The sequence below is a fragment of the Dasypus novemcinctus genome, chromosome 2 (assembly GCF_030445035.2).
Source record: "Dasypus novemcinctus isolate mDasNov1 chromosome 2, mDasNov1.1.hap2, whole genome shotgun sequence".
Lineage (NCBI taxonomy): Eukaryota > Metazoa > Chordata > Mammalia > Cingulata > Dasypodidae > Dasypus > Dasypus novemcinctus.
Window position 1 is genome coordinate 55,250,725 of NC_080674.1, and position 142,007 is coordinate 55,392,731.

The window sequence follows — 142,007 nt, forward strand, 5'->3', positions numbered from 1 at the left end:
GTCAAGTGATCAAAGCCTAACTTGAATTACAGAAACAGAGAGTCATGGCCCCTTAATCAATTCCCAGACTTGAAACAGTTTACAGACCTAGAGCCCCTTGAATGAGGGAAGGCCAGGTTCCCTTGGGGAAGGACGGTGTTTCACTGCCAAAAATGTATACTGTTAATCTTCCTCCCAGCCTTCTCCAAAGAGACCTATGGCCTTTTACTAAGTGTGGCAGTTTATGAGTTCCAAAAACAGAGGCTAGGTTTGTAAACTGGTGTTTTCCACTGGGCATGAAACCCTTTGATTGTTTTAGATTCAGCTGGAATGTCTTTGATTAAATTATGTTAAGATTAGGGCTTTGATTTGACCATATCAGTAGAGTGTAACTCAGGGTTGAGTTCCCACTCCCTTGGTGGGTTACATAAATGGACCCTCACTCAAGAAAACACACAGAAAATACAGGAGAAAAGAGAAAGAGCTCCACAGATGCCAGAGGAGGGATCTTAGTCATTTGGACCTGACATGTGACAGAAAGAAGGCTCACCTTGATACTGATAGCTCCGATTATGAGCCTGTGTCCCTGAAATATGAACTAGGCCTATAGCTGTGGGGTGCCTAAGAGTTACCTTCTGAGAGCCTCCATGTTGCGCAAATGTGGCCACTCTCTAAGCCAAACTCAGCATATAGATGCATTGCCTTCCCCCCAGCATGGGATGTGGCTCCCAGGGATGAGCTTCTCTGGCACCAGGGGATTACTACTAAGCACCAGCTGATGATGTAACTACAAAAAGACCATGAACAAAGAGGTCAACTTAGACCAGCAGAAAATCTCAGCCTACATGTAATATCAGGTGTTAAAAACTGCATTTTGACTTTGGATAAAAAGGGGGAAATGGAAAGGACAAGTGAATTTATATGGTTACGAGTATCCAAAAAAGAGTCGGGAGGTCATCAGGGGGTGATGCTTATGCATGCCTCAGCAGGATACCAGAGACAGCCAAGGTAGATGGAAACCCAGGTACTGGTTCTCCTGAGGGCTGCAGCAACCCACAGGTTCTATGGTCAAGGCAGATGGCTCTGGAGTTCAGGGCCATGTCAGTTGGCCCTACTTTGGAGTTTGTGTTCCTGAGTGTGATGGAATTGGACTCAAATATTACCTTTCTACACATGTCTCTTCTATCACTTTTACTGGACCTGTGGTTGGCATTTGGGTTAGTGTATACTCAGGAGACCTGAATCTCTGAACTGCCCATATGATGGCCAGGCCCTGGGCCTCCACAGACTTGCATCTCCTACCCTCTGGTTTCTTGGACTTACCCTGGCCAGCTGACAGGGGGGTGAAGACGGTTAACCACCACACCAGGGAGCCAAGAGTACCTACAGCTCCAAGCAGGAGAATTGCATCCATTATCCATGTGGAATCTAAACCCCCTCTTGAGGTAGAGGGGGACTGGACATAGCCATCCCAGGTCCACAAGATGGAGGAATAGAGTATATATTAGAATGGACTTACTGGTGTTCTGCTAGGGAAATATTGTGATGAGTAAGGGAAGAAATTGTAGTAGTGATGTGGAGAGGGTGGCCATGGTGGCTGGTGATGGTCAGAAGAGGGAAGAAGAGATATGGTGTGGGGACATTTTCAGGATTTAGAGTTGTCTTAAGTGGTGCTGCAGGGGTGGACGCTGGATATTGTGTGTCCTGTCATGGCCCACTGGGTGGACTGGGGGAGAGTGTGGACTACAGTGTGGACCACTGTCCATGTGCTGCAGCAGTTCTCCAGAATGTATTCGCTGGGTGCAGTGGATGTGCCACAATGATGGAAGAGTTTGTTGATGTGGGAGGGGTGGTGTGGGTGGGGTGGGGGGTATATGGGGACCTCATATTTTTTTAATGTAACATTTAAAAGAAAACATAAAAAAAGAAAGAAAGAAAGCTCAAACAGCTAAAGCACCGGGAGAACTGAACCATTCACCTGAGAGTTTGCTGCTGAAGAGACTAGAGCCCTGAACAGGTGAGAAGGGCCAGAAAGAAAGCCCTCCAGTCTACAGCTGAGATTAGAAGAATCTGGGCCCACAGAGCCAGAAGAGGAAGAGGAAGGCTGAACCCTTGCAGAGATCAGCAACCAGCTTGCTTCAACACATGGCAACAGACTTTGGTGAGAAAATACTTCTTATGGTACCTTGAGAAGGACTCTTTAGGATCTTATAACTGTAAGCTTTTACACCAAATAAATACCCTTTATAAAAATCAACAGATTTCCAGTACTTTGCATCAGCACCCCTTTGGCTGACTAATACACTGAAGTAACCATGCTTTGGGGAAAAGGAAGTTATCAAACATTTTGGGAATTATTAGACACTGGCTCAGAAGTGATATTAATTCCAGGAGACCCAAAACATCACTGTGGTCCTTTAGTCAAAATAGGAGCTTATGGAGGTCAGGTGATTGATGAAATTTTAGCTCAGGTCCTTCTCACAGTGGGACCAGTGGATCCCTGGGTCCATTCATTGGTTATTTCCCTGGTTCTAGAATGCACATTTGGAATAGACATACTCTGCACTGGTAGAATCCCCACATTGGATCCCTGACTTGTGGAGTAAGGGCTATTATGGTAGGGAAGGCCAAGTGGAAGCCCCTAGAACTGCCTCTGCCTAGCAAAATAGTAAATTAAAAGCAAAACTGGGGAAACGGACTTTGGCCCAGTGGTTAGGGCGTCCGTCTACCACATGGGAGGCCCGCGGTTCAAGCCCCGGGCCTCCTTGACCCGTGTGGAGCTGGCCCATGCGCAGTGCTGATGCGCGCAAGGAGTGCTGTGCCACACAGGGGTGTCCCCCGCATGGGGGAGCCCCACGTGCAAGGAGTGCACCCATAAGGAGAGCCGCCCAGCGCGAAGGAGGGAGCAGCCTCCCGAGGAATGGCGCTGCCCACACTTCCTGTGCCGCTGATGACAACAGAAGCGGACAAAGAAACAAGACGCAGCAAAAAGACACAGAAGACAGACAACCGGGGGAGAGGAGGGGAATTAAATAAATAAAAATAAATCTTTAAAAAAAAAAAAAAAAAAGCAAAACTGGTTTCCTAGAGGGATTACAGAGATCAGTGCCAACACCAAGGACTGGATGGATGCAGGGGTGGCAATTCCCACCACATCCCCATTCAACTCTCCTATCTGGCCTGTGTGAAAAAACAAATGGATTTTAGAGGATGACAGTGGATTACTGTAAATTTAACCAGGTGGTAACTCCAATTGCAGCTGCTGTTCCAAATGTGGTATCATTGCTTGAGCAAATCAACACATGCCCTGGTGTCTGGTATGCAGCTATTGATCTGGCAAATGCTTTTTTCTCAATTGCCATTAGTAAGGACAACCAGAAATAGTTTGTTTCATCTGGCAAGGCCAACAATATACCTTCACTGTCCTACCTCAGGGGTATATCAATTCTTCAGCCCTACATCATAATAATGTCCACAGGGATCTTGATCATCTCTCCCTCCCACAGAACATCACACTGGTCCAGGATATTGATGATATCTTGCTGATAGACGTAGTGAGCAAGAAGTAGCAACTACTCTAGACTTATTAGTAAGGAATTTGCATCGAGAGGATGGAAGATAAATCCAACAAAAATACAGGGGCCTTCCACCTCAGGGAAATTTCTGGATGTCCAGTGGTACAAGGCATGTCAAGATATCCCTTCTAAAGTGAAGGATAAGCTGTTGTATCTGGCACCTCCTATGACAGAAAAAGAGGCACAATGCTTAGTGACCTCTTGAGATTTAAGAGTCAACATATTCGCCATTTGAGTGTGCTGCTCCTGCCCATTTACTGAGTGACCAAAAACCTGCTAGTTTTGAGTGGGGACTGGAGCAAGAGGAGGCTTTGCAACAGGTCAAGGCTGCTGTACAAGCTGCATTGCCACTTGGGCCATATGATCCAGCAGATCCAATGTGCTGGAAGTGTCAGTGGCAAATAGAAATGCATCTAGAGCTTTTGGCAGACCCTTACAGGAGAATCACAATGCAGACCCTTAGGATTTTGGAGCAAAGCCCTGCCATCCTCTGCAGATAACAACTCTCCTTTTGAGAAACAGCTTTTGGCCTGTTACTTGGCCTTAGTAGAGACTGAATGCTTAACCATGGGCCATCAAGTTACCATGAGACCTGGGTTGCCTATCATGAGCTATGTATTGTCTGACCCACCAGCCATAAAGTTGGGCATGCACAGAAGCACTCCATCATAAAGTGGAAGTAGTATACACAAGATAGGACTTGACTGGGTCCTGAAGGTACAAGTAAGTTACATGAGGATATGGTCTAAATGCCCATGGTCACCAATCCTGTCACATTACCCTCTCTTTCCCATCCCACAGCTATGGCTTCTTGGGGAGCTACTTACAGTTAGTTGAATGAGGAAGAGAAAACTCAGGCCTGGTTTACAGACGGTTCTAAACGATATGAAGATACCACACCAAAGTGAACAGCAGCAGTGCTACAGCCCCTTTCTGGGACACCACTGAAGGATAGTGGTGAGGGGAAATTCTCCCATTAGACTGAACTTTGAGCAGTGCACCTGGCTGTTCCTTTTGCTTGGAAGGAGAAATGGCCAGAGGTGTGTTTGTACATTGATCCATGGGCTGTTGCCAATGGTTTGGCTGGATGGTCAGGGACTTGGAAGGAACATGATTGGAAAATTGGTGACAAAGATGGAGGAATAGAGTATGGATTAGAGTGGACTTACTGATATTCTATATATGAACTATTGTGATTAGTAATTGAAGAAAATGTGGCATTGGTGTGGAAAACATGGCCACGGTGGCTGCTGGGGGTAGGGAGTGGGAGGAAGAGATGTGATGTGGGGGTGTTTTCAGGACTTGGAGTTGTCCTGGGTGGTGCCGTAGGGACAGTTATCAGACATTGTATATCCTCCCATGGCCCATTGGACTGTGGGTGGACTCTGGGAGATGGGCTATGGTGTGGACCATTGACCATGAGGTGCAGTGGTGCTCAGAGATGTATTCACCAAGAGCAATGAATGTCTCATGATGATGGAGGAAGATGTTGTTATGCGGGGAGGAGTGGAGTGAGGGGGGTGGGGGGGTATGTGGGGATCTCATATTTTTTTAACGTAACATTAAAAAAATAAATACAAAAAAAGAGGTCTTGTAAAGAGATATGTGGATGGACCTTTCTGAGTGGGTAAGAAACACGAAAATATTTGTGTCCCACATGATTGCTCACCAGAGAGTGACTTCAGCAGAGGAAGATTTTAATAATCAAGTGGATAAGATGACCCGCTCTGTGCCTAATGCTCAGCCTCTTTCCCCAGGCACTCCCGTCATTGCCCAAAGGGCTCATGAACAAAACAGCCATTGTAATAGGAAAGAGGTTATGCTTGGTCTCAGCAACATGGACTTCCCCTCACCAAGGCTGACTTGGTAACAACCACTGCTGATTGTGCAATCTGCCAGCAGCAGAGACCCATTCCCTGAGGTGACCAGCCTGCTACCTGGCTGCCGACTGACTACATTAGACCACCTCCTTCACGGACAAGGCAGCAATTTGTTGTAAGTGAAATACACACAAACTCCAGATGTGGGTTTGTTGTCCCTATACTCAATGCTTCTTCCAAAACTATCATTCATGGACTTATCTACTGCCATGGTATTCTTCACAGCATTTCTTCTAATCAAGGAACCCACTTCACAGCAAATAATGTGCAGGAACGGGCACATGCTCGTGATTTACTGGTCTTACCATGTTCCTCATCATCCTGGAGCAGCTGGATTGACAGAACAGTGTAATGGCCTTTTGAAGACTCAGTTCAATTATGGCACTAATTAGGTGGCAATTCTTTGCAAGGCAGTGTTCTCCAGGAGATTATGTATGCCCAAAATCAGCACATCCACTCTATGATGCTGTTTCTCCCACAGCCAGGATTCATGGGGCCAGGAATCAAGGGCTGGAAACGGGAGTGACACTACTCACTATTACTCCTAGGGATCCACTAGGAAAATGTTTGTTTCCTGTCCCTGCAACCTTAAGTTCTGCTGCTCTGTAGGTCTACAGGTCTTAGTTTCAAAAGGAGGAGTGAACTTCAAAAGCATTAAGCTAAGTAAAAGAAGTCAGTAACAAAATACCACTCATCTTATTATTCCATTTATATGAACTATCCAGAACAGGCAAACCCACAGTGTGAGAAAGTAGATTAGGGTTGCTTAGGGCCGGGAAGGAAGGGCAGTGTGGTGGGGGCAATGTGGAATGACTGCTAATGGGTACAAGGCTTCTTTGGGGGTGATGATAATGTTCAAAACTCTGATTATTGTGATGACTGCACAACTCTGTAAATATACTAAAACCATTTAACTATACACTTTAAAAGGGTGAACTTATGGGATGTAAAGTTTATTTCAACAAAGCTGTTAAAAGTCAACATAACTAGAGGAATTGCTGTCACACTCACATGAAAAGAAACTAAATTGATAATTTCTCCTTTAAGAGATTTTTCAGTAGGTATAGTCAGTGCAATATAAGCCTATATTAAAATTACTCACCCAAACCAGGGTAACCACAGTTGTTACTGAAAATGATTACTCCTTAATGCACTAGTAATATCTAAGAAAAGGAAACACAGGGGTCTCAGCAAGGCTCCCTTCTAATGTCACGTGATTTCTAGAAAAAGTAGCCACTAGGTCTGAATTCACCAAGACATTAAAATAAAACACCTTGACTGAATACATGACCACATGCATTATAATAAAGACCACATCCTCAACTTAGAAAAAGTGCTGAAGATACTTTTAATAGAATGCATACTAAATACTGTTCCCTGAGAAACTGGAATTCTTACTACTTAAAGTGAAATATTCTTCAATATTGGAGAAAAATAACCATATTTGACTCCCATTTTCCTTTCTCAGCCTGATCCAGGAGAGATGGCAGAAAGGTGGAAGGCATGAGGGGAGAGGTGGAAGGCCAGAAGGAAAGGAAGACAAAGAAACTCAGTGATATTTTCATGTTTTAAAGTTGCAAAACCAATCAGGGGAAGCCCAGTAAGTGCCGGGAAGGGCCAACACCTCTACTCCCAGCAGCCTACATGGCCACACATGCCACAAACTCTAGGCAGGAGCTCAATAAACCATTCTCCACAAAGTAGAGAGGGAAAATCAGGGTAGAAGCTTTCCACTACATAAGGTTCCCTCCTGCTTCTCCACACCACTGACCTATCAATCCTTACGTAACCCAAGACTTAGCTAGAAAGAAATGTGGTTGGCGAACAGGTTTTTGAAGTTTTTCTAAAGCTCTAATTTAAGTCTTAAAAGAGCTTCCATTCATGAATACTGAGAGCAATAGTGCTGATTATGAAAACAAGAGTCTTTGAAATCTACTGCAACATTCTACTCCACTTTTTTTCTCTCCCCTTCCCCGCCCCACCCCATTGTCTGCTCTGTGTCCATTTGCTGTGTGTTCTTCTGTGGCCACTTGCATTCTCAGTGGCACCGGGAATCTGTGTCTCTTTTTGTTGTGTCATCTTGCTGCGTCAACTCTCCATGTGTGAGGCGCCGCTCTTGGGTGGGCTGCGCTTTTTTTGCACGGAGTGACTCTCCTTGCAGGGTGCACTCCTTGTGCATGGGGCTCCCCTACCCAGGGAACACCCCTGTGTGGCACAGCATTCCTTGCATACAGCAGCACTGCACATGGGCCAGCTCACCCCATGGGCCAGGAGGCCCTGGGTTTGAACCCTGGACCTCCTAAACGGTAGGCAGATGCTCTATCAGTTGAGCCACGTCTGCTTCCCTCTACTCCAATTTTAAAGTCACTTGTCATGTACCAAGTTCCAATGCCAACAAGGCCCAGTTGCCCCCACCCAACCTGTTGAATTACAAGACTCCACTTAGTAGTCCTAGCAGGGCAAAGCTTGCCTGCTAGTAATGAGCAATTTATTCACTGTTGTCACTTGTGTTTCAATTCCTAATGCTAAACCTTGCAATTGGAAGTCAAGAAAAGAAAGGAAACCACATCCTTTGTACTCTCAATATATAGACTAGAAGCAGTCAAGAAATGAAAACAGCATTTCCTGGTGGTTGACATGGGGACACCAGCCACAATGAGGAACTCCTGTACCTTTCTGGCATTTTCTCTCTTGATTGCCGTTTTTCTTCTGCTAATTCCTGAAGGTAAGACTGATTCTTCTCATTTCCATTATAACCATTAAGCAAAATGGAGTAAATGTTCAATGAAACTTTAGCAATATTAGCTAAGTATACTAAGAGAAGATTTTTACCCCAGATCATAAAACATTTAGCATTCTTTCTTGGCTTCTGAAAATGCATATTTTAGAAGGAAAAACATTCTCCTTTCTTCTTTCAATTCTTTCTATAAGAACCACCAGTGCTTATTGCTGCCTCTTTGTAGCTTGAAAATTGCCACACACCAAAAAAAAAAAAGTGTAAAAACAAACAAGCCAACAACAAAAAAGCCCTTGAGTTAGGAAAACAAGTAATACCTTTCAGGAAAGGAAGAGCAGTGCCTGAGTCAGTTAAGCATTTTTTTGCTGCAGAATGTGCACGGTTTTAAAGACAATTAAGACAAACCTGACCTAAAAATCAAAAATTAATCAGGAATGATTTGAATTTTTATGATTATTTCTCTAAGCTAACATCTCCATAGGAATACATTAGGATATTGTGAAAGTCCACCTGTCAAGTCATTTTGAGTGTTATAGTATTTTTTATTAAGCTACTTCTTTGGTGTACTAAATGGTAATCAACATTACTGGTTTTCGTTTGAGCTTCTCATGCACCAGTTTGAAATGCTGTAAAATTATGGCATTATCACTGGAAGGATAATAGCCCCTGTCTAGCTCTAGATTTTCCTTGAAGAATCTTCTAGGGAATCAGATTACTCTGGGGCTGGGCTGAACTGCAGTGTCAAACTATGTGGAGCCAGCCAAAGTTTTACCCCAGAGTGTCAACTTCGGGAGGTACAAGGGATGGGCAAGGATTGAGACAACAACTTATCTTGCCAGGAATTCCTGAGGAAGTTCTCTGGTTTATCTTGTACTTGAAGATAAATAGAAATTAAAAATGATAAGACAGACATTTGGGACAGAAGGATGGGCATAAATGCAGCATATGTTGACTATATTCAGGCACGTTAAATCCTCTGAAACAGTAAAAACAAGACACCTTTTAAAACCCAATCATATCTTTCCTTCAACAGAAGGACAAAAAGAAAAAAAATATATCTCTGCTCTACTTTGTTTCCTGTGGTCAGAAAGAGTAATATGGGCCAGGAAAGGAAAAAGACACCAAGAAGCAAAGCTTGAATTATCTGGCACATTTTTTTTAAAACTGACCTCCCAGCCCCATTCCCAGAGATTCTGGCTTAATTTGATTCTGAATAGGGACGAAGGATTGTTTTAGTTTTTAAAAAGGGTCCTACTTGCTCTAAACCCTACCCAGGCCCTTTCACAAGTGGTTGGTTGCAAGAGATGTGGGCTTATTTCTGAGGCTGCTACATGTGCTTATCAAACACAGGACTGCAACAGGGAAGATGCTATTGAGTGACTGATTCTGTACCCCAGAAGGTGCAAAGATGCATCTTTAGAATCTGTCATGCAGGAATCACCCTAGGAAAATTTGGGATGTGGGTGAAGAGCGCTTCCTTTCTGTAGGGTTCCTTACCCTTTTAATTCTAGAGCCCAGAATGTTACCTTCCCAGTTCCCTCCTGGAAATGTGAGCCCCTGTGGCCACTCTCTTTCCCTTAACTTCACCCTCATCAAGCCTTATAAAAGACTTATATTTCTACCCTTTACATCTTGCTGTGTTTGGGAATGAATTAGCCTCAATTTGGTATAAGAGGCACTGTGCCCTATTCAAGGAACCATGAGCCTCAGCCAACAGTCAGAAGAAATATTTTAGGGGAAGCCAAGAACATTTGGTCTAAGAAGATGGAAAGTTGAGCATATATGATAAAGGCACAAGGTCCTCTCAATTGGCAAAGATGGTTTGCCTTGTGTCTGGGTCTTATTGTTTTCTAACAATGGGTCTGTAATCCTAGCCTATCATCAAGGACATCTCACAGAGGCAGAATTCTCTTTTTTAAGCATCTTCTCTCCTCCCCTACCCTATGTCATTAGAAAAGACCTTAAATTAAACCAAATGATTCAGTCTAGAGACTGAAGGGCAGCCTCAGAAGCAACAGACTTTATTCTCTCAATTTATGGATAGGGATTGTGGCAAAGTTCAATAACCAGAAGAAGTCTCCCAATGACCAAAGAATGCACGGTTTGTGTTATGGCTAAAGGTTGTAATATCAGTTTGTGAGATGTTTTTGCAAAGGCTTGGGGTAGAGAAGGCAGTTCTCAGACTTCTAAAGCATCTCTGTTCTCCAGATTAATACTTGGCCAGAAGGTGGGGATGGCACCACTATCATTTTCTGTAGCAACTACCACTGATATAGACCAAGGTTGGTGGTTTGTGACAGAATTCCAGCTTGATAATTCCTGGAACGGCTCACAACGTGGCTTCTGAGGATGAAGGAGCAGGACACTCTCAGTGTGGCCAATGGGAATGGGATTTACCTTCAGGCATCTGAAGATATGCAAGAAATGAAAGCAGGAAAAAGAAATGCTCTCCTCCACACTTTCTTTCCAATATGGCAAAGTGCAGCTGACCTTAGAAGCATAGCTTTATGTACAGTTATTTGGGGTGGGCACTGATCTGATCTGCCTTCTTCTCTTTAACAGGTTTCTGTGTAAAAATCATTGGAGGAAATGAAGTGCTTCCTCATTCAAGACCCTACATGGTCCTGCTTAAAGGGAAAAAAATCTGTGCTGGGGCTTTGATTGCAGAAAGCTGGGTATTGACCGCAGCTCACTGTCTCCTGTGAGTGCTTTGGTTTTTAAAAACATTTGTGGGGTTAGTCTAATTTTTAGGTATATTAATAAAAACAGAAAATCCCTCTAAAGCTACAGGAAATTCAGGTGTACCTTCATAGGATTTACATCTTTTGGAACTCGCCCTACCCCACAAGAAGTTAAGTCCCGACTTGGCCCCAAAGAATCAGGCCAGTGAGGAAGCAGCATCCACAGGTTCTTTCTGTAGATCTCTCATAGAGATCTAAATATAGGTTCTATAAGGCTTTGTTCTGGTCCTGACTGCATGACCAGGTGAAAACAGCCACGTCATGGAAGGGGAAAGACTTTCAGTGGCCCCTCTGGGGCCTAGGCACAACTATCAAGTAGAGAAAGTTTGTTCTGAATGCCTTTCTGTCTCCTTTAGTGAATTTCTCTCACACTTTTAACCCCCTGTTGACCATCAAACCTCTTCCCAAGCCTGGTCTTTTCCCCACCCTAAATCAAACCTTTAATCTTAGAATATCCAATAAGGTAGCCACTAACCATATGTGGCTATGTAAATTTAAATTAATTAAAATTAAGTAAAACTATAAATTTAGTTTCTCAGTTGCATTAGCCACATTTCAAGTGGTTACCAAGTGCTCAGTAGTCAAATGTGGCTAGTGGCTACCATATTGGATAATACAGATTTTATAAAACATTCCATCATTAAAGTAGGCTTTATTTGAAAACTCTGTACTAATGTCTTAAGAGAGACTGTTCCCAACTAATGCTATGGAAAATCAAGTAGTGTGAATATCTACATTTTTATCTTCAGTTGATTCCAGAGAGTCTCTTGATTTTGTTAACCAAAATGAAGGTAAGAATCCTCGGCCCTGAATTCAGCCCACCCACACATACACAAACACAAATTCAATACCATACAAATAGGGTCCTCAGCTGAGGAATCTACTTTTGAAAGTTTTCCCATTTAAGACACTTTCATTGTTCTCTTACAAAGATCCTTCGTTCCATTACTCTACAACTGTCATACTCACTCAGGTGCCTTTTACTTTTGTCTCTGACCTACAAAGACATTTCTTTTTAACTGCAGCATAATTCTCTATCACAGCCAACGGGGGGTGGGGGGGGGGTGCAGTACTAAAGCCCTAATAGAGATCCCAAGACTTGACTTAGCTGCCATGGAATTCATGGAATTCTCTTATTACATATTTTCCAGTGGACCTAATTTAGTCTGTTATAAATAAGCTGGTGAGGATAAAGATAATGAAATTAGTAAACATCTCACCTTTTACTCTTTAGAGCACACATTTTACTTTTCTTTCTGAGCTACAGGAACTATTTCTACAACAGGCACATTTATAAATGGGACAATGAAAATGATCAGCACAAAATATGTTCTTCTCCTGATTAAAAGAGTAACCCCATTGATGCTGTTATGTCTGTTCTCAGGAACAAGTCCCAGGTCATTCTTGGTGCTCACTCAATAGCCAAGAATGAGCCAGAAAAACAGATAATGCTCATTAAAAAGGAGTTCTCCTATCCATGCTATGACCCGGACGCACGCGAGGGTGATCTTAAACTTCTACAGGTACATACCTTTGGTTGTCTTCTTAAAAAATCATAGAGCCTTCTACAATCTGGCCACCTAAATGGAAACCTGCCTCTGTGCCCCTGTAACTATGGACTCACTTTGGGGGCTAAGGGGCCTGAAGTTTGGGCTAGAATTTAAGTAAAAATATGGGTGTTTTAATTATCTCATTCTGTTAATTCTTTATGCATGTCTTCCAACAGCTGAAGGGAAAAGCAAAAATTAATAAAAACGTCTCTATACTTCCTCTCCCTAAAACGGGGATTGATGTGAAACCAGGAACAGCGTGTAAAGTTGCAGGGTGGGGGAAGATTAACAATAACTCACCTAAGCCTTCAGAAACTCTGAGAGAAGTGAATGTCACCATCATAGACAGAAAAATCTGCAATGATGAAAAGCACTATAATTATACTCCTGTGATTGGAATGAATATGATTTGTGCTGGAAACCTCCGAGGTGGAAAAGACACATGTGAAGTAAGTAAAATAAGGTCCGATATTTTAGCTATTGGATTAAGTCATGCCAATATAGAAAAGATAATGTAATGCTTTGTCTGGCCATGGTATTGGCTTCTATGGGGTACTTGTACTTTTTTGAATGAGGTTTTGATAAAACCTCAGTCAAAGATTTATCTATTAAAAATATCAAGCATGCTGATCATCAAAAATAAGAAGTTTTATGTTAAAAGCCACTGTGAAGTGGTATTTCTTCTTCTCATTTTGATACCTTAGACGTACAAAAGTCTAAACTTGAAAACATATAACACTCTGGAAAGCTGAAGTCAGAGCACCTCTAGGGCCTTCTGTGCCCTTTTCCCCAAGCCAACACCTCCCTCTGCCATTTAAACAGGGAAAATCTGAATTGCCTATAATTCCCAAGCCTAGCTGAGTAACTTGGCTGGATCCCACACGTTCCAGGAGTCAAACTCAATCCCAGGAAACAACTTCCAGGCATGACCCACACCAGAGGATCTGCAAGCCTCCATACCAGAGTCTCCTGAGAAGGGGTGGGGCAGGAACCTGCTTAAGGGTAGGTGTAATAGAAACTCTGTACAGTTGTTTAATCACATTTCTCACCTTTCCCAAAGGCACCATAGTGTGCGATGTTCATGGCTTGGGGGTTATCAGGGATTGAGAGATCCTAAGGTCTAGGCCTTTCCTAGGAGCTTGTCTAAACATCAGCAGAATGTGTGTGCCTTGCATTCAAGACTAAGGCTAGGCAAATCCCAAGAAAAGACCAAGTTTGTCTTCTGGATCTTCCCACTTTTCTTCTTTGCCCTCCATCACCCATCCCTTCCCCTCTTCCACCAATCTGGGCATCCAGGAACCCACATACAACATCCGGAGGCAACATCTCAGAATGCTAGCCCCCCTCCTGCCAGCCACCCCTCTACCATCAAAGCTTAGCAATCCTTTCCCCATTCTCTCACTACCCAAGATGCCTTGAAATTGGCTTAAAGGTCTAATTCTGAGAATTTCTGGTACTATATCTGGCAGGGGAAATATGCTTGCCCAAGAAGGCTGCTAAGTTCTCACATGGTTCTTTACTTCCTTCACTTTTGCCTAAAGAGGCAGCTCGTTGGTATCTTCACATCCCTGGGACAGAACTGGTCTCTCAGTGTCTTAGATTTCCAGATCTTTATATACATGCCTCACTGGCCCTCCACTTAAGACCACCAGGCTTCCCTAAAGTCATAGTAGTGAATCAACTAATCCAGACTCCAGACTTCAAATATGTTTAAATATGCTGATTTTAAAGTTCCATGAGAAAATACAAGGTGGCACAGTTTGGAGAACAAAGCAGCAACTTAGAGCTAGCTGAAGTCTCTCTCCTATGCAGCCAGTTAAAGCCTTAGTATAATCACTGGTTTCCTGGAACTTCCAGCTGCATCATCAGAGGAAACTTGTGGGGGGCAATTTTTGCCTGAGAAGAGTGAGGGGTAAGGAGAGGTTGCTTTGGTTTTATTTCTTTGTGAAAAAAGAAGATAGTTATCTGCTGGACAACCTAGAAAACAGTTTCATGGTTTTCCTTCTTTGCCTCAAGGTCCTACCTGAATTTAACACTTTACCCCTTGAGGTTTTAAGCATTTTGAGAAAATGACAAACAGGAGGGTTTCCTTTCTGACAGCAGAGGATCAGATCATACAAGTATCCTAATTTCTTGAAAACAGAAACTGTAACACAAGTGTCATTTTCATTTTACTGGCTTATAAATGAACCAAGTGAACCAATTAAAATATTAAAATATTTCCAAACAGTTTAGTTTTTAAGCACTAATCTTCACTTAAAACAAGATTGGTCTTAACTCTATATTAAATGCTGTAGAATTTCTTCCATTTCTCTAATGGTCATATTTGATGCTGATCCCCACCATCTCTTCTTACTTTCCCCCAGGGAGATTCTGGAAGCCCTCTGGTGTGTGAAGGTATTTTCAGAGGCATTACTTCCTTTGGCCTTCCACGGAAATGCGGAGTTCCACAAGGACCAGGCGTCTATACTCTTCTCTCAAAGAAACACCTCAACTGGATATTTAAGACCATCAAGGGGGCAGCTTAGATCATTGTATTTCACTTCTTGCCATTTCTTAATTTTATCATGAATAAAAGCAATTTGTATGACCATACCTGTTTCTGTCCCATAACTTTAGTGAACAGATTTCCACTGGCAAAATGAAGCAGAGTAATATAGCAACCTCATGGATAACGCAAGGAGGAGATTAGAGGACCAGGGTCACCAGTGTCATCCAAGTGTATCAAGCAAATGGGAATTGTGCCTGAATTATTCATTTAACAGTCTCAGTGGGACCCAGCAAATGTGACGCTAAGATCAGGTCTGTCTAGCAACAAGTACAGTGAAGGACTCAGCAATTCCATAGGAACAGAAACAGCCAATGTGGAATAGTTGGATTAAAAGAAAATAAGTCTGCCCTTCAAGTCTACTGTTCCACATCAACACCTGCTATTCGTATTTATATAAAAGAGCCTGAGTATATAGGGTCAATAGAAACAGGAAGTGCTTTACAGTATTTCCTCAAGGCAGATGCAGAATAGAAACTAAAATTCTGGAGAATTCAAACGTAGCATTTGATCAGCTAAGAAAAGTGTACAACAAAAAGTTAGCCTCCTCTTTTGAACCTTGTATTTAAGGCTTGGGTTATCTAGGTGATTTCTTGGTTCTCCATGTCCCTAAGCCTGGGTAGATCCAATCAGTATGGTGGCTAGAGTGGCTGCCATAACAGTATAGGAAGTGAGGATTGAATTGTAACCAGAAAAAATGTTTTGGAAAACCCCCAAGTAGCTTATTCAGCATATTGAACTAGTAATCAAGGTGCGATCTTGTGAACAGATTCCTTCAACTTCTTTTTAAAAAAAAAGAATTCTATTAATTCCTTCAGGAGCACAAATACATATATGCATATATGAATGTATGTTTTATTGCATACATAAATTAAAATGTGTATATAGTCACTCAAACCAAGAACATACAGCAACACTAAAAGAGAGCCTCTTTATTTTTTTTTGTTTTTTTTATTTTTCTGGATGAGGGATTTTTTTAAAGATACATAGATCACACAAAACGTTACATTAAAAAATATAAGAGGGAAACGGACTTGGCCCAGTGGTTAGGGCGTCCGTCTACCACATGGGAGGTCCGCGGTTCAAACCCCAGGCCTCCTTGACCCGTGTGGAGCTGGCCCATGCGCGGTGCTGATGCGCGCAAGGAGTGCCCTGCCACGCAGGGGTGTCCCCCGCGTAGGGGAGCCCCACGCACAAGGAGTGCACCCGTAAGGAGAGCCGCCCAGCATGAAAGAAAGTGCAGCCTGCCCAGGAATGGCACCGCCCACACTTCCCGTGCCGCTGATGACAACAGAAGCGGACAAAGAAACAAGATGCAGCAAAATAGACACAAAGAACAGACAACCGGGGGGGGGGGGGATTAAATAAATAAATAATCTTTAAAAAATATATATATATAAGAGGTTTCCCCATACCCCACTCTCCACCCCCTCCCACACCTCCCACATCAACAACCTCTTTCATCAGTGTGGCACATTCATTGCATTTGATGAACACATTTTAGAGCACTGCCACACAGCATGGATTATAGTTTATACTCTCTCCCAGTCCATTCAGTGGGTTATGGCAGGATATATAATGTCCTGCATCTGTCCCTGCAATATCATTCAGGACAACTTCAAGTCCCAAAACTGCCCCCATTTCATACCTCTTCTTCCCTCTCCCTGCCCTCAGCAACTCCTGTGGCCACTGTCTCCACATCAATGACACAATTTCTTCCATTGCTGAGTCACAGTAATTCTATAGTAGAATACGAGTAAGTCCACATTTTATTCCTCTATCCTGAGGACCCTAGGATGGCGAAGTCCACTTCACCTCTAAATCGAGAGGGGACTTAATTCCCACATGGTCAATGGATGAAATTCTCCTGCTTGCAGTTGTGGACTCCCTCTGTTCCCTGGTGTGGTGGTTGAACATACTCACCTCCCTGTTAGCTGACCTGGGTAAGTCCAACGAACCAGAGAGTTCTTGTTGCAACTCTGCTGAGGCTCAGCACCCAGCTAGCACATGGACAGTCCAGAGGTTCAAGTCTCCTGAGCATACACCAATCCCAGAGCCAACCACAGGTTCAGTAAAAGTGACAGAAGAAGCATGTGTAGAGAGATCACATCTGAGTCCAACCCCATCACACTCAGGAGCACAAATTCCAAAGTAGGGCCCACTGGCAAGGCATTGAACTCCAGAGCCATCTGCCATGAATGTAGGACCTGGATGTCACTGTAGTCCTCAGGAGCACCTCTACCTGGGATTGTATCTACTTTGGCTGTCTCTGGGATCCTGCTGAGACCTGCATAAGCATGACCCCTCTGATGACCTCCCGACTCATTTTTAAGTCTCTTTGCCATGAAAACTTATTTGTCTTTACCATTTCTCCCTTTTATTTAAGGTCTTTTTCTAGTTTCATCACCAGCTGGTGCTTGGTAGTAATCCCTCAGCACCAGGGAGACTTATCCCTGGGAGTCATGCCCCACTCTGGGGGGAAGGTAATGTATAAACAAAGGAACTGATCAAAATACTAATACATTAGATTTCAAGCATAGCTACCCTTTAGATTTGCCAGCTGCTATAAAACTGCTAATGTCCAGGCCCCACCTCTAGAGATTCTGTTTTAACTGGCATTCAGTGGGATCCCAAGCAGTAGTATTTTCTACATAAACTCTCCATCAATTCTATTGTGTAGCCAGGGTTGAGAAGCCCTATGCTAGAAAATGAGGTTTGGTGCTAAAATCTAAAGAGGGGTTCTAAGATGGTAAGAAGGATTGATTTTTAGATACCTGCTGATAATCCCTATTTCCTATTTAGGACTTTAACTGTAGTAAGATAATATAATATTCCTTACTGCCAACATTTATCATAAATTTTGAACCCCACTTAAAAATTGGTTGTATGACAATGGTGTGGTATGGTGTGCTAGTAAAGGGTAGTGTAGAAATTCTACACATGTGCATGGTTGTTTTGTAAGTTCACAACTTCTGTAATAAAAAATATATGAAAAAAAGAAAAGAGAGGCTATTCCAAAAAAATCAGTTGTGTGGATCTCTTACACATTGCTTATGGGAATATAAATTGCTACAACGTCTTTGGAAAATTGGCAGTATCTGCTAAATCTCAGCATACACATTATTCTTATGACCTAAAAATTCCACTCCTGGGTATACATTCATAAATGTGAATAGCAATTTTATTAATAAATTTTTTATTTACCTTTATTAATGAAAGTAAAAATTGAAAACAACTCAAATATCCATCCATGGACAATCAATTGATGTATATTCATACACTGGGATATTATATACAAAGAAATAGGAAAACTACTATGATATGTAACTACATGAATTAATCTTTCCAATTTAATATACAGTGAAAGAAGCCACATACAAAAGAATATTTCATGTGAATATATTTCAATAAAACTACTTGAAAAAATAATATTTACTATATGATTCCATTTATACGAAGGTCAGAAATAAGGCAAAACTAATCCAAGATCGTGGAGATCAGCACAGTGGAGGAGGTTGACTGAGAGCCTTTCATTGTACTAGAAATGTTCTTATATTGATCTTGATGGTGGTTACAAAGTTATCTATTCATAAATAAAAACCCATTAAGCTATATACTTAAAACTTATGTACTTTACTATATGTGAGTCATTACTCAACAAAAATTTTTAAATTACAAACTTTAAAAAAAAAATCAATGAAACAAAGGTTCTGTTTTTCGTATTATCTGGACATTCACTCTTTTCTTTATTAAAAGCCTATCTCACAGAAACAGATGTGGCTCAACCAATTGGGCTCCCATCTACCATATAGGAGGTCCAGTGTTCGCAGTCCAGGCCTTCCAAGTGAGGGTAAGCTAGTCCATATGGTGAGCTGGCTAATGTGAAGTGCCGGCGCACGCAGGAATGCTACCCTGCACAGGTATGCCACCCAGTGTGGGAAAGGCACCCCGCACAGGAGTGCTGGCTGACACAGAGAGCTGGTGTGGCAAGACGATGCAACAAGAGACGCAGAGGAGAGAAAATAAGATGTAGCAGAACAGGGAGTTGAGGTGGCACAAGAGAGTAATCGCCTCTCTCCCACTTCAGAAGGTCCCAGATCAGTTCCTGGAACCGCCTAATGAGAATACAAGAAGACACAGAAGAAAACACAGTTGATGGACTCAGAGTGTAGACAATGGGGGGAATGGGGGAGGAGGGAGAAATAAATAAAAAATAAATCCTTAAAAAAAAATTCCTATCTCAGGGAGTGGGTGTAGCTCAGTGGTTGAGTGCCTGCTTCACATGTATGAGGTCCCAGGTTCATTCCCCAGTACCTCCTAAAAAAGAAAGAAAAAAAACCTTATCTCAGACATCTCACCAAAACTAATAGCAGGTAAAAGATATATTGCTATATTTTTTTTCATTTCTTTAATATTTTTTTAAAGATACACAGATCACACAAAATGTTACATTAAAAAATATAAGACATAATTTCTTCCATTGCTAGAGTCACAATAGTTCTGTGGTAGAATACCAGTAAGTCCACTCTAATCCTCCATCCTGAGGACCCTGGGATGGCAATGTCCACTCCACCTCAAAATTGAGAGGGGGCTTAGATCCCACATGGCTGATGGATGGAATTCTCCTGCTTGTAGTTGTAGATGCTCTCGGTTCCCTGGTATAGTGGTTGACCATTCTCATCTCCCTGTTAGCTGACCTGGGTAAGTCCAACAAACTGGAGAGTAGGTGTTAAAACTCTGCTGAGGCTCAGCACCCAGCTGGCACATGGACAGTCCAGAGATTCAAGTCTACTGGGCATACACTAACTCCAGCGCCAATCACAGTTTCAGGAAAAGTGACAGAAGAGACGTGTAAAAAGGTCCCATCTGAGTCCAATCCCATCACACTCAGGAGCACAAATTCCAAAGTAGACCCCAATGGCAAGGCACTGAACTCCAGAGCCATCTGTCATGACCATAGGACCTGAGTGTCTCCGTAGCCCTCAGGAGCACCACTACCAGGGGTTGTATCTACTTTGGCTTTCTCTGAGATCCTGCTGAGACATGTTAAGTGTGACCCCTCTCATGAACTCCCAACTCATTTTGAAGTCTCTTAACCATATAAACTCATTTATCTTTACCATCTTATTCAAGGTCTTTTTCTAGTTGCATCACCAGCTGGTGCTTAGTAGTAATCCCTCAGTGCCCAGGAGGCTTATCCCCTCTCAATTTAGAGGTAGAGTGGACATCCTAGGGTCCTCAAGATAGAGGAATAAAGTATGGATTAGAGTGGGCTTACTGGTATTCTACTATAGAACTATTGTGACTCTTAGCAATGGAAGAAATTTATATCATTGGTGTAGAGGCAGTAGCCAAGGAGCTGCTGAAGGCAGGGAGAGGGAAAAAGAGGTATGATATGGGGGCATTTTCGGGTCTTGGAGTTGTCCTGAATGATATTGCAGTGACAGATGCAGGACATTATATATCCTGCCAGAACCCACTGAATGGACTGGGGGAGAGTGTAAACTACAATGTAAACTATAATCCAGGCTGTGTAGCAGTGCTCCAAAATGTACTCATTAAATGCAATGAATGTGCCACACTAATGAAAGTTGTCAATTTGGGAGGAGTGGGGGGTGTGTATAGGGGAAACTTATATTTTTAATGTACCATTTTGTGTGATCTATGTATCTTTTTTAAAGAAAGATTTAAAAAGGGGGAAAAAGTAAATAGAACTTGGCATTGGCAAAGTCAAACCAACTTGTCATGTAAAATATCAAAATACAGCAGTTTGTACAAAATATTATCACATCATTGCTGGGAGTTTGTCACCTAAGTTCAGGGATGGAAGCCAATGGTTTTCATTCTTGCCTTTTGGTTGTAGAGCTTTACTTTTCATCTGGAAGAACTTTTGGGACCTCCTAAGATCTAGCCTTACTCTCTCAGTTGCCCAATCTCTAGAATCTTGAAAGTGAGATTATGTGTGGGTGAGAGAAGGGACCTGCTTGCAGGGTATGGCAACTTGTAATCATTTTGTCCCTGTACTTGTCTTTTCAGCCATAACAAATATCTGTGGCAGGGAGCAGATGTATGTTGGTGACTGATCACCTGTTCCCCATGTACAAGGTCCAGGGTTCAATAGCTGGTACCTCCTTAAAAAAAACACAGGGGCTTTAGGGGACACCCCCACTCACCCCCAAAAACTCCAAGAAATTGAATTCTAAATTTAAACTGGAAAAGAAAACAATAAGTTGTTATGAAATGGTGTTAGAAAGTTCAGAATCCATATGGATTAGAGTTGACTTAACTGGTATTCTACTATAGAACTATTGTGACTAGTAATGGAAGAAGCTATAGCATTGATGTGGAGAAAGTGGCCACGGTAGTTGCTGAGGGCAGGGAGAGGGAAGAAGAAGTGTGATGTGTGTGCATTTTCGGGATTTGGAGTTGTCCTGAATGATATTGCAAGGACAGATGCAGGACGTTATATATCCTGCCATAACCCACTGAATGGACTGGGGGAGAGTGTAAACTACAATGGAAACTATAATCCATGCAGTGCAACAGTGCTCCAAAATGCATTCACCAAATGCAATGAATGGGCCACAATGATGAAAGAGGTTGTTGATGTGGGAGGAGTGAGGGTCAAGGGGGGTGGGTTATGTGGGAACCTCTTATATTTTTTAAAGTAACATTTTTTGTGATCTATGTATCTTTAAAAAAATACAATTAAAAAATACTAAAAAAAAAGAAAATTCAGAATTCCATCAAGAAATATGAATATTTCTAATTCTAATCTTGTAATTTTTGAGAAAAAATTTGAAATTTTAAAAATTTGAGGTTTTATTAATCAATTTTTTTAATAATAAATTGCTTTTTTGTTTAAGGATACATAAATCACAAAAAATGTTACATTAAAAAATATAAGAGGTTCCCACATACCCGACTTCCCACCCACCCACTCCTCCCACATCAACAACCTCTTTCATCACTGTGGCCCATTCATTGCATTTGGTGAATACATTTTGGAGCACTGCTGCACTGCATGGATTATAGTTTACATTGTAGTTTACACTCAGCCCCAGTCCACCCAGTGGGCCATGGAAGGACATAAAGATTTTTCAGTTAGTAATTTGTGACCTATTACAACCTGTTGATCCTTGCTATCAAAATATGGTCCATAGATTAGCAGCCTCAACAAGTTTTGGAACCTAGTTAGAAATGTCTAATCTCAGACCTTCTGAATCGTAATTTGCATTTTAACAAGGTTCCCCAGATGATTCACATGCATATTGAAGTTTGAGATGTACAGTCTGTATGTTTTTGTGCTAAAAATCTCACATGGGTTCTAGCCATCAGCTCTCAGAACCATTTAATAACCTATCTCGAGGCTGAGATTTTACTGTAAAAGGAGCCTGTACTTCCATCAAAGGATTAAAAGGATGAGATAGCATGTAAAAATAGCACCTAGCTTCTTAAATTCTTAATTGGTATGTAATAAATATTACATAAATAAATAAATAAATATTAGCTACTCCTGTTGCTAATATTCTGTGTATCTAAAAAATCTGGTGAAAATGTCATCCCTAAATCATGACTATATATACAAATTAATGATACTATCCTTCCTAATGATTTAGGAGTTACATTGATATTTTGAATGGGATGTTATTTGATAATAAAACTAACCTGAAATATTAAAAAATTAAAAAATTTAAATTTAAAAAACCAAGCTGAAATAAAAGAATGTATTGACAAATTAACACTAATCTGGCAGGGAAGTCCTAACTCTCCTTGTATATACTATTCCGCTTTTCAATTAGGAAAGCTTTTATTTTGTTTTATCAGTTTGTTTTGTCAGGGCAAGGGAGTAGTAATGCATTGATATACATGCAAATGTGTGCATTTATGACAAAGCAAACAAATCAATATTTGTTATCTAGCATGAGCAAAACTTCCTAAGGGCCATCAAAAACTAAAATGTATGCTTCCTCAACTACGCGAGATTATAATTTAATTGTCCAGGGAACAATTAAACTGAAATAACCAAAGAGTCACAGAGCAAAAAAATATTTAAAAAACAATTACAATAGTATATTAATATCAGTAGATATATGGATCAATGCCAAGAATTCAAACTTAGGGTAACATTTGAAAGCAATTCCTGGAGAGGTTAAGACTTGCACAGATTGCAAGGACAAGAAGGAGAGGAGCAGGAATTTCAGAATAGAAGGAAAACTCTGACAAAGGCACCAGGCTGGAAATCACCAAAGGTTAATGTAGATGAGTGAGAGAGAAGAGTAGAAGATCAAAGACTGAATCTCTGGGAAATGTAATGGAAGGAAGGACAGATAGAATAACCAGAGAAAGAAGATCTGGAGAATAGGCATTCACATCAGGAAATGTACTTCACCTTGTTTGATACTCATAACAAACCCATGGAGAAGACAAGGCTAATAGCATTACCCTCACTTAGAAATGAAGAAAGTGAAGCTTTGCAGGAATGAGTGGCTAAGAGCACTTCCACACAGAAGCTGTCCCATCAGCTGCAGCAGAAAAAATCCGGGTCTGGTCTGGACTCAAAGCCAGGTGCAGAACTCTGCCTCTGTGGCCTGTGAGAAGGAAGGACAGTTCATATTCCATATTACAAGGGCTGGTACAGAGGACTAGGTAGCAATTTCAGGGGGGCCACAAACCCCATCCCAGGATAAAGGACCTCTCCATACTTGACACATTCAGCCCTGACTCCTATTGAGCCTTTGCTACAGGAAAGGCCAGTCAGGCTTGACTCCGGACCACATTCTAAAGTGGCCAAGACTGTTCAACATCCCCTCCTTCAGTGCTCTTTACCCTTGGATTAGATTTCTGTGGCTGTTGCAGCAAATGACCACAAATAGGGTTCTTAAAATAACAGAAATTATTCTCTCACAGTTCTAAGGCCAGAAGTCCAAAGTCAAGATGTCCGCAAGGCATTGCTCCCTCTGGAGACTCCATTCCAAGTGTCTTCTAGTGGCTGTGGACAGTCCTTAACTTGTGCTCATGGCCACATCACTCCAGTTTCTGTCCCCATGGTCACAAACCTCCTCCTCTGGGTTTCTCTTATAAAGACACTTATCATTGGATTTAGGGCCCACCCAGATAGTCCAGGATGATCTCATCTCAAGATCCTTGACATAATTACATCTATAAAAACCCTTTTTCCAAATATGTAACATTCAGTTTCCAGGAATTGACTTAGACATCTTTTGGAGGCCCATTTTTCAGTCTACCACACCTTATTCCTCATACCATTATTGATTCTATTTTCTCTAATCTACCAACACTCAGGAATCATCATCACTGTAGAGTGTTCCAGTCACTCATCCATCCCTTTTCCTATCCTTCCCCAAAAGCTAATTGACCATTCTAATCCCCTGGTGACCCAGGTTCCAAGGAACTAATCAAATAAATTGATATATCTTATGGTAAAGAACCCCAAAGCTCTCCCACAAAGCATACTTGAGTCCCACTTATGGATTTCTATAGACAATATTCCCTTTGTTATCTAACCCATCATTTCCCAAAGAACATTCTTTATGACATTAATAGGTTTTAAAAATGGAAAGAGGTGAGCAGATGTAGCTCAAGTGGTTGAGTGCCTGCTTCCCATGTACAAGGTACTGGGTTCAATCCCTAGTACCTCTTTTGAAAAATAAATGGAATGAATATTTGATGTTCACATTAATTTGGGACACCGCAGGTTAAGAAAATTCAATAGGTTTCTTTTCAGAGAAGACATGGAATGAACAGATGCAGAAAGAAGAGAGAATCTTCACAGCATCTCCACTGGCTAGAAGGCAGAGCTATAAGCCAGATAACCCCAAGGCAGACAGGCAGCTAGCACCAGAACACTACAGATTTGGGAGAGAAAGACAGGCTTGCCGAAATCTTGACTTTGGACTTCTACTAGCTTCAAAACCCCTAAAAGGACCTGAGGCCTGCCTACAGCCCCATAAGTGAGCTTGGGAGCAGATCCTCCAGCCTTGAGCCTAGAAATGACTTCAGCCAATATCCTGAGCCTTGAGAAACACCCTGAGCTGCAGGCTACAGCTAAGTTTCCCCAGAGTTCCTAATGGAAGGAAATCATTAATAATAAAGGTTTTCACTTTAAGTCACTAAAAGAAAAAAAAAAAAAAATTCCATGGATCTTTCTCCAGGACAGACCATATACTGGGTCACAAAGCAGATATCAATAAATTTTAAAAGCACCTTAAAATATACAAAGCACTTTCTCTGATCATAATGGAATAAAACTGGGAATCAACAGGCAGAAAAAAGGGAAACCCACAAATGTATGGAGATTATACAACACACTATTAAATAATCAGTGGGTCAAAGAAGAAGTTGCAAGAGAAATCAATAAATATCTCTAGATGAATTAAAATACAAATACAATATATTAAAACCTATGGGATATAGCACAAGTAGTGCTTAGAGGGAAATTTAAAGCCCTCAAAGCTTACACTGAAAAAGAAGAGGGTGCAGGTTCAGATGCTGGACATGGTATGTCCTGCCATGGCCCACTGGGTGGACTGGGGGAGAGTGTAAGCTACAATGTAAACCACTATCCATGTGGTGCAACAGTGCTCCAAAATGTATTCACCAAATGCAATGAATTGTGCCATGATGATGAAAGAGGTTGTTGATGTGGGAAGAGTGGGGTGAGAGAGGTGGGGGGTACATGGGGACCTCATATTTTTTTAATGTAATACTTAAAAAATAAAAAAGGGGGGAAAAAGAGAGAAAAAGAGGAGGGAAGAGGATGGGGCTCAAGTGATTGGGCTTCTGCCTAACATATGGGAGGACCTGGGTTCAATCCCTGGGGCCTCCTGGTGGGGAAAAAAAAAAAAAAAGCTTGCCCATGTGGCAAGCCAATGCCCACATGGTGAGCCAAGCACCTGCACGAGTCCCCACACAGCAAGCTCAGTGCCTGCGCAGCGAACCAGTGCCCGCGCAAGTGAGTCGCACAGCAAGATGATGACACAACAAAAGAGAGACAAAGGGGGAAATCAAGTGTAGGTGAAACAGAAGCCAGGAACTGTGGGGCGCAAATGACAGGGAACCTCTCTCCACATCAGGGTCTCCAGGATCGAATCCCGGTAGAACCTAGAGGAGAAACAAAAAGAGAAGAGAAGACAAAAAGAGAAAAAGATACAGAAGATCACACAGCAAATAGACACAGACAGTAAAAAACAGCTGAGCAGGGGGAGGGAGAGGGAGAAAAACTAGTTATTAAAAAAAAAGAAGAGGTAAAATCAATGGCCAAACTAAACAGTTGAAGAAACTAGAAAAGAACAGAAAACTATGCCTAAAGCAAACAGAATCAAAGATTTAATACCAATCTTACTCAAACTTTCCCCAAAAACTGAACAAGAAAGAACGCTACCAACCTCATACTATGAAACTAATATCACCCTAAAAACAAAGCCAGATAAAGATATTACAAAAAAAAGAAAATTACAGGCCCATTTCCCTAATGAATATGGATAAAAAAATCCTCAACAAAATACTTGGTAGTCAAATCCAACAACACATTGAAAGAATCATTCATTATGATCAAGTAGGCTTTTATCCCCCACATGCAAGGGTGGTTCAACACAAGAAAATCAATCAGCATAATACACCACATTAATGAATCAAAGAATCAAAATCACATGATCATCTGGATTAACACAGAAAAGGCATTTGACAAAATACAGCATCCTTTCTGGATTAAAAAAATACTCCAAAAAATAGGAATTGGAGAAAACTTTCTCAACATGATAAAGGTAAACATGAAAAATCCACAGCTAACACTGTACTCAATGGTGAAAGACTGAAAGCCTTCCTGTCGGGATCAGGAACAAGACAAGGATACCCACTGTCACCACTGTTTTTCAATGTAGTGCTAAAGGTTCTAGCTAGAGCAATTAGGCAAAAAAAAGGGGGAGGGGGCATCAAAATTGGAAAGAAAGAAGTAAAACTTCTGCTATTCACAGATGATATGATCCTATACATAGAAAGTCCCAAAAAAATAGACAACAAAGCTTTCAGCTAATAAACAAATTCAGCAGAGTGCCAGGACACAAGATTAATATACAAAAGACAGTAGTGTTTTCTGTACATTAGTATGAGCGATCTGAAGAAGAAGTCAGGGGGGAAATTTCTATACAATAGGAACAAAAAGAATCAAATATTTAGTAGTAAACTTAACCAAGGATGTATTTAGAAAACTACAATGCATTGCTAAAAGAAATCAAAGAATTTCTTCAATAAAAGGAAGAATATTCCTTGTCCATGGATAGGAAACTAAAAATCACTAAGCTGTCGATTCTACCCAAATTGATATATAGATCAATGCAATCCCAAAAAATATTCCAACAGCCTTTTTTTAAAGAAATGGAAAATCCAATTATCAAATTTATTCAGAATGGTAAGAGACATCTTAAAAGGGAAGAACGAAGTTGAAGGACTCTCACTTCCAGACTTTATTTTACTTAGTTAGGGTGATAAATACAGCATGGTACTGGCATAAAGATAAACATATAAAGCAATGGAACTGAATGGATGATTCAGAAACAGACCATCACATCCATGGTCAAGTGATTTCGACAAGCCTGTCAAACCCACCCAGCTGGGTCAGAATAGTCTATTCAACAAATGGTGCTGGAAGAACTAGAGATCCGTTTCCAAAAGAAAGAAAGTGGACCCTTATCTCAACCTTATATAAAAACTAACTCAAAATGGATCAAAGACATAAATACAAAAGCTAGAACCATAAAGTTCCTGAAGAAAATGCAGAGAAACATCTTTAAGAACTGGTAGTAGGTGGGGGTTTCTTATACCTTACACCAAAAGCTTAAGCAATGAAAGAAAACATGGATAAATGGGACTGCCTCAAAATTAAACCCTTTTGCACTTCAAAGGACTTTGTCAAGAAAGTGAAAAGACAACCCATTCAATGGGAGAAAATATTTGGAAACCACATGTTCAATAAGGGTTGATTTCTGTGCTACATAGAGAGATCATACACCACAACAAGGAAAGAGCAAGCAATCCACTTAAAAATGGGTAAAAAGAATTAAATAGTTATTTCTCCCAAGAGGAAATACTAATGGCAAAAAAGCACACGAAAAAATGTTCAGGGGAGCAGATGTAGTTCAGAGGTTGAGTGCCTGCTTCCCATGTAGGCGGCACTTGGTTCAATCTCCAGCACCTCCTAAAAAAAAAAAGTTCAGTATCACTAGCTATTAAAGAAATGCAAATCAAAACTACAATGAGATATCATCTCATACCTCATAGATAGGCTATTATTTAAAAAACAGAAAACAGCAGAGTGGGTGTGTAGCTCAGTGGTTAATAACTGCTTCATATGTACGAGGACCTGGTTCAACCCCAGGAACCCCTTTAAAAAAAGAAAGACTACAACAAGTGGTGGAGAGGCTGTGGAGAAATAAGAACACTCCTTCACTGTTCATAGAAATATAGAAAGGGAAATGGACTTGGCCCAGTGGTTAGGGCGTCCGTCTACCACATGGGAGGTCCGCGGTTTAAACCCTGGGCCTCCTTGACCCGTGTGGAGCTGGCCCATGCGCAGTGCTGATGCGCGCAAGGAGTGCTGTGCCACGCAGGGGTGTCCCCCGCATAGGGGAGCCCCACGCGCAAGGAGTGCCCCCCGTAAGGAGAGCCGCCCAGCATGAAAGAAAGTTCAGCCTGCCCAGGAATGGCGTCGCCCACACTTCCCGTGCCGCTGACGACAACAGAAGCGGACAAAGAAACAAGACACAGCAAATAGACACAGAGAACAGACAACCGGGGGAGGGGGGGATTTAAATTAAATAAATCTTAAAAAAAAAAAAAAGAAAGAAATATAGAACGGTGCAGCCTCTGTGGAAGACAGTTTGGTAGTTCCTCAGGAACCTAAATATAGAACTGCCATATGATCAGGCAATCCCTCTACTAGGAATATATCCAGAAGAATTGAAAACAGTGATGCGAACAGACATTTGCACACTGATGTGATAGTGGCATTATTCACAATTGCCAAAAGATGGAAACAACCCAAGTGTCCATCAGCAAATGAAAGGATAAACAAAATGTGGTATATACATAAGATGGAATACCATGCTGCTGTAAGAAGAAATGAAACTGGGACACACATGATAACATAGACAAACCTGGAGGACATTATGCTGAGTGAAATAAGCCAGACACAAAAGGACAAATACTGTATGATCTCACTAATATGAACTAAAAACAAAGCATAAACACGTGGAGTTACAACTTAGACTACCAATTACTAGAGATAGTATGAGGACTGAGAAGGGGTACTGATGCTTAATGTATGTAGGATTTTCAATTAGCCTAACTGTAAAAAGTGTGGAAATGGATAGTGTTGATGGTAACACATTATAGTGATATAACTAACATGGCTGATTTATAAATGGGATTGTGACTGAAAGGGATACTCTAGGGATGTAAATGTCCAGTGGAAAAAAGCTAGAGAAAAATCTAGGGACTGAATAACATAATGAAACAAGAGGTGGATGAGGATTGTGGTTAATAGTACAAATACAAGAATGTTCTTCATGAACTAGAACAAATCTACATCACTATTACAAGGTGGTAAGAACATAGCGATACATGGGGAAAATACAATTAATGTAAATTATGGCCTATAGTTAACAGCAATATTGTAATAGGCTTGCATCAATGTCAAGAATGGTACTGTAATAAATAAATAGGTACGATATCAATTCTAAGGGTAAATAAGAGGGGGCATGTGATTTTTTCTTTTGGACTAAGGAAAACATTCAAAGGTTTACTGGGGCGATGACTGCACAACTCTGTGAGGAAAGTGAGAGCCACTGAGTGTACACTTTGGATGGATGGTACAAGGCACGTGACTGTATAACTCAGTGAACCATGTGGTGGAAGATGAACTGTGATAAACAGTACAAATATGAGAATGTTCTCTCATGAACCATAGCAAATGTACAATATGAATATATATGTTAATAACAGGAGTACATGGAAAAATATACCAAATGTAAGCTATAGACCATAATCAGCAGTAATGTTTTGATGATGTTCTTTCATAATCTGTAATAAATGTTTCACAGCATTGCAGGGTATTGGTCGAAAGGTGATTTATGGGAATTCTGCATGTTATACGTGATTTTTTGTAGGTTTACAACTTCTCTAATAAAAAAAAATATAAAAAGAAAAAAGGAGAAAAAAATAGAACTCAAATCTTCCCCAAAGCAGAACTTGAAAAATATCTAGACCTGAAGATTGGATACCTAGGTGGGAATACAAAATGGTACAGTCACTTTGGAAGACAGTTTGACAGCTTCTTACAAAGCTAAGTTTTCTTACCATACAATCCAACAATCATCACACTTCTTCACAAACTGTGGCACATCCATACAATGGAGAGTTATTCAGCAATTTTTTAAAAAATGAACTATCAAGCTATGAAATGACATGGTAGAACTTTAAATGCATATTGCTAAGTAAAAGAAGGCAAAGGCTACACACTTTGTGATCCCCAGTATGACATTCTCAAAAAGGCAGAACTATTGAGACGGTAAAACATTAGTGGTTGCCAGTGGTGGAGGGGAAGTAGAGAAAGTGGGGAGAGATGAACAGGGGGGAGCACAGGGGATTTTTAGGTCAGTAATCTACAGTATCTGTATGATACTGTGATGGTGGACATGCCACACTGTAGATTTGTCAAAACCCGTAGAACTTCACAACAGAAAGAGTAAACTTTAATGTAATCTACAGACTTTAGGTAATAATAATGTAACAAATGTATTAATGCAAGATGTTAATAATAGGGAAACAGGGGGTAGCTCTAGGAATTCTCTATACTTTTTGAGGATTTTTTCTGTAAACTTAAAACTGCTCTAAAAAAATAAAGTCTGTTCATTTTTTTTTAATTGGTTAGCTACCACTGAAATTTATTAGGGAAATGGTGTTTGGATTGGGAACAAAAGCATCCTTCACATTTTTCTCTTACAGCATTGACAATCCGAACTTACTAGGTAGTGTGGAATGCCATCTTTACCTTAAATGTCCTCAAAGAGGGTTCATGTCCCCGAGTTTCGAGAATACTGCATTGAAAACGTTGAAACTTTTTCTTTTTCTGGACAGCTATATCATAAATGAGACCACATACTGATAAATGCTCAATGGGCTCATGAAACTAAGTCAAAGGTCAGATCTGGCTTATAGGTGAGAAAGTTACCTACTCTTGTTTTAAAGTTTAGAAATAATTCTTTAGGAGAAAAGAGACAATTATGTTATCTTCCATCTATAGCCAGGTGGGTGAGCCCTCCTTAACTGAAAATTTCCCCCAAAGAATTATGACTGTGGCTAACGGGATAAGGCAGAAGAAATGTGTGGCCATCAACGACTTTTTTCCAAACTCTTTGACCACAACCTACGGTAAGAGCTACATTTTATGGGCCTGTGACCTTCTACATGTGCTGTATAACTAAAACAAAAGTTTCACAAAATAATACCTACCACTTGTTACATTGTTTCATTCTGATATTTTCCATTCGATATTCTTCCACTTAATTTTTCAAATGCTGATCTCAACCCATTATATTCATGACTCAATAGGCCACAACCCCCAGTTTGAAAGACCCTGATCTAGATCTCAGTCACCAGGGTCCTTTACCCACAATGGAAAGAAACACTGATTCACAATGCAAATGCATGGAAATTAGGTACCTAAGTAATCTACTCATTATGGCAGTGTTCCCTGAAGGGTGTTCATGGAACAGTACCTCAAGAAGCTCCCATACAAAAGATTTCCCAGATGTGTTTGGGAAACACTGAACCCTGTAACCTCTTCTTGGAGATTCACAGTACACGTTAGTATATCAAAGACTTGAAGATGTTCAAAAGAGGCAGAACCTATTCTTGTTTAATCCAGCATTTCCAAATTTATCCAACATGTTTTTGTATAACATCTATCCTGCTGAACACTTTGGGTAAATGCTGCATATAGAAAAAAACTACCAGTTAGAGATAAAAATGATGTCTAATAGCTTAAAAAGTAACTGGATCTCTAACCACAACATGTTAAAAGAAGGAAAAAAGTTTGAATGTACTTTGGAATTTTGTCTGGTACCAATGGAAAAAAAGAATTCATAAGGAATTAAAACTAAAGGAAGCATAATTTGTTAATTCCAGGGAAGCAGACTTGGCCCAATGGATAGGGCGTCCATCTACCAAATGGGAGGTCCGCGGTTCAAGCCCTGGGCCTCCTTGACCCATGTGGAGCTGGCCCATGCGCAGTGCTGATGTGCGCAGGAACTGCCCTGCCACGCAGGGGCATCCCCCACATAGGGGAGCCCCACATGCAAGGAGTGCGCCCGGTAAAGAGAACCGCCCAGCGTGAAAGAAAGTGCAGCCTGCCCAAGAATGGCACCACACACACGGAGAGCTGACACAACAAGATGACACAACAAAGGGAAACACAGATTCCCGGTGCTGCTGATAAGGATGGAGGTAGTCACAGAAGAATGTGCAGCGAATTGAGCAAATTGACACAGAGAGCAGACAACTGGGGGCGGGGGGGGGGGGGGGGCGGGCAGGCAGGGAAGGGGAGAGAAATAAATCTTTAAAAAAAAAATCTTTGTTAATTCCAGAGTAAAAAGGAAACATATCTGATGAATGCATTCTTTATGTCTTCCCAGCATCAGCAAATTGAGTCAAGTATTTACTACATGTTCTCACACTAAGTGTTACAAAAGGCTCTGCCTGGCTGCTGGAAGTATAGTCTTGTAAAGAACCAATTTTAAGGCTTGATTTAAAATATTTCTCTAATCTGAAGAGGTCAAGGCAATCGCATGTCTTATGATTAAAATAAACATGCAAAAGATCAACTCATACTTCTCCTACACTCATGACTGACCTGTCAAGAGTTACCTATGTTTTTATTTACCAAACCATGCAAAGTCACAGCTGAAGGATATAAAGGTTATTCTGAGGCTGACCAGAGGTCCAGCCAGGCTGCTGGCAGAGGGAGAAAGTCTCTCTGAAACTTGTGTTTTATTTGCCAAATATTATTTGTTATTTGCCAAACATTCTCAGAATCTCCAAGATAGACAATAGTCAAGGTCTATCACTACCTAATACTTTTTGTCTGTCTCCTCCCACAAAAGTATAGATCCCATGAGCACAAGGACATTGGCTGGTTTGTTCACCTACATAGCCCCAGCAGCTCAAACGGTGCCTCATACTGTTGTAGAAATCAAGAAGTTCAATTATTTGCGTATAGAAAGGCCAGGACTCAGGAATAATTTTGGGGAAGGAAAAATGATTTATTTATGACTGAAGGGGCTCCGAGCTTCTCATTCCAAAATCTGAGCCCCGAACAAGATTTTTTAGTTCCTTTTATACAGAGAAGAAGAGCCAAATGGCTCTTTGTCTCAGTGTTCAATAGGCTTGAATTAGCATATATATCTTCCACATCCTAGGTAAGCTTTTAGCATGGACTTCATACATTCTAGATAAGCTTTTAGCACATTTGGTTTGCATTTTCCCTGAATATTTAAAGTTTATAGAGTTTACATTGCTAAACTGTTTCTCCAGGACTGGAGTCGTTGCCTTGCTCACTCTCTCACTATCCCACACCCACAGGTCAGGACACATACAGCTTAAGTTATCTACAAAGAAATGAACAGCCTCCCACTGATAGCCCACATCAGTACAGAGTAAATGCTTAATAGGCAGATGCCAAATAAATACGGAAAGGCTGAGTGGAGAGAGGAAGATGACAGGATGCATAATCAGGGTTCTATAAGAGCTCAGATGGCAGTGTACTGTTCCTTCATCAACCACCACTTTTGTCTTCTTATTTCCCAGGGCTGTGTGGAAGGAGATACCTGCTCATCCTTCAATCCCTTTAGATTCTAGATTGCATCCAAGAGGATTCAAGACCCTTGAGGACAGGGCCTGGGCCTTGTTCCCCAAAATGGAGTCTTACTCTCAAGAAGTACCCAGTAAAAGCTTGTAGAACTGAGTTGAAAAGGAACAGGAGTCTGCCTTGAAAGGGTAGAGGCTTACCAGAGGTCAAGGCCTTTAGTGGCCTCCACACACACAACATTGCCTCTCCCTTTCAAGGTTCCTGATCTCCCACGCATTCCAGCATTACTGGTGTTCTCTCAAAATAAGGTAGGATAAGTTGTGATATTAACTCTACAGTTCGAAACTGTCCAAGATCACTACTCCATTACCCATACACATAAGCAAGAGAGAGATGAACTGACAATTTCAAATGATGAAATACGTACTTCAAAGAGCCAGAGGAAAAGACATTTCATTTCAGGCATTTTAATGAATGACAACCAATTTGCTAATTGAATAATTAATGATAAGCCAATGAAGGATAACCCATTTACTTACCAAAAAACCCACCCGAGCTGGCCAGAGCAGGATACGTCCATATAGTCACATCATTTTTAGGAGTGCCTTGGCCAGTCACAATCTCCTTTGTCTTAGGTAGCCAGATTAGGGAACAAATCTGCAATAATGGCCAAAAAATGCAAAATTATGGTAATTTATGATTCATTATGAATATATTTTAAACCGGTTCTAGGAAGTATGCTCTGTCTACCATTCATTCTCCAAGCCACAGCTGGGGTTAGGATGTTGTAGGAATTATATTAGTTCTCAGAACATTTATGCCAAAGCAACAAAGCACCAAGCACACGAAAAGGTTCAGGGGCAGTGAACTTATGAATTTAAGTGGACTATGACCATTGGCAAGGAATAGCCAGACTGCTCTCAAGTTTCATAGGCAAACCAATCATGAGAAAGAAGGGAAATGAGAAAAAAAGAAAGCACAACTTAGATTAACTTTGGGTTCACAAACCAAAAAAAATTTTATAAAAAGAAACTCCTGAGATCTGAAATTCCTTATGGACTCAGTAGGCAAGGGGAAGTGTGTTATACCACAAAATTTCACAAGATGCTGGAAGAATTAGAATGAAAGTGAACTCCAGAGGAGACATTTACCTGTGAGTTTGTGCTTGGGGTCTGAATGCTGTCCCCAGTGTTTATATCCAAGATGTGTAAGTGTCCATCTTCCATTCCTCCTCCAACAGCAAGGACTCTAGACAGCCAGGGACACCAATCCATAGCCTATAAAGTTCCAAATAATAGCAAAACAGGTCAACCCTTGTGATAGTTAGGCTAATGTGTCAACTCAGCCAGGTCACGGTGCCCAGTTGTTTGGTCAAGCAAGCACTGGGCATATTATAATACAAGGACATTTCATGGACTTTTTTTTTCTTTATTTTTTAAATGTTACATTCAAAAAATATGAGGTCCCCATATACCCCCCCACCCCCCTATTTCATGAACTTTAATCATCAGTGAGTTGATTGCCTAGATGGCTGGTTATATCTACAATCAACTGAGGGGATTGCCACCAGCAATGAGTGGTGTCTCATCCAATCAGTTGAAGGCCTTAAGAGGGGAAGTGATATCAGCATGCAGAGAAAGAATTTTCATCTCTACTTCAGAAGGCCAGTGTCTCCTGGGGATCTTATCAAGGACCTACATCAGAGTCCCTGGTTTGTGGCCTGCACTACAAAATTTGGACTTTTGCATCCCATAATAACATAAGGCAATTTTACAAAATCTCATACTGTTTATAGATATCTCCTGTTAGTTCTCCTTCCCTAGAGAACCCTAACTGTTGCATCCTTGGAGAAGGTAAACTCATGAACATGATGCAGTTAGGTAAGCAGAAGTCCCAGAAGTCTGCCCCCACTTCAGACCCAAGAATCTCCAATCTAAGAGCAGGGACAATTGCATGCTCCAGAGATGACTTCTTAAGGAGCTAGAAGTCACTTCCAAAGGGGATGGCACAATATATAGGACTCTTCCTCAAATTATAACAATTGGATATATTTTTAATATAGAAAATCTAGCCATGGTTACCAAGTCAGAGATGAGAATATGGCCAAAGCCAGAACACAGTCCTCTCTGAGAAAATGCTACCTGAGTTACCTGGAAAGATGGTCTCTTACCCACCTCCCACTGGGAGAAAGTGCATCTGAGTCTGCCAAAAGCCATCTTTCCCACAAAATGGGTGTGAACAGAGAATGAAGCTAAAGAGAGACAAGCAGAACTGAGAGATGGCAAAAAAGACAGGGCTCTGATGTCATTATTGAAGGACCCAGACCCAGCCAATATTGAAACAGCTGTATGTACCCCTGGAACTCTCAAGTTACATGAGAAAATTAATTTACTTTTTTGTTTAAGCTCAAGCTTGACTATTAGCAAAAAAAAAAAAATCCTGACACATGAGGAATATAAATAGGTTTGTCTTTCAGGAAAGTAATGGCAAAATCTGAAACAAATTCTGGGGGGGAGAAATAAATCACAAAATGTTGGCTAGTGGTTTTGTTTCAAGATATGAAGGCCAACCAGAGGTCTTTCAGTAAAAGGAAATCAAGAAGGGCTGTTTAATTTCTTACCTTGGCTGCTGTAGGTCGCGATATGACTTTTAGTGGTTGACCCTGGGCACTTGCACCTGGGTCGTGGGGCCATATAGTCAGCAGTCCATTCCCACAGCCACTGGAGAGCAGCTGGCCATCTGGGGACCACTTCAGAGCACAGACAGCTTGCTGGTGGTGAAGTGTTCCCACATGATGCTGAGCTACCCGAATGTCGTGGTGATGCACACGCCCCAGTCTTGATCCACTGCACAGGAGGAAAAGGGGCAGGCTTACCTCACAGGAAAATGTAGCCAAAATATTTATTACTACTAAGCACTTGAGGACTTGGGGGAAAACAGTTTCCTTGCAAAACTAATTAAAAACTCCTTATGATAGATTCAAATCACAAGTGGAGATTCCTTGGGTTCAAAAGAATGGAGTATTCTACCCAGATGATTCTTTTCACAAGTTAAAAAGATATGTCTGACACAGTTGTTAAGTCTGGGGTTGAGAAGATATCCTTTGGCAGATATCTCTAATGACTTTAATCGATATAGGTAGCCATGAAAAAGACAAATTTAGAAGCCACCAGATTTTTACAGTATTAGTGTACTGGAGTTAGAAAATATTTCTTCTCTAGAATTTATACAATTTCATATTATCTCAGTGAAATGATTCTGATAAATATTTATGGTAAAATGTTAGACATAGAAATGTATACTTTCCTTCTAACAGATTTATTCCTATTAATCTATGGGTTTACTATGGAGTTTACTAATGCTACTAATAAGTAAAAAGAGTATAAAAGTATCTGAATTTCAGAGAAAATTGCAACATTATTCAAAATCAGTGGATAATATTTCTCTCTACCACTCTCTCAGTGATACCCCTCAGTCATAAGAATCATGGCACCCTTTAAAAGATAGTGAACTCTTTCTGCCCTAATTTAACTTTCTCCAAGGAACAAGTAAATAACTTCCTAAAATTAAGATATTTCTGAAATTTCTCAAAGTGCATTATCCTAGTTTTTAAAATTACTTAGGCACAACACTGAACAACCTTCTGATTAACAACAATATGGGCTCTAGAGCCAGACCACCTTGGTTTAACTCCTACCTCTACCCCTTACTAATCATGTGACTTCAGGCTAGCGTCTCAGTTTAATCATCTGGGGGCTAAGAAACCACCTTATAGACTTTATTAACAGATTAAAATGAGGTTATGCTTGTAAAGAGAGCAGCAAAGTGCCTGAAACAGAATAGCCCAAAAAGTTAGCTATTATCAGTGTAAGAAACAGCCAATGAAACTAAACTTTAGCAATCCAAATTGGGAAAGGAACTCACATAAAGAGCTGATTTGACTGCAACAACTTCTCAGGGTGAATATTGAGGCCTTTATAAGGCTTCCTGGTTAAGTGGTTTTAAGTTTAGCCTATAATTACAGTGTAGCCTATAATTACAGTGTATTAAAATCTAAATCTTACATCTGAGCTACTTAAACAAATTGTAAAAGGTTTTAGAATTTATCTAACTTAAATCTACCTTAAGAAATACAGTATAAAAATGAATGGCTATTATTAAAAGCAAAATATATTTAGACCAGTTTGTAGGATCAGAGACAGGTCATAGCTTTTCTGGGACCCTATTTCCTCTTTGAAGAAGCAAACTAAATCCATGGTTCTCAAACTGTGTCCCTGACCAGCAGGATCAGCAGCCCTTGGGAATTAGAAGCACAAAGTGCTCAGGCCCCACCCCAGACCTACAGAATCAGAAATTCCAGTAGGGGCTGGGCAGCAGTCTATGTTGTAAGGCGCCCTCCTCCAGGTGGTTCTGATGCTAACTCAAGTTTGGGAATCATTGAACTGAATAATTTAAGAGATTCCTTCCAACTCTAACCTCTATGATACTGTGAATTGGAAATGTGCCTCAGAAAGCATAATATAGTCCAAAGTTTTGATACTGGTAGGAATAAATACTTGATTTCAGCAAAATAGCTTTCTGGAGAGTATTACTTTGTACAGAAAAATCTTGCTTGAAGAGAGTTTCACTTTTTATCTGAACAATTCAACATATCCCCCGCCTCCCCTTCTGATACTAGCACATGCAGAAGGCACAGAGCCCCCCATGTTATATAAGGCCGATGGACACTTACATCACCAGAGGATGGGAATGCCTGAGAGGGTAGATCATAGCTGATACTAAGGCTAAAGTCCTGTTGTGTTTCATTTTTGTTTGATTTTGGTTTTAATATCATTGTTCTGTTCACTCAGTCCAATAATAAATCTGTAATACAAACATAACTGCCTCCAACAAGATGCTTCTTACCTGCTAAGGATATAGTTATTCCAGCTCAGAGCACCAACCACTGACAAATGGCCAAGCATATTTCTTATCTGCTTTTTAGTTGTCACATCCCATAACTGAAAAAAAATGAACAAGCAGTGCTTTGTAGCATTGGCATTTTCACTGCCCATTTTAATCACTTAATATTGCTACTACCAGTCCTAAAACTATGTGAAAACTCACCACCTTTAACCTACCCAGCAGTTCTCAGTGCTAGCTGTATGTTAGAATCACCTGGGGATGGATGCCAGCTAATCTGATTCAATTTGAGTCAGTGAAACCCAGAGAAATGGTATGTATTTTAAAGATCACCAGGTGATTCCAATGTGCACTAAGGGTTGAGAATCATTATCACATCTCCAGCACCTTCTAAAATGTTGGAATTCCAAACTTGGAAGACCACCTACAGTTAACAACAAACATAAATGATTTGGGTACCTAAACACATCCTCGAGTCAGGAATTTCATTCCCCTCAGGAGAGTTCTTTCATACCAGGTAGGGATGATATTCTGACTGGTACAAGGAAAGGCAACTTTTGTGTAAGAAATCATGACACAGCCTTCATATGGCAATCAACATCACTGAAGATGAGGGAGAGGGAGAGTTGTCTGCAGCCCTCCAAAATCATCTAACATGGGCCGTATTGTTTACATTATTGCTAATAATAATGATAATACTGAGGCCTCAGAAATTAGATAGGGGAAACGGACTTTGGCCCAGTGGTTAGGGCGTCCGTCTACCATATGGGAGGTCCGCGGTTCAAACCCCGGACCTCCTTGACCCGTGTGGAGCTGGCCATGCGCAGTGCTGATGCGCGCAAGGAGTGCCGTGCCACGCAAGGGTGTCCCCCGCGTGGGGGAGCCCCACGCGCAAGGAGTGCGCCCGTGAGGAAAGCCGCCCAGCGTGAAAAGAAAGAGCAGCCTGCCCAGGAATGGCGCCGCCCACACTTCCCGTGCCGCTGACGACAACAGAAGCGGACAAAGAAACAAGACGCAGCAAATAGACACCAAGAACAGACAACCAGGGGAGGGGGGGAATTAAATAAATAAATAAATCTTTAAAAAAAAAAAAAGAAATTAGATAAATTGATGGAAACTTGATAAATACCAATCTCAGAGAGGCTATTAGAGTAAAAAAAGCACTCATTCTGTATAACTCCACTCCTGATCACGGCTCAAAGCAAGAAAGGAGAAAAGAAGGTTATTTTCCTCTCTCCAAAATTCCAAAGTTGGGGGTTCTACAAGCCCAGCTCTAGTTTGAAAACAAAGACAAAAATAACAAGAATAAAAAAGAAAAAATAAAACAAATATGACAAAGAAGAAAGATTGGGGGGCTAAACAGAGTATCCTTAAGTTCTCATTAAATGCCATTCAAAAAGATAACTACTCCCCATAGCTTTAAGTGCCGCACCTAACCTAATTTCTCTATTTTATATTAAAATGTTACTAAACATCACTTTTAGTCATCCAGTAATTACACAGAGTACATTAAGAGGAAAGAAAACTGTCTAGTACTTGCACTTCTCCCTCACTGGTGCCAACTGCCAAGCAGGCTCCCTCTTTTATCCAGGATACAGAAGATATATAGTTGCAGGTGAGACTTAAGTCTATGTTGTCAATCCAATTGTGATTTTCCCCATTCCAGAGGTATACAGCAGACCCAAGGGCTATAGCAACAAGATTTTGAAAATTCCAGTCTAGGATATTCAGATCTATAAGAAAAGCCACAAAAAAAAAAAAAAAAAAGTTTTTTCAGATGAATACTTTATTTAGAGTTGAAGGGAGAAAGGTTAATACCTTCCCCACAGTCAGTTAGAAAATAGAATTATGGATCCAAGCAGATTGTTAGAAGTTTAAAAACAAAAACTGGAATAGAATCTCCTATCAATATTCTTAGATTAGTAAGCAATAATGTTTAACATTTATGCCCAAATATACTTAGTTAGAGGCATTTGGAGAGCTTGGCGGTTTCATCTACCATTTTTTAGTTTATATAAACTTCACCAAACTGATCACTAAAAACTAAGAACAAGTAACTCTAATGGACACATCTTTAGGTCTAAGATCCATTCAAGAAGTATCACCTCATTTCTCACCAAAAACACTACCCAACTAAAATATATCTGGAAGAGATGAACACTGACACATTTATGATACCTAGAAGTTCTCAGCAGTGTTCTTTAGCTTATACTATAAGAAATCTTTGACAGCTAAGAGAAAGCATATTTGTAGGGCCACTTATAAAAATGTATCTTATCTTACTTCTTCTAAGACAGAAACTCCTATCCCAACTGACAAATCTTACTATAAAGCTATGAAGCATACCAGTTCCACCACAGTGGTGTAAGCCTCCTATGACCCATGCCTCCCAGAGATGACAACTGTAAACTCTAGCATACAAACATAAACAGCTAATACTGAAGGACTCTGGAAAGTAAATAAAAGCAGGGCAGGGGAATTGAGGAAAGGATTCCAATTTTTGAAAAGCAAGAATTTTAATGGTATGAAGAGCTTCAAACCTAACTGGGGTGGATTCAAGAAACAATGGGAGCAGAGAGGTAAGAAATTGTGAATCTGACATCTTTTGACAAGTTTTGCAGTCAAGGACAGGAAAGAAAAGGACATCGACTAGAAGGGGAAGTGGAAACAAAAAAATTGTTTTGTTTTTTAATAATGGTGGTTTTAACATTTCTTGAAAAATGTATCCTCCTTAGTTGGTCATTACAATAAATTATCTTACAGAAGGAACAGTTAGAAAGGTAGAACTGTCCCATTTAGTGGTTTTCTTCTTGTTGTTCATTCCTCTGTAGATAGTCCCCAGTGCCCAGGCATCTTCCCTCTGCTCCTCCTCTCTCACTGGTAAAATTCACATGCCTCCCAGCCTCAACTGTGATCATCTGACCTACACTTTAGTCTATCCTTGTTTACAACTACCAGTCTCATCTCTAATGGTCTGCCACAAACTCTTTGATGCTTCATCACCTCCTCGAAAATAATATTCCAAGAACAGTCTTCCTTCCCCAAACCATCTCCTACTGCCAATCTCTCCTCCCAATGATATCACCATTCCCCTGCTTCAAAAACTTGAAATAATCTTGAATTCTTCCCCCCTGTCATGCATTTTTCCTCTTGGGGAGAAAATAGTTCCTTACTCTTTTATAGCTCTCTTCTACTAAGTGTGTTCTGCATATTCTGATTTTCCTTCGCTGTGTCTCCTAGTCAATAACTCCCAAAACAAATTTGAAATTCTTACCTGCCTTTTGAATTTCTTCCTCATCTGCATCCACCTGTTTACTAGTACCCAATGTATCCTCTTCATTTCATTAATTCTCAATAATTGCCATCATCCTACCTTTGCTCATGCTTTTAACAACACCGGAAATGCTCTCTCTTCTCCCAAAATCCCCTCCAAGCCCGACCCATCTTACAAGGCCCAGCCTGAGTCTGATTATCTCCATAGTCTGTCTGTACAACTCTAAGTTCACAGTGCTCTGTATAGTCCTTATAATTACACCCAAAATTCATGATTTATTTTCTACCTTGGCATGTTTGTAGCTGTTCCATATGGGTAGTCCTGTCTCCCCACCTAAATGACAAATTCTGTACAACAGACATTTCCTAAGTCTTAAGCAGTCTCAAGGTGGCTGTTTGATGACATTTACCCATGCTTAAACATAAGAATAGACCACCATCAGTACAATATATTCTCAGACAGTTAAGCAACATCACCCACTTCTGAACATGAAAATTGTACAAGGAGAACCAAATAGTAATCATATTTTAATGTTATGCCAATTAGATATGAAACAGAAAAGGCCATCTAGTTCTTCTAGAGTAAAATTTCAAGTTTATGCTAGAATACAGGATACATTTTATCATTCTACTTTTCAATTCACAATCTAATCAATAACTTACAGTAGTCATTTCGAAGGCCAGAAAGATGAATCTTCACCTCTGGGTGGAGTATGGAATAGTTTATGTCACTGAACCTCTTCAGATGAAAAGATTCATCTCTGACTCCATCTCTACAGCCTACAAGAAGCAAACTAAAAACAGTTCTATATATCTCTGCATTTCTGGAAACATAATATTTTGTTCTTGCAGGTATAAAGATATAATGGAGTGGAGGACAGTTTGGCAGTTCCTCAAAAAACTAACTATAGATCTGCCATATGATCCAGCAATTGCACTGCTTGGCATATACTCAAAAGAATTGAAAGCAAGGACATGAACAGATACATGCATACCAGTGTTCACTGAGGCATTATTCACTTGTCAAAAGTTGGAATCAACGCAAATGTCCACCAACAGATGAAGGGATAAACAAAATGTGGTATATACATGCAATGGAATATTCCTCAGCTGTAAGAAGGAATACAGTATTAATACACAGGATAACATGGATGAATCTTGAAGACCTTATATTGAGTGAAGCAAGCCAGGCGTTAAAGGGCAAATATTACATAAGCTCTCTGATATGAATTAAGCAAATTGAGCTGAACAGAGAGCTAAAGTCTGGAAGATAAGTTTACAGAAATATTTACAGAAATAGAAAGGGAGAAGGCGGCTGTGTGCCAATGCCCGTAAGGGCAAAATCTATGATAAGGTAGAAGTGAGTAGTTGTGCAGTGAAGGGATATGACAGAGGTGTAGTGATACATTGAGTTGGATGGTGCAAGCTTTACAGGGGGGTTGAGTGGGGTGTATGGGTTGGAAGCTCCATGGAACTGGGGAGAGGGCTGGGGGAGGGAGCAGGTGAACACTGGGGATTGGCAGGTTACGTGGTTGAAACTACAATGCTGAGAAAGCTGTCTTGTCAATAGGACAAGGAAGGTTTACTGGTCTAAGGTGTTGGATGGGGGGGCATTTTGGACAAGGTGCACCTGGGGCAGCCTTCTAGAGAATGGGCAAGTGATTATATTGTCACAGTGTATTGTACCATTGGGTGGAGACCCACATAATGAATGGGAAAGAGTTGGACTCCCATCCTGGGGAGGGCTGATATATTCTCAAATGGAGGGGAGGGTGTCTCTTGAGAGCATGGGCAGTTCCTAATAGGGGAGGAAAGACTAGTGTGTCAAGTCCTCACCGTTGTTGCAAGTATCTATGAATCTTGTCCCTCAAAGAGTGAAACTTGGTGGTCGCTGTGGGCCCCAAGGGTAGGGGGAAGGAAAAACACAGTAGATGGAAGAGGGGGTATTTAGAGGGCAGTGGAAGTGTTCTGCATGATCTTGCAATGATGGATACAGGTCATGCTGAATTTCATCAAAAATTTATACAAGTGTATGATCTGGAGTGTAGTCCAAAATGTAAACCATTGACCATGGTTAGCGGTTATGTTTCAGTATTTATTCATCAGTTGTAACAAATGTACCATCAACATATAAAAAGGTTGTTGATATGGGAAGGGGCAAAGGGGAGGATGTTGGGTATATGGGAGTCCCCTGTGTTCTGTATGTAACTTTACTATGACCTAAAACTTCTCTGAAGACAAAATCAAAAAAAGTAAGACACTGGTGAAGAAATGGAAGATAATGTCACTATACATACAGGACAACAGATATTACCGTGATGAAAGGCAAAACACCAAAAAAATTTTTGTAATATTTTTCATTATTTTTTAATATTCCCTTTTTAAATTTTATTTTAGTTTTAGTTTTTCTAAATTATTATGTATTTTATTTCTTATGTTTAAACCTACCATTATTATTTCATTTTCCTATTAATTGTATGTGGTGATAATTTTGGCTTCATTTTTTAAGGAGTTTTGGACCACAGAAGGGTTACAACTGTGGCAGGGGAGGATCACTGGTGTGGGGTGCCAGTGATGGGGGATACATGGGAGGAAGGTCACCTGGGCAAACATATAAGATATATAAATGTATTCAGATGTTCATGGGGCATTGTCACAGTGGTTGGAGAGTCACACCATAACCCAAAGAATATTGAATTCCCATCCTGGGGAGCTCTGCCACATTCTCTAATGGAATAGCAACAATCCCCCAAGTGCAGGGCATTAGTAAAGAAGGATGGTCCATTGATGGGCCCTTGATATTTACGATTATGCTTATGAACCTTTGCTCTTGAAATTGCAACTTAGCCTAGTACTGTAGGGTGCCTAAGAGTTACCTCCTGAGAGCCTCCATGTGGCTCAAATGTGGTCTCTCTCTAAGCCAAACTCGGCATATAAATGTATTACCTTCCCCCCAGCATGGGACATGACTCCTGGGGATGAGCCTCCCTGGCACTGAGGGATTACTACCAAGTACCAACTAGCAATGCAACTGGAAGGGGGAAAAGGTAAAGAGAAATGAGTTTATATGGCTAAGAGATTTCAAAGTGAGTTGGGAGGTCATCCCAGAGGTAACGTTTATGCACGGCTCAGCAGGATCTCAAAGACTGCCAAAGTAGATACTACCCCAAATAGTGGGGCTCCAGAGGGCTCTAGAGACACCCACGTCCTACGGTCATGGCAGAAAGCTCTGGAGTTTGATGCCACACCAGTGGGTCCTTCTTTGGAGTTTGTGCTCCCAAGTGTGACAGAGTTGGACTCAGTTGTGATTTCTCTATACATGCCTCTTCTGTCCCTTCTATTTGAACCTATAGTTGGTGCTCAAGTTGGTAGGTGTATATCCAAGAGACTTGAATTTTTGAGCTGTCCATGTGCCAGCTGGGTCCTGAGCCTCAGCAGAGTTGCAACACCTACTCTCCAGTTCATTGGACTCACCCAGGACAACTAACAAGGAGGTAAGGATGGACAACCACCATACCAAGGAGAGAGTCCACAACTGCAAGCAAGAGAATTCATCCATCAGCATATGGGATCAAGGTCCCCTCTCAATTAGAGGTGGAGTGGGGAAGGCTGGGAGTGTGGGGAGTGGGGCATATGGGAATCCTTTATATTTTTTTGTGTAATCTACGTATTTTTTTAAAAAAGAAAATATTAAAAAAAAGAGATAATGGAGTGAAAAAGAAAGTGGTCATTATGGTAAAACTAAATTATGAAGCGCAGTGGAAGAAAGGGAAAAGAAGGACTTCAATATTATTTACACAATATTGAAAAAATATTCAATGGCATGTTTAATTTTAAAAAACATAAATGGGAGCTCAATCGGTTGAGCCACAGCCCCTTCCCACTCATGTTTAATTTTAAAAAACATGAGTGGGAAGGGGCTGTGGCTCATGCAATTGAGCTCCCATTTACCATACGGAGGACCCAGCTTCAATCCCCAGGACCTCCTGGTAAAAAAAGAAAAACAGCATCCCAGACCTGCACTGAGAGGCACAAGGGCGGCCCACACACGGCAAAGTGATGCACCAAAAAGATGACTCAACCAGATAGGAAAAAAAAAAAAAAAGAAAAGAAACATGAGCGACAGATCTAAATGTAGATGATAGTTCTTATGGGGAGCACACTCAAATACTATATCATGCTCTGAATATTTATTGCATTATTTGTATGAAATCAAAACCCAAGTGATTTTTGCATATCTATATATTTATCATGCCAGCATTTACCTAGTAGACCTAAGCTCTACTCTGAGTCCCTGTAAATATGTGTTGATCCATTGATTTTGACTCTTTCTCATACTGTCTCTGTACCAGAACACACAGAGTTACTATTTTGGCTAGTTTTAACCATGACCTTCTCAGGTCAGGGTTATATCTTGTGCTAAGTTTTAACTTCTCATCAAAAGACCCACTAAGTCAAAACCACAGGCCACTGTCTTTTCATCCTCCAACCACTCAACTTCTGATTAAACTGAAAATGACGTGAACAACAAGAACTGAGCCCAGCATGTGGCTTGTGGTATCTAGTCAAAGAGCTTCTGATAAAAACAAGAGAGCTTCGCAATGCTTTTTTCAGAAACCAGCTGGCTACCCATCAATTCCTGCCTCAGTATTAGCTATGAAAACCTCCAGTTGTGAACAGAACTGCAAAGATGCTAGAAATACTGATCACTAAAAGTAAAAAACAAACAAAAAAATGGACCAGCACCATTCCCAGCTGCTTTCAACTCTCTTTCAAGTGATGATTTCACTGAAATGTTTGAATAGAAACATTCAAATTGTTTGGACTTCTGAAAGAGCTCTTAGAAGAAAGATAGCTGACAATTTTAAAACTGTTTGCCTCTCATAGATGTGGACTTTTCATCCTTTCTTCCTTATGTTGGCCATTTACCGAGTAGCACTAGAAGCTAATTAGGTAGCCTAAGCAGGGAATTAGGTAGCCTTAATGAAGTAAGCAGAATATTCCAGCCAGGATTCTTGCAATGAAAATAATCTAGGGTATCAGAACAAATAGGTACATTTTCTGTGTCTTGACAGGATATAAAATTTTTATTCTAAATCAAATATTTAGCACCTTGCTGAGCATCAGAAACACAAATTTATTGCTGGTTAGGTCAAAAGAAAGCAGAAGAACTGAAGGAATACATGCTTCCCAAATTTTTTCCTTAAAAAAAATATCATTCTAAAGAAAGGAATAAGGAAGAAAAGAATAAGATTCACTTTTTCATTCTAACTGTACTTTCCCATGCCCCCAAAAGAACATCCATCAGGCCTGAAATTTTTGTGCCCATTTTCTTTCATGTAATTCTTTTTGTCCCCATTTTGCTACTGGAAAAGAGGCATGAAGAGTAAATGTACATTAAGATCTAGAAGGCAAAAATCTGTATTCATGTATTATTTGTACAATTTTTAAATTTCTAAAATTATTTAACAATGGAAAAATAGGAAGGGACATAAAAACAAAGGTATAATTTGGTATTGCTGATTTCTCTCTCCTTGTCTACATTTACATCTGAGGCCTTCCCAAAGCACCCCATGGACTTGCTTGCCAGAACTCATGGCAGAGGGAAATGTAACTGGAAAGCTGCCTTGACATTTGTGAAATAAACCACTATTTTCTCAAGAAGTTTCTCACATAGAACTCAAGGTGCTCTTCAAATACTTTCCAATCATGACAACAATCTCATGATGGACACAAAGACTTCCAAGACGGAAAGGGAAAGTAGGAAAGAGAAGATGTGAGGCTCAGGGTAAAATTGACTTTGGGAGCACTATATGCAATATGTAAACAGAACCTTCTAGCAATTGCCACAGGCAATTATCTTCCCACTATATAACTGCTGATTTACCCACTGCAAATCTTGAAAGTCATAGTTGCTGTCTGGTTTGAGAGTTTAGTGTTTTAGGAAATATGTATAAGACATAAAGAAATACTTTATTTAAATACACGGCACCTGGTGAGATTTGTCCCAGTGATCCACTTGCTGAAGAGCAGTTACTTGGTTTATATAGGATGCATTTCATGCTTTAAATCCCTCTAAAACAATAATATAGAATATTCCAATGTTCTCTGTTAGTCTCCTTGCCTCCAACATCCTCCCCTTCAACCCTATCCTCAGCGCTGTCACTAGAGTTTCATCTTAAAAATGACATGGATTTGTACATCACATTGAGGAATGGCCACATAATGACCTCTTGTTCCAATATTACTAAAGTGACAGTAAATAACTTCTTTGTAGGCATGAAAACACAAGAACAAACAGTATTTGAGTGTATGAAACAGAAGGGACATGATTATGACAATTTTCTGGAAAGAGAATGAAGGATTCAGAGCTGACCTGGAAGACCATAAGAAACCACCCCTATAGTGCCTACTGAGGAGGATAGCGAAGAGAAGCAAGCTTATTTGTTCTGCAAAAAACCCCACAAGGGGTCAGGGCTTGGAGGCACAGGCCAGAAAAGGTTGAGAGTGAGATGAGTTGACCAAAAGACTGTCAAGTTCACGTGCACACACACACACACCCTGCACAACCACATAAATGTGCACACACGTTACAGACCTTGTTTCTGAAACTGGTTATGTGGTCAAAGTTTGTATTTATCACTATCTTCTTCCACTATCCATTCTATGTTTCCTTTACACTCAGCAAGCAAGTCAGCTGGCCGTGCTTCTTTGCCTGGTAGGGTGACCCAAACTTTCATTCCTAAAGATTCTGGGTCATTGTTAGTTCTGCCTTGGATGGGTTGTTGCTGTTTTCTATTGACTTTCTTCACAGACAGAAAGCAAAAATTTTCCTAGTGGGTCACTAGGGGTAACAGTGAGCGGTGTCACTCCCATTCCACCCCTTGATTCCTGGACCCATGAATCCTGGTTATGGGAGAAACAGCACCGTAGAGTGGATGCTGATTTAGAGCATACACTGCCTCCTAGAGAACATTGCCCCAGTCCTGCAAGGTATCACCACTTAGTTGACACCATAATTGAGTCTTCAAAAGGCCATTCCACCATTCTGTTAATTCAGCTGCTTCAGGTGATAGAGAACATGCTAAGACTAGTGAATTACATGGGTAAGTGCCCATTCCCACACATCATTTGCTGTGAAATGGGTTCCTTGATCAGAAGCAATGCTGTGTGGAATGCCATGGCAGTAGACAAGACATTCAGTAAGTTCACAGGTGGTAGTTTGTACCAGAATTGTTCTTGAGGAACAGAGTCTTAAACATGAGATATCTAAAGTGGTTCTGGGAGTTTTGTAATTAGCTCCCTACTCTAATTTGGCTTAAGGGTACTAATGACTCCCTTTCCAATAATGAGGAGGCCCTAACGGTCCATGTCATGAGTTAGCAATAGACATAAGCAATAGACATAAGCAAAATAGCACCACTGGATTCCCCTACTTCCATGCTTATAAGAAGCAAGGATCTGGGTGAGGGTGTTTTCAACACCTTAACAGAGTTTTGTGGAGTCAAAAGGTATAACAATGTTGGCTGGCTCCTCCTAGATACTCTGAATACAGTTACAAAAGAAAGAGATGAGTTAAAGTCTTCAAACTTGAAACTTTAACACTGCATAAATGATGTGAAAGTTTCTATATGTGCTCTGAATGAAAGTCTTGTCTCCTGTAGCCACAGGCTAGAAATATCAGAGAACCAAACTCAGACTCTCATTGTACGAGTAGCACAGTTACAAAGGAAACTAAAATCTCAACCCCACTTTCAGTACCAAGCTGTATTAGTCAGGTTGTCTAGGGAAACAGAGTCAACAGGAGATATCTGTCAATAGTATGTGATTTTATAAGAGTCTCTCACATGACCATGGGGATGAACAAGTCCAGGTTCCACAGGCAGGCTGCAAACCAGGACCCGGGTGAAAGTCCAATTAAGGTGCTATATGAGTTTCCAGGAGTCATTGGCTATCCAAAGATAAACTGGGAAATTCTCTCTTAATGGTGAAATCACTTCCCCTTTTTAAAGCATTCAACTGATTGGATAAACTCACGATGGCAATCTCCCTGACTGATGTTGATGCAATCAGCTATCTATATAGTAAGGTCATTAGTGACTATAGTCCATAAATGTCCTTGTATTACACTTAGCCCAGTGCTTGCTTGAACAAACAACTGGGCACAATTACCTGCCCAAGTTGACACATTAGCCTAACCATCACAGCCCATTTCAATAAATTCAGTGTAATCCAACTTTGTATTCTTCCACCCTTATCCTATACCCTTAATATCCATTCCTACACATATTCCCCTGATTTCTGTCTATATAAATTGGAAAACTCATGCAGATCTTTTAGAGTATAGCATACTTCCTCATGGGTCATAGTTTGTACTTGACCTCTGGGGGCTTTTTGTGACTTTAGTCCAGTTTAGGTCTGGAAGAGAAGAGGGGTGGTTGAAGTGGGTAAGGAGAAGCATTAGAAGTGTCTTTCAAGCCAATTACCTCAGGGCATTCCCTTACAGTTTCATTTGGTGAGATAGGATTAATCTCTTCAGGTGGGTTTGGATGGCAGGCTCCTCAGGGAAGGGAGGAGGTTGAGACTCCTTGGGGCAGGCTAAAGGTTGGGTGGTGCAAGCTTGACAATGGGTGGGCCCCTCAGTGCAGACCATTACTGTTTTATCCAGCAAAGTCTCAGCAGAATTCAGGGTTTTGATGTCCCCACTGCCGTCATCATCACCCATATGTCTCCATCCCAATCCTTATGTTTCTACTCTTTTCCAAACAATGCTCTCACTTTAATAGCAGACACCCCCCAAGGTTGAGGTTTTAGTTTCTGATGTACTTCTCCTACTCATACAATTAGACTCTGAGTATGATTTTCAGAGATCTCAAGTCTGCAACTGCATGAAACAAGATTTTCTTTTAGAGCATACATAGAAACTTTCACATCATTCATGTGGTGCTTAATTTGCAAATATGAAGCCTTCAGTTCATCCCTTTCTTTTATAACTGTATCCAGCTTATTTAGGAACAGCCAGCCAACATCATTGTATCTTTTAGCTCCACAAAACTTTGTTAAGGGAAAGCAGATGTTGTTCAAGCAATTGGGTTCCCATCTACCATATGGGAGGGCCAGGGTTTGATTCCTAGGACCTCCTGGTGAAGGAAAACTGGTCCATGCAGTAAGCTGGTCCAAGCAGAGAGCTGGCCCATTCAGAGTGCTGCCCACACAGAGGGCTGACCCATGCTGTGTGCTCACCCATGCAGGAGTACTGGCCCACATGGGGTGCTTGCCCACACAGAGACCTGGCGCAGCAAGATGATACAACAGAAAGAGACACAGAGGAGAGACAATAAGAGATGCAGCAGACCAGGTAGCTGAAGTGGCATAGAAGACTGAGTGCCTCTCTACCACTCCAGAAGGCCCCAGGATCGGTTCCCAGTGCCACCTAAAGAGAAGACAAGCAGACACAGAAGAACACACAGCAAATGGAACAGAGAGAAGACAGTTAGTGAAAAACAATGAGGGGGAATAAATAAATAAATCTTTAAAAAAATTTTTGTTAAAGTGTTAAAAATACTCTTACTCAGATCCTGAGCAGGGAAGGAAGTCATATTCAGTGGCGCTATTTTGTATATTGCCAATTCATGCCATGGACTGTCAGGGCCTCTTGATTATTGGAAACAGCCATTAGTGCCCTTGAATATAATCAGAGTAGAGAAACAATTACAAAAATCCCAGAGCCAATTCAGAGATCCCATTTTTAAGATTCTGTTCCCAAAGAACTACTCCCAGTACCAACTGTATTAGTCAGGATTCTCCAGGGGAACAGAATGTACAGAAGCTATCTGTAAATAGTATGAGATTTTATAAAATAGTCTTATGTGACCATGGGGATACATAAATCCAAATTCTGTATGGCAGGCTGCAAGCCAGGGACTATGATGGAGGCCCTCATTGAATCCTCCAGGAGACGCTGGCTATCAGAAGTAGAGATTGGGATTCTCTCTCTGAACGCTGAAATCACTTCCCCTTTTAAAGCCTTCAACTGATTGGGTGAGACACCACTCATTGCTGGCGGCAATCTCCTCAGGTGATTGTAGATATTACCAGCCTCTTTGCAATCAACTCACTGATGATTAAAGTCCATGAAATGTCCTTGTATTAACCCAGTGTTTGCTTGACCAGACAACTGGGCACCATTACCTGGCTGAGTTGACACACTAGCCTAACCATCACAATTACCAAAGAATAATTTAACACTTTCCAAAAACTAAATTACATGAGTTTCTGAAGTTGAAACAGTCCACCCAGTGGGATTTCATTCATCATGAGTAGAGAAAAAGACACACCAAGCTTTATCATCATGTGATTTTAGAACTCTAATAGATTTTTCTAAGAGTATCCACAAGAACAAGTGAGTAGCATACAAAGTATAGGAAGTCAAAATAGTATTTTATTTCTCAAACACAAAGTAGGTACTAGAAAACAATACTAACTTGATACAGTCAAATGCTGACTGAAACTAGAATTTATAACCAGTTAAATTTTCAATCAAGTGTAAGAGTGGAATAAGGAGAATTTCAGACCAGGAAACCCAGAAAAAAGAAAACATAAGTGCCAGGAGATAGTGGCCCTAACATTGGAAAAGTCCTGGGATTGCAACTGTCCAATCAGCCAGGAGAAAAACACATTCAGTAGGCTCTTGGAGGGAGGTCATCAAGGAAAACCAGAAACTGACTTGGGTGAGTACATAGAAAATGCTGTTGATAGCTGTGTAACAAAACATTAGGACATTTAGGAAAAATATTAGGTTTCATAGATACCTATGCAAACGGTGAAAAAAAATAGGCAACTTTTAATTCCAGGAAAAAATAAGAGTTATATGAGAAAAGAGGCATAGTTATAGTCCAATACTTGTCTTGGTAGTGAATAAAAGTTGTATAGTAATATAATGTAAACAATGACTACTTATTTTGGGGAAAAAAAAAAAAAGTGTTATATAACCATAACAAGAGACTGAAGGAAGTGAACAAGGCAGAAAAACTAAGTTCTTATCTACTATGCTAAAAGGTCATGATAAAGTCTAAAATTGCAAGAAACAGCAGTTTACAAATATTATTTAGAAAATAGATGTAAATACTGTGAAAATAACTGGAGAGCTAAGTGTCATTGCCAATAGAAAATAGGACTTTGAAGTAGCATGGTTAGGACAGAAGACTATGAGAATTATCTAAATTTTATAATTATGTTGGTTAAGCCTGATAAATACAAAAACCAATATATATATATATATTTTTTTTAATTTCTCTCTTCTTCCCCCCACCCCCACCGCTGTTGTCTGCCTATTCTGTCCATTCACTGTGTGTCTACTTACATTCTTGTCAGACGGCACCAGGAATCTGTGTCTCTTTTTGTTGCATCATCTTGCTGCATCAGCTCTCCATGTGTGTGGTGGCACTCCTGAATGGGCTGCATTTTTCATACGGGGTGGATCTCCTTGTGGGGTGCACTCCTTGTAAGTGGGGCACCCCTATGCAGGGGAAACCCCTGCATGGCACAGCACTCCTTGAGCAGCAGCACTGCGTGGGCCAGCTCATCACATTGCAGGAGGCCCTGGGTACTGAACTTTGGACCTTCCATACGGTAGGCAGACGCTCTATCAGTTAAGCCATGTCCGCTTCCCAAAAGACCAATATATTTTAAGATAAGAAAGAAATGAAGGAGGCAGGGAGAGAAGAGGGTAGGAAAAGACAAACTGAAAATATTTGCCCCATACCTTTCCAAACACATTTGGACTGTTCACAGAGCTGCATTTTTCCATTAACCTGATGATCCTTCTTCTGGGTTGAAAATAGTTGGTTTAGGCATTTCTGTAAACAAACACACATAAAAAGAAATAGAAAGTATATGTAATATATTGGAAAAATATATGTACATCTCAGATGTGATGTGATATAAAGTCCTTTCCAGGTAACGCCCTTACCCATTAGAAATAGGACACGATACCACAGAAATTTTAAATAACTTGCCTAAATTCCAATGCCTATAAAAATCTGATTGCTATCTCTTTGGACCAGTATATAAAGGGCACTTCTGACATTCTTACATCCAACCTAGATTTTTTTATTTTATCTTTTTTTTTTAAAGATTTATTTTTATTTATTTAATTCCCCTCCCCTCCCCCAGTTGTCTGTTTTCTGTGTCTTTTTGCTGCGTCTTGTTTCTTTGTCCGCTTCTGTTGTCGTCAGCAGCACGGGAAGTGTGGGCGGCGCCATTCCTCAGCAGGCTGCTCCCTCCTTTGCGCTGGGCGGCTCTCCTTATGGGTGCACTCCTTGCACGTGGGGCTCCCCTACACGGGGGACACCCCTGTGTGGCACGGCACTCCTTGCGAGCATCAGCACTGCGCATGGGCCAGCTCCACGCGGGTCAAGGAGGCCCCGGGGCTTGAACCGCGGGCCTCCCATGTGGTAGACGGACGCCCTAACCACTGGGCCAAAGTCCGTTTCCCTGATTTTTTTAAAAATAAGGAAATTAGTGGAAAGAAAAGTATTTATTGGAATTTTCTAAAAACTTAATAGAGAATGTTTAAAATAGAGAAGATTTTTGTCTTCTTCACAATAATATATTTATTCTTATGTGTGTAATAGTCATTAGATCATCATAGTCCAGAAAGAAGTCTCTGATAAGCATCATTTTCATATTTTGGTTTTTCACCTGCATGTTATATCACAAGAAAGGCATTGCCTGTCAGTAAGTCCCAGTTTAGGTAATCATAGTAGAACAATTACTTATAAAACAGGGTTTCTCAGCCTCAGCACTCTTTGACATTTGGGGGCAGATTACTCATTGTTTCTGTGCATTGTCGGATGTTTAGCAGCATGCCCAGCCTTTACCCACTAGATGCCAAGGACACATACACACACACACAGAGTTGTAAAAAGTTGCCTCCAAATAATGCCAAATGTCCTCTGAGGACAAAATCACCCCCAGCTGGGAACTACAGGTGTAAAATAAATTTCCTAAAGCAGCCTGCTGGCCAGTAACTCAGTGTGACTCCTCACATACATTCACGTCCTCAGGATCCCAGTTGGCATAAAACTGCCCAAGCACTGTCCCGCACAGCGGGCTTCTGTTCTGTGTGCCCAGGGCTGCTCTTCCCAGATGAGATTTACTTAGTACTTTAATGAGGAACCGGGCATAGAGCACATCAGATATGAGGATTTGATGGTGCAGGCCCTCATTGTGGAAACCCCGCCCAGGCAATTGGTGAGGAACACTTGAAGACTTCACACACGTTTACCATACATGGGAAAGACCCCACCAATATCTTCCTCAGTCTTCATTATTTGACTCCTAACTAGTCATGACAGCAGATGCTCCACATAAAGCAGTAAAACAGTTTCCATCAGCAAGTACATATTCCTTTATCCCCTGCCCCTGTTGGGACGATGTTCTGGCTGGTATAACTATTGAGGAAAGTGGGATCTTGCCAATACCATGGTGACTCCATGGACAGTATCACCAACTTTGCTGCCACCAGTTACCAAATAGGATAAGGGGAAGGAAAAGAGAAGTCCTGAGGGGCAGGCAGTGGAAACCCCAATCAGCAGTAGAGGGTGGAAAGGACAACTGTTAAACACCTGGTCCAGGCATAAGGTCAAGAGTGCCCCTAATATTCCAGCAGAGCTCCCTGGCCATTACCCTACCCCCAGACCCATACAGATAAAGCACCCAGCAAAAGACCTGCTCTAACAGCCTTTTTTTTAATTGTATATAAGTTCACATCATTAAAATTTATGTTCACAATATGTGTTGTTCTTCTATAACAGCAAGCTACATATGCCACGCACAGAAGGAGACATATACTAAATGAGCAATATTGCCTAAACTGAGAATTTATTACTTTTCCAGTTCAACATCAGAATGAAACATTGATTCCATCAGAGGTTCTTTATTCACTTGATAAAACTGAAATATGCTACTGATCCTAAGATCTTAAAACCATAATAAATAAAAAAACTAAGTGCACTTAGGAAACAAACTACAGTCACAAAGACTTAAGGGAAATATTTAAAAGATCATCTAATAAAGGAAGAATTTAACTTATCCTAAGAGACCATGAAGGGCAGAACAAGTCACCAAATAGCTGAAAATGGCTGCTACAAGAAATTTTTGGGCAGAGAGGAAGTATACTATAATATGTATAGTTATATTTTTAATCTTTACCTCTTTGATAAAAACATTATATCATGGTTATTTTCATCTTCATTTCTTTGCTTGATACTAAGTATGCACCTTCTCATGTATTTATAGACATTTTATTTCCTTTATGAAGTACCTCTATTCCTGTCCTTCCCGCATTCATTTTTTTTTTTTTCTATCAGGAATTCATGTTTTTCTAGTTGATTTGTGAGGGCAACCAAGCCAGATTTTCCCTCACATTTGCTGTGGGATCTTCAGTTTTCTCCCTTTACCTACCTGGCTTCTTAAGGCAATGTTTTCCTTCCAGCCTCTGACCAATGAATGGGGTGTCTTGTAAAAATGGAAAGCAGAGTTATTTGTGTCAAAACTTTCTTTGACAGAAGTCTTCAGTGATTCTTCACAGGATCCTGCAAAGAAGACATTTAGCTTTGAATTTTATTTTTAAAACAAGATAACACTCTGATAGGAGGACTGCATATGGCATCTTTCACAATGGAACAGAATTGGAAGGCCCAAGCTATTGCCGTCCTTGTGGGAGTGGAAGATTGTCCATAAGAGAACATTCAGCGAGAAGCTGCCTCATTGCCTCTAGAGGAGGGAGGAAATTCAGCAGCAGCAGAAATGCTTTCCCTCTGCCTGCACAGATTTACACTTTGAAGAACATAAACAAATAGTTCAATAGTTTAAAATGATGCACAAAGAGTACCCAGTTGGCCCAAGTTGTATTTATCCAGCCAGGAAACCACTATGGGACAATTACTTTGCCAATCATTGACATTCACTACACAGCCATGAGTAAATCTCTTTGCCTCTACTCCTCCCTATTGCAGAAAGATGTTTTTTGTTGTTTTCTTTTTCTTGTTTTTATTTCTCTCCCCTTCCCCCTAGTTGTCTGCTCTCTGTGTCCTTTCGCTGTGCGCCCTGTAAGGAGAGCCGCCCAGCACGAAAGAAAGTGCAGCCTGCCCAGGAATGGCGCCGCCCACACTTCCCGTGCCACTGATGACAAGAGGACAACAGAAGCGGACAAAGAAACAAGACGCAGAAAATAGACACAGAGAACAGACAACTGGGGGTGGGGGGGATTTAAATAAATAAATTTTTTAAAAAATGATTTGCGGGAAGTGGAGTTGGCCCAATGGATAGGGCGTCTGCCTACCACATGGGAGATCCGCAGTTCAAACCCCAGCCTCCTTAACCTGTGTGGAGCTGGCCCGTGCATAGTGCTGATGCACCCAAGGAGTGCCCTGCCACGCAGGGGTGCCCCCATAGGGGAGCCCCACGCGCAAGGAGTGCACCCTGTAAGGAGAGCCGTCCAGCGCAAAAGGAAGTGCAGCCTGCCCAAGAATGGCGCCGCACACACGGAGAGCTGACACAACAAGATGATGTAACAAAAAGAAACACAGATTCCCGGTACTGCTGATAAGGATAGAAGCGGTCAAAAAGGAACACACAGCGAATGGACACAGCGAGCAGACAACTGGGAGGGGGGCGGAGAGGGGGAAGGGGAGAGAAATTTAAAAAAAAAAATGATTTGGGATGGTGATGTCCAGTGTAAATTATAGTCCACAATTAGTAGAAATGCTTCAATATGTGTTCATCAATTGTAACAAATGTACCACACTAATGAAATATGTTAATGTGGGAAAGTAGGGGGAGGGGGGGCACATGGGAATCCCCAATATTTTTTTATGTAGCATTTGTGTAATCTAAAGTTTCTTTAAAAATTTTTTTTAATTAAAAAAGGAACAATGAGGAAAAAAATGATTTGGTTGAAGATACTCTTTCATAGTCGTAACAAATGTTTCACAACAATACAAGGTGTTGGAGGTGAGGTTATGTATGCAAGCCCTGTATGATTATATGAATGTTTTTTGTAAATTCATAACTTTTACTAGACACTTACTGTTTATGTATGTGCATGTGGGAATGAAATACTTCAATAATATTTTATAATTGAAAAAAAAACCTTCTACCCTAAAAAAAAGGAAAAAAAAAGATTTGGTCCTCCTTCCAAAGCTTTAAGACTGCAATGCCTTACTGTGTCTAATGTCTTTGAGAAAGCAAAGGCACACCTGTTAACATTTGTCTTAACTAAACTTGCTGATGGTCAAAGAAATGTGTTGCCTAATATTTCAAATGAGAGGAACAAGAATTAAATCACAAGATGATGGGTGGCACATTTTGCTTGTGAAAGAAGGGAGTAAAAAGATGGTGCTCAAATGACAAGTTGCTTATGGTCAGTGTCTGTAAGTGGATCTGGGTCCCTGCCCATCAGATCAGGGATTTAGTGTCCATTTGCCATCCCTGCATCAGGGACAGGCATCACGCTGTCATCTTCCCTTTTCTCCTCTCTCTCTCTTCTCTTGCTTCCTTCCTTTTATTATACTTTGTCTTCCTTTTAGCCTCACCTGTATTCATCTTTTTTGTATATTTTACACCTGATCTCTCATTGATGATATATATTTTTCTAAACTGCTGTAGACCAAGAATCTTACCAGAATCAATGGAGTTCTATACTTTGCCAAATAAGGACATACATATATTTGTGTGTATATACATATATGCATACATACACATAGTAATACATGCTTACATCTCGTTACATAAGTGATCATCTACCAGTGCAAGATTCAGAAACACAATCAAAGCACAACACACTTTCTTTCATGGGTTTCATGCCCCACCCCTGACTTTCATATTCAAAGGTAAAAGAGTAAAAAAGGAATTGACTAAATGTGACTCTAAGTTCTACAAGAGAAATATTCTCTCAGCTGTACATCCTTTTTTAACATATTGTAACTGGGCTATGGCATTATATTCCTATCATCTTACCTAGAATAAATGTCTCTTTCTCAGGTGTTTTCTTCAGCTCTGATGCAGAAGATTCTGGGAGGTCAGTAATTGAATGCTCTTCCCCAAAGGAGAGGGCTGCCAAATCCCTGGTTTGACTTTGCCGCCATCTTGTGGTAATTGGGCTACTGGCACTAGGAACCTCTGCTGAAAGCCTCTTCGCAAAGTTGCTCTTAAAGTTAGAATATGTAGTGTTAACTGCCTCAAATGCCTGTTTAACAACAACAACAAAAAAAGATGTAATTTATAGTGCCTTCAGTGATGCAAAATTAAAAATTTCTTAAAAGAGAATGACTCATCCTGTACAAAATAAATAATATATATATGAGATTTTTAATTCTTGAAACCTGTGAGAATTGCATTATATATGGGCATATGCATTATGAGCATATTGTATGCAATAATGGTCAAATATATTATATGTAAATATAATAATGGGCAAAATAAAATATACCCATATACTCATACACCCATGCATCCATATATCCAAATATCCATATATTATATATTACTCCTCCAAAATACCATAACTTACCAATAGTCATTCCTAAAGAGTCTCAAGATATACCAATGTAGCTTAGGGAGTAATTATATTTATGGTTATTACTATCATATGTTGATATAAAATCTGAAGTAAGAAATAACACAATATACTGAACATACAAGATGTTTATATAAAATCATAAAATTTCAAATCTGAAAATAGCAATTTTCTAGTCCAACGTCTTCATTTCACAGCTGGGGAAACTGAAGCCTAGTGAAGTTAAGTAACTTGCTAAACAGTTGTCCATCCCCTTTGAGAAACTCAAGGAGGTCAGTATTTAGAGATCTTGTAGTAGTAAACCATGCCATGCAGTTATGCAAAATTAAAACACAAATTAAAATGACAAACTGGGAATGAACTATTTGTAACATAAATGACAGGCTTTACATTAATGCCTGTGTATAATGAGCTTTTACAGAAATTTGAAAGAGTTTACAAACTCAGTAGAAAATTCGGTATAGGACATAAAGCCAATTCACAAAATCTATGAAAAATATTCACCCTCACAATAATCAAAGAAATGCAAATTTATAACGAGTTATTAGCAGCAATTTTTGAAAATGACAGTCCCGGGAAACGGACTTGGCTCAATGGTTAGAGCATCTGCCTACTACATGGGAGGACCACAGTTCAAACTAAGGGACTCCTTGCCTGCCCCATGTGGAGCTGGTCCACCCGCAGTGCTCATGCGTGCAAGGCATGCTGTGCCACACCACGCAGGGATGTCCCCCACGTAGGGGAGCCCCACACGCAAGGAGTACGCCCTATAAGGAGACCCATCCAGCGCAAAAGAAATTCAGCCTGCTCAGGAGTGGCGCTGCACACACGGAGAGCTGACGCAGCAAGATGATGCAACAAAAAGAGACTCACATTCCCAGTGCTGCTGACAAGAATATAAGCGGACACAGAAAAACACACAGCGAATGGACTCAGAGAACAGACAACTGGGGGGGGGGGCAGGGGAAAGGGGAGAGAAATCAATAAAAATAAATTCTTTAAAAAAAAATGACAGTCCCTTGTGTTGAAGGTGCTGTAAATAGACACTGATGGGTGTAGATTAATATTTGGAAAGGACAATATGATAATGTGTGTTAAATGTCTTCATATATGTGCATAACCTTCATTTACTTAGCAATGTCATCTCCAGGAATTTAAGAAATAAAGATGTGGGCAAAGATGGAGAAGAACATCCAGAATCTATTGAGTGCTCACTATGAAGAAGCTCCTATGCTAAGGGTTTTATACACATTTGCATTTAATCCTTAGAAACAACTTGTGAAGCAGCTCTGTTATTTATTCCCTTTTTATTAATGAAGACATTGAGGTTCAGAGTTAAACAAATTACCTAAAACCACACAGTGAGTAAGCAGAATGCTAGACTATAACTCCATCTCTCTAACACCAGAATCCAGGTTCTCAACTGACAGCATGAGAGTGTATATTGCATTATTGCTTATAGGGGCAAAAAGGTGCAGGGGGAGGAAAGAAGAGGGTCCTAATTGTTTACCAATGGAGAATTGACTGAACTATGACAGCCATAGAAGAGAACAGTCTTATCATTAGCATCATTAAAAATGGTGGCATGGGACAACATTCCATGATGAATATGAAAATGCTTACAATATGTTGCTAAGTGAAGAATGGAGGCTATGAAGCCGTTTTCCAATATGGCCCCATTTCTGGTACATAATGGAAAGGAAGAAGGAAACATGCTAGAATGTTGAGCAATAAATATTGGTTTTGTCTGCTTTTAAGTGTGTGTGAGAGTGATGGTCCCACGCCATTTGCTGCCCACCTGCTGACAGTCACACTGAGTTTTTTCTCTCACTCCAGAGGGCTGGACAAGGTCTCTCCTTCGCTGCTGTTCTACAAGTTCTCCTTCAGAAACTGCACTGAGGGAAAACCCTCCCCAGAATAAAAAAGAAGCCGGCAGCCTGAGGCCACAGCCGTTGTAAGCAGTGTTGTTTGGGGTCAATTGTCTGCCTTCTAGTTGTTCTACCCTTGTTCCTGATCTTTGAGTAAGAAGGAGAAGGCTGAAAAGAGGGATAGAAAGAGGCCTGTAGATATAAACTGGGCATCTCAAACTCAAAAGCCTAGATTACAGAACAGTACAATACGTGTGGTGATGAGAGAAGCAGCCCATGGAAGGAGAAATGAGGCGCTCTTGAGCTTCCACTTTCCCACTTTGTCTGGCTACGGAGACTGGCCCCAGGGAGTGACTGGTGAGAATCACCCCAACGGGTTCCTGTTTTAGCTGACTGTTGCCAAGTAAGAACTTCGGTCAGAGGGGCACGTTGTCCCATTTTTTAACAGAAATTGGAAATTTAGATTTTTCATGTGAATTTTTTTTAAGTTTTCGACTGATTCCGGTTTTTTAAAGCACTATAGAACTAAGCAGAGCTTGTCTGTGGGCCACATTAAGGTTACAGGCTCCACCGGCAACCTCCACGATACTAGCCTCATGCTTCTGGGTGCCAAGAAAGGAAGAAGCCACCAAATTTGAAGATCTATTTAATTCACAGCAAACATGACAGAGAAAGAAGATGCAGCTGAAAGTTTTCCTCAGAGTCCCAAAATTTAAATATACATTAGAAAAACAAAGTAATCCTGAGATTAAAAGAGGGAAAATAAAGAAGAGTCAAATTCAACGATGTGTCAGCTAAAAGAAGGGATCTAGAAATTTCATGTTAAAATCTCACTCTCTCCTGGCAGGTCTGGTTTTCTCTGACTCAACCCCTCTCACTCTCTTCATACTCTTTCCCCAGCAGGGATGCTCTTCCTTGTTTTTCTGCCAGGTTAACTCCTAGCCCAGGGTTTCTTAATAAGAATTGAAATGTTTAAAAAGACATTATATTGGGAAACGGACTTGGCCCAGTGGTTAGGGCGTCCGTCTACCATATGGGAGGTCCGCGGTTCAAACCCCGGGCCTCCTTGACCCGTGTGGAGCTGGCCCGTGCGCAGTGCTGATGCGCACAAGGAGTGCCGCGCCACGCAGGGGTGTCCCCTGCATAGGGGAGCCCCACGCGCAATGAGTGCACCCTGTAAGGAGAGCCGCCCAGCGCGAAAGAAAGTGCAGCCCACCCAGGAGTGGCGCCATACACACAGAGAGCTGATGAAGCAAGATGACACAACGAAAAGAGACAAGATTCCCCGTGCTGCCTGACAAGAATGCAAGAGGACACAGAAGAACACACAGTTAATGGACACAGGAGCAGATAACGGGGCGGGGGGTGGTGGTGAGGGGAGACAAATAAATCATTTTTAAAAAAAGAATCCAGAGACAATAAGCCATTTTATTCTTTCTTCTCCATTAAGAACAATTCAAAAATTAGACAGAGTACAATAAACATGTTTACAGAAACTGGAAAGTGAGGCAATAAGAGTGCATCTGTGGACTAGAGTAGACTTAACTGTTATTCTACTATAGACTTACTACTATAGACTTATTCTAATTCTAGCAATGAAAGAACTTATATCATTGATATGGAGGCAGTGGCCACCAGAGGTTCTGAGGGGAGGGAGAGGAAAAAAAAGGTGTAATATGGGGACATTTTCGGGACATGAGAATTGTCCTGAATGGCAGTGCAGTGACAGATACAGGTCATTATATATCTTGTCATAACTTACAAAATTGTGCAGGAGTGTAAACTACAATGTAAAATATAATCCAAGCTTAGCGGCAATGTTCCAAAATGTGTTCATTAATTGTAACAAAAATACCACAGTAATGAAGGATGTTGTTAATGTGGGAAAATGTGGGAGGGATAGGGAGCAGGGCACATGGGAATTCCCTATATTTTTTATGTAACATTTATGTAATCTAAGCATCTTTTTAATAAATAAAAATAAGAAAGTATATTTTTTTAAAAAGCTAAAAAAATAAATAAATCAAGACAAAATTTAAGCTGGAAAAAAAAGAGTACATATGGACATCCTAAAAAATTACTCATTCTCCTGAACCAGATAAATGAAATCCCCATTTGACAATGCTTCTAGAAATTACTACCTGTTAGTGAGTTATGGAAAAAACATAAATGAGGAAAACGCCCTTCTACTTCAGATACATTATTTCATGGTTTTCAAAAGAAGAAATAAGTAACTAGAAATAAAGTTTGCTGCCCATGTCCTAATGGCACATGTCTCGCTGACTGAACATTAGCCTCGGTGAACGCCCTGATGATGTACTGCAGGGCTTTGCCCTTGGTCTTATGCTGTTTAACTCATTATCAGATGAGATCCGGCATGTTCAGGGTGGTACAGCCATAGACTAACTCATTATCAATGGCTTGAATGGTGATTTATTTATCAAAATACTGATTATCCTAAATTGAAAAGATAGTTAAAATATTAAACAATGGAAAGAAAAAATAAGATTCAGAATAATGTCTGTAATGAGGACCAAAATCAGCAAAATTAAATTCAATAAAGTCCTGAATGATATTGCAGGGACAGATGCAGGACATTATATATCCTGCCATAACTCACTGACTAGACTGGGAGAGAATGTAAACTACAATGTAAACTATAATCCATGTGGTGCGGCAGTGCTCCAAAATGTATTCACCAAATGCAATGAACGTGCCACACTGATGAAAGCATTTGGTTTTGTGGTAGGATGGGGGCGGGGATGTGGGATCCTCTTACATTTTTTAAATGTAACATTTTGTATGATCTACGTATCTTTAAAAAAATAGGGGAGCAGACTTGGCCCAGTGGGTAGGGCATCTGTCTACCACGAGAGGTCCGCAGTTCAAACCCTGGGCCTCCTTGATCCATGTGGAGCTGGCCCACGCGCAGTGCTGATGTGTGCAAGGAGTGCCGTGCCATGCAGGGGTGTCCCCACAAAGGGGAACCCCATGCACAAGGAGTGTGCCCCATAAGGAGAGCCACCCAGCGTGAAAAAAAATTCAGCCTGCCCAGGAATGGTGCCACACACATGGAGAGCTGACACAAGATGACTCAACAAAAAGAAACACAGATTCCTGTGCCGCTGACAACAGATGCGGACGAAGAAGAATACACAGCAAATGGACAGAGAACAGACAACTGGGGTGGGGGGAGGGTAAGGGGAGAGAAATTTTAAAAATAAATAAAATCTATTAAATTTTAAAAATTCAATAAAAACAAATGAAAAATCTCATTTAAAATTTTTTTTCATTGCACAGGCATAGGATAGGAAAGAACTGGCATGAAGTGAAAAAGACTGGTAGTATAAGTCAACTGTATGGTAAAATCACTTTTTTTTAAGTGGTGAAATTTTCCATCCCATAAATGGAAAAACAGTTTCCAGAACAAGAGTGAGTGCATGAAACCCCACTGTCTCCACACGGGTCAGAAATTATCTGGAGAACTATATCAAGTCCAGAACTGTTCTTTAAGAAGAGAGATGGACAAGCCAGGATTCAAAACCAGAGTTTGTTTGGAGGAAAGAGACCATAATGATGGGAGATGAGGCAAAACAGGAGAGGAGGAGCATATGAACAGAGAGAGGGAACAGACCATGTTTAGTCAAGGAAAGAAGAACCAAAAGAAACTGCCTTCAAATTTTTAAAGGGATGTGATTAATGATTTTTTTTTTTTTTAACTTACTTTGTATTGTTCCTGAGAACAAAACCAGAAACAAAGACTGGGAAGAAGGAAATTCTTAATCAACATAAAGAACTTGGAAAGTTAGAGCAAAATTTTCTGTAACACTTTGAATATAAAGTTCTCATTCAGTCCCTCCACTAGGGGCACATTGTTTGTAGTGATACCGATAAACATTTTTTTGTTAATAATTAGGTATTTTAATGTCCATTTTAAAACCTGTTTTAAATTTTTCAGTGTTGACAAAGTTTTCTCTTATAAAAAATAATTCAAGTAAAAAAAATTCAATTTAAATAAAACATAGTATGCAAATATGGCAAAAATCACAGAGGTGGTATACAAATGACTACAGCTTATATTGTGCTATTTCATCTTCAACATTTTTAAGCTTTTGTTCCAGCCTCCATCTCCTGCTGAGGAAATGCCTGTCACATATTTTAAATGACTCAAGTATTTATTAACAGAGAGGAAGAGGAAGATAAGAAAAATAAGACAAAGAAGGGAAAAGGGATGAATGACTTGACACTCCAAGCATATCAGTTTGGCTTGTTTACCTTTAGCGTTCACTATTGACACTAAATTGGGAGGAATTCAGAGCATCGGAGCCAACAAATAAATAGAAAGGAACTTAGGTTAAAAATAAGGTCAGGAAATAACAAAATGCAACAACCGGGAAAATAGAAACAAATATATATAGTGATAAATAATCTGACACACAAATATTCAATGAGTGCAGAAAACATGGGCATTCCAGGAAGACTTGCTGGAGAGGCCAGCACCTTTGTAGAACCACATGACAGAACCACAAGTAGCAAAGATGAGTCCATTAGCTCTCAAGTGTATCCCCTCAACTCCCCTTCCTTAGCCTCTGAATGTCTCTTCTTCCCATCCATCCCACCACCATCAGCCCAATGCAGCAGCATTCTGTCCACAAGACATTGCAAATTTAAGGTCTCAGTAATGTTTCAAATTAATCATGAAGACCAAAATGTTCACCTTCTCATTTTGGAAGCTCCAATACTTCCACATCCTAGTGGACAGTACAACCTAAGCAAAAATTGTCCAGATGATTTTCAGATAGAACTTTATCCTTTTTTACTCCTTGGCCAGCTTCTGCTATGTGGGCCTTGAGAGCTTCTTTAGCATCTATCACTTTCCTCCTATTGCTTTGACCAACGCGGCTTTCATTAAGACCCTGTCTTTTCTCATTCTTATTCCTTTGCAGACTTCTGTGACCCCTTACAGTTAGTTTCTGTACACATGGCCAAGTGTTTTGTTGTTGTTCTCTACTCTCTGTCCTCTCTGGACCCTTACCATGATTTCTTATAAAACTAAATGTCTGATTAATCAATTTCCTCACCAGAGTACTACAGCAATCTCACAATGTTTTCTCCTAAGTAAACATACTCTTCCTATCACAGAGAAGTGGTTTAATGTAGTCAGATCATTTTGGTTATTCAAGTTGAAAATCCTAAACTCTAGTCTTGGGGTGTTCCACTTACTAGTTCTGTGACCTTGGGTGAGTTAACTTCTTCCTGTTTCAAATAATTACTGTATATACTAAAGAAAAATGTATATACTAAAGGGAATTGCCTTGAAAAAAAGGGTCAACTCGGACCAGCAGAATATCCCTGTCTACATATAATAACAGGAGTTAAAAATGCTTTTTGACCTAAATCAAGGGGAAAATGGAAAGGACAAATGAGTTTATATGGCTATGAGTCTCTAAGAAAGAGTCTGGAGGTTATCAGAGGGGTTGCCCTTATGCACACCTGAGCAGAGACTCAGAGACAGATAAAGTAGATACAACCCCAGGTATTGGTTCTTCTGAGGGCTAAAGAGGCTGACAGGTTTTATAGTCATGGTAGATGGAATTCACTGCCATGTCAGTTGGCCCTTCTTTGGAGTTCGTGTTTCTGCGTGATGGAGCTGGACTCAGATGGGATCTCTTTTTACAAGCCTTTCCTGTTACTTTACCAGAATTGTAGTTGGTGCTGGGGTTTAAGATATATCTAGGGGATCTGAATCTCTGGACTGACCATATGATAGCCAGGCCCTGAGCCTCAACAGACTTCAGCTCCTACACTCTGATTTATTGGACTTACCCCACTCAGCTAACATGAAGTTGAAGAATGTCAACCACCACACCATGGAGCCAAGAGTGCCTACAACTGAAATCAGGAGGATTGCATCCAGCATCCATGTGGAATCTAAGCCCCCTTTTGACATAGATGTGGAATGGACACAACCAATCCAAGGTCCACAGGATGGAGGAATACAGTAAGGATTAGAGTGGACTTACTGATTTTCTATTCATGAACTATTGTGGTTAGTAATCGAAGAAAATGTGGCATTGGTGTGGAAAAAGTGGCCATGGTGGCTGCTGGTTGCGGGGAATGGGAGGAAGAGATGAGATGTGGAGGCATTTTCGGGACTTGGAGTTGTCCTGGGTGGTGCTGCAGGGGCAATTATCAGATATTGTAGATCCTCCCATGGCCCACTGGATGGAACGTGGGAAAGTGTGGGCTATGATATGGACCATTGACCATGAGGTGCAGTGATGCCCAGAGATGTATTCACCAAATGCAATGGATGTGTCATGATGAGGGGGGAGAGTGTTGCTGTAGGGGGGGGAGTGGTGGGCTGGGGGTGTGGGGGGTGAATGGGGACCTCATATTTTTTTAATGTAATATTTTTTAAAAATTAATTTAAAAAATTTAAAAAAATAAAATAAAGGGAATTGTGTGCAGTATAAAGCTTTTTACAAATATTTCATTTATTTAACTCCCAAGTTATTTACTATCTTATATTTTCACATGTGTTATCATTTCCAAGATTGATTTTAAACTTGTGTGGGACAGGTTCCATCACTTACATTTATTTGAATTCTTTGCAGTGCCTGAGTTGGTTGATTAACTGAATCAACTGTTTATCCCATTCTTGACCCAGTATCTTCCCCCAAGTTTGACCTTCAACTTATCAATATAGTCCCCTCCTTTAGAAAGTCCTCCTTGATCTTAAAGAACACTGGTAGTTTTCTAGCATACTATCCCCTATGCAAAGAAAACTACGTCATTGATACATTTACAGCTAAGAATGGTTTTGGTATATACAGAACATGAAAACAATGATGACATATCCCCAGAAGGCTGAGAAGTTATGACATCAAAAGAATAGAAAACTACAATGCATTGCTAAAAGAAATCAAAGAAGACCTAAATAAATATAAGGATATTCTGAGTTCATGGCTTGGAAGACTAAATATTGTCAAGATGGCAGTTCTACCCAAAGTGACTTACAGATTTAATGCAATCCCAATAAACATTCCATCAGCCTTTTAAAAAGAAATGGAAAAACCAATTATCAAATTTATTTGGAAGAGAAAGGAGACTTGAATAACTGAAAACATGTTAAAAAGGTAGAACAAACTCGGAGGACTCTCACTTCCAGGTAAATCATATTACCTAGCTACAGTGGTAAAACCAGCATGGTACCAGCCTGGTACTGGAATAAAGATAGACATACAGACCAATGGAAACAAATTGAGAACTCAGATCTGATTGTTTTATTTCTGATTGTAAAAATTACATTTTGCTTTATTCAGAAATCTCTTGAAAATTTGTACAACATAATTTTGGCCTTATCAAGTCCATTCAGCTCTGAATCTTTTGATGGAAGTTTCCCTATAAACAAAACAAAGGACTAGAAACTATCGTAATGATTTTACCAAAATAATATCACCCTACGGGCTCTGACTGGGTGGTCAGTCAATCTCCTCCCAGAGGTAACCCCTTTGTTCCCCCACCTCAAAGCACAATAATAATGGGATGGGTTTACATAGTTCAAATTACAGTAGTGTTCTAGGAATTAATCCTTAAAACTCAAGCTCCTGAAGCCATTTGCCTGTACAGTCAGAGGTGTTGGTTAAAATATCTAGTATAGACATAGGAGACATGAAACACTCCCATTTTGGAAGACAAAGGTAAACCAAAGAAGCTTGCTGTTCTGAAAACCAAAAAAAAAAAAAAAGAATGAAGTCTAAAGCAGGGTATCCCAACCAAACTAGAGATATTATTAAAATGCAGATTTGGGCGACAGACTTAGCTCAGTGGTTAGGGCGTCCGTCCACTACATGGGAGGTCCGCGGTTCAAACTCCAGGCCTCCTTGACCTGTGTGGAGTTGGCCCATGCGCAGTGCTGATACGCACAAGGAATGCCATGCCATGGAGAGGTGTTTTCCGCGTAGGGGAGCCCCACGTGCAAGGAATGCGCCCTGTAAGGAGAGCCACCCAGCGCGAAAGAAAGTGCAGCCTGCCCAGGAATGGTGCCGCACACACGGAGAACTGACACAACAAGATGACGCAACAAAAAAAAAAAAAAGAAAGAAACACAGATTCCCATGCCACTGACAACAATAGAAGTGGACAAAGAAGACGCAGCAAATAGACACAGAGAACAGACAACCAGGGTGGCGCGGGAAGGGGAGAGAAATTTTTTTTTAAATGCAGATTTGGATTCAGGAAGTCCAGGGAAAGGCCTGAGATTCTGCTTTTCCAACAAGTGTCCAGGAAAACGTAATGCTGCAGCTCTAAGGATCACACTTTTGAGGAGGGTAGCCTGAGAGTTTAAGTGACATGGTAGTGTTAAGGTGTAATATAAACACAGGAATGTTGACTTTTTTTTTAGGAATGTTGACTTTTTAAACAACTCAGCCAGAAAACACCAACTTAGAATTATCACCATTAATAAGTAATATGGGAATAACCAGCAAGATGGTGGCAAAATAAGGAGCTCCTAGAGTCAGCTGGTGCCACAGGGCAGTTATTAATCACCCAGAGCTATCTAAAGCACTTGTTTGGGGCCTCCAGGAGACCAGAAGAGCATCATGCAACATCCTTCAAAAAATGGAAGGAGGAGACTGCTCATCTGCAGAGAGTTGAGCGCTCCATGCCACAGGGGCCAGAGATCCTCCACTGGCAGCACAAGCCACCTTGGGAGCCATTCTTTGGCTGGAATCAGAAGCTCCATTCCCCAAAAATGGGGAAGGAAGAGATGGTTGGGCACCAACTTCAGCTATTGAATAGCAAATTCAGCCAGCTAAAGTATAATCCTAAGAACAGCTAAAGTTTTAACTTGTCCAAGTCAGAAAGAGACCTGTAGCTGCCATTTTAACTCCACCCCTGGCAAGAAGGGAAGCAGCGTGGACTGAAATTTCAGTGCTGGTAGGGACCGGCTTCTTTCCACCCAGATCAGATTACAACTCTAGCCTAAGAACCAATTTCACCTCAGTCAGGGAGGAAGCTGGCAGGACCTGCATCAGCCTTTCTGAGAAAATACAGGGCACCCCACAGAGGATGGTGATCATCCTGCTCTGGTGGTACAAGACACCTCAGGAGCTATTATTCTGTAGAAGTTCCATTTCCCAAAAATGGGAGGAAGAGATGGTTGGCCACCGACTTTAGCTACTGATTAGTAAATTCAGAGGCTAACATAAAACTTTAAGAACAGCTAAATTTTGAACCTGTACAAGTTGGAAAGAGGCCAGTAGCCACCATTTTTACTCTGCCCCTGGCATGATGGGAAGCTGGGTTGACTGAAAAATCACAGTGACTGTAGGGACTGGCTTCTTTCCACTGAACTACAGCCCTAGCCTAGGCTTCAGCCCCACCTCTGTCAGGGAAGAAGCTGGCAGAACTTGCACCAGCCTCTCCAGGTAACTGCAGGTACATTCAGCTGGTACAGACTGGATAGTCAAAAGTCTACTGGAGCAACTGCAGTTGTTTTGGACCCATATAGTATAGATTGCTGCCCACATGCAGCTCCATCCCCAACCCAGGGCATGAAGCCTCATCAGTATCTCTGGGCAATTACAGTCTAGGCCTGCACAACTTGGATTATGACACATGGCTTGGCTCTGTCCCTACTCCTGGCAAGGAGAAAGGTGGGAGAAGGTTCATCAGGCCCTGGGGCAATGCAGGCAGCTTAGCCACTACAGCTTAGAGCACCAGCTACATCCTTGGCTCCTACTACATAACCAGTAAGGGAAAAGGGCAATAAAGTCCTACTAAAGAGAGAAATTGCACCCAGAATAAATACATCTAGTAAGCCAGATGCCAAGACACCAATAAAAAATTACAATTCATACCAAGAAACAGGAAGATATGGCCCAGTTAAAGGAAAAAGGTAAACCTCCAGATGGCAAAAAGGAGTTGAGACAACTAATCATAGATGTGCAAGCAAATCTCCTCAATAAATTCAATGCAATGGCTAAAGAGATTAAGGATATTAAGAAGACACTGGGGAAAGTGGATTTGGCTCAATGGATAGAGCATCCGCCTACCACATGGGAGGTTCAGGGTTCAAACCCAGGGCCTCCTGACCCATGTGATGAGCTGGCCCACATGCAGTCCTGATGCGTGCAAGGAGTGCCCTGCCACATAGGAGTGTCCCCTGAGTGGGGGAGCTCGATGCACAAGGAGTGCACCCCTTAAGAAGAACCACCCAGCATGAAAAAAGTGCAGCCTGCCAAGACAGGCATGCACACACAGAGAGCTGACACATCAAGATGATACAACAAAAAGAGACACAGATTCCCCATGCTGCTGACAAGAATACAAGTGGACACAGAAGAATAGGCAACGAATGGACACAGAGAGCAGAAAATGGGGGGAGGAGGGGAATAAATAAAAAAGAAACCTTTAAAATAAATAAATAAATAAATAAACCTTTAAAAAGAAGACGACATTGGATGAGCACAAAGAAGAATTTGAAAGCATACATAGAAAAATAACAGATCTTACAGGAATGAAAGGCTCAGTATATGAAATAAAAAATACACTGGAATCATATAATTGCAGATTTGAGGAGGCAGAAGAAAGGATTGGTGAGCTTGAAGAAATGGCCTCTGAAAATGAGCATACATATGAAAAAATAAAGAAAAGATTGGGAAAAATAGATCAAGGGAACTAAATGACAGCAAGAGACATGCAAACATAAGTGTCAAGGGTGTCCAAGAAGCAGAAGAGAAGGGTAAGGGGGCAGAAGGAATATTTAAAGAAATCATGGTGGAAAATTTCCCAACCCTATTGAAGGACATAGATATCCATGTCCAAGAAGCACAACATACTCCCATCTGAATAAATCTAAATAGACCAACTCTGGGACACATACTAATCAGAATGTCAAATGCTAAAGACAAAGAGAATTCTGAGAGCAGCAAAAGAAAAGCAATGCATAACAAATAAGGGATATAAGATTGAATGCTGATTTCTCATCAGAAACTATGGAAGCAAGAAGGCAGTGGTATGATATATTTAAGATACTGCAAGAGAAATACTTACAGCCAATAATCTTATATCCAGCAAGATTGTCTTTCAAAATGAGAGCAAGTTTAGAATGTTCACAGATAAACAGAAACTGAGGGAGTTTATAACAAAGAGACCAGCTTTGCAGGAAATACTAAAGGGTGTACTACACAGTCTGAAAAGAAAAGCAAGGAGAGAGAGGCTTGGAAGAGAGTCTAGAAATAAAGATAATATCAGTAAAAGTAACTAAAATGTCAAAAGAGTGGTGAAAATTAAATATGACAGACAAAACCCAAAGGTCAAAATGGGTCAAATAAGAAATGCCTTTACAGTAATAACACTGAATGTTAATGGATTAAACTCCCCAATCAAAAGACACAGATTGGCAGAATGGATTAGACAATACGAGCCACCTATAAGCTGTCTGCAAGAGACACCTTAGACCCAAGGATACCAATAGATTGAAAGTGAAAGGCTGGAAAAAAAATATTCCATGCATGCAGTTACAAAACAAAACAAAACAAAACAAAAAAAACCAAAGTATATTTATATCAGATGAAATAGACTTTCAAAAACACTAGTAATGTGCAATCTGAGGAGGAAGTCAGGGGTAAAAAATTCCATTTAAAATAGGGAATAAAAGAATTAAATATTTAGGAATAAACTTAACCAACAATGTAGAGCACTTGTATTCAGAAAACTATAATGCATTATTTAAAAAAATCAAAACAGACCTAAATAATTGGAATAACATTTCATGCTCACGGATTGGAAGATTAAATATCAGTAAGATGTCAATTCTCCCAAATCGATATACAGATACAACACAATACTGATAAAAATTCCACCAGCATTTTTTAAATCATTTAAATTTATTTGGAAGGGTATGGGGTCCTGAATAGCCAGAAACATCTTAAAAAGGAAGACTAAAGTTGGAGAGCTCTCACTTCTGGACTTTCAATCATAATACCTAGCTACAGTGGTAAAAACAGCATGGTACTAGCATGAAGACAGACACATAGACCAAACTGATGGTTCAGAAACAGACCCTTACATCTATGGTCAATTAAATTTTGACAAGCCTGTCAAAACCACCCAGCTCATGCAGAACAGGCTATTCAACAAATGATGCTGAGAGAACTGGATAGCCATAGCCAAAAGAAAGATAGAGGACTCCTATCTCACACCTTATACAACATTAACTCGAAATGGATCAAAAACCTAAATATAAAAGCAAGATCCATAACGTTTCTAGGAGAAAATGTTGGAAAACATTTTCAAGACCTATTGTTAAGTTGTAGATTCTTAAAGGAGATAAAAGGAGGACTGTGATGGACTACTGATACTTAATGTATGAAGAAGTGTTGATCAACTTTACTGTAAAAGTGTGGAAATGTATAGAGTGGATGGTAACACATTATAGTGGTTTATAAATGGGAATTTGGCTGGAAATGGTAGTCTAGGGATGTAAATGTCAACTGAAAGAAAGCTAGAGAATAATATAGGGACTGAATAACAGTAAACCAGAAGTGGATGAGAATTTTGGTTGATGGGACAGATGCAAGAGTGTCCTTTGTGAGCTAGAGCACAGTGATGTACATCATTATTGCAGGGTAGTGGGAATGTAGAGAAGCATGGGAAAATTACAACTGGAGTGACCTATGGACTGTGGTTAACAGCAATACTGTAATACTCTGGCATCTATGCCAAAGACATACTGTGTTGATAATGGGAGAGTATGGAAATAGCGTGCCAATGAGCCATAGTTAGTAGTAATAGTCTGATAACATTATCTCAGAATCTTAAGAATATTCCACCATAGTGTGGTGTGTTAATAGAAGGATGTTGTATGGGAATGCTGCACATGTGCATGGATGTTTTGTAAGTTCACAATTTCTGTAATAAAAACATATTTTAAAAAACAGTAATAGGGTGGGTTGGGGAAAAATACACCAAATTTAAGATATGGAATAGAGTTAGTAGTTAAGAATTTGATGATATTCTTTCATAATTTGTAACAAATGTCTCACAACAATGCAAGGTAACATTGTGAGACAATGCAATATTTTAAATGAAAAAATGTATGAACAGAAAGGAAACTGAGAGCAAATACATTAAGCAGTTTGATAGGGAAAAAAAGTGATATGCCTTGTGTTGTGCACATTGTTGTTCTTTACTAGAAATTTTGCTTAAAAGGGAATACTTTATGCATAATCATTTTTTGTTGTATCCATTCTTATCAGGCCATGAGAATGGGAGTAAAATAGTTTCTCTGTTTTTACACGCCTAAGCTCTGTGTTTGCTCAACCACCCCCAAGTACACACACCCTGGTGGCTACCCTAAGAGCTGGGCAGTCTCCTAAGTACATCCTCCAAAGCTCCAGTCACCTACCCACAAGCATCTCAGCTCATTCTATGCACTTCCCTATCACCTTCTGGAAGTACACTAACAATCAGGCCCAAGTAAGACAAAGCACATTCAGAACTTGTGTCTTAATCAGAACAAATTCTAAGATGACTGAAGGAACCATGGATTTTAGGATAAGCAGCCCTCAATTGTTTCACCCACACCTACCCTTAAAGTTCAAGACCTTTAGCAACAGCAAAGTTAGGCCTTCTGTGGCAGGCAATAACACAAGGAAAAGTAAAGATAAAAAATGAAGCAATTAAGGGGTTACTTGGTTGATAGACAATGGGCATCAGCAACTGGGGAACAAGCCCACACCACCCCGGAGGACTCGGGATGCCATTGGAGGGAAAAGAGGAGAACAGGATCCCTTGACTGAAGGAACAACTGGACGTGTATGTATCTGAGATGGCATCAGGAGAGGGGACCACCCTCTCCTGCAGGGAATTTTGGGTTGATCCCTGGGTGATGTTTCAGGAGTTGGTGACTTTGGAACAGGGAGGCCACTAAGCAGTAATGCAGGACACACCCAGGATTTCCACCTCTGTGGGCAAGGCAGAGTCACTAGGGCTCTAGGTTGTCCCTCCAGGGCAGGGGGTCCAGTCTGATCTGGGAGTCGCCACCCAGCACCCACCTGCCTTCCACCCTGCAGCACTCAACACCTGGGCACACAGTCCTCTGCAGCAGGGCTGCCAGCCTCAGCCTCAGTCTCCAGTGTTAGCCCCACGCTGCGCCCATCACTGGCCTGTGCTGACACCTCTAGGCAAAATTGTAGCAAGCCTTCTCAGAGGCTTAGATGTTCAACCTTTAACCCAAGCTGGAATAAATGGAGACTTCATTTGTTAATTGTTTCATTCAAAAAAAAATGAAGCAATTAGATGCACCCAAGTAGAATTACCCAATAAATAGAATTACCTTATTTCATTGTTAAATTTCCTACTTTATTACAGAGTTCAGTATTTGACCATCCACAGGTTGCAGCCAATGAGTGAGGCATGGAATGATTTTAGTGGGCCAGAGCCAGGCTGTTTTAAAATGCAATAGACCTGGCTGCACTATAGTTCAAATGGAAAGTTTTCAGGAAATTTGTTACGTTCATGTGTATGTGTGTATTACCAGGTATTATTGTAAAGTACATTTACAGATAATTCATGATCAAAAAATTGAATTATAGCTTACTTATGAGAGAAGAGGGGTTTTTTTAAAGCCTGAAATGCTTTTATTTATTTTCACTATATTCACCTGGTATTTCATTGCTTTAGCTAATCAAGGTGAGGATAAATAGCCTTTTCAGATATGCCACTGCTCTTTCCACTATAAATTCCTTGTACTTAAATGGTATATTTAATCCATACATATAATGATAGACTCCTTCGGATCACACATCATATTAATAGATCACATGTAATCTACATTCTAAACCATTCCTGGTTATTAGCTACCAATCCCCTATATCTGACCAATTGCTCTGTAAAGACACTGATGCTCTCCAGCAGTGAGCACTTGACAGCTTTCAAGTTACAAGGGCACCATCTTCTGGTGAAATGTTTTCATTGTTGAAAGGATGTTAAAGAGCTACCAAAAACGACCTGATTTTTTCTAGCAAAAACTGTAATTGATACCACAAATACATTGAAATTCTTTAGACCTCTTTATTTCTTTCAGAAGTTTAACTCCGTTCTTCTTCTAAGAAGGACGTGTCTATTCCTCAGCAGTGAAAGGAGATAGTCTGTCCTTCCTGGTTTTCCGTTAAACTGAACGGGTTTCAAGTTTCAGCTCCTCCTTGAATTCCAGCCTGCTGAGACTTCCCTCCAGAGTCATCCAAAATGGAGCCTCTTACAGCTTACTCTTTAAAAAGTTCAGGGTCCAAAGCAAAGCTATTTGCAGTTTTACTGTCTCTAGTTCTATGCACAGTTATGCTATTTCTTTTACAACTGAAATTCCTAAGGCCTAAAATCAACAGCTTTTATACCTTTGAAGTGAAAGATGCAAAAGGAAGACCGGTTTCTCTGGAAAAGTTTAAAGGCAAAGTAAGTTGCATATTCTGATTTTTTTATTGTTTTTCCATGTTCTCTGTTTATTCTCTTAGTAGAATCCACTTTTTGTTGTTAAATGATCTTAAGTTAGAATTTAGCCTTCAAAATGTTTTAGAATATCACTTGATCAGAATTCTGATATTTTATGTATTTACAATAAACGGATTTGTTTTCTTAAAAATGGTTTCGTTTATGTGTTAGTACTTTAAGTTGGTTAGAAAATGTTAATAGTTGATAATGTGTATGTGGAGAAATGAATAAAATATTATTCCGTAATCTAACATTAAAAAGCACTCCATCAATGATCATACTATTATCTTTCATTTTAAAATAAAGTTTTGTAAGTACAAATGCTTTTTTAATAGTTTTCATTCAGAGTATTAACTCACAAATCTGGGTTATGGTTTTCAATAAAACTGTTTTATATAAAAAGGCAAAATATCCCTCTATGAGAAGTTGTTTTCCTCCAAAATGGTTTAGTTTTTTTCAACTACTTGCAAGATTTTTAAAAATCTTTTATTTGCCTCACTTTCCGGTTGGATTTTTTTCTTTTTCCGGGAGGTTTCACTAGTTGTAAACGTGGCTAGTGACTGCCAACTCACAGACAGAAATTACTTAGCACTGCAGAAACTGCACAAAGACTTTGGACCATCTCACTTCACCGTCTTGGCTTTTCCGTGCAATCAGTTTGGAGATTCGGAACCCCGCCCAAGCAAGGAAGTAGAATCTTTTGCAAGAAATAACTACGGAGTAACATTCCCCATCTTCCACAAGATTAAGATTCTAGGATCTGAAGCAGAACCTGCATTTAGATTTCTCATTGGTAAATATCTCCTTTGCCTCACCAATATAATATTTTTAATTACTTTTCATTTTTAAAAAAATATATACCAGGACCATACTTTCCTGTTTCATTTGAAATGCTTTATGTTAGAAAGTGTTATGAAACTATCAGAGTCAGAATCTCATCCTGTATAACTTTCTACAAGGTGTGCCTCCCTGAAATTAACGTTTTAATTTCTTGAATGGCAAAAGAAATTGACTTAAAATACTATGTATTTTATTCCTTATGAATATCTTCCTGAAGAATTTGCTTGAAGTGTGGCTGTGACCATTTTTACAAAATATCTCAATTCTTCTCTTATTTAACTAATGTGGGGAAATGTCCTTCTATTATTAAATCTGCATATTTCTCATGAGTAGTGCTGAGCATGATTAGTTAAATGTATCCTTGTGGCTAATTTTATGTTCCTTACTTATATGAGACATTATTTCCAAGAATGAATAACTTTTCTTTTTGGTATAATTTATAAAAGAATGTAATGATTTTTCTGGAAGAAGGTTGTGTTAGGTTATCCCTACAATTAGGCTAGCTACAGAAATCTCTTGACTCTTCAAGTTTGGTTAACAGAAAAGGAGTGTGGTTATAGTGGTTAAGAGCACAGCCTCTGGCCCCAGACTCCTCGGGTTCAAGTGCCTGGTCTGCCGCTGTTGCTATATGGCTTTGGACCCACTGCATCGTTTCTCTGGGCCTGTTGTCTCATTAGTAAAATGAAACTCCGCATAGTACCTACTTCCCAAGATTGTATGAAGGATTAAACATGTTGATTGTAATAGTAAAGTACTTATATCCTGCTCACTTTGTACCAGACACTATTCTTTTATTTTTTTAAACTATAGACATCATATAGCTTCTTTTTTTTCTCTCTCTCTCCCCTTCCCCCCGCCCCAGTTGTCTGCTCTCTGCATCCATTCTCTGTGTTCTTCTGTGTCTGCTTGCATTCTTGTCAGGCAGCATCAGGAATCTGTGTCTCTTTTTGTTGCATCATCTTGCTGCATCAGCTCTCCATGTATGTGGTGCCACTCCTGGGCAGGCTGCACTTCTTTCGTGTGGGGCGACTCTCCTCGTGGGGGTGCACTCCTTGTGCGCGGGGCTCCCCAACGCAGGGGACACCCCTGCACGGCATGGCACTCCTTGCATACTCAGCACTGTACATGGGCCTGCTCATCACATGGGTCAGGAGGCCCTGGGCTTGAACCCTGGACTTCCCATGTTGTAGGTGGATGCTCTATCCGTTGAGCCAAATCCGCTTCCCCAGACACTAAAGGACATTCCACTAATATCTTTTCATTTGACTTATTCTGACGATATCCACAGTAATATTTTTGCTATAGATAATTTTAGTTCTGCTAAAACTCTGGCCTCAATCAGGCAACTGGGCTTACAACCCAACAAACCAGATAATGATGCTGTATAATATTTCATGTAAGTATGAAATCATAATCTTCTAAGAAACATCCCTAAATTATAGGGAAAGTCAGTATGTAACACCTCATACCATGCATTGCAACCACAGTAAGTTTCCATTCCTTTCACTTCTGGGGTACACGGAGGAAAGAAAAGCCAGAGTACTGTGTGTTCTGTGTCCGCTTGCATTCTTCTCAGGCGGCACCAGGAATCTGTGCCACCTGGAAATAATCATTCCTCAATTATGGCACCCAGATACTTAAAATAGCTCCTAGCTTTTTCCCTGTATCATTACAAAAGCTTCTGAAATCCTACTTACCCTTTGTAATCAAAAGGGTAATAGTGATTTAAGGTTTCAGTAAAGTTAGGTGAAGCACTAACGACAAAGACTGTTGAGATTTGGCCAAATAAAAATGAGATCTTTTAAAAATGGGCAGTAAGAACATTTGGTCATAAATAGGACCATTGTATACAGGTGTGCATGTTGTTCACTAAAAAAGGGCATCGGACTGAAGAGGTACATGGGGGCTGAAACACAACCGAAGTTCCATTTGCCAAGGCAAGTGCTGAAAGCTATACCCAGTCAGAGGGGCATCTTTTTCTGACTCCACACAAAGACATCACATGAGCTAGTGAGAGCCCTGCTCTGAACGGATGTTATTTTTAGAAACACATTTTCCACTATAGAAAAGGCTATTTTTTCAAAATGATTTTAAGCAGGCTTTAATGTAATAACATGTTGCTCATAGCAAGTCATTGATATTTGATCTCATCAACAATATTAGTATCTAATAAATTTTAAATGTTTGGCATGGTATTGCATGGTATGCAAAGCACATGTAAATATTAGGCTACTTATTATTTTAGGGTTGTTTTTGTTTTTGTTTTCAGGAGGTACCGGGGATTGAGCCCAGGTAGGAGGCATGTGCTCAGCCATTGAGCTACATCCACTTCCTGAGGATTATATTTTGTTGTTTTTCTTGTTTTAAGAGGTACTGGGCATTGAACCTGGGACTTCATACATGGGAAGCAGGCATTCAAACCACTGAGCTACGCCCACTCCCCTATTTTATTTATTTTTAACCTATACTTACTTATTTTGTCAGCATAAAGCAAAGTATCTACCATCTTTAAAAATTCTAAAGTGTGTTCCTTCTGACTTCTTCAGCAGTTTTTGAAAGAGCAGTTAACACTTGCTATCTCCGCTTCACTATCTCCAAGTCCTCCTTAGATCATTTTGTTTGGCTTCTTCCTCCACAACTCCCCTGAACCCAGTGGTAGGCGTACAAGTAACTTCCGATTTGGCCTTCTAATTCTCCTTTGTAGGGTCCTCTTTTCCTGTCGATCCTTAACCCTACTGATCCCCTGGATTCCACTACATTTCACTTGGGTTCTTCTTTATTCTACCCCCTTTCCCTGGGCAACTCTCTGTCCTAAGCTCCAAAGCCATATATCAAGCCTCTTCCTCTGATTGGGTGTCACAGAGAGACCTGAATCCCACGTGTACCTTGCCATCTTCCTCCTCAAATCTGCTTACTCTGCTATGTTCCCTGGAAAGATAATACAGCCCAGAGGTTAAGAGCAAGAGTCCTGGGATAGGAAGGCCTGGTTCTACCTCTCACTAGTTGTGTAACCTTGAGTCTAGATAGGCCTCCGTTTACTCATCTATAAAATGCAGATAGTAATACCTGCCTCATATGGCTGTTATAAGGCTCATATGAGAAAATCCGTTTAAAGCATGAACACATATTACTAGGCACACAGTAGTCACTTGATAAATTTTAGTTATAATTATTATTTTTATATATATGCATATTTTTTCTCACCTTAGTCAATATGAACATAAATCCTGTATGATATAAATGGAAAAATCTATATTTCTTGCATAAATTAAGAGTTATTGAAATCATAATTCCTTAAAATAAGATAATCATTAGAATTCCTTAGTTTTCAGCTATATCATCGTGATGATATTAAAAAGCATCAATATATTTAATATGGAAAGTAATCCATACACTTCAATTACCAAGTACCTTTAGAACGTTGCCCCATCTTTAAAATTTTTGAATAAAGAAACAAAGGTTTGAACTGGTGACTAGGTACATTTTTTGTTGTTTAGATCAACAAATCCAAAGTAAACAACTGTTTCATTTCACGATTCCAAATCAGTAGAATAACCACTCAAGTCAGCAAATATATGTATAGTAAGATCCAGTTACTCAAATCTTGAGTTTTGCTTTGTTTGGGTGCTTTGTTTTTGACATTATGATAAGACTAGCAACTGATTCTAAAGTTGACACGCAGATACTAAACAGAAATGAAAATCTTGACAAAGAATTAAAATTATACTCATGCAAATATGTTGATATTTTAGATTCTTCAAAGAAGGAACCAAGATGGAATTTTTGGAAGTATCTGGTCAACCCTGAGGGGCAAGTTGTGAAGTTCTGGAGGCCAGAGGAGCACATTGAAGCCATCAGGCCTGACATAGCAGCTCTGATTAGACAAATGATTATAAAAAAGAAAGAGGATCTATGAAAATGTTATTGATCCATTAATGCAACAGTCAAAACAGGAAATGTTTTCCTGGAGACTTGGTCTCACTTTAAATGCCCTAACAAACGTGGCACTGAAGGATGATTGTTTTAAGTTAGTCAGTGGTAATGACCCGAAACAAAAATAAAGGACAAAGATTCAAAATTAAGTACATTAAATACTTAATCTGACCACACTAAAAACCTCAGAATACAAAGTCACCAACGTGCTTCACTGTCCTGTTGTTCAACTTGGATTGTCTAGGATCATACTTGATGGAAATGCTAACACACTAGACCACTGTTTGGATTCAAGAGATTTTTGGAGTAACTCATTGTAAATGGCTATTTTGATGTAATAAAACACAAGACAAATATTGGAAAATGTTAAACATAGATTCAAATCTGTAGGTACTTTTCTTTCATGTACAGGACTTTTCTGTTTTTGTTTACGTACAGGTGCCTACTACATTGTGCTATATCTGACCAAATTGTCATTTATAATTGACATTTATCATAACATTTGAAAATGCCCTCATTCATGATTTTCAATATTGCCCTCCATATTATTTCCCCAAAACAATTCAAATTCCATAAACAGAATATGAACTGCTGAGTCACAATCTTTATTTTAAGTGAAAATCCAAAGTGTATGACAAAGACCATGAGTATACCATCATTTAGTTTGATTCCTTAAAAAGTTGATTTTGGTTGTTAAAATATTCTGACTAGATTAGCCATTTGGAAGGAAGATAATGCAGTATCATTCTGATGGCTGAAATAATAGAGTTCTTAATAACTATCAAAACTCTAATGTAAAAAAGAATGTAAGAACAGTTATATGACTACTAAAATGTAGACCACAATCACTGAACACTCATTTGGTAGAATCCCAATATTCTTTCTCTCTCAAAGTCATGCCCTTTATATACTGTCAGTCTTATAATTATTGACTAACAAAACAATACTTTCCACTTGGTGAAGGTTAGTTTTTGCCTTATAAAATATATACTTACTAAATAAATGAAATAAGACTGGCAGAAAAAAAAAAGTAAAAATCCAGTAAAATAAAATTTGGCTAAGAGGGAAGCAGACTCGGCCCAGTGGATAGGGCATCCGCCTACCACATGGGAGGTCTGCATTTCAAACCCCCAGCCTCCTTGACCCGTGTGGAGCTGGCCCACGTGCAGTGCTGATGAGCGCAAGAAGTGTACTCCGGAAGGAGAGCCACCCAGTGCAAAAGAAAGTGCAGCCTGCCCAAGAATGGTGCCACACATACGGAGAGCTGATGCAGCAAGATGATCCAACAAAAAGAGACAGAGATTCCTGTGCCGCTGACAACAACAGAAGCGGACAAACACAGAACAGACAACTGGGGCGGGGGGCGGGGAGGGAAGGGGAGAGAAATAAATAAATCTTTTAAAAAAATTTAAAAATAAAAAATTTGGCTACAAAAAAGACCCAATTTAAAATAGCCTATGACTTGGCCCCCAAGTCTGAACTGATTGGCAAAATGAAGTTGCTTTTAACATCTAAACTTCTTAGAGAAACCAAAAATATTTCTTGAAGCACCTTCTGCTTCAAAATATGTCTAACCACCCAGCTATGAACTTCTTTAAAAAATATGGTATAAGAAAACAAAAAATTTGGTGTAGGTGAGGATGCAATTTCCATCAGAGGGTAATACAGTTAAAATGCTCAAAAGGATTTATAGGGATATATATATATAACAAAGATGGTTTTACCTCTAACCAGCTGCATGACATTGGGCAAGTCATTTAACTGACTTTTAACTTCAGTTTGTCATCTGTAAATAGGAGGGGGGAGGGGTTGGACTGAAATTTAAAAACCCTTCCAACTCCAACATTCAACCAACATACTTACCAAGGTGTTTTAAATGATCAGGAAAAAAATCTAAGGGCTAACTAGGATTGTTGGTGAAGAGAAGCCACCTAACAAGTCTGTCTACCCTGTGCCGTTTTACCCCAAGATGCTATTAGTAATTAGAATTCTGGGTCTTTAAGGCAAATTTTGTCCCAGGGCAACCTCTCCAAGCATTGCTTCCAGAACACTCTTGCTATGCAAGAGTGTTAGAACTTCTATGAGCTCATACCTGAGCTGTGGGACTGCCAAGGTATGTTATATGTTCACATTAGGGGTTAGAACAGAACTGTATATGCCAACACTACATGGACAACGTAGACACCCCATGACCAAGAGGTGATACTGGAGCTGCACTGGGAGCCACCAGGACCAGGGAATGCAATTCAGATGCCCATCCTGCCTGAAGCCACAAGTTCTCTCCAAAGTCATATAAATCTGGTTTCTTTGCCTATACATCGCCAATCCTGTTTGCCTTATTAGCCTGCAGTCTCTGCTACAGTCAGGACTTGCTCCTCTCCCCTTGACTTCTTCTGTATGAAGTGCAGGCAGATGGGGATTTGAAAGTGTGCCATATGTATTGCCTTGAAAGAAAACCCTGTCCATTCAGGATTCTATGCTCTAAATGGAGCGGAACAATTTGCTGATGTGCTACCATAACTCAAACATCTTGTGTAAATACCATCACACAAGCTCACGCTGAGAGAAAGTTATATCTTTCTTGAACTGAACATATCTTCCCTGTCTAGGGATCAAAAAATCTGGGACATAGACTGCTAAAAGCTGTCTGAGATGAGAAGTGTAACAGAAGAATATCGAGTCACATAGAAGGGTTTTCTAGTGTTGCCATCATGCCAAAGTAAAGAGACAAAATCAAGTGCATTTTAATTGTAGTAGATAATTCATTGACTTGAAGTTCACTTTATTTTTCTTGGAAGTGGGGGGAATATCTTATACTAAGTCCTGATTATCATCTCATGGGAGACATACCATTAGAGAGACCTGGGGACTGGAATAAATATGAATTTGCCTCAAAGTTGTACTTCATTTTTTAAAATGTTTACTATTTATAGCACATATAGTATGCATATGTGGAAAATTATAATGTAAACAACATATATACAGTGGTGGTGTTAAATGTTTAACAGCCAGCACTGGAGAGGGAGTCCTGATTTGTACCATTTGCCAATTTCCATGGTGTAAAAATTCTCACGTAGCTACTTTCAAGCTACCAACAGTTTAACAACTGGCTTGCAAAATTTAGCAATCTAAATTTCTCACAAACCATTACCAGTACACAGAAATTCTTAAGTATCAGACTTGATCAGGGTGTCTTTAAGAATTTTCAAAAAGAAAAATGTAGAGCAAAAATATATCATAGGTATACTCTTTATTTTTAATATAACATAGTATTTGACAAGGTTATATAAAAATGTGGAATTATATGTAGTTGCTAAATTATGGAAAGCTGCTAACTACTGCCTAAACATACTAAAATCTAATAGTCTAACTGGTTTGTCTATAGATAATCTCAAATAGGAAAATACTCCAGTAAAAAAAAAAAAAAAGAACAGAAATGTACAAGAAGAAAAATCTACATTTCTATTTATTTTATTTAAAACTCTTAACTATATTTTGAAAGACTGCCTTGCATAAGCTGAAAACTGTTGAGTGGTCCATGTACAAAATATCATGTTAACTAGTTCCTTTGGGCAGAGCTGGTATAGGGACACTCTGTACATATTTAGGCCTTAGCTTGATTTCATTTATCCCATCAAATTATAGAATCCTAATAACTGTTATCTTCTAGAAGCTAACATACCACACTCCTCACCATTCCCCTCTCCTTCCTCAGTAAAACTGTTAGGCCATATCTTGCAAAATAAGCTTTATCTTTTGGGGTGAATAAAGACTAGCCAGCAAATAGGAAGCCTTTCAGAGTGCACTGATGGGAAGTAGTTACATTGCCATCACAAGTGAACAGCACAGTGGCTTTCCCAAGAGAAAATGCCTGGGAGAAAACACTTCATAACCAGCAGAGCCTCCCACCTTCTCTTTTTAAACCCCCTTTTCCTTCTGCTTTTCCCTTGACTTCACAGGTGTGGTTTCCTCTCTTTCATTCTCCCTCCTATGGAAACATTTTCATTTTGAATTTATGTCTTTGTTTTCCTCCTTACCCAATGATTTCTTTCATTTATCTTTATTTCATTCCATTCATTCCATTCCTCCCTCCCTTTCTCATCATCTCTTAATGATGTGGAATTGAAGAACTGCTTTAATATTTGTTCTATTTATTGAGTATAAATGTTGGCATTTCATGTCTTACTCTTTAAAAAATTAAAACACAAAAGTCAAGCCTTCTATGTTAAGTAGGTTTTATTTATTTTTATCGATGGTTAGAGGCTTTCTATAGAAAATAACATGTTGAAATTTAACCTTAAAAAAAAAAAAGACAAAAGCAATATTTACATGCAAGGGGCACATAAGCACAATGATCTTGAAAATGAGATGATCTTGGGCAAAAACAAAGAGTGGATGAGATTTGAAAATAGTACAATGCATTAGAATCAAATTATAGATATCTGCTTAGCCCATGGTTCTAGAAATATATTCAAATTTAAATATTAGAATAAAAATTATTTTACCAATAGCTTATCACCCAATACAGTAGATAATGTGATATATTTCTCACATCTCACTTAGAGGGTAACTAATTGACCAGACCACCAAACCAATTACACTAACTTGCTGCAAATGTCCATGTGAGTGGACTATGTGCCTGAGACCCAGCACACATTCGACAGTGCACCGTGGGTCAAAATGGCCTCCAAATGAAGGAGAAAGCATTTAAAATCATATATGGTCAGTTCTTCCCGATTCACAAGCTAAATCTCATACTTTCTTCCAAGCATTTTATGAGCCTGTGAATTTACCAGAAATAAAGTGAAGAACTAAGGCAAGTCTTCCAAACAATTCAACCCACTTCCCCCACAAAAAAGAACTCTCAAATTTTGATATTTCAATTGAAAATGTTTTAGTTGACTGATTCATCTGATAAATTACTTCAATTCTCCCTTGTGGTGGTATACACACATAGTTATTGAGACCTATTCTAATGCCATATTAAGAAACTGAGGGCCCAGAAATATTAAGGATTTAGCTGGAAATGTGGGGAAACATTTTAGGTTGTCCAATTCAAACTGTCATTATATTAAGAACTCTGCATTAAATATATGTATATATGTAATTTCACACATACTTTACTACTGCCTACATAAAACTCCAAAAATACTGCTGGAAATTTTTAAAATAATTAGCTGAAATAGAGTCTTTGCTCTGGAATAGCAATAATAACTGGAATAGCAATAATATTCTGGAATAGCAATAATAACTGTTATGGTAAAGAGTGTACTGGGTCATAGCAAAAAGGATATATATTTTTTCTATTATAAATATGTAGAATTTTTATTTTGTACACAATGAGAAAACAATTTTCTTCTGTATGCATACTTCTTATATGATTTAAGGGAATTTAAGCCTAGAGTTTAATCATATTCATTGACTTCAGCAATATATTTTTAATTCAAAATTATGTATTAATATTTTTAGCTCATTTTTTCTTTTTACTTTTAAAAAAAGGATATATGTTAATTACACACTTAGTTACACTCTGATGCTCATAGTATATGCAATAAGATAGCAGCTGAATGTTAGCTGATGCCATTCACATATTCAACCAGCTAACAATACACTGCCAGCCCATCACACACAGGTAACCAATGCACTTCATTAACAAGATGAATTTATCCAGAAGCAGGTGGCAGGTAGTCCCGGCTGCTGAACTGATCCAAAGCAGCCAGCTAACAATACACTGCCTACCTGATTCAGGTCACTGCTGCTTTTCATGGCCCATTAAGTTGCTGAGGCTAAACTTCTAATATGAAACACAGTGGCAGAACTTTAATCTTCATATTCACATTAAAGTAAATTTATTGACAAAAACTTGTGTCTTTAAAATTGTTATGAGAAATAAAATCAATATCACTTTAATCCAATGAAAAACTTTTTAAAAAATCTCTCAGAATACTCACACTTAGGTTTTTCAAATTAAAAGCTTGGATAACAAAAACATTATTGAAGTAGAAATGAATTAACAAAATTACTTAAGTAAATTACAGCTTTTCAAATTATTTCTATTTACTGACCAAAAGATCAGTTGTCTGTATCTGGCAGCAAAATATCAAAGAGTCATAGTAATAAATAAGCTGGGCATGAGACAAAACTGCAATACGTGTTGGAAAGAAATCAGTATTATTTAGGGAACTTAAGGGTTTAAATGCCATTAGTTTTCTCCTACTAGAAATGCCTTTAGTCACTGTGTTCTGAAAATGCAGTTATGTGTTCAGTTTATGGTGTTGCCACTTGAATATAGACAAATTTAGAGATCTAGAAAAAAGCTATAAAAATAATGATGGATTTGAAAGTAGAGTCCGTGGATAAAAGTTAAAGACTGTGAACTATTTAGAGGAGCAAGGTAGAATGGTAACGATAGGAGACAAAGTATATAATGGCTGTTTTCTGTGAAGAAAAATAAGAAAAACATTTAAATTGTGTGATTTTTATACAAATTTGGGGTTAAGCAAGTTAAGGTCTTTGTAATCAGTGGATTTGGTCTTTCAAGGAGAAAAATGCTGCATTAGAGTAACTTTTAAATTGCTAGCCTAAAGGCTGTGGATTATTCCACTTCTACTCATTGTCCAGAAGATGGCTCCATTTCCATTTCTTTGGGGAGAATGCTTTTGAATGCAACAGAGGGGAGTGCAACTAGCAACTGTTAAAATAAAATTATAACAGCCAGCTAGCAAAGCACTGCCTACCTGACACACCCAGGCTTCATCTTTGCTGTTGAGGCAAAAACTAGAAAGCACCATTCAGATATAAATAAACACCATTTTGTTAAAGAATTATTTTTAGTATATAATTAAATGTTATATATTTCTTCATTAATTGATAACCTTTTTCGTATTTTCGGTAAATCATAATTAGTTACTGACATTATAGGAGATTGGCAACAAAGAAAAATTCTCATTTCTGCAGGCCAGCCTACACTTTCTAAAAATAACTTCTTTAGCAAGTATTATAGGTAGTTCAAGATGAGAATTAAGACAGAACAAGAGCAAGAACTGGACACTCACCTTGGGGGATCTTTGCTTTCTCTTCTGTTCCAAATCTCTGGCGAACATCCGCACGACATTCTCCTTTGAAAGAGAGATAAGATACTGAGGGAGAAACTTCACAGGAAAAACATGAATTTAGGTGTGGAATGTTTCTACGTTTTCAGCTTGTCAAACCACATTTACTTTAAAATTAAAATTTTTTTAAAAAGCAACCAAGTACGTCCAGAATATAACTGAATTACAAATTCAGATTTAAGATCAGAATTTAGTTTTTCTTGGTGCTAAACAGGTGTTGGAAACGGTGCAAGAAGCCCTTTTAGGACTTGGAATGAGGAAAACCGCGGTACTCACCCACAGCATCTCTTCTTCCGTACGGACCCTCCGTGGGGCGCTGCGCTCCAGTTTCCACTCCATTTCCAGTGAACTCTGCCCGATCTGGACTTTGGTTTTTCCTCAGTGGTCTCCCGTTTTCCTTCCCTGGTCTAAGACAGCCTTGATGTTAATTTTCAAACCCCTAGAGTCTCGTCCCCCAGGGCCATATTTCACCCCCAGCCTGCACTTGCCCCCACTCCTCCTACTGCTCCTAGAGAATTTCCCCAGAGTACCACTTAAAAAGCCTGCGGGGCGGCCTCGGGAGCGGGACTCCCCCTCTCCGGCTTCCCATTGGCCGGCTCTTCGGTGACGTCAGAGCCCGGGAGGGAGTCCCCGAGCGCGCTGCCGCCAGTCCTCTCCCCCACTCCACCCACACCCTACCCCGCACCCACCCTCGGCTCGCGCCTAGCCGCACCGCCACTTGGTCTTTGCCCGCGGGGGCGCGCACAAGAGCGCCAAGGTTTGCCGCGAGCGGTTGGCGGGCCTGAGGCTGGGCCGGGCGCCGAGTGTTAACAGCTGCGGGAGGTAAAGAAGTTACCAGGCAAAGACGAGGTTTCCAGAAGTTCAAGTTCTTTGCATTTTCCGAAACAGTAAAAGGTTTCGCTATAACCGATCCTGGCCCCTTTTCCTCGACCTCCCCCCGCTCCCCCCGCCCCCCTCCACACACACACACAAACTTCCTTTCTGCATGCCACCCTGCCTTTGAAGGAGTGGAGGGGTGCAGTAACTCTCCTGCCTTCTCTTCAGTGGTAGTGGTCACTATTTGCAAAAGCGATTGATTTTAGACGTATTCCCCCAATGCGTTCATCACCTCTTCCTCATCTCTAGTCACGGAGGGAAAATGTAGCAAGAGTTGTACTCTGGTGAAAAGGAAGGGCTTTGGTATATTTATTCACAATTCTTTGTTTTATCCATTTGGAAGTGGTCAGTTTTCTCTCTTGATCTTCTAAGCTATCTTCCTGAACAGGTGACTGGTTGGTGAGAGAGGTAAGAGAAGAGTGCAGAAACAGCAAGGGACTCAAACAGACTGGGGAGTAAAGGAGGAGAGGACAATATTGAGGAGTAGAGGGAGGGGTTTGGAGGGAAATAACAAGTCGCCAGAAGGGCTGTGCAGCCTTGGTGCCCAGCTACACCACCAAGAAAGATGAGCTGTACCATATGGCAGGAGGGTAAACTGTATCTGGAAACCTCAGTCTGGCAACCACTTTCCCCTCCCCTATCACCTCCCACCTACCCCCAGTGTGACATTGGATAGCATTTTGCTCTAATGTATTAGGTGAGTTTGCACATTTTTCTGGTGAAAGATTCATTGATATCAGTGATTCCCAAAAGCTAAAACTCACTCTCTTGTTTCCCTTCAAACTGAAAGCAAGAAAAATTGGCATTAAAACTAGAACTCAATCTTTGATTAGTTTTCTATGTACAATGGTAAAGGGTAGGGAAACTGCTGAACAGGATCACTTAATATTCAAATGAAGTTATTAAAATGCTTAATAGTCAAACTACTGATTAAACAATCTATGCGTTTTACCCACAAGAATTCTACTTTCTATGCAGTTCATTCAAGGGAGTACTGATTCCAACTTCCAGTAAATTCTTTCAGCAAACATTGAGGCTGAATAAAGTGAACTATCATTGGATGAAATCAAGATGTATTGTTAATCTAAGTGATCTCTTTTACAATGCCAACCAAAATTAGCAAAACATGGGAAATAATGTGTAAGAATTTTCATTCTTGTTCAAACTTTAAATATCTTTATCCATTTATAAGGACAGATACAAGCTCATGGCCAAAAAAAAACAAAAAATTCAATTAATGAACCCATAAAATCATGAAAATTGATTTTTCAAAATACAATTTCTTACAACTGCTAAGAATAATAATGAATTAATTACTTAGAATGCAATTACCTTTAAGTAATACATTTACAAGGTTTATTTTAGCAGTTAATCCAATGGCATATCACAGAGCCTCCAAATGTATTTTCCCCCAAGTGTAAACTAGAAAAATAGTAGTCATATATCTTCACTTTAAAAGACTGTACATTTAAGTATTCTGATTAAAATTTAACATCAGAATGATGGAAATAGAAAACCCACCACTTGGCAAACAGTAATAACTGTTATAGTCAAGAATCACGGATGCTAAAATTCACGTGAATATAATGATGATATCTGCCCCATAAGATAAAATACAGGGCTTGTAGTCAAGCAAGATGGCAGAGAATGATGCTCCAAGGTACTTTTCTCCCACAGAATCTTTGGACAACTAGTAAAAACTGGCAGAGCCATCTTCCTTAGACACCCAGAAAACAGTTAAGGGGTTGCAATAACAAGTGTCAAATAAGGACACAGCTTTAAAAAACAATAGGAAGTTCATGGTGCCCTTGCTGCCCATCCCCCAACCAACCCTTCCCCAACAAGGTGCAGAGCCAGCCTGTGCTCCCGTTGTGTCACATTGGCCCTGTTCAGGAGGGGGAGCAGAGTAAACCCTACACACACCCACTTAAGAAGGTAGCCCAGAGACTAAATCTCATAGGTAACACTTTAAACTATTAAAATGCACTGTGTGCAATAAAAGATTAGAAAACAAACAAACAGGATGATGGCCCTTCCAAAGAAACAAAATAAAAATTCACAAACCATTAACAAAATAGAACAGACTTTGGACATACTAGGCAAAGACTTTTTTTTTTAATGGTTTTCAGTATGCTCAGAGATAAAGGAAAACACAGAGAAATAGCTAAAGGATATCAGAAATACAATGAATGAACAATATAAGAATCTCAATAAAGAGAAATTTAAAATGAAACAAAAAGAAACACTCAAAGACCATAATAACTGAAATGAAAATTTCCCTAGAGGGTTAAAACAGCAGATTAGGACAGAAAAAAGAATCTGTGAACTTGAAGAAAAGACAATTGAAATGATTCAGGTTAGGAGCAGAAAGAAAAAAGACTGAAAGTAAACAGAGCCTGACAAACCTGTGGGACACCATCAAGCATACCAACATACACATAATGGGAATCCCAGAAGAAGAGAAAAGGGGGTCAGAAGGAATATTCAAAGAAATAATAACAGAAAACTTTCAAAATTTAATGAAAGACATGAATAGGCATTCAAGAAATCCAGCAAACCCCAAACAGATGAACTCAAAAGAAAACATACCCAAACACATAATAGTCAGAATGTCAAATGCCAAGGACAAGGAGAGAATTCTGAAAGCTACAAGAGAAAAGCAATGTATTATGTACAAAAGGAGTCCCAATATGATTAATTACCAGTTTCTAATCAGAAACCATGCAGGGAAGAAGGCAGTAGGATGAAATATTTAAAGTGCTGGAAAAAATTGCCAACTAATAATTTTATATTTTACAAGACTATCTTTAAAACATGATAGAGAGATTAAGACATTCCCATATAATCAAAAGCTATGAGGATTCATCACCACTCAGCCTATCCTACAAGCAATGATAAAAGGAGTTCTTCAAACTCAAAGGAAAGGACACTAGAGAGAGGCTCAAGAGGCATAAAGAAATAAAGGATTCCAGTAAAGACAACCATATGAGTAATTACAAATGCCAATATTTTTCCATTTTTTTGGAACTTCATTTTTAAATTTTTACAGGTTCTAAAATACAAGTGCATAAAAGTAATGACAAATCTATGGTTTGGGATTTATAATGTATAAAAATGTAATTTGGGGAAGCACACATGGCTCAACTGATAGAGCATCCACCTACCAAATGGAGGGTCCAGGGTTTGATACCCAGGGCCTCCTGACCCATGTGGTAAGCTGGCCCAAGTGCAGTGCTGCCGCATGCAAGGAGTGCCATGCCACACAGGGGCGCCCCATGCCCCACGCACAAGGAGTGCACCCCACAAGGAGAGCCACCCCACGTAAGAAAAGCACAGCCTGCCCAGGGGTGGTGCCCCATGCACAGAGAGCTGATGCAGCAAGATGATGCAAAAAAAAAAAAAGAGGTATTTTCCCGGTGCTGCCTGACAATGCAAGCGGATGCAGAAGAATACACAGTGAATGGACACAGAGAGCAGACAACAGGAGGGAAGGGGAGAGAAATAAATAAAATAAATCTTAAAAATAAAAAAAGATATAATTTGTAAAAGCTGCAGCAAAAAGGTGGGGGAATGGAGGGGTATAAGAACAGCATTTGTATACACTATTGATGTTAAATTAGTACCAATTCAAACATTATTATTATAGATTTAAGATATTAAAGTTAAACCCCATGGTAGCCACAAAGAAAATACCTGAAAAATATATCCAGAAAGAAATAAAAGACTCAAAATGGTACAATACAAATAAATAAATAAATATGAAAGTAAGCATTAATGGAAAAATTGAGAAACATAAAATGTAAAAGACTTAGAAAGTTCAAATAGCAAGATGCAGAAGAAAGCTGCATTATCAGTAATTACTCTGAATGCAAATGAACTAAATTCTCCAGTCAAAAGGCAGAGGTTGGTAGAATGGATTTTAAAAAGCATGATCCAATTATATTCTATTCACAAGAGACTCACCTTAAATTCAAAGACATAAATAGGTTGAAAGTGAAAGGATGGGAAAAATATATACAATGCAAATAGTAAACAAAAGAGAGCTGAGGTAGCTATACTAATAACAGATAAAATACACGTAAGTTAAAAACTGTTATGAGGGACAAAAAAGCCACTGTATACTGATAAAGGGGTCAATTCAACAAGAAGACATAACTATAAATATATATAAACATCTATTGGCAAAGCCCCAAAATATATGAAGCAAATATTGATAGATTTAAAGGGAGAAATAGAAGGTTCTACATTAAGAGTAGTAGGCTTTAACTAGAAAAAGACCTTGAATAAAAGGGGGAAATGGTAAAGACAACTGAGTTTATATGGCTAAGAGACTTCAAAATGAGTCAGGAGGTCATCAGAGGGGTCACGCTTACACACATCTCAGCAGGATCCCAGAGACAGTCAAAGTAGATACAACCCCAGGTAGTGGAGCTCCTGAGGGTTACGGAGACACCCAGGTTCTATGGTCATGGCAGATGGCTCTGGAGTTCAGTACCTTTCCAGTGCATCCTACTTTGGAATTTGTGCTCCTGATTGTGATGGAGTTGGACTCAGATGTGACCTCTATGCACATTCCTCTTCTGACATTTTTACTTAAACTGTGGTTGGCACTGGGGTTGGTGTATGCTCAGGAGACTTGAATCTCTGGACTGTCCATGCCAGCTGGGCCCTGAGCTTCAGCAGAGTTGTAACACCTACTCTCTGGTTCATTGGACTTACCCAGGTCAGCTAATAAGGAGGTGAGAATGGTCAACACCACACCAGAGAACTGAGAGTGTCCACAGCTGCAAGCAGGAGAATTCCATCCATCAGCCATGTGGGGTCTAAGCCCCCTCTTGATTTAGAGGTGGAGTGGACATCACCATCCCAGGGTCCTCAGGACGGAAGAATAAAATATGGATTAGAGTGGATTTACTGGTATTCTACTATAGAATTATTGTGACTCTAGCAATGGAATAAATTGTATCATTGATGTGGAGACAGTGGCCATGGATGTTGCTGAGGGAAGGGAGAGGGAAGAAGAGGTGTGATATGGGGGTATTTTCGGGACTTGGAGTTGATCTGAATGATATTGCAGGGACAGATGCAGGACATCATATATCCTGCCATAACCCACTGAATGGGCTGGGAGAGAGTGTAAACTACAATGTAAACTATAATCCACTACATGTGGTGTAGCAGTGCTCTAAAATGTATTCATCAAATGCAATAAATGTGCCACACTGATGAAAGAGGTTGTTAATATGGGAGGAGTGGGGGTGGAGTGGGGAGTGGGGTATATGGGAACCGCTTATATTTTTTAATGTACCATTTTGTATGATCTATGTATCTTTTTAAACGAGACAATAAAAAAATAGAGACCAAAAAAAAGAGTAGTATGTTTTAATATACTACTTTAAATAATGGATAGAACATCTAGACGGAGATAATAAGGAAATAGAAGACTATAAAACAACAAGGCCTAGCAGACCTATATGGAACACTTCTCACAATAGCAGCAGAATATATATTCTTCTCAATTGCATATGGATCATTTTCCAGATAGACCATATACTAACTCACAAAACAAGTCTCAGTAAGTTCAAAAATATTGAAATCATACAATGTATCTTCTCTGACCACAGTGGAATGAAGCTAGAAAATAACAAAGGAAACTACTGGAAAGTTCATAAACGTGGAAATTAACATAATCTTAAACAGCTAATGAGTCAAAGATGAAGTCACAAGGGAAATTAGAAAATAGCTCGAGGCAAATGAAAACAAAAACACACCATACCAAACTTATGTGATGCAGGAAAGGCAGTGCTCAGAAGGAAATTTATACCTCTAAATGCTTACATTACGAAGGAGGAAAGATCTCAAATCAGAGACCTAACCTTTCAGCAGTAGGATCTAGAATATGAAGAGCAAATTAAACCCAAGCAAGCAGAAGGAAGGAAATATAGATTAGAGTGAGATAAATAAAACAATTTAAAAAATAGAACAAAACTAAAAGTTGGTTCCTTAAAAATATCAATAAAATCAACAAACCTTTAGCTAGACTGAGAGAGGACACAAACAATATCAGAAAAAAAGGGGGAACATTACTACCAACGCCACAGAAATAAAAACAGATTAGGAGGATACTATGAACAACTGTACACCAACAAATTAGATAACCTAGATGAAATGGACAAGTTCCTGGAAACACATAGGCTATCTACAGACTCAGAAGTTACAGGATCTCAACAGACCAATAAGTAAAGAGTTTGATCAATTAAGGAGGAGAAAAGGCTCAAAGGGACATTATTGGGACATGTGAAAAAATTGGAATACAGACTGTAAGCTTTCTAGCAATGTTTAATTGCTTGAATTTGATAACTTTAGGAGTGATCAGGGAGCAACTTTAGGAGGTTACATGCACTTAGGAAATGTATATGGCAGTATTAAGTGATCAAGGAGCATAATGTATACAATCTATACTCAAGTATATGGAAATGGATGGATGGATGGATAGATACAGAATGATATGAAAATGTGGAAAAATGTTAAAATTGGTGCATCTGTTTATCTGGAGGGTAGAAGTATGTTGGATTCTCTGTATGGGATTTGAATTCTTTTATAAATGTCCTGTAAATGGGAACATAGTACACAATATAAAGTTTTACAAAAATAAAACTCCCAAAAAGAAAAGCCCAGGACCATATGGCTTCATTGTGAATTTTAATAAGTATTCCAAGAAGAATTAAAAACAATTCTGTTCTAACTCTTCCAAATGATTGAAAAGGAGGGAACACTTCCAAACTCATACTATGGGACCAATATCACTGATACCAAAACCACAAAAAGATAGCACAAGAAAAACTACACACCGTTACCTCTTATATGTGTAGATGCAAAAATCTTCAACAAAATACTAGTAACCAAATTCAGTAACACATTAAAAGAATTATATACCATGATCAAGGGGGTTTGTTCCAGGTATGCAAACGTATGCTAAGAAAATGACGTAATGTAATATATCACATTAATAGAATGAAGGAAAAAATCCCAAATGATCATTTCAATTGATGGAGAAAAGTCATTTGACAAAATCCAACACCCTTTCTTGATAAAAGCGTACAAAAAACTTGGAATAGAAGGAAATACCCTTAACATGATAAAGGTCATATATGAAAAACTCACAATTAATATCATATTCAATGGGGAAATACTGAAAGCTTTGCCTCTAAAATCAGGAGCCAGACAAGGATTCCCACTGTCACCACTGAAATTCAACATTATCCTGGAAGTCCTAGCAAGAGTAATTAGGTGAGAATAAGAAATAAAAGACATTCAAATTGGAAAGGAAGAAGTAAAACCTTCCCTTTTTGCAGATGATATGATCCTATATTTAGAAAATCCAGAAAAATATGTAACAAAACTACTAGAGCTAATAAATTAATTCGACAAAGCAACAGGGTATAAGATCAACACACAAAAATCAGGATTGTGTCTATACACTGGTAATGAATGATCTGATGAGGACATAAGAAAAAAATCCATTCACAATGGCAACTAAAAGAATCAAATATCTAGCTATATCTCTAACCAACTTTGTAAAGGATTTATAAATGGAAAACTACAAAATATTGCAAAAAGAAATCAATGAAGACCTAAATAAATGGAACACATTCCCTGTTTATGGATCGGAAGACTAAATATTGTTAAGGTATCAGTTCTACCCAAAGCAATTTACAGATTCAATGCAAAATCCCAATAAAAATTCCAACAGTATTCTTTGCAGAAATGGAAAAGCCAAACCTCAAATTTATATGGAAAAGTAAGGAGCCCTGAATAGCCAAAGCCATCTTGAAAAAGAAGATGATTGAAATTGGAGGACTCACACTTCTTGATTTTAAAACTTATTACAAAGCTACAGTAATCAAAAGAGCATGGTACTGGCACAAGGTCAGGCATATAGACCAATGGAATTGGATTCAGAGCTCAGAAATAAACTTTCACATCTATGGCCAATTGATTTTTTGGCAAGGGTGCCAAGTCCACTCAATGGGGAAAGAACAGTCTCTTCAACAAATTGTGCTGGAAATACTGGATAACCATATGCAAAAGAATGAAGGGTAGACCCCTACCTCAAACTATATACAAAAATGAACTCAAAATGGATCAAAGACCTAAATATAAGAATCAAAAGTATAAAATTCCTAGAAGAAAGCCTCTTCAGGTCCTTGTGTTAAGCAACAGTTCCTGAGACTTTACACTAAAGCATGAGCAACAAAAGAAAAATAAATGGGACATCATCAAAATTAAAAACTTTTGTGCATCAAAGGAATTCATCATGAAAGTAAGAAGACAACCTACAGAAGGGAGAAAATATTTGGAAACCACATATCTGATAAGGGTTTAATATCCAGAATATATAAAGAAATCCTACAACTCAACAGCAAAAAGACAAGCACCCCAATTAAAAATGGACAAAAGACTTGAATAGACATTTCACCAAAGAAAATATACAAAAGGCCAAAAAGCACATGAAAAGATATTCAACATTATTAGCCATTAGGGAACTGCAAATCAAAACCACAATGAGATCCCATTTCACACCCACCAGAATGGCTACTATTTTTTAAAAAAACTGAAAATAACAAGTGTTGGAGAGGATGTGAAGAAAAGGAATTCTCGTTCATTGCTGATGGGAATGTAAATAGTACACCCATTGTGGATAAGTCTGGCAGTTCCTCACTAAGTTTACAACTACCATATAACATGGCAAACCCACTTCTAGGTTTCTACCCAAAAGAATTGAAAGCAGAGTCTGAAACGTATATTTGCACACTAATGTTCATAGCAGCACTATTCACAGTTGCCAAAAGATGAAAGCAACCCATTGTTCATCAACAGATGGATAAGCAAAACGTGGTATATACATACAAGGGAATATTATTCATCCATAGAAAGAAATGAAGTTCTAATACATGCAATATGGTTGAACCTTGAACATCATGTTTAGTAACATACACCAGACACATAAGGACAAATATTTTATGATCTCACTGATGTAAGATAATTAGAAGACACAAACTCATAGTCAGAAACCAGAATTCAGGTTACCAGGGGCCAAGGTGGGGGGTAGAAAATGGGGAGTTAATGCTTACCTGGTTCAGAGTTTCTGTTTGGGGGATGGAAAAGTTATGGTAGTGGATGGTGGTGATGGTAGCACATTGTGAATGTAATTAACACCAGTGAATTATATTTTTGAATGTGGTTAAAAGGGGGAAATTTTAGGTTGAATGTATTACTAGAATAAATTTTTTAAAACCATAATACCGTGAACTCTGATGTAAACTATGCATTTCAGTTTTCCAAAGGGCTGCTGATGCTAAGTACCCGAAATCTGTTGGCTTCTAAAAAGGGGATTTATTTGGAGTGAAAGCTTACAATTCCAAAGTCATTAAAGTCCAAAATGAAGCACAATAAGAGATGCTGTCTCACCAAAGTCAGCTACTGTTGACCTAGTGCGTTGCCACATGGTATAGCAAGATGGCTGCCAATATCTGCCCAGGTTTCAGCCTCCGCCTCCTGGCTTACCCTTTGCTCTTGAGCTGCTCTGAGGGTCCAGCCTCTTAGGGCTTGTGATCTTGTAGTTTTCTCTCTCCTTACATAAGGCTTGTTTCTTTTCAGGCCTCCTATATCAATCTCTGCTGTTCCACTCTCTTCCCAAGTTCAGCTATAAACTATCAGGCAAATGACTCATCTACCCCCTAGCCTCAGCTGTTTGACCTCTCCTTTCTGTCATACAGCAGAATGAAAAATAGCAGAGCTCTCTTTTTCTTTGTCTGAGTGAGTCTTTCTCTCTGTTTCCATTTATATCAGACCCAGCAAGGGGGAGAGGACTTAACCTGAGTCATGACTTACTGATGCAATCCAATTATAGGCCCTAACTCGAGTTTATCAAGTAATCTAATCAAAGTCCCCTGGCTGAATTTAATGCAATCAAGGGGTACCACACCCAGAGGAACAGATTAGTTTACAAACGTAATAGTTCTCTTTTTGGGATTCAAAAAATAAATTTCAAGCTGCCACACAATGGATTATAGTTAATAGTTTAATTATAATAATAGGTTTCATTAATTGTAACAAAGGCACTACATTAATGCAAAGTGTTAATAATAGGAAAACATAGTAGGGTGATATGGGAAATCTGTATTTTCTTTATGTTTTTTTTTTTTGTAGACCTACAACTTCTTTAATAAAAAAGAAAAAGATTAACTAGAAAAAGAAAAATCATAACTTTTCATTGGAGATGCCTGCAGGCACCACCTTAATCTAGTAATCAAAGTTAACATCACCATCAATGAGATGTTGGCATCAAGTTCCTCCTTAAATGATGCACTGACAAGGGCACAACACCAGCTTCTATGGTATGCTTGCCAAAACACATAATCTGAATTTAAGAATGAGAAAATATTAGTCAAACCCAATTGAAGAACATTCTACAAAATAATTAGCCAGTATGCTTCAAAAGTATTAATGGTCATGAAAAAGAAAGACTGAGAACCTGTCACAGATTAGAAGAAACGAAGTAGAGATGACAACTGAGACACAATGTGAGATCCTGTATTGAATCCTGGACCACACACACAAAAAAGCACATAAGTTAGATAATTGGAGAAATTTGAATAATATCTGTAAATTGGTTAATAGAATAGTAGTAATGTCAATTGGTTTTGATCCTTGTATTGAGGTTATATAAAATGGTAACATTTGGGAAAGCTAGATATAATGGAATTATTTTTATTAATTTTGTAACTTTTTCTCTATATCTGAAATTACTTCAAAACGAGAGAGTTAAGAATAAAAATTTAAATTTAACATCATTTGGTCTCACCTATAAAAGCCCTATGGTACAATGTGTTTGAGGAAGAATTGAGATTTTATCTTTTTATCAAATATAGTTTAAGAATAATATCTAATTCAAATGTTCTATATATCTTTGCATAATTTATTATTTTCAAAATATTTTCTCTTTGAGAATTGCTTTTGCAGGTAGGTTGTGCGATAATGAGAAAGGCTGTGAAGGCGGCTCCTCGGGCAAAGGCAAATTCTAAGCTTTGGAAGTAAGATGGTGATGAGGAGCCAAGATGGAGCAAAGACGAAAGAAGGGCTAATAAGGAATAGCTTTTCCTGACTCAAATCTTCCTGATGCTCTGAAAGTTTGAGAAGGTCCCTGCCGATAGGAAAAGGGTAGCCAAGGTTCCCAAATTCTGATCTTTTTTAAATTATTAATTCTTCAATTTTCGTTTTAAATAGTAATACTAAATATTTCAGACATACACAGTGTACAAAGTAAGCTCCTTTATCACCTCTCCCAACCTCCCACCCCACCCCACCCCCAGAGCTTCATTAAACCTTTTCCGGTGCAAATAAATAGTTTGGCTCCGTTACTATTTCTAGGTAAATGGATATTATTGTACTTATCGCTTTGCCACGTGCTTTTTCTACTTCACTGTATTCAATCGCTTTTCCAGAAATGCAAAGCGGAGACTTCTCCAGCCCCAACACCAACCGCCCCTTCGCGCGCCGCTCCCGCCGGCTCGAGGGCCCTGGCGCGCGCCCCCGCCGCCCGCGCGCCTCCCGCCGCGGCTCGGGCCCCCACCTCCCGCGCACCGCGCGCCGGGTTTCGCGCCCCCACCTCCCGCGCCAGCCCGCCCGGGCTCGCGCCCGCAAATCCCCACACCCGCCAGCTCCCGCGCCAGCCCGCCCGGGCTCGCGCCCGCAAACCCCCCACACCCGCCAGCTCCTGCGCCAGCCCGCCCCGGCTCGCGCCCCTGGCGCCTGAGCGCGCGCCTAGCGGTCAAGAGGGACGGTTGGTGCTTGGCGTCAACGGTCCCTGGGGCACGTGCCCCTGCGGTTGGGGGTTTTGAGCGAGTGGCCTTCAGGCCTTTGCTGAGTTTGCTTCATTTTGGATTGTCTTTTTCCCCTATCATCTCCTAGTAAAATCTTATCCTCCAATTTCAGCTCAGATTTCAGCCACCCTTTCCAAAGAGCCCTCTTCGATCTCACTAATTGGAATTTCTTCTTTCTCTTTCTTGTGTTCCCATATACATTCTCCATTACATTGTAAATTCCAAGATTACAAAGATCTGATCTTTTATATTTGTGTATCGTTTTGAGAGACTGACTCAGTGTTTTGTACATAGTAAATTCTGTGCATAGTTGTTGCTCCATAAATGTTACTTGAATTGACTTGTAGAAGAAATTAGGACCTTTCCCAAATCATGGGACTAAGATTATAGTCACGCATGAAAGACCTTAGTATAGCAGTGCTTAGAATGTGATAAACTCAATTTTAAGAAATTTTTGAGTTAAAAGTTCTTACTGGAAAGAAACAGTGATTGGGGTAACGGAGATTTGGGTCTTCCTAGGCCTGCACTTTCCAACTGTGTAACTTGAAACATGTTATTCCCCCATTAAGGCTCAGGTTCTTCATCTTTATGAGATAATTATAACGAAGATCAAGATAGAGAATAGAAAACCCTAAAGGTGTAGTTTTCTTTCTTTTGGGATAAAGTAATGGCACTTAGATAACTAGTTAAAAAGAGGACTTGGGCAATAAAATATTAGCCTTTTTCCTGTCCAGAGGACAGGATCCTCAGGTCCAGAGCCTACACACATAGTAGGTGTTTAATAAATACTAGATACAAGTGAATAAATTCTAGAATTCCAACTGAATTCTTTAAGCAAATATACTAAATTGAAGAGGAATCCAGATGGCTCTTCTAGTTTGATGGTCATGTCAACGAGAAATATACATATAAATGTCTTGCAATGCTGTGCTCACCATGCATTCTTTTGACTTATAATTTAAGCTTAAGTCTGGGAAGAATTATCCCTGAAAGTGAAGTGACCCTGCTCTGGCCCCATCACGTATCTCCAGTTGTAAATGAATTGGCTTCTGGTTTATCCACCAGATTTGAGTTTGGCTAATGTCAGTTAGTAACCCCAGAGATTTCTACAAACTAGGAATAGTTCTGGAGAGGTAGAATAGAATCAGAGTGGAGTGGGTATCAGAAGACTCAGGTGCACTAGATTCTTGCTCTGCCATTAACTTTCAATGTCATTTTGGCCAAGTTATTCCTCACCCTAAAGTCTGATCACTTATAAAATGAAAATAGACTGAGGGATTGCTAATATTGTTTTCAGCTCTGTGTCATAAATACAGTTCATGAATTCCTTGCCTAAGTGATCTCAGCATGGTACTGAAATAGCTCACTGGAACAGCACCCATCTAACACGTGAGGAGACAGTTTTCTTGAGTTTAACATGCAAGGAAGCAGAGACCACTATGGAGGTAATTTGAGGCCTTAGAGTGTAAAACCAGGGCTTCTTTTATAAATCTAGAAGGTGAAGAATTAGAGGGGCAGTTTAGATAAACCCATGCAAAAAGCTGATTAATTTTAACGAGAGTGCTTGCTGCAAATCTTAAGAAATTGCCAGATAAAGGGCAGTCAGAGTCTTGCGTCCTTAACACACTCAACAAGATACACAGGAGCATGAGCAACACATGAGGAGTGTCTTCCAACCCAATATTAGGATTTCTGCCCCTAATGAATTTTCTTTTGTTTGTATTGAATTTTTCTTGCCTTTAAAATCAGAAGGTCATAAAATATGTGCCTTCTGCCACTTTGATTCTTTGAAGCATAGAGATGTGGAAAAAGCACAGACTTTGGAGTGAATAGACCTGGGTTTCGAATCCTACCTTTTCCATTTCCTAGCTGTGTGAACTTGGTCAATTCATTTAACATTTCCTTCCAGAGCCTCAGCTTCCTCATCTGCAAAATAGTAATAATACTGACTTTGCAGTTTACTTAGAAAATCAAGTGAAAAAATTATTAAAATTCTTTTTGAAAGATAAGAGCCAATCATCAAAAACTGGAAGCAACCAAAATCAAGCCAAATGTCCTTCACCTGGCAAATGAATAAACAAACTGTGGTATATCCACACAATGAAACACTAATCAGGAATAAAAAGTAACAAATTATGATAATTGCAACATCATGGATGAATCTCAAATGCATTATGCTAACTAAAAGAAGCCAGATTCACAAGGCTACAAGCCATTTAGTTCCATTTATATGACGTTCCTGAATAGATAAAACTATAGGAAAAGAAAATAGATCAGTGATTGACAGGGGACAGATAGATGGAGAAGGGACTGACTACAAAGGGGAATTTTTTGAGGGAATGGGACTGTTCCAATCTTGATTGTAGTGGAGATTACAGCTTGTATGCATTTGTCAGCACTTATAGAACTGTTCACAAAAAAATGAGTGAATTTTACTCCATGTAAATTATGCCTCTATTTTTGAAATGTTTATAAAGGAAGTACCATCCAAAATTTGTTGTGCTTCTGTGACTTCTTATACTGACATACATGTTCTATATTCTGATTTTTATTTCTGCATTAAAGACAAAGGAATAAGGCATTTGGGTCAGAGTAAAAGAAAACTGTTGCAGAATTGTTGTGAGTATACCTGTACTGACTTTACCATACACACTGCTTACTTGCCTCAGCCCACCTTCCAGAACTATGTTGTAAAGCCTCAAGATGGATATTTATAGAACTTTATACACAATCACAGATATACAATCATGACCTGGTGAAAGTTAGAATAAAGAAGAGAGAAAATAGGCTAAAGATTTCCAAAGGAAGACGTAATGGACAGTCCTGAGATTTGAAAGCTGAGAGCCCAAGGCCATGGAAAATAGGACAGGGAACTACCATTCTGTACTGCAAAATTATAAAGGAATGTCCCTCTTTAAGTGACAAGCAGCTCTTCCCTAACAACACACAGCTGCCTGGCTGCCTGACTCGTCTTCACGTTATTCTTATACCTCTCTAATCCATTTCTTACACCATAGTCAGAACGATTGCTTTAAAAATAAATCAGGGAAGTAGATGTGGCTCAGGCCACTGGGCTCCCACCTACCACATGGTGGGTCACTGGTTCAGATCCCAGTGCCTCCTAAAGAAGACAGCAAGCTGGCATGATGGGCAGGCATGGCAAGCTGACACAAGAGACACAAGAAGAAGAAACATAAGGAGAGATCAACAAAAACAGGGAGCACAGGTTCCAGTTGCCTCCTAAAGAAGACAGCGAGCTATGATAGAACAAAAGACATGGAGGGAAGCAGACGTGGCTCAAATGATAGAGCATCCGCCTACCATATGGGAGGTCCAAGGTTCAAACCCAGGGCCTCCTGGCCCATGCGGTGAGCTGACCCACACACAGCACTGCTGTGCACAAAGGAGTGCCATGCCACACAGGGGTATCCCACGTAGGGGAGCCCCACGTGCAAGGAGTGCACCCCGCACTGAGCCACCCCACATGAAAAAAAGTGCAGCCCTCCCAGGAGTGGCACCACACACACAGGTGACACAGCAAGATGACATAACAAAAAGAGACAGATTCCCAGTGCCACTGAGAATGCAAGCAGACACAGAAGAACACACAGCGAATGGACACAGAGAGCAGACGATGGGAGGAAGGGGAGAGAAATAAATAAAATAAATCTTAAAAAAAAAAAAAAAGACATGGGGAAGAAAAATACAATGAAAGGTACAACAAAGCAAGGAGCAGAGATTAGGCACCTCCCTCCCACATCAGAGGTCCCAGGTTAGGCTCCCAGTGCCTCCTAAAGAAACAAGGAAGATGAATAGACATGGCAAGTGAAAAAACCACAAGGGGGTGGGGAGAAATAAATAAATAAAATACATTTTTAAGTAAATAAATAAATAAATTAGATCACGTCACTCCTCTGCTTAAAGTCTTTCCTTCCATGGCTTTCTAATGACCCAAATCTTCACAAGGCCTAAAAGACCCTCTACTCCTTTTGCCTTGGGATAATTGTATATTTTGTTTCTCTTCATATGCCTCCCCCTTGATCTAATAAATTTATTCTCTAATTCCAGACCTCAATTCAAACATCACTTCCTTTCTTGACTTTTCAGACCGTACCCAATCCCTTAATTATTTGCTCTCATAGCACCCTCACATTTTCCTCCTTAGGATTTATCATGATCCACTTCACCCCAAAATAAGTTGTAAGCTAGATGAGACACAGCTACAGGAAACCTTGAACAAGGTACTTAACTTCTCTTGGCCTCATTTTCCCCACTATAGAAGTGAACATTTGATTTAAAGTCTCTACCCTCTCTATATTGCTCTGATTTCTATCATTCCAAATAAAAGCTTATTCCGGAAGCCAGTATAGTATAGATATTAAGAAAGTGGGGGAAGCAGTTGTGACTCAAGTGATAGGGCTTCCACCTACCATATGGGAGGACCCGGGTTCTATCCCTGGGGCCTCCTGGTGAAAAAAAGAGAAAGCGTGCCTGTGTGGTGAGCCAGTGCCCGTGTGGTGAGCCAAGTGCCTGCATGAATGCCTGCACAAGTGAGTCACACAGCAAGATGATGACACAACAAAAAAGAGAAAGGGGAACACAAAGTACAGCACAGCAGAAACCAGGAACTGAGGTGGTGTAAGTGACAGGGAACCTCTCTCCACATCAGAGGTCTTCAGGATCGAATCCCAGTGAATCCTAGAGGAGACAAACGAGAAGAAAAGACAAAAAGAAAAATAGATACAAAAGATCAGTGAATGGACATAGACAGCAAAAAACAGTAGGGGGAGGAGGGGGAGGAGAGGGAGGGGGGAGGGAAATATCTACCAAAAAACTTTTTTAAAAAAAGAAAGTGGGCTCAGGCATCAGATTTAGTTCAAATTTTCCCTCCTTCACTTATTAGCTTTGATATCTTGGACAATTATTTCATCCCTCAGTTTCAGTTTCCAGGTAAAAACAGCAGTTAATTGTGGAACTTAGCCCTGAACTTAGCCCTAATGGTTTCTTTTGAGTACTTAGTACAGTACCAGGCACATGGTGCATGCTCTTCACATCCTTCATCATTGCTAGGGGTGCTGCTGCCACAATAATTATTTGTATATCTAGGGATAAACATGTCCTAGAGCAGTGCTGTCCAATAGAAATACAAGGCAAATTGTATACATAATTCACATTTACAAGTAGCAACATTAAGAAAAGTGAAATTAAATATGTGAAATTTGTTTGTGTATTTATCTTACCTAATATATTCAAGATATTATCATTGCCACATGTAGTCCATATAAAAAATAGTAATGATAGATTTTACAATCTTTGCATTCAATCTTCAAAATCCTGTATATATTTTACACTCATATCACACTTGCATTTCAGTGCTCGATAGCCATATTGACTAGTGGTTGGTTACCTTATTGGACAGTGCAGCCCTAGAGAGTTCTAATAGCCTTCCCTCCACCTTCTCCTTCCCCACGTTGCTTAATCTGACCCACTCTGGCCTCCTCAACTAACTGCTCATCCATCCATTCGGTGCTATTTTAAGTGGGAGATTGAAACATATGCCCCACAAAGACTTTTTCAAGTCCTATGTCCAGGTCCTGTGGTGTGACCCATTTGTGAATGGGAGCTTCAAGTCTTAACCGCCTGTCCTCTGGGTATAGGCACATTTGTGAATAGGACCGTCACAGATCCTACTTAGATAAGGCCAAATTTAATCCGGTGGGCCTTAATTCAGTATGACTAGAGTCTTCATAAGGAGAGGAAATCTAGGCAGAGTCCCAGACGACCAAACAGGAGAAGTAGAAGCCACAAGAAGAAACAAAAAGAGAGAGTATGTCATGGGATAGAGGATTGTTGGCAAGCCACCACCAGACATAACTTGATTTTTGGACTTCTGGCCTCCAAACTGTGAGCCAATAAATTTCTGGTACTTGTTATAGCAGTCCTGGCAAACTAAGACAAGTACTAAAGGTAAATGAATAACTGTTTAGTACCATTTTTCTTAGGTATGATATGAAATTTCCTTATGAGACTGGTTAAAGGAACAAAATATCAAGGAAGACTTAAATCTCTTATAAATACATTAAAAAAATGTGTAATCATCTATATATGATGACCTATGCATAGTGTTCCAAAATACAAGAAATAAATTAGAAACCACAGGCATTTCATTTCTAACCTCTTTTTTATTAATGCCCCACCTCAAAATATAAGAGCTCACAGATTGTCTTCTGGATTGAACATACCCAAGCCAAGAGAATCAGAGTGAACAATCTCGGTAACAATCAATTCAGCTAAAACAAACACTGTCTTTATTAAGCCTGCTCTTTAGGATGCAGTTTCACTAAACTAAAATGAACACTTCTCTTTCCTGAAGGTGGCACTGTGAACATAGAAAAGTTATTGGCACTGTTCACTAACTTATTCAGAAACTATAGGACTATCTTATTAGGTTAAAAAATGCAACATAATATGCACCTTAGCTTTTCTGCTACCTTTGATAATCTTAATGGCTATATGAATCTTCTCCTGTTTTGAGATCAGATTTACTTTCTGTTATAGCTGCACTCGTTAACTTTTTGAAGGACATTTTATATTAAGAAACTGTCTTCTTAACAAAACCTAACACCTAAAATATATTAAATGCTAACTATGAGTCAGTCACTATATTATGCACTTTAAATACATTAGAGCATTTTTGTACGAACTTCAAAGGTGGCATAAAGAGAGGAGCTATTTTAAGAGTATTTAACTCCCACAGATCCAAATTACTTGATTTTGCTAGGGAAAATAAGAGTTTATAAACTTGTTTCTTTGCTTTTTTCTACGACAATAGGTAACAAAACAATATAGGATGTTTGTCTTCATTAACTGCAGACTTGACTAAATAAGAGTATTTTATCACCTTCTACCAAAAAATAAAGAAACATCTAATCAAGGGCATTTTCTGTTTTCTGTTAACAAATAACAACCAACCCCCACCAGAATCAGACCTAGATTAGCAAGGCACAAGCCACCTAAATTATTTTATCATCAAATGTGGGAAGTTCTGGTTCAAATCTGAAAATTTACAGCTACCTTATGCTCAAGAGGCTAGTTAATTTTATAACAACCCTCAAAGTTTGAGACAGCATAATTTGAATAAATGGTTCTGGTGTGTGTGTGTGTGTGTGTGCGCGCCACAGGTGCAACTTCTGTTCTTAATTTTTCTGTAGACATTCCACAGCATTATTTCCTAGGTAATTTGTCATAACTGCCCAGAAAACTTGAATTGTATCACTATTATGGTAAAATAGTCCCTCAGCTGTATCACCAGATTGTCAGATCATCATATTTAATGAAACACTTCCAACTATGCTTATCCAGGAAGCAAACAAACCTGTGTAAATACAGAAGCATTTGGCTAACATTTAATACAGTTCAAATTAGCAAGTGGGTAATAATTTCAATGCAATGATATTTACCTTTCAGTAACATTATACACAAGGACCTGATTTACGGCAGTAAGACAGTAAGAGGAAAGTTCTTAAATTCTTCTTCATGGGAATAGGAAACAAACAGTAGCATATTAGCAATATTTACAGTGTCACATGTCTGGCAATTCCTTTAGAAATTTATTCAAATTAGCTGAGTGATTGTAGGCAGGACTAAACTATGCCTGCTCTATCATCCTTTGAGATGGCATATTATGTTCCACTTTAGTCCAACCAACATTTACTTTCAAACAGCACATACTATGGGGGAAATATACAAATAAAATAGTTTCTGCCCTCTGGGAGTTCTCAGGCTAAGAAGAGGGGACACACCATTAATAACCCTACTATTGATAAACTGTGAGAGGGACGTGATGAAAATACAAGGCGCTATAGAATATTCTTTTTGTATAATTAGTCATTTTTAAGCTTTCTCTTCTTAAGGTTAATTTCAATTCCTATTTCTCAATGCTTTGTTTACTAGCTTCCTCTGAATCCTCAAGTTTCACTATTTATCTTAGATTATAGAGCTCAGAATTATAACTGACCATTAAAAAGCCCAAAAGACTGGATTTTGAAAAGAAATATATTTACCTCCTTTAATTTCCTTGGCATTTTGTTCATTTCTGAAACAATATAATGATAGAAAAAGTTAATGACCCATTGCAGATTTGTTAAATATCCAATCACAGGGTATTGGTTAAATTATTTGCATCTATATAATAAAATGAAGTCATTAAAAAGAATTCTGAAATAAAAATCATAAAAGAATTATTAAAACTAAGTAGGGATTTTTAATGTAATATTATTACAAAGTCAATAAGAAAAAAAAAAACTAAGTAGGAGGAAAAGCAGGTGCATATGGAGTGTGGTTCCTGTTATTTTAAGTAACTGTATGCACACATAAAAGAGTCTGGAACACATTAAAATGGGAAGAGGATGAGTGTTTTAGATTACTCTATTTCATGCAGTCATTGATTTTAAAACAAGAAAAAACCTAAGATGCTTCATTTCAGAATAAAAACAATTCCCACAATTTAGAGCAAATTTTAGAATCTTAGCTTATTAGCATAAGAGTCTTAATAAATCTAAGGACATTCCCTAACTCATTCTATGAGGTCAATATTCACCCTCATTCCAAAACTAGATAAAGATACCATGAAAAAGAAAAGTAACAGACCAATATCTCTTACTAATATTAATGCAAAAATTCTCAACAAAATACTTACAAATTGAATTCAACAGCATTATAAAAGAATTCTACACTATGATCAAGTGGGTTTTATCTCTGGTATGAAAGGTTGGTTCAACATAAGAAAATTAATAAATGTAATACACTACATTAACAGAATGAAGGGGAAAAAAACACACGATCATTTTGATTGGTGCAGAAAAGGCATTTGACAACATACAGATCCTTTCTTGATAAAAACTTAAAACACTAGAAATAGAAGGAAACTTCTTCAACATGATAAAGGGCATATATGAAAAGCACACAACTAACATCCTACTCAATGGTGAAAGACTTAAAGTTTTCACTCTAAGATCAGGAACAAGACAAGGATGCCCAAAGTCACCAGTGATATTCAACATTGTACTGGAAATTCTTGTGAGAGCAAATAGGCAAGAAAAAGAAATAGAAAGCATCTAAATTGGAAAGGGAGAAGTAAAACTTTCCCAATTTTCAGATGATATGGTCCTATATACAGAAAGCCCTGAAAATTTCACAATAAAGCTCCTAAAGTTAATAAATGAATTCAACAAAGTGGTGGGATACAAGACCAACACCCAAAAATGAGTCATGTTTCTATACACAAGCAATGAACAATTGGAAGAAGAAATAAAGAAAAAAATTCCATTCACAATAGCAACTAAAAGAATCAAATATCTAGGAATAAATCTAACTAGGGATATATATAGAAAACTACTAATTGTTGATAAAAGAAATTAATGAACACCTAAATAAATGGAAAGACATTCCATATTAATGGATTAGAAGAGTAAATACCATTAAGATGTCAATACTACCATAAGCAATTTACAGATCCTATGCAAGATCAATCAAAATTCCAACAACATTCTTTGCAGGAATGGAAAAGTAAGTCATAAAATTTATATGGAAGGTTTGTAACAATTGTTTCACAACAATGCAAGGTTGGTTGCAAGATGTTAGTGATGAAAAAAATTAATTAATTAATTTTAAAAAAGATATTAGTGATGGGTGATGTATGGGAGCCCTGTATGACGATATGCATGTTTGGTTTTTGAGTTCACAACTTTTACTATACACTTATTGTTTATGTATGTTCATGTATGAATGATGAACTTCAATTTTAAAAAGTTAAAATTTTAAAAAAAATTTATTTGTAAGGGTAAGAGGTCCCAAATAGCTAAAACCATATTAAAGAAGAAGATTGAAGTTAGAAGACTCACACTTTCCAATCTTAAAACTTATTACAGGAGAATCAGATGTGGCTGAAGTGATTGGGCTACTGTCTACCATATGGGAGGTCCAAGGTTCAATTTCCAGGGCCTCCTGGTGAAGGCAAAATGGCCCATGCAGAGTGCTGACCCCTGCAGGAGTGCTGGCCTGCATGGAGTGCTGGCCTGTGCTATGAGCTGGCACAGCAAGATGACGCAACAAAAACACACAGAGGACAGACAATAAGAGATCCAGCAGGCCAGGTTGCTGAGGTGGTGCAAAAGATTGGGTGCCTCTCTTCCACTAGAATGTCCCAGGATAGGTTCCTGGTGTCACCTAGAGAGAAGACAAGCAGACACAGAACACATGGTGAAGGACACAGCAAAGAGTGAGCACAAAAACAATGAAGTTGGGGAGAAATAAAGTTTTTAAAAGTTTTTAAAAAAACACTTATTACAGGGAGTAGATATGGTTCAAGTGGTTGAGTGCCCACCTCCCACATGAGAGGTTCCGGGTTCAGTTCCTGGTACCTCCTGAAAAAAAACAAAAGCAAACAACAAGCAAAACAAACGAAAAAACAAACTCAGGAGGAAGCGAATTTGGCTTAACTGACAGAGCATCCACTGACCACATGGGAAGCCCAGGGTTCAAATTCAGGACCCAGGGCCTCCTGACCCATGTGGTGAGCTGGCCACACACAGGGCTGATGCACACAAGGAGTGCTGTGCCATGCAGGGGTGGCCCCACATAAGGGAGCCCCACAGGCAAGGAGTGCACCCCTGCAAGGAGAGCCGCCCCACGCAAAAAATCGCAACCTGCCCAGGAGTGGTGCTACACACATGGAGAACTGACACAGCAAGATGATGCAACAAAAAGAAACACAGATTCCCGGTGCCACTGACAAGAATGCAAGCGGACACAGAAGAACACACAGCAAATGGACACAGAGAGCAGACAACTGGGGCGGGGGGGCAGGGAGGGGAAGAAGGGGAGAGAAATAAATAAAAAATAAATCTTTAAAAAAACAAACAGGGAAGCAGACTTGGCCAGTGGTTAGGGCATCCGTCTACCACGTGGGAGGTCCACGGTGCAAACCCCGGGCCTCCTTGACCCGTGTGGAGCTGGCCCACGCACAGTGCTGATGGGTGCAAGGAGTGCCGTGCCCCCCTATAGGGGAGCCCCACGCGCAAGGAGTGCGCCCCATAAGGAGAGCCGCCCAGCGCGAAAGAAAGTGCAGCCTGCCTAAGAATGGCACCACACACACACAGAGCTGACACAACAAGATGATGCAACAAAAAGAAACACAGATTCCTGTGCCGCTGACAACAACAGAAGCGGACAAAGACAATGACGCAGCAAATACACAGAGAACAGACAACAGGGTAGGGGGGTAAATTAATAAATAAATCTTTTTTAAAAAAACAAACAAAAACAAACTCAGGGAAGCCAGTGTGGCTCTGGTTGAGCGCTGACTTCCCACATGTGAGGTCTCAGGTTCAATCCCTGGCTCCTGGTACCTCAAAAAAAAAAAAACTTGTTAAAAAGTCAACAGTAATCAAAACAGCATGGTACTAAAAGAAAACAAAACAAATGGAAAAAAAAAACAAAGTATAAAACCAAAAAAATGAAAAAAGAACCATAAAGAAAAAAAGAAAAAATATACAAAAAAAGTAAAACAAAAACAAGACAAAACAAAAAACCCAACATGGTGCTAGCACAAGGACAGACATATAGACCAGTGGAATCAAACTGAGCGCTCAGGGGAAACGGACTTTGGCCCAGTGGTTAGGGCGTCCGTCTACCATATGGGAGGACCGCGGTTCAAGCCCCAGGCCTCCTTGACCCGTGTGGAGCTGGCCATGCGCAGTGCTGATGCGCGCAAGGAGTGCCGTGCCACGCAACGGTGTCCCCCGCGTGCGGGAGCCCCACGTGCAAGGAGTGCACCCGTGAGGAAAGCCGCCCAGCGTGAGAAAGAAAGGGCAGCCTGCCCAGGAATAGCGCCGCCCACACTTCCCATGCCGCTGACGACAACAGAAGCGGACAAAGAAACAAGATGCAGCAAATAGACACCAAGAACAGACAACCAGGAGACGGGGGGGGGGGGGGGGATTAAATAAATAAATAAATAAATAAATCTTTAAAAAAAAAAAAATGAGAGCTCAGAAAGCAACCGTCATATTTAAGGCCAACTGATATTTTACAAGGTGGCAAAGACCACTCAATGGGGAAAGGAGTCTCTTCAACAAATAGTGCTGGGAAAACTATCTCCATATGCAAAAAAAAAAGAAAGGGTCCTCCTACCTTACACCATATACAGAACCCATCTCAAAATAGATCAGAGACCTAAATATAAGAGGTAGAACTATCAGACTCCTAGAAGAAAACCTAGGGAAACATCTTCAGGACCTTCTGTTAGGCAATGGTTTTTCAAACTTTGTGCCCAAAGTCCAAACAACAACAACAACAAAAACAAAACAGATAAATGGGACCCCATCAAAATTTAAAAAAAAAAAAAATTGTTCCTTAAAGGACTTTATCATGAAAGGAAAAGGACACCCTACTCAAAGTGAGAAAATATTTGGAAATCACATATCTGATAAAGGATTAATATCCAGTTTATATTAAGAAACGCTTCAACTTAACAACAAAAAGACAACCCAATTTTAAAATGGGCAAAAAATTTGACCAGAGATCTTTCCAAAGAAGATATACAAATGGCCAGAAAGTACATGGCAAGAATCTCAACATCATTAGCCATCAGGGAAATGCAAATCAAAACCACAATGATATACTATTTCACACCCATTAGAATGGCTGCTATTAAAAAAAAAAAAGTAAAATAACAAGTAGGAACACTCATTTATTGCTGGTGGCAATGTAAAATGGTGCAGCTGCTGTTTGTTGATTTCTCAGAAAGCTAAGTACAGAGCTACCTTATAACCTGGCAATCCCACTACTAAGTATACACTCAAAAGAATTGGAAGCAGGGAATCAAACAGATAATTGCACCCTGATGTCATAGAGGCATTATTCACAATTGCCAAAAGATGGAAGCAACCCAGGTGTCCATCAACCAATGAATGGAAAAATAAATAAGACATGGTATATACATACAGTGGAATATTATTCAGCCATGAAAAGGAATGAAGTCCTGATACATGTGACAACACAGATGAACCCTGAAGCCATCATGTTACGTGAAATAAGCCAGACACAAAAGGACAAATATTGTATGATTTCACTGATTTGAAACAATTAGAATAAGCAAACTCATAGAGTCAGAATCTAGAATATAGGTTACCAGGGGACAGGGAGGGGATAGGGAATGGGAAGTTAAGGTTTGAGTTTAAATAAGGTTTGGAAATGTTTTGGTAAAGGATGGCAGTGATGGTAATGCAACATTGCAAATGAAATTAATAACACTGCACTATGCATCTGAATATGATTACAAGGGGAAATGTGAGACTATATATATGGTAACAGAATTTTAAAAATTTAAAAATCCTTGAAACTACAGTACATGATCAGTGAATCCTAAGTAAACCATGGGGGAACAGATGTAGGTCAAGGGGCTGAGCACCTTGTAAAAGGTCCCAGTTTCAATTCCTGGTACTTCCTAAAAATAAATAAATAAGCCATGGACTTTAACTAATAGTATAACTATAAAAACATGGTATCATCAATTGTCATAAATATTCCACACCAATGCAAATTGTTAGTTTTATTGTATATGGAAATCCTGTATTTTATGATGATTGTTCTATAAAGAAAAATAAATAACTCTAAGGAAAAGAAGTATAAATTATATACATTAGTAGAAGACCCTTGCATTTTTAGGATTTTTAAAGCTAATTTTAGAATAGGCTAATTTTACATGCCAAATCACAGGCTAATATCACAAGGATCAAAACCCACCCTATGGAGTGGGTAGCACAGGCTGCCTCCTAAGTGATATGATTCAGAGTCATCCCTTTGTATCCTACAGGCTTTTTTTATATTTTTAAGATATAACATGCAAATTTCCTTGGCTGGGTCACATTTTAAAATGTTATTTATTGACATCTTCGCAGAAATTAGATGAAAGCAAGAAATAACTAAGGATGAAGACTTGGGTATTCGTGGGCAAGAGAGATCAACAGACATCAGGAAAGTTTTGAGTGCCAAAAACAAGCAGTTTAAAACTAATTCTGGTGTTCGCTTCAGGAGAACATATACTAAAATTGAAACAATCCAGAGAAGATTAGCATGGCCTCTGCACAAGGATGACACACAAATTTGTAAAGCATTCCATAGACTAAAAAAACAAAAAAACAGAAAAAACCTCAAAACTAACTCTGGCAGATGGAATGAAAATTCCTGGTACTTGTGTTACCAAGTGAGAAAACATATGTAAGAGTAGTTTATAAATGTCTTAGCACTCCACAAATAAGAGCTAATATTTACTGAGCTCTAACCATGAGCTCTGTGCACGTACCTATTAGCTCATTCAGTACCATACAAAACCTGCATACATCTGCCTGTGAGTGAGGTAGACCCTACCAATATCCTGATTTTCCAAATAGGAAATTGAGGCACAGTGAGATTAAATAACTTGCTCTTTTTAAATGGGTGAGCTAGGATTAAAACCTAGGTGGCCTGCTCCAGAGCAGCTCTTACCCACTCTGGTATCATTGCCAAAACACATAGATTGTGTTTTTTAACAGTTTTATTGAGATATAATTCACCCATTTAAAGTATACAATTCAATGTTTTTAGTATATTTACAGAGTTGTGCAACCATGATCACAATCAATTTTAGAATATTTTCATCACCCCAAAAAGAAACCCCATACTGTTTATCAGTAATCCCCCATTCTTCCCATACCCAGCCCTAGGTAACCACTAATCTACTTTCAGTTTCTATAGATTTACCTATTCTGGGTATTTCACGTAAATTAAACCATAAAAGATACCATCTTTTCTGACTTGCTTCTTTCACCTAGCACGTTTTTGAAATCCAACAATGTTGGAGCATGTATTAGGACTTCATTCCTTTTTTTTTTTTAATTTCTCTCCTCTTCCCCCTCACCCCCCCAATTGTCTGCTCTCTGTCCATTCCCTGTGTGTTCTTCTGTGTCCACTTGCATTCTTGTCAGTGGCACCGGGAATCTGTGTCTCTTTTTTTGTTGTGTCATCTTGCTACATCAGCTCTCCGTGTGTGCAGCGCCACTCCTGAGTGGGCTGCGCTTTTTTCATGCTGGGTGGGCTCTCCTTACGGGGCACACTCCTTGTGCGTGGGGCTCCCCTATGTAGGGGACACTCCTGTGTGGCACAGCACTCCTTGCACACATCAGCACTGCATGTGGGCCAGCTCACCACACAGGTCAGGAGGCCCTGGGTTTGAACCCTGGACCTCCCATGTGGTAGGCGGACACTCTACTGTTGAGCCAAGTCTGCTTCCTTCATTCCTTTTTATTCAGAGTAATATTCCATTGTGTGAACAGTTCACATTTTGTTTATCCATTCATCAGTCAATAGACATTTGGGTTGTTTCCACCTTTTTAGGCCATTTTGAATAAGGCTGCTAAGAACATTCTTGTACAAGTTTTTGTGTGGATGTATGTTTTCATTTCTCCTGGGTAAAGAGCTATGAATAGAATTGCTAGGTCATGTGGTAACTCTGTTTAACCTTTTGAGGGATTGCCAAACTGTCTTCCAAAGCGGCAGCACCATTTTACATTCCCAGCCCTGATGTATAAAGGTTCCAATTTCTCATCAACACTTGTTATTATCTGTCTTTTTAATGATCATAGAGCTTCCAGCAGGTGTGAAGTGATATCTGGTTGTAGTCTTGATTTTCATTTCCCTGATAGTTAATGATGTTGAGAATCTTTTCGTAAGACACTACATTATTTTATTTATTTTATTTTGAAAGAAGCTTTAGATTACATAAACACTGTATCAAAAATATAGGGGAATTCCCATACACCATACCTCTTCCATTAACAACATCTTTCATTAGTGTGGTACACTTGTCACAATATATGAACACATAAGGAAGCATTGCTACTAACCATGGTCTATAGTTTACATTATTGTGTACACTTTGCACACCCAATGTTATAGGTTTTGACAAAATGTAAAATGGCCTGTATCCGTCATCGCAATGTCATACAGGACAATTCCAATGTCCCCAAAATGCCCCATGTTACACCTATTCTGCTGTCTCCTTCCCCTCAGAACGCTGGTGGCCATGGCCTTATTATCAATATTCTTCCGTTACTAGAATAATAATGTCTACTTTAGTCCATCGTTGCATTCCCCCCTTATGTTTATTCAATCCTGAGCCTTGAGGATTTGGGGATGGTGATGCCCACTCTGTTTTTGATTGAGAGGGGGCTTAGATCCTATGGGGCAGATGGATGGAACTGTCCTGCTTATACTCCGTTTTGGGGGGATGGGCATTGTCCATCATCATCCTTTTGTTAGTTGTCCTGGTTGAGTCCAGTGAACTGGAGAATAGGTGTTGCAACTCTGCTGAGATTCAGGGCTCAACCAGCATATGAAAAGATGAAGATTTAAGTCCCTGGGACATATGTTTAACAAGCATAGTGCTAGTTATAGGTTCAAATAAAAGAGGCAGCATAACCATGTATAGGGAAATTGTAAATGAGTCTAACTCTGTTACATTAGAAGCACATATTCCAAAAAGGCCTACTAACAGAGTGCCGAATTCCTGAGATTGTCTGCCTGCCTATAGTGTCTAGAGGTCTCTAGAGGCCTCAGGAGCCCCCGTTTGAGGCACTGTTTACTATGGCTGTTAATGAGCTCCTCCTGAGACGAAGACATTATATTTCGATTATTCCTAAAACTTTGACAATCAAGACTTGAACCAGTAATGATAAGGGCAAGACCCTAGCCTGGGAAAGATCAAGCTCCTGCCAACAGGATTCTGGTCTCATTCCTCTTGGAGACATTCCCAGCAGATAGCACAATTCTAGCACAATCTGTTTGCTGAACTGCACTCTAGATGTTCTTTCATATGTCAATTGCATTTTCCTATAGAATTAATTTTAAATGACATTTAACTTCCAAAATTTGTCCTCAAAAGTCTTTTTAACCTAAAATGCAGCAGAGCCATGGTAGTACTAATACAAGCCTGAGTCCTGCATCCTGCCAACAGGGCTGAGACAGTGCAGAGAGGAGAAGCAGAGCTCTCTTAAGCCACGCCTACCTTGGGCAGACGGCCAACCCCATGGGGGAAACACTTTTACTTTTTATTGATGCATAACATACATAAAGTACACTAATCCTATGTGTACAGCTTGACAACTTTTTTCATATGAATACACCTGTGTAACTATCACCCAGTTAAAGACATAGACTATTTTCACCGCCCCAGAAAGTTTCCTCATGCCCTATCACTGTAGGTAACCACTACTCTATCTTCTACATCCTCAATTAGTTTTAGCCAGGAAATTTTTGTTGATGTTGTTATTGTTGATTCTTTTTTTTTATTTCATTAAAAAATTTATTGAATTATAGCATTCAAAATATGAACATACATAAACAGTAAGTGTATAGTAAAAGTTGTGAACTTATAAAACAAACATACATAACATCCTACAGGGCTCCCAACCTCACCCCACCACCAACACCCTGCATTGCTGTGAAACATTTGTAACATCCTCAAAGCATCACTACTAACTACAGTCCATATCTTACACTTGGTGCATCTTTCCCTCAACCAACCCACTATTTTTTGTTGTTGTTCATAAACTGTTCAATTTATCTAAAGTATACAATGAGTGGCATTTGGTATAATCACAGAATTGTGTATTCCTCACTTCAATCAATATTAGAGCATTTTCACTACAAAAAAACAAAACAAAACATTGTACTCAAATGTTTGTGCTACTAATTACAAATCCTATGATATGCTTTCACCATTTCTATTCATATCCAAACATTTACAAGCCAACTTTTACCAATTCTGCACAGATTAAGCCTCAGCTTTCCATTCTCTAACACATCCTATTCCCTGGTGACTTATACTCTAGCTTTTGCTCCATGGATTTGTTAATTATATTTAATTCATAATAGTGAAATTAGCCAATATTAGTCCTTTTGTGCATGGCTTGCTTTACTCAACATAATGTCCTCTAGGTTCATCCATGTCGTCATATGCTTCATGACTTCATTTCTTCTTACAGCTGAATAATATTCCATGGTGTGTGTGTACCACAGTTTGTTTATCCACTTGTCAGTTGATGGACACCTGGGTTATTTACATCTTTTGGCAACTGTGAATAATGCCACTATGAACATCAGTTTGCAGATTCCTGTTCGTGTCCCTGCTTTCAGTTCTTCTGGGTATATACCTAATAGTAGTATTTCTGGGTCACATGGCAGATCTATATCCAACTTCCTTAGGAACTGCAAAACAGACTTTCGCAGTGGCTGTACCATTCTACAGTCCCACCAAAGTCAGGAAGTGCTCCTAGCTCTCCATAGTCTCTCCAACACTTGTAATTTTCTGTTTTGTTAATAGTGACCATTTAATAAGTGTGAAATAATATCTCATTGTAGCTTTGATTTGCATTTTCCTAATCATTAGTGATATCAAATATTTTTTCATGTGTTTTCTTGCCATTTGTAATTTCTTCTTTAGAAAAATGTCTATTCAGGTCTTTTACCCATTTATTAATTGGGTCATTTGTCTTTGTACTGTTGAGTTGTATGATCTCTTTATATATCATGGATATTAAACTCTTATCGGATATGTGATTTCCAAATACTTTCTCCCATTGAGCCAGCTGCCTTTTGACAAAGTCCTTTGAGGTGCAAAAGGGTTTAATTTTTAAGAGGTCCCATTTACCTATTTTTTCTTTTGCTGCTCGTGCTTTGGGTATAAGGTTTAAGAAACCCCCGCTACTACAAGGTCTTGTAGCTATTTCCCTATATTATCTTCTAGGAGTTTTTATTCTCCTGGCTTTTATGTTTAGGTCTTTGATCCCATTTGAGTTGATTCTTATATAGAGTGAGATAGGGGTCCTCTTTCATTCTTTTGTTTATAGATATCCAGTTTCCCCAGCACCATTTATTAAAGAGACTATCCTGTCCTGGAAAAGCAGACATGGTAAACTTATCAAAAATCAGTTGAGGGAAGTGGATTTGGCTCAATGGATAGAGCATCCATCTACCACATGGTAGGTCCAAGATTCAAACCCAGGGCCTCCTGACCCGTGTGATGAGGCTGGCCCACACGCAGTGCTGATGCACGCAAGGAGTGCCCTGCCATACAGGGGTGTCCCCTGCGTAGGGGGGCCCCACGCGCAAGGAGTGCACCTCGTAAGGAGAGCTGCCCCAGGCAACAAAAGTGCAGCTTGCCCAGGAGTGGAGCTGCACATACGGAGAGCTGACACAGCAAGACATTGCAACAAAAATAAACACAGATTCCAGGTGCCACTGACAAGAATACAAGCGGACACAGAAGAACACACAGCAAATGGACACAGAGAGCAGACAACTGGCAGGGGGAGAAGGGGAGAGAAATAAATAAAAAATAAACCTTTAAAAAAAAACCATTTGAGGGGAGCAGATGTAGCTCAGTTGAGTGCATGCTTCCCATGTATGATGAGGTCCTGGGTTCAATCCTTGGTACCTCCTAAAAATAAATAAATAAATCAGTTGTCCATAGAAGTGAGAGTCTATTTCTGAATTCTTAATTTGATTCCATTGATCAATGTATCTCTCTTTATGCTAAAACCATGCTGCTTAGACTACCGTAGTTTTATAATACACTTTAAGGTCAGGAAATGTGAGTCCTCCGATTTCACTCTTCTTTTTTAGGATGCTTTTCGCTCTTTGCGACCCTTTTCCCTTCCAAATAAATTTAGTAAGTGACTTTCTATTTCTGTAAAGTAAGCTGTTGGAATTCTGTTTGGTGTTGTGTTGAATCTATAAATCAGTTTGGTAGAATGGACAGCTTCATGATGTGTAATCTTCCAATCCATGAACACAAAATGTCCTTCCATATGTTTAGGTCTTCTTTGATTTCTTTTAGCAGTGTTTTGTCATTTTCTGCATACAAATCCTTTACATTCCTGGTTAAATTAATTCCTAGATATGTGAGCCTTTTGGGTGCTGTTGTAAATGGAAATTTCTTCTTGATTTCCTTCTCAGCTTGCTCATTACTAGTATATAGAAACACTGCTAATTTTTGTTTTGTTTTGTTATATTTGAAGTTTGGTTGGTACAGAAAATACACACACTTAACAAATTAAAATATCCAAATAAACTTTACTGCAACCTATTTGTGCTACAAATAGGATTTGATTTGTGCTACAAGACACATTGCATAGGAAACTCTTTGAAGACCCTGCGGAAAAATATCCATGGTTTAAGGAGCAACTGGTTTTGTTTATTCTTTGGGGAAAAGTTGAGAGATGATCTCTGGGGGGAAAATGATGGGAGAAAAATTGAGAAGCAGAATTTAAGGTTATTTCCCTGTGCTAATTTTAGAGAATCATGTGTCCTGGTTCTTGCAGCATAAAATAGCTAGAATTTTTGTTTGTTTTCTCAGCCTATTGATCTTCAGTATCTGAATCAATAAAAAAATTAAAATGTTTGGACCCAGTAAGAGATTATACATTAATTATAATAAGTAATTAACACATTTCAAGACAGCAGATTTAGAGACTGAGACCCAGGGATCCCAAAATGGCCCAACATCACCGCAGGCAAACTCAGTACTTCCTGGGGACCACCTCACTCTATTGATTTGCCAAATATTTCACCAGTTCTGTCTCCTGCTCCCTTTTGAAATGCCACAACTACAGTGCAAAGAATTCATATGCCTGCACATAGCCATATTTATCTACAACCTGAAAGTTTCTATTTATTGATGCAACACTTTGCCAAGTTCCTGATTTTAAGTAGGAAACAATTTCATTTTTAGAAAATGTTCATTCTGCTCAGATAAATCTTTATTTTTTTATAGGAGGTACCGGGGATTGAACCTGGGACTTTGTACATGGGAAATACATGCTCAACCACTGAGCTACATCAGATCAGTCTTTATACTGTTCAAAAAAATTAGTTTTCTCTTATACTATTTATTTCCAAAGATACAAGGGTACCAAGAAGAGAGAAGGGTTAAATTTTAGATGGAATGAAGTAGAGTTTGGCAAATGGCAGCAGGTACCCACAGTGTGCTAATGCATGGGTTAACTGGGAGGTGAACTGTAGATTTACAGTGACCATCACAGCTCTGATCCAGCAGTGAAGTTCTGCTCATGTCCATGGGAGAGGTTGTGATTGGTACAGGAAGAACTCGGCTGCCTCTGAAGAAGAAACATTACAAGGAAGCTTTAGAGCAGCAGAGACCACTTCACTCTCAAATGGCATTGTTCTTTTAAATGACTAAGTGCACAAGGCCAGGGATCTGAGCTGGAATACCTCCGAGAGAATTCTGACTCCCAACTGCTTTCTAGTCTATTGGCAGAAACACCTCAACAGCACCCAATGTTAGTGTTGGAATTAACTCTGCCCACTAAAGCTCATAAAAGATTCACAGGTGTTGTGGAGTATCATCCACTGCAATAGAAAGAAAAGGCATGGAGGACAATTAAAATAAAAGGTGAGAGTAGAGCCTAGGGCATTCTCAGAAAGAATGGACATCATTAATACTCATTTACTGAAAAACCACTTTTCCTATTTGATTTACCTTTTTACATACACAGAGTAAAAAAGGTACAACACTTGAACAATTGCCTTTCTGTCTAAGTGTTCAAATGCAAAATGTGGCTGGGAATCTGATATGCCCTCAATGACCTTTAAATACATATTTACACCTGTAACATAATTTTAAAAGATCTTTATACAACATAAAAACCTCAAAAGCATCGGTCCCCATCAAGTGCTTGGTTGTTTGTTTTTTTTACCTCTACAGTCCATTAAAAAATTAAATACCACCTTTCTCATATGTCCCCTCCCCCAAATACATTTAAAAAGTGATTTTAGGGAAGCAGATGTGGCTCAAGCAATTGGACTCCTGTCTACCATACAGGAGGTCCAGGGTTCAATACTCAGGGCCTCCTGGTGAAGGCAAGCTAACCCGTGTGGTGAGCTGACCTATAAGAGGTGCTGGCCCATGCCAAGTACTGCCCCGCACAAGGAGTGCTGCCCTACACAGGAGTGCTGGCCCATGCGGAGATCTGGTACAGCAAGATGACATAACAGAAAGAGACACAAAGGAGAGATAATAGGAGATGCAACAGACCAGGGAGCTAAGATGGCACAAGAAAATGATCGCCTCTCTCCCAGTCCAGAAGGTCCCAGGATCGGTTACCAGAGCCACCTAATGAGAATACAGGCAGACACAAAAGAACACAGCAAAGGGACACAGAGAGCAGACAATAGAGGGAGGGGGGAGAAATAAATAGTCTTTTTTAAAAAAGTGATTTTAAATGTAAATTTATACTGAACAAATAGAAAATATTTTATAGGCAATGACCTGCAGTAGAAAATCCCTCCAGCCTCCCCTGAGGTAGAGGAGAAAGATGGAGCATTGCATGTGCTTGGTCCTTAGGTGTGGCCCATTCTCGAAAGAGCTAGCATCTGTATGAGCAGTGCTCAAAAATACTGATTTTTGCATGTTGATCTTGTATCCTGCCACTTTGCTGAACTCATTGATTAGCTCTAAAAGTTCGTTGTAGATATTTCAAGATTTTCTAAATATAGGATCACATCATCTGCGAATAGCGACAGTTTTACTTCCTCTTTTGCAATTTGGATGCCTTTTATTTTTCCTGCCTAATTGCTCTAGCCAGAACTTTCAGCAAAATATTGAATGACAGTGAATGTCTTTGTCTTGTTCCTGATCTTTCCTGAGAACTTTCTAACTCTCGCCATTGAGTATGATATTGGCTGTGTTATTTATATATATGCCCTTTATTATGTAGAGGAACTTTCCTTCTGTACCTGTTTTTTGAAGTGTTTTTACCAAGAAAGGATGCTTAATTTTCTGCACCAATCAAGATGATAATGTGTTTTTTTTCCCTTCAATCTGTTAATATCGTGTATTATGTTAATTGATTTCCTTGTGTTGAATCACCCTTGCATACCAGGAATAAAACACACTTGATGGCAGTGTATAATTCTTTTAATATGCTGTTGAATTAAATTTGCACGCATTTTGTTGAGAATTTTTGCATCCATGTTCATTAGAGAGATTGGTCTGTAACTTTCTTTTCTTGTAGTATCTTTATCTGGCTTTAGTATTAGGGTGATGTTGGCTTCATAGAATTTATTAGGTAATTTTCCCCCCTTTTCAGTTTTTTGGAAGAATTTAAACAGGATTGATGTTAATTCTTCTGGAAATGTTTCATAGAATTTACCTGTGAAGCCATCTGGTCCTGGACTTTTCTTTGTTGGAAGATTTTTGATGTCTGATTCAATCTCTTTACTTATGACTGGTTTGTTGAGTTCCTGTATTTCTTGTAGAGTCAATGTGTGTTGTTTGTTCATTTCTAGGAATTTTTCCATTTCATCCAGATTGTCTAATTTGTTGGCATACAGTTTCTCATAATATCTTTTCATGATTCTTTTTATTTCTGTGGGGTCAATCATAACGTCCCTCCTCTCATTCCTGATTTTATTTATTTGCATCTTCTCTTTTTCTCTTTGTTAGTCTAGCTAAGGGTTTTTCAATTTTATTGATCTTCTCAAAGAAATGCTTTCGGTTTTGTTGATTTTCTGTATTTTTTGTTTTCAATTCCATTTATTTCTGCTCTAATCTTAATTATTTCTTTCCTTCTGGTTGTTTTGGGATTGGTTAGCTGTTGTTTTTCTAGTTTCTCCAGGTGTTCAGTTAGGTCTTTGATTTTATCTCTTTCTTCTTTTTTAATATAGGCACTTAGGGATATAAATTTACCTCTCTGCACTGCCTTTGCGGTATCCCATAGTTTTTATATTCTCATTTTCACTTGTCTTGAGATATCTCTTGCAATTTCTTCTTTGATCCACTGACTGTTTAGGAGTGTTGTTTAGCTTTTCATTTATTTGCAAATTTCCCCCTTTCCCACCTATTATTGATTTCCAGTTGCATTCCATTATGATCATACAAGGTGCTTTGTATTATTTCAATCTTCTGAAATTTATTGAGAGCTGTTTTGTAGCCCAACATATAGTCTATCCTGGAGAAAGATCCATGAAAACTTGAGAAGGGATAACCTGATGACTTGTGATGTAATGTTCTGTATAAGTCTGTCAGATCCAGCTCTTTAATCATATCATTCAAGTTTTCTGTTTCCTTGTTGATCTTCTGTCTAGTTATTCTATCTATTGATGTGAGTGGCATGTTTAAGTCTCCAACTATTATTGTAGATATTTATTTTCTCCTTTCAGTTTTGCCTCATGTATTTTGGGGCACCCTGCTTTTATGGATAGATATTTATGACTGTTACTCCTTCCGGGTGGATTATGCCTTTTTTTAATATATAAAGGCCTTCTGCATCTCATCACTTTTTTGCACTTAAAGTATGTTTTGTCTGACACCATTATAGCCATCCCTGCTCTCTTTAGATTACTGTTTGTGTAAAATATATTTTTCCAGCCTTTCACTTTCAATCTGTTTGTTCCTTGGGTCTAAGGTGAGTCTCCTGAAGACAGCGTATGGATGGCTCATATTTTCTTATACATTCTGTTAGCCTCTGTCTTTTTATTGGGGAGTTTATTCCATTAACATTCACTGTTATTACTGTAAAGGCATTACTTACTTCAACCATTACTTTGGTTTTCATATGTCATATCTCATTTTTGCGACTTTTTATCCTTTTGGTTATCCTCTATGATAGTCTTCACTTCTACACTCTCCTCCAAGCCTCTCTCCCTTGTCTTTTCTTTTCTGGCTACAGAACTCCCTTTAGTGTTTTCCAGGAAATTTTCTTATTTTGAACTTATCTTTGCCACCTTTCTATGTCCTTTTGAAGACTTCTTTCCTTGGTTACCCTAGGGGATGGCATTGCCCTGTCTCCCAAGTGACCTGTTTCCCTTCCCTTCCATTAAACTCTCATTCCTTTGTTGTACATTTTCTCCAAGTCAACTGTAAGCTCCTCAGAAATGGGGGCTTTATCTTCCTTTCTTTAGGCTCATGGGATACATTCAATGTGTCTGTTCTGTCAAATGAATAAACACACATATATGACCTCGGATAGGAATTAGGGGGAAAAGAACTCAGTGTAACAAAATCATTTAATCATAAATGCTATACAGTTCGATATTCTCAATTAAAGCCACAGCAATTTATAAAACCTCTTCTATTACAGCCAGTGATGTGGTACTAGGGATCATTATATAGAAGGTATGTACAGTATAAAAAAATGTAGAATACGTTTAAACTAAAGGATCATTATAGTATCTAAATTCACTATATCACACCAGGTTGCATAATTAGGAAAGGAGAACAGAAACAGCACCACAGAATATAATTAGTGGAGTTTCTGTAGTTGATATAGAAAGTCTATATTTGAAAGATTGAATGTTAGAACTGTAGACAAGCTACGAATCCTATTATTAGCATATCATCCCAGATACAAACACCTAATCAACTTGATATGGACCGCAGAGACATCTGGGAATTTAGAAATGAGCCAAAGAATGATACAAAGGAGGGAAATTTACAAGAGAATTCATTTAAAAACTTTGAATTCATTTTTAAATTCCCATAACAGTAAGTTTAACAAATAGCCCATTTCCTCAACCTCACTCTTCATGCCAAGCTCCACCTTCATTTCTTCTTTTCTTTCCATTCCATCTCCTTAGCAGAACTCTCTATTCCTGGTACACACACATTATGTTAAGCTACTTATTGTGGAGTGTTTACTTTTAAGAATAGGTATCAGCAAAACTTTCCAAAATTAAACTCAAACATGTCTTGCTTTCAATCCAGAAACAAAAGAATCTAAAGCTAAAGTTTCTTTAAGTAGTAACACCTGTAAGTTCTTTATTTGTTGTCGGATTTGCAGTTTTATATTTTGTTTGTGCAGTACTGGTGTTCATCTTGTTTTCAAAGTAACATTCTGATTTTATAATTTAGTTTTTGCTAATTAGTGGTTCCTGAGCATTGCAGCAAAGTCTAGCTTTAATTTCTCCCCTTTAAAATAGGTATAAAGTTCATCATTCAAAGACAGGAAAATTTTAAACTAGAGGACCTAAACACAAGAAACAAATGGGAAGGATTTTTTTTCCTAAAAGTCTTAACATTTACGAAGAGATGATAAAATGCTATGTAGAGGCAAAGTTAGGAATCAAATGTAGAGGCAACTCATTCATTGATTTGTTATAAGGTCTTAGTAATGGCATTTAACCACTTTGTCCACTTTGTTCCTTCATCTGTAAAACAAGGTAAATAGTCTCAGCCTTAAACAAAACCATTACAAAACTAAATAATAAAAAGATATTAAGGATTTATTATAAAGTGTTAGGTAAAAGTCAAATATTAGTCAAAATGAAAGCAAACATAATCAACATTATTTTGCTTAGCTACATTTTGGAATAGATAAAAACAAGTTAGTTTAGATTTAGAAATAATATTGTCGTGTAGAGTAAGATAAATTCTAGTATTTTTTGTTTGTTTAACCTGAAAATGAAACAGATGATAGATCATAGAAAGAGAGAGAGAGAGAAATGCATTAAAATATGCTATGGGCTAAAGAGACAAATCTGTGTAGAACTCCAAATAATTTATGTAGACATTCCAATTCCACCACAAAGGACAGGTAAAATAACTCCCCACTCCTTAAGTTTGGGTTATCGCATAGTGACTTTCTTCCAAAGAGTCTAGTATGGAAAGAGAGGAAAGCGGGTAACTTTATAGTGGAAAATTCTGACAAACACTTCACCCAAGTGATCAAAGTCAACATTGACATTTAAAAATCATGGTGATAGAGTGTACCTTGATATGATATGATGGAGATGGCACTTCACCTCTGGGATTTTCCTTCCCCAAATCCGTAACTCCAGTCTAACGATGAAAAAAAATCAGACAAATTCCAATAGGGGCATCCTACCTGACCAGTACTCCTCAAAACTGTCAAGGACATCTAATACAAGGAAAAGTGTTAGAAGTGTCACAGCCAAGAGAAGTCTAAGGAAATATACTAACTAAATGTAACGCAGTAGGACATTAGGTAAAAGCTAAGGAAATCTGCATAAAGTATGGATTTTAATTAGTAATAATGTATCGATGTTGGTTCATTGAATTTAACCCATACTAACATAAGATGTTAATCGGGGGAAAATACATGCAGGGGATTTATGGGAACTCTCTGCACATCCTCTCAATTTTTCCATAAATCTAAAACTGCTCTTTAAAAAGTCCATTTTAAAAAATACATATATAGGAGCAGATGTAGCTCAAGTGGTTGAGCACCTTCTTCCCACGTACGAGGGCCGGGGTTCAATCCCTGGTACTTCCTAAAAATAAAACAAGTGAAACAAACAATATATATATATATATATATATATATATATATATATATATATATATAAACATGTGTCAAGCCAAACCAAATTATGTCAAAATAGCATAGTCTAAATTCAACAACATAATGGCTATCTCTCCAATTAACTTAGGTCTATGTCTACTTGGAACAAAAGTCTAGTAAAAGGAAAGTAATGTAAAAAGTTATTAAGTCAACCATCTAAGTCTGATGTAGGGTGTGAACTAAACATCCAAATAACTGGTTCTTTATGAAAGTTCTCAGAAGATTTGATATTCTCTCTGGAGAAGTTAGCTCAGCTGCAGGAAGACTGAAACCAAGTTCATTGGTTTTACTCCTTCCTTTCTGATCTTTATGACTTTTCTTTCTTTTCCTTGCCTTATTGCATTGGCTTGAACATCCAGTACACTGGTGGCTAGAAATGGTGAGAGGGGATATCCTTTCACCATTAGGGATGTTAGCTGTAGGTTTTTCCTAGATGCTTTTTATCTGATAGAGGAAGTTCCCTTCTTTTAATAGTTTGCTGAGAATTTGTATCATGAGGGAGGATATTAAATATTTTTGTATGATTTTTCATCATCTATTGAAATAATTGCCTGCTTTTCTCCTGTTTTGTTCATGTGGCAAATTACACTGTTTAATTTAAATGAAAACCCAATCTTATATTCCTTGAATAAAATCCACTTAGTCATGATATAGTATCCTTTTCATATTTACTGAATTTGATTTGCCAGTACTTAAGAATTTTTGTGGTTATGCTCATGAAGGATATTTGTAATTATTTTTAAATGTCTTTTCCATGTTTTGGTATTAAAGTTTATACTGGCCTTATAAAATTATATAGGAAATATTCTTTCCTTCTCTTATTTTCTGAAAGAATTTGTCTAAGACTGGTGATATTTCTTCCTTACGTGTTTAAAAGAATTTAGCAGTGAAACCATCTAGACCTGGAGTTTTTTTGCTATGCAAGTTTTTGATGAGAAATTCAATTTTACTAATAAATTTAAAGCTATTCGAATTTTCCATATCATTGTATGTCAGTTGGGTAAATTTTATTCGTTAAGGAATTTTTCCTATTCATCTAAATTGTGGAATATGTTGGTATAAAATTGTTCATATTATTCCCTTATTGCCTTTTTTTTTATTAAAGATTTATTTATTTATTTATTTCTCTCTCCTTCCCCCTCCCCCCAGTTGTCTGCTCTCTATGTCCACTTGCTGTGTGTTCTTCAGTGACCGCTTCTATCCTTATCAGCGGCACTTGGTATCTGTATTTCTTTTTGTTGCGTCATCTTGCTGTGTCAGCTCTCCGTGTGCAGGGCACCATTCCTGGGCAGGCTTCACTTTCTTTTGCAGTGGGGGGCTCTCCTTACGGGGTGCACTCCTTGTGCATGGGGCTCCCCTGCGCGGGACACCCCTGCATGGAACAGCACTCCCTGCATGCATCAGCACTGCACATGGGCCAGCTCCACATGGGTCACGGAAGCCCAGGGTTTGAACCATGGACCTCCCATGTGGTAGGCAGACGCCCTATCCATTGGGCCAAGTCTGCTTCCCCCTTATTGTCTTTTTAACATCTGTAGAATTTTAAGTCTGTCCCTTCTTTCATTCCTGATATCACTAATTTGTGTCTTCTCTCTCTCTTTTTAAATTCATTCTAGCAAGAAAATAGTCAATTTTATTAATCTTTTAAAAAACGTTTGGTTTCATTGATTTTCTCCATTGTTAACACATTTTCTATTTCATTGATTTCTGTTGTAGTCTTTTTTATTCCTTCCTTCTAATATTTAGGTTTTATTTCTCCTTTTTCTAGCTTCTTCAGGTGACACTTTAGGTCATTGATTTTAGACATTTTTCCACTATAAGGATTTAAAACTATACGTTTATCTCAGAACACTGATTTAGCTACATCTCACAAATTTTGATATGTTGATATAATTTAAAATATTTTTTATTTCCCTTGTCAATTCTTCTTTGATCCATGGATTATTTAATACTGTGTACTTTCTTCCCAAGTATTTGGGGTTTTTCTAAATATCCTATTATGAATTTAATTCTGTTTTGGTCAGAGAACATATTAAGATTTATTTTATTTATTTCTCTTCCCCCCCACCATTGTCGGCTCTCTGTGTACATTCACTGTGTGTTCTTCTGTGTCCACTTGCATTCTTGTCAGGTCGCACCAGGAATCTGTTTCTTTTTGTTGCATCATCTTGTTGTGTCAGCTCTCCATGTGTGCAGCGCTATTCCTGGGTGGGCTGGGCTGTGTTTTTATCATGTGGGGCAGCTCTCCTTGCAGGGCACACTTCTTGCGTGTGGGGCACCCCTATGCAGGGAGACCGCCTGCATGGCACAGCACTCCTTGCACGGCAGCACTGCACGTGGGCCAGCTCACCATGTGGGCCAGGAGGCCCTGGGTATTAAACCCTGGACCTCCTATATGGTAGGCAGATGCTCTATCAGTTGAGCCACATCCGCTTCCCTGACAATTTTTGTTTCATGTATTTTGAAGCTCTGTAATAGACTCATACACATTTACAGTTTTTGTATCTTCCTGATATTTTGACTGTTTTATCATGAAACGGCTCTCTTTATCTCTTTTTGTCCCAGAGATAACCTATCCACTCTAGGGTTATTATGATTACTGTTTGCATATCATGCTATTCCAGACATCTATTTTAAACTTATGTGTTCACTATTTAAAGCTCATCTTTTGTATAGCAGGGTCAGATGCTGGGCCTTATATATCCTGCCATAACCCACTGAATGTACTGGGGGAGAGTGTGAACTACAGGGTAAACTATTATCTGTGTAGTGCAGCAGTGCCCCAAAATGTGTTCACCAAGTGTGATGAGTGTGCCGCAATGATGAGGGAGGTTGTTGGTGTGGGAGGAGTGGGGTGCGGGGGTGGGGCATATACAGGAACCTCTTCTATTTTTTTAGTGTAACTTTTTTATATGATGTATATATCTTCAAAATTTATAAAAATGATGTGATGGGGGATGGGGAGTGGGTTATATGGGAACCTCTTATGTTTTTTGTTTTGTTTTTTATGTTTTTTAATATAACATTCCTTGTGATCTATTAACTTTAAAAAATAAAATTAAAAAATTTAAAAAATAAAGCTCATCTTTTGTAAATAATATATAGTTACGTCTTGCTTTTTTATCCATTCTAACAATATCTGCCTTTTAAAAAATATATTCTTTATTATTTAAAAGATAACTTAGATTACACACAAAATGTTACCAAAAAATTTTAAGGGATTACCATGTGCCCCACTTCCCACACTTCCCACCCTTCCCCACATTAACAACTTCTTTCATTCGTGTGGTACATTCATTGCAATTGATGAACACATTTGGAGTATTGCCACTAAGCAGCATAGATTATAGTTTACTTTGGTTTTTTTGTTTTGTTTTTTTAAAGATTTATTTATTTATTTAATCCCCCCCCACCCCCCTGCCCCGGTTGTCTGTTCTCTGTGTCTATTTGCTGCGTCTTGTTTCTTTGTCCGTTCTTTGTGTCTATTTGCTGCGTCTTGTTTCTTTGTCCGCTTCCAGCGGCACAGGAAGTGTGGGCGGCGCCATTCCTGGCAGGCTGCACTTTCTTTCGCGCTGGGCGGCTCTCCTTACGGGTGCACTCCTTGCGCGTGGGGCTCCCCTATGCGGGGACACCCCTGCGTGGGGGGGCACTCCTTGTGAGGATCAGCACTGCGCATGGGCCAGCTCCACACGGGTCAAGGAGGCCCAGGGTTTGAACCGCGGACCTCCCATGTGGTAGACGGACACCCCAACCACTGGGCCAAATCCGTTTCCCAGTTTACTTTGTAGTTTACACTCTCTTCCACTCAATTCTGTAGGTTACGGCAGGATATATAATGACCTGTATCTGTTGTTGCAATGTCATTCAGGACACTTCCAAGTCCTGAAAATGCCCCCATATGACATCTCTTTTTCCCTCTCCCTGCCTTCAGCACCTCCAGTGGTCACTGTCTCCACATCAATGATATAATTTCTTCCATTGCTAGAATACCAATAAGTCCACTTTAGTCCATATTTTATTCCCCAAACCTGAGGATTCTTAGATGGTGATGCCCACTCCAGAGTAGGGCACACTGGCAAAGCACCAAACTCCAGAGCTATTTACCATGACCCTAGGACCTGGGTGTCACCAGAGCCCTCAGGAGCCCCACTATTTGAGGTAGTATCTACTTTGGCATGTTCGGTGTATTTACAGTATATTACATTTAATGTAATTATTGCAGTAGATGGAGTAGATCTACATAATTACTACTAGATTCTAAGGGCCCAGGTTTTCTTGTTCCCCTCATCTTCCTTTCCTAAATTTTTTTGGATTAACTGAATAGCTGTTGTTGTTTACATCCCATCTTTATTTACTTATTGGATTTTAGCTATACCTCCTTCATTAAAGTAGTCATTCAAATCATCACTATATGTAATGTGTTCTCTCTTATTACTTTCAATGTTTTCTCATTTTCTTTTATTTTTAGCCATTTGACTATGATGTGCTTAGATGTGGTTTTCATTATATTTATCCTGTTTGAGGTGCACTGAATTTCTTGCTCTATAAATTCAAGATTTTTCTCAAGTTCAGGAACTGTTCGACCATCATTTCTTCAATTATTCTTTCTGGCCCATTCTCTCTCTCCTCTGCTTCTTGGAGTTCTATTAAATATATGTGAGAGTTTGATGTGTTTTCACAGGTCCTTGAGCTTCTGGTCAATTTTTTTTTAATTCTCTTTTCTTTGGTTTGGATAATTTCTATCGATCAGTGTTCAAATTCACTGACTCTTTCTTCTGTCAGATCCCATCTGAAGTTAAACCCATTCAGTGATTTTTTTAATTTCTGGGATTCTATATTTCAGTTCTCAGATTTCCATTTGGCTCATTTTAATAATAGTTTATGTTTTATATCTAATTGACATAAAATCAAGTTTAAAATATGTAATATAATTAAGTTTATCTTAACTGAATATTTTTCATAAAAACAAAGTAGACATTTCACCTGCTGCATACTTCAGGAGGGACAGAGTTTTTGGTATGAGTTCAAGCATGTTAAATGCTAACAAGAACAAAAAACTAACAATCCCCTGAAGGAAATAAAAGAACCCAGAGTTGCCACTACATAATATTTACAAAATCCATCTCAACCAAAAATTACCAGACTTGTAAAGAAACAATAAAATTTAATCCATGCCCAAGGAAAAAAGGCATTCAATAGAAAAGTGATTCCAAGTGGGTCCAAATGTGGATTTAATAAACAAAGTTTTAAAAGCATCTGTTAGAAATGTATGCTACAACGTGGATGAACCTTGAAGACATAGCATTGAATGCACTATGTCAGACACAAAAGGACAAAGATTAAAAGATCTCACTTACATGAAATAATTAGAATATGCAAATTTATAAAGTCAGAAATTAGAATACATACAGGTTACCCAGGACTGAATGGGGTGAGGAATGAGAAGTTAATGCTTAATTGGTGTAGCAGTTTGATAGGGTTATGAATTCCAAAAACAGATACTGGATTATGTTTATAATCTGGTCTGTACGTGGGCAGATTAAGTTTTGATTAGGGCTTCGATTGGGCCACATCATTAGGGCTTTGAGGCCCCACTCCTTGGTGGGTGCAGACTTACAGATAAAAGGCATGGCAAAAGTCAGAGTTGAGGGTTTTTGATGTTGGAGTTTGATGCTGAAGCCTTAAGCTGGAGCCCCAGGAAGTAAGCTCACAGAGGAAAGAAAAGCAAGCGCCAGGAAGAGAGGAACCCTGAGCCCAGGAAGAAGCAAACCCTAGGAAGAGAGGAATCCAGAACCCAGAGAGAAGCAAGACCCAGGAAGGGAGGAACCCAGGAAGCCTGAACCCACACAGGTATTGGCAGCCATCTTGCTCCAACAAGTGAAAATAGACTTTGGTGAGGGAAGTAACTTATGCATTACAGCCTGGTATCTGTAAGCTCCCAGCCCAAATAAATACCCTTTATAAAAACCGAGCAATTTCTGGTATTTTGCATCAGCACCCCTTTGACTGACTAATACAATTGGTGTGGAGTTTCTGTCTGCGATGATGGAAAAGTTTTAGTAATGGATGGTAGTGGTGGTAGCACAGCATTATGAATGTAATTAATACCACTACATTGTATAATTGAAAATGGATAAAATGGAAAATTTATGTTACCAGCATAAATTTTTTTAATTAATTCAAATTTTTAGACCCAAATTAACAGTTAAAACTTTAAACAACTCTTAGAAGAAAACATAGGAGTAAATCTTTGTGACCTTAGGTTAGGCAATGGCTTCTTAGAAACAACACTAAAAAAAAACAAGTGACAAAAGAAAAAACTGGATAAATTGTACTACATCAGAATTTAAGAAGTTTTTGTAGTAAATGATACCATGAAGAAAATGAAAAGACAATCAGCAGAAGGGGAAAAAGTATATGTAAATCACACATCTGACAAGGGACTTATAACGAGAATATATATAGAACTCCTGCAACTAAATAATAAAAAGAGGGAAACGGACTGTGGCCCAGTGGTTAGGGCATCCGTCTACCACATGGGAGGTCCGCGGTTCAAGCCCCCGGCCGCCTTGACCCGTGTGGAGCTGGCCCATGCGCAGTGCTGATGCGCGCAAGGAGTGCCGTGCCACGCAAGGGTGTCCCCCGCGTGGGGGAGCCCCACGCGCAAGGAGTGCACCCATAAGGAGAGCAGCACAGCGCGAAAGAAAGTGCAGCCTGCCCAGGAATGGCGCTGCCCACACGGAGAGCTGACACAACAAGGTGATGCAACAAAAAGAAACACAGATTCCCATGCCACTGACAACAACAGAAGCAGACAAAGAACACACAGCCAATAGACACAGAGCACAGACAACTGGGGGGCGGGGGAGAGAAATAAATAAAAAAATATATAAATCTTTTTAAAAAAATGGGCAGGGCAAACAGATGTGGCTCAAGCAGTTGGATGCTTGCCTGATACATGGGAGATTGTGGGTTTGGTTCCTGGTGCCTCCTAAAAAAAGATGAGCACACAATAAACAGAGAACAGACAGCAAGCACAAAACAACGGTGGGGGGGCAGGTAGAAGAAAATAAATTATATTTTTTTAAGTGGGCAAATGATTTGAACAGATTTTCTCCAGAAAAGGTACACAATGACCAATAAGCACATGAAAAGATGTACTACATCATTAGTCATTATGATTAAAACAGAAATCAAAATCACAATGAAAGATCATTTCATCCCCATTAGCATGACTATAATAAAAAAAGACAGATATTACCAAGCACTGACAAGGATTTGAAGAAATCGGAACCCTCATGCACTGCTGGGGGGAAAGTAAAGTGGTGCAGCTGCTTTGGAAAACAGTTTGGCAATTCCTCAAAAGGCTAAACACAGAGTGACCTCTTGATCCAGCAATTTCACCCCTATATGGAACTCATCTCAAGGGAAATAAAAACATGGATCCACACGAAAACTTGTACATAAATGTTCATAGCCACGTTATTTATAGTAGCCAAAAAGTGGAAACAACCCATATGTACATCAACTGATGAATGGATAAATAAAATCTGGTATATCCATATAATGGAATATTAATTTGGCAATAAAAAGGAATGAAGTACTGATATAAGCTATAACATGGAGGAAACTTGTTTATAAACATTATGGTAAGTGAAGGAAGCCAGTCACAAAAGATCATATATTGTATGATCCCATTTACATGAGATGTCCAGAATAGGAAAATGTATATGGAGAGAATAGGTTAGTGTTTGCCTAGGGCTGGATGTGGTAAAGAAAAAAGGGAAGTGACTGCTAATGGATATTGGATTTATTTTAGGGGGGACAAAAATATTCTAAAATTAGATTGTGGGGATGATTGCATCCCTCTCTGAATATACTAAATTGAATTATACACTTTAAATAGGGGAATTGGATGGTATAAATATATCTCAATAAGTCTGTTTAAAAAGAATTTCCTGGATCAATCAGCCTTTGCGGAGGGGAGGGGAGAAGGGGCTGGAGGGCGGGAAGGAGGGTGATGACCAGCACATACTAACAGACCCAACCCTGTGTACTTGGGCTGATTTTCAAAAAAGGGAATCGCTATGATGCTGGAAGCCACTCCAAGACCTGTCTTCTACGTTATAAATTTCCATTAAAAAACAAACATAATGCAAATCCTAGAACTTTGTGAGTTAGGAATGATCTTATGCAAGTGCTCAAAGCTATTACTTGGAAATAATTGAATTTTCCACATCTTATATCTAAATGCAATTTCTTATACTTGCTTGGCTGCCCATATAAATCTAAGTAAATCTGTGGTGTTTCTTTCCCGTATATCAGTACAATATGAATAAATGTAGATAATTGTCGTGTCTGATTTACCTAGTATTTTGTTTAGCAGCTAAAAGTAAATATTGAAAATAGTTATTAGCTATGGAAGTTTGAACAGGTGTTTGCCTAAAGGAGGGTTATAAATCTGCAAGATTGAACCAAAGCGAATTATTATCCTGTCTAACTCCACTGATTTCCTTATATCTAATGGCACTCAATTTTACCTGTCCTGTTACATGTAAGTTTTTATTACAAATGGTCTCATATTGATCTTGGATGTAAGTGGCAATAAATACAAACAAATAGATGAAAATGCTATATAGGGCCTTAATAAATAAATTAGTGAATCAAAACATAATAACAGGAAGACAGCATTGTTTTACAGAGTGGATATGGAATGTATTCAGCCCTGGACTGTTATTTCAAATCCATCTCATGGGAAAATGCAGGCAAAAATGAGAAAGAGTTGGTCCAGGAAATTTTTTAAGGAAAGGAAAGCAGGGAGTTAAAACCCTTTTTACAAGAATCAGTGGTAGATTACATAGTCAAGGGGAAAATATCTGACAGCATCTTGACTAGGTCTCACTGAGTCAAGATAATAAGGTAGGGAAGGGGGAATGCTCAAAAAGTGACAAAGTCACTTCCAGGCAGTTATGGGATGAAGATGACATCCCTTAATATGAGAATGGAATTTTTCAGAGCAAGATGTTTAGGTATTTAGAATAGCTATAAAAATTCAGTAAATTCAAGTTAACAAAAAAAAAGTAGAACTTACAATGACATTATTAAAATGCATTTTTGGCTTGGTCAGAGTTCCAAGACATTGAGATGGGTATGAAATATTCTCTTCTCAACTAAATGCATCTTTTTTCACTGGGAAATTTTTGCACAGCATCAGGACCAAGATGCCTCTGGGACCGTGGCAACACTCCTTACACAGTTCAGAATGAGGTCCCTTGAAGTAGGGAATTCCACTGGGAGGCAAGAACTGATTCCATTCCCCGTTTCTGGCTTTCTTCCCACCAATGGCCTAGAAGTTTAGGAAACTCTTGTGAATGTTTTCTATTATTCAGTAATAATGTCATTCTCTGAATTTCCTCCACTTTACAAATAGATTCCAGAACACCCATGCCCACACCATCATATCTAATGCATGCCTTCTTTCTTTCTAAAGAAGACGAGCAAGACAGAAAGCTGACATGATAAGCTGGTGCAGTAAGCTGATGCAACAAGATGCAACAAAGTGACGCAACAAGATGACATGATGAGATAATCTAAGAAGGAGACATAAGGAGGAAACACAATGAGAGACACAACAAGCAGGCAGCAGAGGTGGCTCAAGTGATTATGTACCTCCCTCCCACATGGGAGGTCCCAGGTTCAGTTCCTGGTATTTCCTAAAAAGAAGATAAGCAGACACAGAGAGCACACAATGAAAAGATATAGAGAGCAGACAGCAGCACAAACAATGAGGGAGAGAGGGAGAAAGAAATAAAATAAAGCTAAAAAACAAAACAAAACAACCTCTCAGAAAATCAGGGATCTAATTATTACAGTGGCTCTTTCTTAGAGACAGAAATTTAACTAATGTCAGGAAGTAAAATGTCTTTGTGGCCAAATCATTTTGATAATGACAAAGTTGTCTCTAATTCATTAACTCAAAACAATGTAAGAAAAGCCAAATTCAACACAACTCTCACATTCCATATTCCCAGGTAAGATAATCTCAACAATGCTCTTTGAGAAATTCCCCAAATATATCTGGTCATCTACTCTTTATTCTTCATCTTCCAAGGAGTGATAACAAAACAAATCTCCCATAAAATTACCATTATTTTAGTAGTTATATTTTTGATATTGTCTTTATTATTCACAATAGTTATTTCCCTATTTGTTTCTTGTAAGTGAATTGCTTTCTTGCAGAGAAATCTATTATATTTAGGCACTTGAATTTTCTAGGCTTAGGCTATATGTTATCTTCATTTATGAAGTTGTTTTTGGCTTTTGATCTAATTTTCAAGATCCATTTTTGAAATATTTTCCTTGCCTGTCTGCTTTTTCTCCGGGAACCATAAAATGATTCAAGACAATATGAGAGTCCAAAAACAGAAGGTTTTCCATCAAAGTCCACTCATCCACTAAGTTCTTTGATATCCTGAGAGAAGAAAGAAGCTCATCCTCATTTCTTTATAGCAGGACAGAAAGCAGATCCCTGGACCCCATAGTGTGGGTTTCAGTTCTTCATTTCGAATATTAGATAGTTGAACTAAATGCCTTCCAATGACCCTGTCAGTTTTCAAGTTCCACTCCATACCCCCTTTCAAATAGCAAATACATATTTCATTGAATTAATTTGTATTAAAGTACAAGCTCTACAATTGGAGAAAAGCATCTGCTTCAGGTAAAGATGATACTGCTGATAAGCATTTCATGTAGCAACCAAATGTTGGAATAGCAAGCTCTTCTTTGCCACCACTGTGATATTCAGGTCTGTCCCCAGACTTCCCTCTCTACCATGACTCCCTCAATGACGTAATCCTGTCATGTAGCTTTAAATGCCATACATGAACTTATTTCTCCCAGCCCCACCCTCCCCCTGAACTCCAGACTCAATATCTAGCCAATTCGACATTCCAGTTGGATGTCTAAGCATAATAAGACCAAAAATGAACCCCTGGTTTCACAAAATCCCCTCTGACAGTCTTCCCCATCTCACTAAATGGCAATTCCTTTCTTTCGAAATATTTGCCTCTTCTCTTTCTCTCACACCCCTCAACCAATCCATCAGTGTCCTAGGGGCTCCACTTTCAAAATATATTCAGAATCAGACAACTTTCTCACCACCTCCATCACTGTCACCCTGATATAAACTATAATTATTCCTCACCTAGATTATTCTGATATTTTCCAAATGGTTTTCCTGATCCCATCCTTACTTCCCATGCCCACCGCACTCCATTTCTTTCAGAGAAACCCAAGCACTGCTTTTAAAATTTAAGTCTGATCATGCAACTACTCTTGTGGCTGAAGTCTTCAGACTTGTTCTTTGCTATTTCTTTGGTATCTATATCCCGGAGATTCTTGGTAACATTTAATAAACATCCATTGAACTAATGAATGAAACTAATCATTTTAACCTATTACTACGAATTAATGCAAAGTTGGTGATTTGTGCCATTAGTTCACAAAAGAGATCTCCTGGTCATTGAAACTTACGCATTATGAAACTACCAACTAAGGAATGGAGAAGAAAAGAACTCCTTTTGACAAGCCAAGCCAAATGTTTTTCAAGACAGGGTAAGTTTTCTTTTTCTTCTAATCCTGAACTGCGGTAACTTTATATTTAGCCAATGAAACAAAAATTTCTGGACCATCCACTGTATTTTTCAAACTGAAATATGAGGAAATGTGGTCTATTTTATTAATTTTTTTCCTACGTGGCTATTTAAATACAGATAACAGTACACATCGCAAACTGGGGAAGCAGGTTTTGCTACCCAACCCAGCTCTCCTGTTACCTGATATCGCCACTCAGATGGCAGGAGCAGCAATGGTGTAATAGGGCTGGAAACACCCCTAAGCTGAGCTTCCAAATGCAAGAAGTAGCCCTCATGTTGAGAACTGTGGAGGCTGGGGACAAATCACCCTTGACCTATGCCGTTCACATAATCTCAAAACAGGTTAGAAATAGGAATCCCAAAGAAAAGGGAATAGAAAAAAAGTCAAATTTAAGGAGCTATATAACATGTATGTTTTTCTTAGACTATCAAGTCAAGATAAAACATGAATATGTACCCCAGTTTATCCATGGAATTCAAATCAATAAAGTTTTACTTTTAACGTTTCCACTCGGTTTCTGGTTAAAAACAAACAAACAAACAAAAACTGTTAACACTCCCTCATGTGGTATATGCCATTTTCTTAAAAGAATATTTGCTTTTCAGGTGACTGTTCTGTTTACATACATAAAACTGTATATATAATTAATATAAGCACTTATCATAAATCTTTAAAAATTATATGAATGATCATTACAAACAAATGTGTTTAGCACCATTTTGTTGGTAGCCCCTTGCCCCTGAGAACCTGCATTCTTCTCTACTTGATTCCCCCAAGGCAACAACTGTTTAGGCTACTCTCCTGATTTTTCATCCTGGCAGTTGGAATAACAGTTTTCAATAGTAACAAAATTAGATGTCCTTCCATACTGGGGGAAATTGAGTGATATATTGAAACATTCACCCAGAGACCTGGCCCAGAATCTCTGACTATGAGAGTGATCGGAAGTTTCGGACAGTTCTTCCTACTGTGGAAAACTACTTAGCCTCTCAGAACCTGCTCTTCCTTATAAAACTAGGGCATTATATAATTATAAAAGTAGGGAAGCGGCCGTGGCTCAAGCAATTGAGCTCCCATTTACCATATGGAGGACAGATTAGATCCCTGGGACTTCCTGGTAAAAAAAAAAGAAAAAAGAAAAAAGGCTCCCAGACTGCGGGGAGAGGGGCAGGCCCCCTCATCCAGAAGCCAAGCAGCAAAAAAGATAATGATGCAACCACATAGGGGGAAACAAGTAAGCTGTGTTTAAGTTCCTTCCAGCTCAAAAGGTAC

General features: G+C 39.3%; 4 protein-coding genes and 1 non-coding gene across 6 annotated transcripts in view; 3 read left to right on the forward strand and 2 right to left on the reverse strand.

Moving 5' to 3' along the window:
• The first annotated feature begins 8,062 nt into the window (after window positions 1-8,062).
• LOC101410656 (granzyme A-like) lies at window positions 8,063-15,057 on the forward strand. Its single transcript, XM_004483486.4, has 5 exons — window positions 8,063-8,159; window positions 10,734-10,872; window positions 12,297-12,435; window positions 12,639-12,911; window positions 14,829-15,057. The coding sequence occupies exons 1-5, from the start codon at window positions 8,072-8,074 to the stop codon at window positions 14,988-14,990; spliced, it is 801 nt and encodes a 266-aa protein (XP_004483543.1). The 5' UTR covers window positions 8,063-8,071; the 3' UTR covers window positions 14,991-15,057.
• An 8,002-nt stretch (window positions 15,058-23,059) lies between these two features.
• Window positions 23,060-95,126, reverse strand: CDC20B (cell division cycle 20B). 2 transcript variants are annotated; one of them, XM_058309020.2, is made up of 13 exons: window positions 94,496-95,126; window positions 89,177-89,307; window positions 88,844-88,906; window positions 59,091-59,319; window positions 56,535-56,665; window positions 53,833-53,926; window positions 42,732-42,848; window positions 40,332-40,528; window positions 38,799-38,893; window positions 36,514-36,739; window positions 35,045-35,170; window positions 34,433-34,550; window positions 23,060-23,601 (listed from the first exon to the last, which is right to left on the reverse strand). In XM_058309020.2, the coding sequence occupies exons 2-13, from the start codon at window positions 89,237-89,239 to the stop codon at window positions 23,501-23,503; spliced, it is 1,560 nt and encodes a 519-aa protein (XP_058165003.1). In that variant the 5' UTR covers window positions 89,240-89,307; window positions 94,496-95,126; the 3' UTR covers window positions 23,060-23,500. The 2 variants fall into 2 exon arrangements, with proteins under 2 accessions (XP_058165003.1, XP_004483545.2); XM_004483488.3 differs by lacking the exon at window positions 94,496-95,126 and having other exon boundaries at window positions 89,177-89,395.
• On the forward strand, window positions 76,737-84,684 carry GPX8 (glutathione peroxidase 8 (putative)). Its single transcript, XM_004483487.5, has 3 exons — window positions 76,737-76,979; window positions 77,547-77,808; window positions 81,608-84,684. Exons 1-3 carry the CDS (start codon window positions 76,776-76,778, stop codon window positions 81,769-81,771), a joined length of 630 nt encoding a protein of 209 aa, XP_004483544.1. The 5' UTR covers window positions 76,737-76,775; the 3' UTR covers window positions 81,772-84,684.
• Window positions 95,127-115,744: 20,618 nt separating the features above from the next.
• On the forward strand, window positions 115,745-115,849 carry LOC111761927 (U6 spliceosomal RNA). The gene has a single exon (XR_002795157.1). It is a non-coding gene; the product is annotated as a U6 spliceosomal RNA (small nuclear RNA).
• Window positions 115,850-140,879: 25,030 nt separating this feature from the next.
• MCIDAS (multiciliate differentiation and DNA synthesis associated cell cycle protein) overlaps window positions 140,880-142,007 on the reverse strand; it is a 7,588-nt gene continuing 6,460 nt past the window's right edge. Inside the window, exon 7 of the mRNA XM_058305828.2 lies at window positions 140,880-142,007. This exon is cut by the window's right edge and continues 808 nt beyond it. The gene's annotated coding sequence lies outside the window, so the exon portion shown is untranslated.

Excerpts from the sequence above, each read along its gene's own strand:
- LOC101410656 (XM_004483486.4), top strand. The coding sequence starts at position 8,072 with ATGGGGACACCAGCCACAATGAGGAACTCCTGTACCTTTCTGGCATTT. Across the intron at positions 8,160-10,733 it reads TCTTCTGCTAATTCCTGAAG|GTTTCTGTGTAAAAATCATT; the intron begins GTAAGACTGATT and ends TCTCTTTAACAG. Across the intron at positions 12,436-12,638 it reads GTGATCTTAAACTTCTACAG|CTGAAGGGAAAAGCAAAAAT; the intron begins GTACATACCTTT and ends GTCTTCCAACAG.
- GPX8 (XM_004483487.5), top strand. The coding sequence starts at position 76,776 with ATGGAGCCTCTTACAGCTTACTCTTTAAAAAGTTCAGGGTCCAAAGCA. Across the intron at positions 76,980-77,546 it reads TGGAAAAGTTTAAAGGCAAA|GTTTCACTAGTTGTAAACGT; the intron begins GTAAGTTGCATA and ends TTTTTCCGGGAG. Across the intron at positions 77,809-81,607 it reads TGCATTTAGATTTCTCATTG|ATTCTTCAAAGAAGGAACCA; the intron begins GTAAATATCTCC and ends TTGATATTTTAG.
- CDC20B (XM_058309020.2), bottom strand. The coding sequence starts at position 89,239 with ATGGAGTGGAAACTGGAGCGCAGCGCCCCACGGAGGGTCCGTACGGAA. Across the intron at positions 59,320-88,843 it reads GAAAGCAAAGATCCCCCAAG|GCATTTGAGGCAGTTAACAC; the intron begins GTGAGTGTCCAG and ends GTTGTTAAACAG. Across the intron at positions 34,551-35,044 it reads CCCCAAGCACAAACTCACAG|ATTTGTTCCCTAATCTGGCT; the intron begins GTAAATGTCTCC and ends CCATTATTGCAG.